The sequence below is a fragment of the Erpetoichthys calabaricus genome, chromosome 6 (genome assembly GCF_900747795.2).
Source record: "Erpetoichthys calabaricus chromosome 6, fErpCal1.3, whole genome shotgun sequence".
Classification (NCBI taxonomy): Eukaryota; Metazoa; Chordata; class Cladistia; order Polypteriformes; family Polypteridae; genus Erpetoichthys; species Erpetoichthys calabaricus.
The window spans coordinates 184,496,366-184,613,778 of NC_041399.2; the positions used below are offsets into that span (position 1 = coordinate 184,496,366).

Genomic DNA, 117,413 nt, shown 5'->3' on the forward strand with positions numbered 1-117,413 from the left:
CTTTCAGCACTGTCATACATTAATAACTGAGGTCAACTTTTAATGAAGTTTCTTTTAAAAGGGTAGAAATACATTAGATTCTAATCTTGCTTGACTTAACTTTTATGTCTATTTGAATTAAAAATGATTTGGAATTCAACACCTTGTCAAATCCACAGTAAATCAAACCAAACTCATTTCCAGTAATTAAAAATCTGACTAGTGCTCAATAAGTAGGATGTACACCTTTAAATTTCTAAATAAGGTGATTACAGAAGTCAAACTGTTTGATATACAGAGTAGTACTGCTGTTAGTGCTGTGATTTCACAGCCCCAGAAAAATCTATCTCAATTTCCAGGCTATTGGTGTTTTTATTTTTTAGATGCATGTAATGATTTCCGTTCTGTTATCTTTTTATGTTTGCCATACATGAAGTATAACACTGCCAATTGTTTATCCAGTAAAAAGTTTCAGATGACAGTATTAACAAATAAAAGACATACTGTATATGAAATGTCTCCTGAAATTTTCAACTGTTTCTGAACAAAGGAAGAAGTCAGGAAATCACCATTGAACAGACCATCAGTCTTCAGTCTCCAGCACTTATGTATACAATGTTTGTCAGATGAACACTGAAATTTTGCAGTGAAGCTCTGGGTTACTGTCAATGACACTGATCAAAGCACAGGGAGAGTCAGTTTATAAAGATTCTGTAGCAGGGTTGCAATGAGGCTGAGCGGAATTACACAGCATCAAGGCCTGAAACCATGCTTTTTATAATACATGTTAAGGAGTGACATCATCTGCCACTTAACATTACTGAAAATTAATTTTCTGGATTTGTTCCTTTTATTTGGAGAAAGTAATTCAAATAATAATTAGTGATTTTGCACTAGACTGGTGCCAATTAATATGACAGAAAATATAACTGATTGGGTCATGTATCCTATATGATATATAAAATTATATATATAATTCTTAAGACATATCTCAAGAAGGTACTGCATTACCAATAAAATTTGACAGCATTGTTTTTAAATTATTCATCATATTTACCCTGTTAGCCAAATGCTAGTAAGAAGGTCTTGATTTAATCTGTGTATTTTGCAACTTTCAGGAGGAAAGTATTGTTGATTTATGTTTTGAGGATCTGATCAAAGACTTTGCAATTAGAGTAAGAGAAAACTTTTCAAATATAAATAAAGTGGAAGTATACAAAAATAAACATTATTTTCCATCTTACTGTAAGTTTTGTTTCATTTCAAAAAATAAAATTTTATTTTATGGTTTATTGCTTATATTTTGAATTAGATATATATTGAAGAATCAAAATCTTTTAAGTGCTTTGGGCAATTAAAAGTTTTAATCCGGCCCTGTTTTATAGGGAATTGTGCAATATAAAATTTGGTATATCCACAACTTATTTACTATTTATAGTTAACTAGGGGGTTTGCCCCCTGCTCGCCAACCCCTCCGGCCTGCGCTAAGCGCCAGCCACTTCACGTCTCTGCCGCTGGCGTTGTGAAGAGGGGGGCTGAACGCACCCCAAGGAGATACGGTTGCTCCTCCGAAACCCCCTCTTAAACAGTGATACAATGGGAAACAAATAGCTTTTTTTTACCTCCTCTTTGCTTAATCAGCTGCCTGCTATCTGCTGCTGCCGTGCTGGGTGATCTGCATCTTGCGTGGCATTTCAAACATTTAAAACCCTGTACAACAGCTGTCCTACTCTTTGTTTTTTATTTCCGGCCCTGCACATGGTTAAATCTCTTGGCACAAAGTCTTGTCTCGCGGGCTGTGAGTTCTTGATATTTTTAGTTTATATCTTAAAAATGGAATAAGAATCTGAAAATCTAACACCATCACATTAAAGTTCAATAAAGAAAAGAATGATACCAAATATATATATGTAGGTTTTAAAATAAGCCCGATTTCAAGCATGACAAAAAATGTGATATAAAAACGTAACATTAAAATCATTGCACTTTTAGGGTTAGGATTTTATATATATAGAGTAGATTCCACATTCATAAATGTAAATGGTCAAAGAAGATGCCTAACCTTAAATCAATTTAAAATTGAATTTGCTTATTGTATTAATACAAGACAAAAAAAACTATACACTATTTTAAAGCATTGAATTTCAATTTACTTTAATTGCCTTATGTTGTGTAACATTTACAAAATACACACATATATATATATATATGTACAAATGTATGTTTAATATTTCATTTTAATTGTGCTTTTTCAGGCACTAACAATAAAGATTTACTATTTTAAAATGGTGTGTATGATTTTTTTAACTGCCCTGTTTCCCAGAATGGTTTACGAATAGGCGTATATTCACCAAAAACTAGGCCTTTTCTGGAAAAACTGGGTAAAAAAAATAAAAACAAAACAAAAACACTACAAAGTAAATCGCTTTGTAAGAATTATAAAATTATAGACATTTTAATAATTCTATGTTTTATTCTCCTGGGGAAGCTATACATCTCTAAGATAACACTAAATAAACAATTGTTAATTAAATAAAATCATAAATATTAATTATAAGCTTCGTTCCAACTAATATCTTCAAATTGAGAAAGGCAGAAGCTTTTGCTAAAGAGATTGTATTTTTCTGACAAAGATTCTTATGTTTACGGTTTATCTTTTATTATCCTACTTTCAAACATTAGATTTAATTCCACATTTTGCAATTTAATGAGACCAAGATCTAAAAATTTTGAATAGGTAAGTAAGTGACCGTTATTATGAAACAATTGCGTTAATAATAAACTTCCAGTTATCAGTATAAGAGTAGGCAGTGTTATTTGACCCCACACATCTTCTATGGAGGAGGTATGACGTCGAATTAAAGAAACGAGCTGGTTTGCAAGTCTACATCAGACTCTACCCAAACTGATGACCTATTGCTGTCTACGACCCCGTTATTTCATTCTGAGACACGGCGTTCGTTCCCAGATCCGGTATTTTTGCTCTTTGGTTGCTCGTTCTACTTCTCCCCAGCGAATCCAATTCCCGCTTTTCACCGGAAGTACCCGCCCTTCACCCGTTCGCGGAAGTGACGCACTGCTGTCAACATGCAAGATGGCTACTCATCACAGGCAGAATGCCGCGGGGCGGAGGAAAGTTCAGGTAAATTTTATAATTTTCTCCCATTTACTCAGTTTTCGGAAGGTATAATATGTGGCATTCATGCCACATGGACGTTGGAAATGCGTAGACGCGTGTCACTTTGTCTGGTAAAGGGTGGACACAAATGCATGAGTGTCTCTTCTGTTTGACTTGATAACCTGCAGAGGGGAGTCACCTTTGTTTAAGGCTAAGTTAGCAAACTTCAGATGCCGTTGCAGAGTAGGTTCTGAGGGAGCCGATTGATGGTGCAGGTCGGTGTGCCCGAGGAAGAACGGAGTACGAACGGTGACTTGGAGACGTGGCCACATCACCCGCACCTCGTCTCTTGTGGTTTGACAGAGTGATCTTAAGCCGGAGCGTGTAGAAAACCGAGAGGTCCGCGCGATTTCTTATTTTCATTCTTCCCTCGAGAAAAAAATGTGCACGAGTCTAAAGGCGAGATGGTCAGTGCGACAAGTAGCGTCGCGGAGATTAGAAAAGATTACAATGAAGCAGGTGGAGTGAAAACCGTTTTGAAATTGACGGCTAGTGTCATTTGGTTGACTGGTGTGGTGTTGATTTAGTGTTTCACTGTACATTTCATGATCTAGGGTTTATTTATTCATTTTATTATTGCATATTATCTTATCGGGGTCCTACTAGGGTAAAGCGTTTAACTTAGCGGTTAACTCTCATGGTCCAAAAATGTTTTGTTAAGTTGATTGGAGTCTGTAATATGTCAGGATATTGTGTGGCGGCATGCCTGAGTTTATATGATTGCCATATTCAATGCGCACATTAGAAATCAATTTCCTGTATCCCGCACCAGGCAGATGTACAAGCTCGATGGTTAGTCTTCACTTCATGCAGTGATTCAAAAGATAATTCACGGACAGCAAGTACATGACAGAGGAAAAAACATGATGAAGATAAGAAAAGTCAGAAAATAAACGCATGGCATAACATTAAGGTGCGTACGGGGACTAAGGGTACATATTAAATTTTGAGTTACTTCATCAAAGAATCAGTTATGACTTTTTAATTGAATATTTTTGTAGCAATAAGTCATTTAATAATAACAAAGATAATAAAATGTAATTGCATTCTGTAGTAGATTACATTACATATCTGCATTTTAACAATGCTTTACAATGTCATTTGGTTAGAAATGGAGCACAGATAGATTTATGGTGGCTCAGTATTTTTCACACATAGAAGATTCCAATTGAAATGAAAATGGCGTGCGTTGATGTGCTGTTAATAGTTGTGGAAGTTCTATCACCACTTATTATTTATTTAATAACCAAAGGGATCCAATGATGTGTGCTTACATTTATTGTGTAGTTACACCACACTGCTGACAAGAACATCACATGAAGGGATCATTTTCCTGCATGTGTATGAAACGTCCCAGCACTACACTCTATTTGGGAGAAAGTGGACAAACACTTCACCAAAGAATTAATTTACACAGGTTCCACATTTAGTATGGCAATAGGGATGTTCCTGTAGGAGCTCACTTCAGTAGCAGTGGACACTGTGAGAAGGACTTTAAAGTCATATTGCCTATGGGAAAACAAGACACAGCATGAGAGACAGGAATGGGAAGTTAAACTGATGCTAAAATGTATCATATTACAACTTGGTTTACTTAGAGATAAGAGATTTATGACCATCTCTCTGACTGAAAACTGATCAAAAACTTAAAAAGACTCTTCCGGACAGTTATTGTGTCAAATCTCCACTCCTGCTTAATGAATCTTAGGCTGGAGAGCCTAAATTGAAGATGACCCACTTAAAGGTTTTCCAATGCTGTCTCGCTCCTAGTATCTATATAATCACAGGGAATTCCAGATTCTGTATTACAGCCTGCCAGAAGAAGAGACCTTGTCTATCTTGAAAGCTTGCATATTGTAATCTGTTCAATTAGCCAATAAAAGGTGTCTTCTTGCTAGACTTCTCATTTAATCCATAATGGCTAACACAGTACTACAACCCTACTCTTACAAAAGGGATCCCAAAACGATAAAAACCACAATAACCACTCAAGAAGTATTTAGTTCAGTAAATAAAACCCCTTCTTTCTCACCTTAGTAATAAAACCACATTACTCAGTTACAGTTTTTCTCAGTCAGTTTGGAACATTTCTCCAGTAATCCTTAATATTCGCAAAACAGTAAATGCATTACTTGAAACAATTTGTACAAATTTCACCACATAATGGATTATCTGCAAAAGCTCGTACCATGCTCAAAATCCTTGGTTCATTTCTCAAAAGTAAATTTTTATGTCAATGACCATGTCAGTGCCATCAGAATGGCAAAACCGTGTGACATTGTTTACAAACAAGATAGTCAAAATGCTTAGCCATGTTGTCAATATAACAGTATTGTAAGTAGTATGTAAATATGTAACAGTATGTAAGTATTTTCTGATGTAAACTATGGCTAAGGTTTTGATGACAATGATTGAAAATGTACAAGGCTGCACTTTGATTGCAAGAGATAGGACAGTACTATTTGTACTGTAATTTGGTGACAGACCATGTCATTTTTAATACAGAAAAGAAAAATACAAAGACTGTTTTACAGCACTATATAGCACAAAGGAAAAAAATACAAAATTAGCAATGTAAACACTGGAAACACCCCTTAGGCAGAACTGTACATGCAGTGTTGTATTGAGAATTACAGTGCAGTCTTTCTACACTTCCTGATGTTCCTGTCTGTCGGACAACAGATTATCATCCACATCACAGTGGATATCTTCCTTTGCAATACAGTGAGGGAAGAAACTTTTGGACTGTCTAATCCAGCCTCTGCAGGCTTCAGATGTGATGTCCTAACATGCTGCATTCATGGCATCCTGCAGAGTCATCCAAGTATGTGACTGGTGATTGTAGTAGAACTCCTCAGTTGGGTTAAGGAATGGGGAATAAGGTAGGATTTTCATCAGCATCATGTAATGGGTTGCAAACCCATTGCCTGAATGGTGCTTGAGTGATGGAAACTCACATTATCCCAAATTTCCACATACTTTGGTAAATCATCTTGAATCAGACCCCTCTCATCATCAAGGATGAGATCCCTGTATAGGGTGTTTAAGAAGGTGAGAAGATGCTGTGTGTTGTATGGCCCTATAATGGGAATACAAGTTAGCACACCATACACTGAAATAGAAACACGCATAGTGATGTTCCCTCCCTGTCAGCTCTGTGGCTGATAACATTTCGACCATGCCTTCTACCTTTAGCCATGTTGAAACCAGCCTCATCCAAGTATATGAACTTGAAAGGTGGTTCATTTGAAGCCAGTTCGATTACACGATGTATCCCAGAAGAAAATAAAAAAGTTGCATGAATTACATGATTTTTCATTTTAGACAAGATGCACTTACATCAAATGTATACATATTTAATGTTTTTTTTTTTTTCCTACAGCCATAGCAAATGTGTACAGGTCACACTTACTGTACTGTATATCACTATACAATGTTGTACTGGGGCGGCATGGTGATGCAGTGGTAGCGCCACTGCTTTGCAGTAAGGAGACCCGGGTTTACTTCCCGGGTCCTCCCTGCATGGAGTTTGCATGTTCTCCCTGTGTCTGTGTGGGTTTCCTCTGGGTGCTCCGGTTTCCTCCCACAGTCCAAAGACATGCAGGTTAGGTGGATTGGTGATTCTAAATTGGCCCTAGTGTGTGCTTGGTGTGTGTGTGTGTTTCCTGTGGTGGGTTGGCGCCCTGCCCGGGATTGGTTCCTGCCTTGCACCCTGTGTTGGCTGGGATTGGCTCCAGCAGACCCCCGTGACCCTGTGTTTGGATTCAGCGGGTTGGAAGATGGATGGAATGATGGATGTTGTACTGTTTACTGTACAGTACAGTTACTGTATGCGCATAGAGGGTTTACCTGTATATATACTAGAACTGTAGCTCCTTCACTGTACCTTCACTGTATTACTGTAACTTTTTAAATATAACATAAGATAAGATAATAATATTATGTCTTGTGTAATTACAGGCAGGGGTGACGAAAAAGGTTTGGGGAATTTGTATCCTGTACACTTGAAAATATGTTTAAAAAAAAAAAAGGACATCTTTATAGACAAGTTCAAAACGGAACTGACATAGGCAAAAAAAGCCATAGCTATGATGTTTATTGGAAGTGTTTTTTTTTCAATTTTTTACTGCTTTCTCTGGAATGCTCGGTGGGATTCTTTTTTGTAGTAGTAGTAAAATTCAGTATCTATTCAATACCACAGCAAAAATAGAAATCACATTAAATGGATTTTTATTAATGGTACCTCCATTACTTAATTAAACACTATTGTTCCCTTTTCCATAGTAAAATATACAATATATAAATACTAATAATAACAGCAACTTCAAATTAGTGATATGTCCATGAAGTAGGTACCCAGCTAGCATTTAAGTAAACTAGTATTGACATTCATAATTATTAAAATACATTGCAAGGCTTCAATTTTAATGTGTGATTAACAGGGGGATTCTGCCAGTGTAAAAAATGGGAGAATATATAATCAAGAGGGAATTTCAGGCATAGGGTTTATAAGTGATGCTATCATCTTGGACTACCTGATTTGTTTTATGTGCACATTCCAAATTTATTCACAAAGTAACTGAGAAACACTGCTTAAAGTTAATACTAATAAAATTCAAGCATGATTATTGTCATACTGTTAAATTAGCGAATTCTAAGATAATTAAGGATATTTTAATTTAAATAAGCTCTTTAAAGTGGTTTTTGTAACCACTTACTTTTAAAATTGTTTTTGTCAGAAAATTCCTGTGTTATTTTTTTTGAACATTTGTCTTAAAGCAGGTACAAATCTGTTTCTGAACTAACTCCATAATTGGATAAAATTTCAATAACAAAAGCCTGTGTGTGTGTGTAGTTTTTTTTTTTATTGCTTTATTTACAGTGGTGTGAAAAACTATTTGCCCCCTTCTTGATTTCTTATTCTTTTGCATGTTTGTCACACAAAATGTTTCTGATCATCAAACACATTTAACCATTAGTCAAATAATACACAAGTAAACACAAAATGCAGTTTGTAAATGGTGGTTTTTATTATTTAGGGAGAAAAAAAAATCCAAACCTACATGGCCCTGTGTGAAAAAGTAATTGCCCCTTGAACCTAATAACTGGTTGGGCCACCCTTAGCAGCAATAACTGCAATCAAGCGTTTGCGATAACTTGCAATGAGTCTTTTACAGCGCTCTGGAGGAATTTTGGCCCACTCATCTTTGCAAAATTGTTGTAATTCAGCTTTATTTGAGGGTTTTCTAGCATGAACCGCCTTTTTAAGGTCATGCCATAGCATCTCAATTGGATTCAGGTCAGGACTTTGACTAGGCCACTCCAAAGTCTTCATTTTGTTTTTCTTCAGCCATTCAGAGGTGGATTTGCTGGTGTGTTTTGGGTCATTGTCCTGTTGCAGCACCCAAGATCGCTTCAGCTTGAGTTGACGAACAGATGGCCGGACATTCTCCTTCACGATTTTTTGGTAGACAGTAGAATTCATGGTTCCATCTATCATAGCAAGCCTTCCAGGTCCTGAAGCAGCAAAACAACCCCAGACCATCACACTACCACCACCATATTTTACTGTTGGTATGATGTTCTTTTTCTGAAATGCTGTGTTCCTTTTACGCCAGATGTAACGGGACATTTGCCTTCCAAAAAGTTCAACTTTTGACTCATCAGTCCACAAGGTATTTTCCCAAAAGTCTTGGCAATCATTGAGATGTTTCTTAGCAAAATTGAGACGAGCCCTAATGTTCTTTTTGCTTAACAGTGGTTTGCGTCTTGGAAATCTGCCATGCAGGCCGTTTTTGCCCAGTCTCTTTCTTATGGTGGAGTCGTGAACACTGACCTTAATTGAGGCAAGTGAGGCCTGCAGTTCTTTAGACGTTGTCCTGGGGTCTTTTGTGACCTCTCGGATGAGTTGTCTCTGCACTCTTGGGGTAATTTTGGTCGGCCGGCCACTCCTGGGAAGGTTCACAACTGTTCCATGTTTTTGCCATTTGTGGATAATGGCTCTCACTGTGGTTCGCTGGAGTCCCAAACCTTTACCAGACTGATAGATCTCAATTACTTCTGTTCTCATTTGTTCCTGAATTTCTTTGGATCTTGGCATGATGTCTAGCTTTTGAGGTGCTTTTGGTCTACTTCTCTGTGTCAGGCAGCTCCTATTTAAGTGATTTCTTGATTGAAACAGGTGTGGCAGTAATCAGGCCTGGGGGTGGCTACGGAAATTGAACTCAGGTGTGATACACCACAGTTAGGTTATTTTTTAACAAGGGGGCAATTACTATTTTACACAGGGCCATGTAGGTTTGGATTTTTTTTCTCCCTAAATAATAAAAACCATCATTTAAAAACTGCATTTTGTGTTTACTTGTGTTATATTTGACTAATGGTTAAATGTGTTTGATGATCAGAAACATTTTGTGTGACAAACATGCAAAAGAATAAGAAATCAGGAAGGGGGCAAATAGTTTTTCACACCACTGTATAATAATAAACATGATTCCCACAGTTGTGCACTGAAATTGTCCTGTCTTGAAACTAAGCATTTCTAGACTTGACCTCTGCTGTTTTAATTTCTGACGTGTTGATGCGTGCTGTATCATCGCCACTGTGAGTGATTTTCAATTGCAGTTTTTACTCCTGTATTATTGTGCCTTCTGGAGTAATTCCTCCACTTGCAGGCATGCATTGGTATGGCATTGACACTCAATGAGTACTACCAATTCTGTAAAAAAAAAGCTGGTACTATTAAGTTTTCGGGAACTTTGACATCAACTTTGGACCGAATTAGCGGTACTTATAACAACACTAGTAGTAGTATTAGCCGGGTACAGAATACAGAGAAAGTATTACTTGCATGTCCGACCAACATGCAATATGTTGCCACACACTGGCACCCTCATAAAAAAAGAGCACAGTTATGCACCAACTTATATCTCCATTTGGCTTTATGTTGTTCACAAATTGTGCAGGTTATTGCGAATGAGGCTCAGCGCGTCTGGTGTCGGTCACCGGTACACATGCATTAAATGCCAGTATACAGAGTAGCACAAACCAGTCTTTGCTTCTCAGTAGTCTCTGTAAGGTAGTGTTTCTCAGCCATTGGATTGCACTGCTGGTGGGTAGTGCGTTGTTGTTGTTGGTTTGAGTGTGGGTCCTAAAGCCAGTGTTTCTCAATCACTGAGTCACATCCTGGGTAGTCTTAAGTGTTTACCAGCGCTGTGCAGTTTGTTTCCCTGTTTCTAACTGAGTTTTACCAAAGGGGTGGTGCGCAGTTGCTAATAGTGGGTTGTTAATGAATTTCAAAAGGCGAAACTGGGGTGCAGGATCATAAAGATTGAGAAACACTGGTGTAAGGAAGGTGGTGTTGGCTGAATACATAAAAATCAGCCAAGTTGAGCAGTGCTGATCAAAACAAACCTTGAAGGGACCTTCAAGAGTCAGAAAATACAAGACCCTGTGAAATAATAGTAATAATAATAATAATTAATGATTTATTACTGTGGCCAGTTTTGACAATTTCTAGAACATTATTACCCTATTGTTTTCCTACGGCCTTTGGCTGTAAGTATGATTTGCCTCATCAAAGTTGGCCATAAATTGTGTATAGTATACTGTATATTGAAATGTGTACAGTAAACCCTCGCTACTTCGGGGTTCACTTTTCGCGGATTCACGACTTCGCGGGTTTTTAAATACAAGTGATTCCCCACCTATCGCGGAAGTTATGTTCCAGACCCATCAGCAACAGGAGAAAATCCGCGATATAGAAAGACCATATAAATAAACATTTTTATAGTTTAAGCCTTAAAATTCCCATCCCACATGCTTTAAACACATGTAAACTTATAAAACACACTTTGTTAACACATATGATATGTGGATGTCGGGCTAAGGATATGAGTAACATCTCACTATTATAAGACATTTTAACTTCACGCAAGACAAGACAGTGAGACAGGAAAATTGGTGATGTACAGGCTTTTAAATTATTGACACGCAGAGCGACAAGCAGCACAAAGTCCACTTCTCCTTAGCGTTCATTCAGCTCCCCACCCCCTTGACAATGCGAAGTGGCAGGAGTGTACTGCGCTTCCGGGGAGGGGGGGTTTGAGCGAAGGTGCGTTCAGCTCTCACACACCCACACACACACACACACACACACACACACACACACTCCTCGGGCAGAGCGACAAGCAGGCATTTTGGCAGAAGCAGCACAAAGTCCATTTCTGCTCAGCGTGAGTTCAGCTGCCCCCCTTCACAAAGCGAGTGCAGACACATTGACGTCTGATCGCTGCGTGCAGTGTGCAGTGTTGGTCTGAGGTGTTTAAGAATATAGAAAGTGTTTAAGAGCATAGGAAGTGTTTATAAGAGCGTGGGAAAGGTTAACAAGAGAGTGAGAAAGGTTTATAAGAGTGTGGGAAGGGTTTATAAAGCTTTAAAATATGTATAAATAATAAAATAAATATAGGTCGCTACTTCGCGGATTTTCACCTATCGCGGGGGGCTCTGGAACGTAACCCCCGCGATAGGTGAGGGATTACTGTAACTATATTTTATTTATTAGAAAACACAAACCAGCTTTCCTAATGTAGTATTTACAGTACTAATGAATTCTTACCAAATCCAAAAAAAGTTTTGAAATGTTGGATGTTAAAAACATTGTATCTGTTCCTCATTTTAAGTAAAATAAAGCATTTTTTTCCTACTGAGTTATGGGAAGTGTAATAGAATGCTTAAGATAAGACAATGAGCAATCAGTGTAGTGCCAAGATATCACTATAGAGTTTTCATGACTGAGTGTTGTGACTGGTGTTATTCAAAATCATGCTCTTAGAAGATTTGAAATAATTGTAAATCCATAACTGTCTGAGAAATAAGCAAAGATTTTTTTCCTCAATATTATTTGAGTGAAAGGAATTTCCAAAATATTGTGTCCTAAAATGGCAGGTGCTTTAATAATTTTGTTTACAATTAAAGTATGTATTGGTCCAAAGGTGATGCAAAAAAGACAATTTTTCCCTTGGGGATTAATACATTGTACCAAATACCAAAATAATCTTGATCAACAACAATGCCAGGGGTATACAATTTCAAACTAATTTACACCAAGTTTTGTACAAATTGATGAAGAGTGTATCTTGTCCCATCATCTTGAATAGTACTCTTCTTAAGATGATAAAGCTTTTATGTTGATCATAAATATATAGAATAGTTTTCACCATAGATCTAGATTGTGAGGAAAAGTTGACTTGGTGTTGTTTAATAAAATTTGTAGCTTGGCATATAGTAAAAGTAGTGTTGCTGAGTGTATGTAGCACCTTTCACAAAACACACTATTACAAGGCAAGCTAGAGAGTATTTCAAAGTAAAACAGTGCATGTTAAATTAGAATGAAACAGTCTTTGAATTGTCTACACAAGTAATCTGATATTACTGATGAGAGTAGATTATTGGTAGGAATTGATAATACAATAGATTCAGGTAGAACACAGCAAGTACACTACACTCGAGCAGAAGAAGACATCTAAAGAATAAAAATGGGTATCGTCAGGGCAGGTATTGCAAAGGTATGTAGGAAAAGAATAAGGGAAGAGCATTCCACAAAAAAAATAATGCAAAAGTTAATTGAACATTCACCAAGAGTTAATTGCTGCTCTGCTCTATAGAATATTGAGAAGGTCATCAAAAGCTCTTATATCTGGTAAGTTATTTTCTCATGGCAAGCAATTATATTGTGTAGGGATGTTCCGATCAATCGGCCGATTTTTGCACAAAAAAAAAAAGACTTGATCAGTGATCGGTAAAATTACAATCACAAAAACCGATATTTTCAGCCCCTGCTTTTCTAAGCTTTACAGCAATTTAGTTGTAATGCTCCGTTATTATAGTAGTTGAGCCAGTGCATGTCTTTTTTTTTTCTTTTCAGTAAACGTTTGCAGTGTTAACAAAGAGCAGTGAATGGAAGCCTATTTTATCAGTGAATGAGTGGAAGCTTGCTTTATCAGTACACAAGAGACAACTGGTATATTCGCCTTTACATTAAAGAAAATGGAGTAATGATCTGAAAAAAAAAATTATCTGAGAAGTTATCGTGTGTAACTTGACAAATTGCAAGAAAAGCTACTTTAAGGAATTCAGACCTTTATTTTGTCCTTTAAATTCATACAGACGCCTCCTGAGTTTGGACAGCTTGCTTGCTTAAAATGCAGCAGCTTACACTTTTAATTGGAAAAAGAAGACAAAGACGAATTTTAGATTGCTGCCTTGTAAACAACAGGCATTTTTTTTAAAGATTTGTACTGTGTTTATTAGTTAATGCTGTGTTGTGTCATACAGCATAAGGTTTGGTTAGAAACAAGTACTACATAATTAAAGTGGTAGTCCATATTTTATAATTATACTTCAACAATGTCTATTTGATACACTGAAGAAAAAAACACACCTGTATAAATATAGTAAATGTATATGTATATTTTTTGTTAGAATAATTCTAGGTGAAAGGTGAAAACTGTTTTTAATTAGGCCTTGTTTCACACAGGCACATTACAGAAAAAACTAAACTCTATGACAGCTTGTAATTATGAGAAGCATTTTATTTTCTTTTATGCCATATGTATTGTGGATAAATATTTTTGTACATATTAGTTTTTGTATGTATTTTAAGTAAATTTTATTTATTTTAGCATTTTATGGTCTCAGAACAATAAGCCTACAGAATTTCATTTTGTTAATAAAAAGTGAACAGTAAACACCTGCGGTCTATAGTTTAATTTTAAAAGACTTTAGTATGGGATATAAAGCTTCTATTTGTTCTGAATGCAGAAGATTAGTGTAAAAAGTTTTTTAAAGGGATAAAGAAAAAAAAATAGAATCAGCCAGTCAAGTAACATGAAATCGTTGATCAGTATTGGCCTTAAAAAACCTGATCAGAGTATCCCTAATAAGGTGTAATCTTGGATGTTGGAATGAACAGTTTTATCAGATGGCTTTTAAAGATAAATCAATATCAGTATATATTTGAGATCAAGATGCATTGCAGACTCCTAGTAAATTTTGGAATATGTAACCCAAAAAATTTGGAGTAATTTTTAGTTTTTTTGTAAATGCTGACTTCTCATTTTCACAGTACTGATGAGCATTCTTTTGTAACTGGTTAGTTGTACTGGTTATTTAATTAATTTTATTTATTGTATTTTGTTTTGCAAGCCTTCTTTTAATTGCACATATTGTACAATTGCACATGGGAAGCTCTCTGGACCCCCTGGAGGTAATAGCAAAGGACTGAATTATAATAGCACTATTGTGGACAGTGCTGTATGCTGAATTCTTTCAGCCAATAAATTACTCAGCAGAAATGTGTCAAGAAACACTACAGGAGCTCCAACAGCAATATGCTTGCATAATGCCTCACAGTTGACTGTGACAGCCAAGCCAGAAGTTTTTTTCTTTTTAATTTCTTACTTTTTTTTCATTCTTCTCTGTGCTCAGACATCTGTGAGTGTGTGTCTGTGTGTCTGTGTCTGTTTCTCTGTCTGTCTGTCACATATTGACCTCATTCTAACTATTGAACTTATACTACTAACTATACTACTACTACTACTTTATGTGGCACATTATATCTGAAGTAGCACTGTCAATGTTGTATACTTTGAGTAGTTATTGCTTGTGTGAAGTCTACTGTGTTGTTATGATAAGGATGCAACAGGGACTTTCACTCTGTTGAAGTGAGAATTGTTTCTGAGTCCAGTGATTTTAATTTTAGGTTTCCTATGTGATACGTGATGAAGTAGAGAAGTACAATCGCAATGGAGTGAACGCACTACAGCTTGACCCAGCCCTGAACCGACTTTTCACTGCTGGCAGGGACTCAATTATCAGAATATGGAGTGTAAACCAGCACAAAGTAAGAGACCGTTAAGATATACCTTTGCTTTTTTTTTTTTTTACTTTCAGGGAAAACTTGGGGATTGGTGGCAGGATTGGCAGTCCAGCCACCTTAAAAAAAAATAACTGTCACTGTTCCAGTGTGGTGCTGAGGTGTCACTCACTTGGGTCCCAATCCAGGTGGTTCATCGTGTGGTGGGTGCGGAAAATGCTCCCAAGCAACCCTTTCTGTGTAACAGTGATGTCATCTTTTATGTTCTTGCTATGGCTGCTTTCTTTTTCTTTCCTGACTGTATTAATTTTTTTGGGAAATGCACGTATAAACTGGAATGGCAGACTTGATTGAGGTCATTCTAGGGCTGGGTAATAGCACAAGACATGAATTTTTCTGTTTAAAACTTAGTGATATTTGTGTGTTGGGTTATTTTCAATAAAGAGTTTTAACAATTTTCAGTCTAGAAGGTTATGTAAGGCTGATCTTTTTTGTTTTATCCCAGTTCCCCTCCTATTGTGAATGTTTTATCCCTCTCATTTAAACCCAAAATTAGATTCATTCCCATTAGCAGCATCCAAGTTATGTGTTGTTGCAAAGTTTGTGCGTCTCTAAGTGGTAATCAAGTGCTGTATAAATTCAGTAAAAACCTTTTCAGAAACTGATATTATATGGTTGAATATCCTGCAAATAAAATCCTTGCTTCTTTTTTAATTCTTTAGTTTACTTGACACTTCTGTGTTTGTTATGAATGTCGCCTTAGTCTGTCCTTTTACAGTGATGCCTGATTTATGATTTATTGTATGTTTAAACAAAAACTTTTATAAAAATTAAACTTGAATCCTAAACCACTTGCTTTCATATATAACTCTAAAATTATTTCCCAGTAATTTCCTTAAAATTGTCCCACACTGAGCCTACAGCGTGCTTACCTTCCTTGCTTTCAGACGACCAAGACAAAATTCCATCTCGTGTCCATCTGTTCCTGTGCACTTTCTCTAGTGCCCACTTCAAGCTCTGTTTTCAGACTTAATCTATTAATATCGTTTTCAAAATAATAAATAGCTGAGTAGATAAAGGGCAACCAGACATTCTCTTTTTCCTGATGATTGAGACTTAAGTGTTTTATAAAATTTATAGAATCCCACAAATTATTTGGGGTTTTGTCTTGATTGTTACTTAGACTGTGTAAACATACATCAGACCTTCAGATTTTGTCTGTTCCAAGTTCAACATGTACATGTTTTGTAGTCAGTGTCACTTGCGTGCAGAATAGGGTTTGTCAGAAAAAAGCATTAAAGAACAAAATGTTCCCAAAAGTACACATTTGCAAACAAGTAAAATAATAATACCCATGTGTTTGACAGGATGTAAGTAGTATGTAAGCAGAATATAAGATCTGGAGAGCAGGCTGTACGACTTAAACCTCATGTATGATCTGAAGAGCACAAAACTGCTTTAACTGGGGAGAGATCATCAGACTACTTCCTGACACTGCATTTAAACAAGTGCAATTCACACACACACTTGCTAGATGTGAGCTGATCTCAACACAGCAGGCCATGTCACTAACCCTGAGCACACAAAGATAAGTTGGTACAGATACAAAGTAAAGGGGAAAAAACAACAACAAGTAACTGCTGTCGTGCACATGCCTTACAAGCTGTTATGCGTATGTACCAGTATGGCTGCCGTGATTTATTAGAGAAAACTGTTTAAAAAAAAAAAGAAAAACTACCTTTTCTTATTTTCTGATTGTATGTGATTTTTCAGTGTAGCCATATTAATTATAAGGTCAATGATAATTTATAATATTAGGACACTTTATATATAACTTGTGTTTCAAGACTTTTTTCAGATGTTCATCAATACTCTGACTGCCCTCTCAGCACCGCAGCAATAAAGTTGAGTCACTCACATCCATTCACTATTAAATTTTAGTCCTGCACCAGAAATAAAAATGAGTCGAGTCCTGCGGGAATGCAGACTTCTAGAATACAGAGCCAAAACAGTGTGTTGTAGACCTGAGAAAAGGGTCTTTCAAAAGTACTTGTTACTTCCAGTACAGAAAGTACTGAACTATTGGTATTGTGCTGTTTCAAAAATTGTTTTTTTCTGTATTTTTTCAGTACTGGTATAACATGTAACCCTATCCAGTACAGCGGCTGAACTATGATTTCTTTTACTTAATATTTTAAGAAACAATGTCTATTGAATACTGTGAAAAAGAACATTTCTCTGTATGTGAGAGAGGACTTTAGTAAAAGAGTTTTGCTCTGAATATACCCTAAGATAGGGCACAGAACAGGGACGTTTTAGAAAAAAACATTAATTCTAGAAAAAGATCCAATTTTAAATGGAAACCACAGGGAAAATTGGTATAATGTCACCAGTTGGTGAACCCTGCTCATGAGCTGTTTTTTTTATCAACTATAGCAAGATCCGTACATTGCATCCATGGAGCATCACACAGACTGGGTCAATGATATTGTACTATGCTGTAATGGAAAAACATGTAAGTATTAATGTTTAACATATATAATACTGCATTTAAAATTAAATAGTTTTTTGGATTAGTTTCGACTGATAATGGAGATACCAATATTGTAGCACATTATGTATCCATATACTTGGGTATGTTGTTGTTTTGAATACATTTAATGTTCTTTTCTAGGTGCTTGTATTTTTAGTTTTTTGAATTTTACTGGTTTGGTTTGCATTAGTATTTAATCTGTTGGTGTTGCTATATAGTATATAGTATAGTATATACCATTTGGGTTTTGTCTCTAACTGCATTTCTCCGGTGTGCCAAAGATCTAAGGGAAGTTTACTGTTAGTATTGTAATTTATGGGATGAGGGTAATGTCAGTGGTGCATTGCATTTTATGAACAGCAAACTAATCACAATCCCAGCAGACATTTCCAGTTTTGTCATCACAAACTGTCTTCAGCTGTGTCTTCATCACAGTCCTATCACTGCCAGTGTTTTTGTTTATTCCAGCATAACACATTTGCAAATGTTTAGTCCAGGTTGCAGCTCCAGTCAAATCTGTAAAATTGAGAAAATTATAATGTAGCTCATACTCTGGTACAGTATTAAATTTGTGTTATGTAGTTATTGATCTTGTTTTTCCTGACAAAAGAATGTCTGGTGTCTTGAAAAGTTAAGTAACTAAAATAATATTTTCTTTCTTTATTTTAGTAATTTCTGCTTCATCTGATACCACAGTTAAAGTGTGGAATGCACACAAGGGATTTTGTATGTCCACGTTGAGAACACATAAGGTACGTTTTGTATGTATGCTTTGAATGCTTCGGTTAGTGACCATTTAGATTGTGTAGAGTTCACTCTGTCTTTTTGCAATCGAAATTTGTGCAAAGCTTGATCATATGCCATATTGGCAGCTGCACAATGCTATTATCACTTGAACAACACTCAGAAGACATTCACAATGAAAAGAGATTTTGAAAAATGGTGTTTAAAGAACAAATGCCAACATCTGTTCTTACATTGTTTGCTCTGAAGCACAAGGCAAGGACATATCTTTCATGGTTTAAAATCAGAATGTTGAATTAGAATTCAGAATGTTGAATGTTTAAAATCAGCAAGTTGAATTAGCAAAAAGGTTTAGAGAGAGAAATTACGTTTAACATCTTTTTGAAATGATATATGCTGGTCCATCAGGTGTGAAAATCCATGTAAAGCAGAAAGACATAAGAAGGGTTTGTTTGTGTCCCAGCTGCTCTTCAAGGCAAGGAAGGAGTACAAGCAGAAAAAAAGGAGAGTGAAAACAAACATCAGGTTGCTTATTACAGTGAGCCTTGACTCTCTGTTAAAGAGATCCACTTTCCTGAACCAATGGTTTGAACTGAAAACTGACTTATGGTTGTGGCACTTCTTTTAAACCTGCAGTACAAAAAGCATTAGACTTTCATTCACGGCAGAAATCACGTTAGACTTATACAGGGGCATCCTGCTCCGCGTTAAGTGTGGAAATGGAAGGCATGGTAGAGGCTGTGCAGCACCTTTTTTCCCCCTGTGTCCTATGAAACAAAACTGTATAAGGCACCCGCAAGGTGCATGTGTTTGACACTACAGTAACTTAATAATGATGTGATAGTTGGAAGCTAAAGTTCATTTTTAAAAATGATTTTTACATAGTTATGGAAGTAAAATGATTACTTTTTACAGCTTAATACTTGTCACCTAATGAGTTATTTTCAAAAGCATACATTTAAAATACCCTTCTACCCTAAAAAATTATACTCAACTCTCAAAACTAATATCACAATATTCGTCATTAGCATATCTCTGCAGTTAAGCTTGGAAGCAAATTTTGTCCATGTATATATATATATCTGCTTTAATAAAACCCCTGTGTGCGTCCAGTGTCCGTGTGTGTGTGTCTTCTGGTGAAGTGCGCATGCGCGGGGCACGGTGCGATGCTTCAAAGGCCGCCTGATGCATCACACGAGAAAGAGAGGGTGGGACCTATAAAATATTGCGTGACCGATCCAATCGGATTTCGGTAAATGAGGTAAGACCTAAAACATAAGGCATATAAAATCCAATCGGGTACTGAGACGCTGAGACCAGCTTCCCCAAAGAGGTGGGATTAGTGTCCGCATGACATGTCACACAAGACAGAAACGGCCGGACCTATAAAATATCGCGTGGCCGATCCAATTGGATCTCGGCAAATGAGGTAAGACCTAAAACATAATGCACGAAAAATCCAATCGGGTACTGAGACGTGGAGACCAGCTTCCCCAAAGAGGTGGGATTAGTGTTTGTTGTTGTGCAAGTGTTCACTCTGAGGATGTCAGATTTGCGATTAAGAAGCGTGGCCTGGTAAAGTGTCAGTCATTGGAGGGGTGCACGATTATCAGCTGCACGCCACACATTACATCAGTTGCTGGGGAGACTCTGATGATTGCCCACTGTTGTGACAGAAAATTAAACGCATATTACGGACATCAAAGCCAGTATTACTGTCAGAGAAAATTACAGGCATTTTACGGAAATACAAACCAGTATTACTGTGAGAGAAAATTAAAGGCACACAATACAGTGACGCATATTACAGCCACATACAAGCCAGTATTACTGTAACAGAAAATATTACGGATGTACAAGCCTATATTACTGTGACTATCTATCTAACAACATGCCACCCAAAAACAAGGACACGTCAAGTAGGACAAAAGACACAGATAATCAAATCCTATATAAGCAACATCTCCTGGAAGAACGCTCACAGACACAGAATGAGGTCAAGGTCCCTTGCCATTTAATATACACTGTTCCTACTAATGTTTATGCACTACTGTTCTAGCGCCCGTTATTGTAATGGGCTTAATGTCTAGTGTATATATATATATATATATATATATATATATATATATTCACACATACACACACACATATACAGTGCATCCGGAAAGTATTCACAGCACTTTTTCCACATTTTGTTATGTTACAGACTTATTCCAAAATGAATTAAATTCATTTTTTTCCTCAGAATTCTACACACAACACCCCATAATGACAATGTGAAAAAAGTTTACTTGAGGTTTTTGCAAATTTATTACAAATAAAAAAACTGAGAAATCACATGTACATAAGTATTCACAGCCTTTGCTCAATACTTTGTCGATGCACCTTTGGAAGCAATTACAGCCTCAAGTCTTTTAAAATATGATGCCACAAGCTTGGCACACCTATCCTTGGCCAGTTTCGCCCATTCATCTTTGCAGCATCTCTCAAGCTCCATCAGGTTGGATGGGAAGTGTCGGTGCCCGGCCATTTTAAGATCTCTCCAGAGATGTTCAATCGGATTCAAGTCTGGGCTCTGGCTGGGCCACTCAAGGACATTCACAGAGTTGTCCTGAAGCCACTCTTTGATATCTTGGCTGTGTGCTTAGGGTCGTTGTCCTGCTGAAAGATGAACCGTCGCCCCAGTCTGAGGTCAAGAGCGCTCTGGAGGAGGTTTTCATCCAGGATGTCTCTGTACATTACTGCAGTCATATTTCCCTTTATCCTGACTAGTCTCCCAGTCCCTGCCGCTGAAAAACATCCCCACAGCATGATGCTGCCACCACCATGCTTCACTGTAGGGATGGTATTGGCCTGGTGATGAGCAGTGCCTGGTTTCCTCCAAATGTGACACCTGGCATTCACACCAAAGAGTTCAATCTTTGTCTCATCACACCAGAGAATTTTCTTTCTCATGGCCTGAAAGTCCTTCAGGTGCCTTTTGGCAAACTCCAGGCGGGCTGCCATGTGCCTTTTACTAAGGAGTGGCTTCCATCTGGCCACTCTACCATACAGGCCTGATTGGTGGATAGCTGCAGAGATGGTTGTCCTTCTGGAAGGTTTTCCTCTCTCCACAGAGGACCTCTGGAGCTCTGACAGAGTGACCATTGGGTTCTTGGTCACCTCCCTGACTAAGGCCCTTCTCCCCCGATCACTCAGTTTAGATGGCTGGCCAGCTCTAGGAAGATTCCTGGTGGTTTCGAACTTCTTCCACTTATGGATGATGGAGGCCACTGTGCTCATTGGGACCTTCAAAGCAGCAGAAATTTTTCTGTAACCTTCCCCAGATTTGTGCCTCGAGACAATCCTGTCTCGGAGGTCTACAGACAATTCCTTTGACTTCATGCTTGGTTTGTGCTCTGACATGAACTGTCAACTGTGGGACCTTATATAGACAGGTGTGTCCCTTTCCAAATCATGTCCAATCAACTGAATTTACCACAGGTGGACTCCAATTAAGCTGCAGAAACACCTCAAGGATGATCAGGGGAAACAGGATGCACCTGAGCTCAATTTTGAGCTTCATGGCAAAGGCTGTGAATACTTATGTACATGTGCTTTCTCAATTTGTTTATTTTTAATAAATTTGCAAAAATCTCAAGTAATCTTTTTTCACGTTGTCATTATGGGAGGTTGTGTGTAGAATTCTGAGGAAAAAAATGAAATTAATCCATTTTGGATTAAGGCTGTAACATAACAAAATGTGGAAAAAGTGATGCACTGTGAATACTTTCCGGATACACTGTATACAGGGTATATATACACTATTGTGGCATTGTGTATTTATTTCACTGAAGTATAAAAGCTTATTTTTTAATTTTATGAATAATCTATCTATCTATCTATCTATCTATCTATCTATCTATCTATCTATCTATCTATCTATCTATCTATCTATCTATCTATCTATCTATCTATCTATCTATCTATCTATCTATCTATCTATCTATCTATCTAAACATTCTATATAGAACTCGTTCAAAACAGCAAAAGCAATTGTTTCTGGTCTTTCAGTAATTTTTCTATTTGTAAAGTATCAAACTTTATATTAGATAGATCTTTATTGTCATTGTCAGTTTTACAAAGGAACAACGAAATTGAAGATATTGACATTACAAGGAATTTTATACTTAATACATGCAAATGTCATTACAAAGGTAATATGGTAATAAATGCGTAGAGAAGTATGGTAAAAGTTAATGTATCATTGAGTGCTATATTGACTTATAAAAATCTTATGTAAAATAATAATAGTATTTTTGTGAATTGAGTTTTGTGGTTATGATGTTTCTGCTTGTTTTCCTGCTATATAGGACTATGTGAAAGCCTTGGCCTATGCAAAAGACAAGGAACTGGTAGCATCAGCAGGGCTAGACAGGCAGATTTTTCTTTGGGATGTAAATACTCTTACTGCACTGACTGCCTCTAACAATACTGTCACTAGTAAGTATTGCATATGTAAAGTTTAAAATCATCTGATTTACATATGTTTGTCTCTAGGAGAACAAACTGTATATACACTGTGTCACGTTAGGCAGATGAGCTGTGTGATGAAATATATAGTAAAAGTAGATTTCGGTGTTTCTGTTTTTGGGTTTACTGATCATCTGATAGCAGTAGTCATCTTATACGTAAATAAAAGATAAAAATGAAAGATTCCTGCTGTGGTTATGTGTAACTCCATGTCGTACAAAAGTACCTACCTGGGTTGGAAGAGGGTCATCCAATGTAAGCCAATAGTCTTTTCTATGAAGAGTAACTTATCTAAGTTCTGTAGAAAGAAGCAATTGCAGAATTTTATTAATTTTTAGCATATTTTTGTTTTTAAATACACCATTTGCTGGCAGCATGTTTTTTTATATTTAAAATGTGTTATCAACATAGTGACTATTACTTTTCAAATGCATTGTCTCTTATTCATAAAGTGTACCAAATAAATACATTATTCCTGCATTGTATTTTTGGGAACACATGGAAGTCTTCTTAATCAATCGTCATGAGAATTTACATCCTTGCTTTAAATATGTAATAACATAGAAAACCTACTTGCATTTGTATAAAAAGAGTTGATCTCCTGGTCTGAGATGCTTAAGAGTGAAATGGAAAAATAATTGGCTTTTAGCTGATCTCTTTCTGATGTATTACGAAACTTAATATACTCTGAAATATATTTAATGTAATGAAATGAAACGTTTTTCTGTCAAAGTGGTATTTTTTTATTAAATTATTAAATAAATAATTTCTACACATCCATGTGATTATAAAAGTGTACACAGTACAACAAGCCTTAAAAACAGCATAATATGCTTGATAAGGTGTGCCTTTTTAAAGATAACAGCCAGCTGAACTTTCAATGAGAGGCAATGCATAAACTGAATCCCTTCGGTTATGAACTGAACCCTAAAAAGCAAGAAGCAGTCAGTCAGCATTTCACGAGTAAGAAGGAGATAAACTGTAAGTACTGAAAGAATCACAGAAAATACAAAGTTGTGAAAACATTGTAGAGGATCTGCTTCATGGGGAAGTAGAAAATTCTGTTCAGTTTGCTGTCATTATAAGTTTGTCAGTTAATGCTATTATGATTTAGAAAATTCTTTTTACTTTCTTATTTAACAGCTTCATCTTTGAGTGGAAACAAAGATTCTATCTACAGTCTTGCAATGAATCAGATGGGAACAGTAATCGTTTCTGGATCAACAGAAAAGGTTAGTTATTATAGTAGACCTATCTGCACAACTGACTTGTAATAGACAGCAGAATGTAATTCTTCAATATCAGGTGAGTTATAGACTTTGTACACATACCAGTACAATTTTGCACTAATATTAATTCACATAGTGTATTTCTCTTATTTTAGCCTTGCACAGGCAGGATCAACATAAGTTAAGCCTCATTTGTGATGTGAATATGTGTAGATCAGAGTGATTTGAGAACTCATTATTTATTTAAAAAAGAAAATTACTTTTGCCTGTAGCATTTTGCTGCAGTCTATAGCCTAACTGGTAAAAAATTTTTGTGTTGCCTGTATAAATCAAACACCTTTACTTGATTTATTAGGTGCTGAGGGTTTGGGATCCTCGGACCTGTGCAAAGTTGATGAAACTTAAAGGGCACACAGACAATGTGAAATCTTTATTGCTAAACAGGGATGGAACACAAGTAAGTTTGCCAATAAGGCTTCAGAGTTTTTTTTTTTTGTCTTTTGTCTGAATATTATAGTTTGTGTTTGTACAGGTAAGGTGAGCTGTTGCATGTGTGTTGAGTCTTGCATAGAATTGACTGTTTTAAAAATGTATCATTGCTTAATGCAGTAGTGATTAATTTTATTGAAATAATTGGTATTTAGAAGTCTTAACTGTCCTTTATGAAAAATACAGGGCCATCAATAGAGTTTCTTCACAGTGAGCTGGAAAGGAATGTTTTTTGTCTTTACTGTAGGTTATAGGTACAATTAACTATCTAAGGATTTTTTAAAGACAGTGCAGGTCTATGTATTTTCCTCTCATGTTAACAACAAATAGTTTCAAATGACTAAGCAGCTTGTAAAATGTCCATTTTAGGTTCACGTTTTAGTACCTCTCTTGATTTATTTTTGAAGCTCTGATTGCTGTTAGTAGTTTGGCTTGTTATAAATTCAGACATTCAAATTTCAGAATGAATTAGATAGTTATTTATGTTCATATCCTGCCATTAGAGAGAAAATTATGTTTTTACATTAACCCCGTCATTTTGAATGGTAACAAAATTTCAAGACCTGTACCTCATGGTTTTATATTGCGCTATCATGTATTATGATAATAAGTTGCTGAACTTTCTAGACTTCAAAAACATAACATAGCAGAAGCTTCTAAAGTCTGCATAATCCAGTTCAGGTTCACAGGAGACCTGACATTATCAAGACCGGTCCACACAAACATGAAACCTCACTCCTACAGGGCTAGTTTGAAATAGCTAGTTAATTCAGCCTGAACATCTTTAGGAGGAAAAATGCTGGCTTATTCACACAGACGTATGCAGAATGTGCAAAATCCATAAGAGACAGCCTCTAGGTGAAGGATCAAACACAGGATACTGAGACAGACACACAAGCCACTGCCACACAATGCTACCCACATTAAGAAATGATCAGATGTAAAATATTTTTGCTCTTGTGAGATCTTTATTGCCAGAGCATTTTTTTACGTTCTATTCCAGCAGTACATTTACTAATTTAATGTCTGACATCAGCATTAACTGCTGATTAACAGTTTGCAAGCATTTGCGTGCTATTTTTTTCTTAGAAAGCAAAATGTAAAAATTGTACATGGCAGCTGGAAAATTGAATATTGGTTTTGTTAAGCAGATTTATGGAAACATTGACTTTCTTCCTGTTAACCATGCTAGTCAACAATTACCTTTATGGTTTTGTAGTTTTAAAGCCATGTTTTTGAAAATCTTGTCTTATTTAATTGATAGCATATTAATGTTTGTTTCCTTTGTGAAGTGTCTGTCAGGCAGCTCTGATGGGACAATCAGACTGTGGTCTTTGGGCCAGCAGCGGTGCATTGCCACATACAGAGTTCATGATGAAGGAGTCTGGGCACTTCAGGTCAACGAGGCATTCACTCATGTTTACTCAGGAGGGCGGGACAGGAAGATTTATTGCACAGACCTGCGCAACCCAGATATCAGACTGCTCATTTGTGAAGAAAAAGCTCCAGTTTTAAAGGTTAAAATGTTATTCTTTTTTAGGCAATTTAGATTCTCTGTGCATTTTCTCATCTGACAGAGGGTCTGTTATCAGAATCAAATCTGTTTTGCCATTTTGTGCTCCTCCCCCTTGATTTTAGAATTTCAGTAAGCAGTGAGGCTCTCCATGTCCTACCATAGTGATCTTAACAAATTTGCTATTTCCGCACTGTTTGTTGTCCACTCATACTTGATACTGTTGATGCCTTTCCACTATCACTTGCAGGACATATGGTCAGGCTGAAGCAAGGTTTTTTATTAAATGTTGTAGCTTCATCAGCTCCTTTAGCCAAGTTAACTGCAGCTTATGGTGTAGTTAAAGGCACGACATACTGTATGGGATTGTAATGTATGTTCAGACAGTTCAGGTATTAATACGTCAAAGCAGTGTTGACAAAAATTAAAGATGCTGAATAAGAAACACAAAAGACTATTTAAGGAAACAAAATTAGTTGACATAAATCTTAAGCAGCAAAGTCAAATCTATATTTTAATTTTGTAGCTAGTAAAAACTTTTTAAAAAATGATGTTGGTCTGAAGGTGATTGTTTTCTGAGCAAGCTTTCATGATTAACATCATTTTTTTTTAATAAATTATGCAAATGCGGAAAAAGCACTCACCTAACTACATTTCGACTGTTACATCTTCAGCTGGAAATGACTGACAGTATGTACACTTTTAATCACTAACCCCACTCCAGTCTTTAAATTATGACTATGCACCTACTAGCAGCAGTGGGCACAAGGCAAGAAGGCAGCAAACTTGCATTTGATGTTTAATGCAGTATGTCAAAGTTGACTGCTATCTAGCAGTTAATGGTTAATGCATGATTTATATAAATTTTGTTTTATTTTTTCCCTAACAAAGAAATTTACTTTTTTCTTTCTTTCAGTTGATTGTATGTAATTAAAGAGCTAATGAACATAATATTTGAAACCAGAATCCCACTTTGAATTTTTCCACAAGTTGTTACTTTAACTACAGAGCTAATTAAAATATATAAATAATTGCTTATATATGTATATATTCAGTATATACATTGGATGAATGTACAAAACATCCAACAAAAAGAAATGACTCTTGGCATTTTGTTGCCAGCCCTCAGGCGAAATACTAACAAATGGATTCGGCTCACAGCTGCAGAAATAAGAATTGTTTTCAGTAACTCCACTCCCCGGGAATGCTGTGGTCATAAAAGATGTCTCCTTCTGGGTAGTTGGGTTTCTTATAGCAGAATACTCGGAATGGGCGCATCTAAATGCCCTCACTGGGTGGTTTCTTGGAGCTGCGGGGAGAAAAGAAGAGAATGTTAGTGACAGCACCCCCTCTTGCTCCTTGTCTGTATACATATATATATATATATATATATATATATATATATATATATATATATATATATATATATATATATTTTGTACGGCTGTATTCCATTAACATTAATAAAAAAAATTCATGGAATTGATGCCCTAAATATGTACACATTAACTTATCTTACAGAAGTTTAGTCTAATAATGTTTATTAAATGCAGTGTACCTAAAATACAGTTTTATTTGTGGACACTACTTTTTTTTAGATGGAACTGGACAGGTCTGCAGACCCATCACCAGCTATTTGGGTGTCTACCACAAAGTCTTCAGTAAATAAGTGGGTATGTTATTTTAAAGCTTGTTTGTAGTTACTTTTTTTGCAAGAAGAGATGACAAGCAGTGTTCCAGATGTTTTATTTTTCATACTTCCCATCCTTGTTTAATTTTTGGTATTAATTTTGGTTCAGTTTTTTCTAATGGCAGCAATTTGAAAGAGGTTGGAAATAGGTTTGCATCTTTCAAGACAGGCATTCAGTCTGATGTTATTTTTTACTGCGCCGTTAACAGCACTCAACATTATAAGGTGCCTCTACAAATTATAAACAATTACAGAAAAGTACAGAATTGAGACTAATGAATACCATTTTAAAATGACTGCAGTGTAAGTAAGAAATGAGAATGCAATACTGACAGGCATTAAGAGGATCTTACTTCTAACGCCTCCTACTTTAGTTGCTGCAAGTGAAACAGATTACTCTTTCTCACTTATAGGAGGTAAGCTATGTTTTTTAGTAAGAGAACCATGATCCTCAATTTTGAACAGCTGATTTTTCTTCTGCCCTGTTTCCACTCAACTCCAAAGTTCTCTTGTGTGTAATATGGTCAAATGAATGGATAAAATAAATTGTTTCTGGGTATGTGACATTTTTGGTGCCCTAGTCTGCCTGTTTTCACTGTGACACTTACCAGGACAACTAGTATAGATAAAGATATAAAGCATAACTAAGAACAGATTGAAAAACATTGCATTAAGAATAGATAACATTCTTCTATAGAAAAATCATTTTTAATTGAGTTGAGGAATCACTTAAAATGAAGAAGAGAACAATAAGGCAGTGCTTCAAAACAATTTAGTAGACTTTACAAATACTGTGTAACATTACTAATATTTGTTAACATTTGTTTGAGGTAAAGTCATGCCTTGCCTTTTTAGGTTTATCAAAGGTTTTTAAGAATTCCAGTGTATGTAGCTACTACAACAAAATTTTCTTCCACATATGTTCCACTAATACCAGGAACCAAGCTACATCTAGTTAATATTTTATTTTCATTACATTTTGTTTTGAAGGTTCTTGGAACCAACTATAAAATTTCTTTTTACTGTTGGCTCCTGCTTTATTATGTAGCCTGTACAGTAACATGGTCATGATAGCTGATGAATAAGACTAAAGAGGAAGAGCAAGCAATTACTAATTACTAAAATGATCCCAAATCATATATCAAAAAGTTTTTCAAAATAGGTGTATCATTCATTGTAAAACAGAACAAAAATAAAACTGGAATGTAAAAAAGCAGAAAAAGGGTAAGTTAGCAATTCAGTAATTTTCTTAATGTTTGCACTGCATTTTACATTTATTCACTTAGCAGACACTTTTATCCAAAGAGACTTACAAAGTAGGTCAACATAACCAAGTAAACAACAGTCTAGGGGATTGCTTGGGAAGCAACTGATGCAGGACAGGTTACAAAATTGATCATTACAAGTGAAGAGGTCTAAACCAAACAGAATTAATGAATGTTTCCTTAGTTACAAGGAACTATAAAATGTATTATTAGATAGACCGATATTCACGGAACAAGTGAGTCTTGAAATGCCTCTTAAACACACTGAATGAGTCAGCTGTTCAGGTAAAGGTAGGGAGCTCATTCCACAAGCTAGAAACTACATGTAAAAAGAGTGTGGATTGAGATTTGATGCCACGCAGAGGTGGCACCACCAGATGCTGTTCACTAGCAGACCTGAGTGGTTGTGAAGGAGTATAGGACCTCACAAGTGTTAGCATATGCATAGTTGCTAAACCGCAGACTACTCTGTAAATAGCATCAGGTATATGAACTTAAAATGTGCTGCTGCAGAGAACCAGTATAATGATCTGAAAAGAGGATTGACATGTGTTTGTACTGGCTGGTTGAACATGAGATGTGCTGCTATATTTTGAATCATCATCTGTGGTTTGGTAGCACATGCTGTAGTCCTGCTAGTAGAGAATTGCAGTAAGTGAGAAGATCAATGCCTGGGACCAGAAGATGTGCTGCATTCTCAGATACGGTCTGATCTTTCAGATGTTATACAGAATGAATCTGCAAGAATGAGAGAGAGTTGTAACATGGTCAGGGAAGGATAACTGATCATTGAGGACCACCCAGAGGTTGCATACTGACTTGGCAGGTTTTAGCAATAATGAGCTGAGCTGACAAGAGATGGGGTGTTGAATAGATGGACTGGCTGAGATATCTAAGGAGGTCCATCTTTACAAGGCTGAGGTGGAGCTTCTTCTTCTTCTGCTTCTTCTTCCACTATAAGATACTAGTGAGACAGAGATTGTATCTACCATATGTTCCTCTGGAGGGAATGACAGGTACACCTGGGTATCATCAGCATGGTACTGATATGAGAATCATGGTACTGGATGATAGAGCCTAGTGAGGTGATGTACTAAGGATTGAGGAGATGACCCTGTACTGATCCTTGCGGCATTCTCATGCTTGCTTGATGCACCCTTTAAATCTCTCCTCATCAGTGGACACAATAAGATATGCCCAAGAGGTGGGATTCAGACCATCTAAGAACAGTCCCAGTAATGATAAGTTCAGAGTGTGTGGAAATGAGAATATGATTGTTGGTTGTGTCAGAGGAGGAGGAGAGTTCTAGAAAGATGAGGACGGATGACATTTGTAGCTCTAGCCAGCCATAACATGTCAACAACAGTCAGTAGAGCTGTCTCGGTGGAATGGCCCCTTTTCACTGTGGAACCGTTTACTAAAAGCTATCACAAAATGTTTATTATAATTAATTTACAACTAATGCACCCTTTATAATTTTTGCCTTGTCTTTTTCTTTTTAAACTGTTTATGGAACATTCTGTGTTGTTTAGAGCCTCTATAAATAATGTGTAGTTGCCCATTTTAATACCTTCCTTCCTATTATTTCTTTGTGTGGTTTATCTTCAGTGTTTGAAAGGTCTCCACAATTTCAGAGCTTCTGGGGACTATGACAATGACTGTAGCACACCACTGACGCCGCTTTGCACACAGTCTGAACAAGTTATTAAAGGTAACACGTTAGGTTTTTATCCCTACATTTCTTTTAAAAGCTGTTAATATTTTCTGATGAATGTTTATCTATTCCTTTCTCTATTGTCATAAACAATAAAAAGAACATTAAAGTTTATCTTTAGTATTTGTGTTCTTTTTCTCTAATATAATATGTCGCTAATGCCCCCTTTTCCCTAGACTACTCCACTAAAAATAGAATAAAAATGATTAATTATATTTTCATTTCACGCTGTATTCATTCTACATAGCTAAAAGTCAAAAACACTTCTATTAAGTCAGTGAAATTTAGAAACCTACATCTCTCTGGAAGTAAAATTTAAGATAGTGGTATCTACGTGCCCATTTTAGGTGCATTCACATATACTATGGGTAGCATGAATTAAGATAGCCATGTCTGTCCCTCCATCTGAAACAACTCAGCCCTCCGTGGACAAATTTTGTTGAAATATTGTGTACTTGTTCTACAAGAAAATTTGTCAAGACTGTTCAATTTTCGTTGCGATATGTTGAACAGGTCACAGTGTACACAGTTCTAAAATTTCAAAATCTCCCATTGAAAAGCATTGGTGAATTTATGAATGTGTCTATTTTAAAATTAAGAAATATTCTGTGCGACTTCAACTACGAATTAGCTTACTGATTTAATATGACCTTGACAGTTGTGACATCAACTTGTATATTGTGTATATTTTCCTCTTTTTCATCTCCGATAGCTGATGCTGGCGGCAAGCAGATTCCCTATACAAGTAAAAGAAGCATCAGCAGACTGCGTGTGCGGGTAGGAATTTGATGTCACAAGCTGCTTCAGTGCGTGCGGGACTGAATTCTCCATCAGCAAGTCCAGCGAGTCAGCAGATTGAGTGCAAGCCTATGAGAATGAGTGCATCAGCACCTCAGTCCTCCCGATACTTTTAAGTCGTAACAGGTAGTTAAATGATCTTCCTAAACATAAAAGTATAAAATGCAAGCAAGGAGAATAAAAAGTTATCTAGCGGTGAATGATTTACCCTGTGATGGTTTGCGCTAGAGCAAATAAACATTTCTTCAGTATTATCTTAGACTAAGCCTGCTTCACAGGGCCATTTCCTGCACTGTGAGTATAGTTTACTTTGGTGGTAAGACATCAAGGTGACAGGGACAGTCCCAATTTTAGGCTATGTGTCCCAATAAATAACTGAAGAATATCAAAATGCTGTGGCTTTAACAGGCTGCCCGTCTAATAAAACTTTGAATCGCCAAAACAAATATCCCAACAATATATTTAGAGCAGCATTTATAAAGGTCCAAGGGGGAAGCCAATACCCCATCACTTCACCCTCTTTTCGATACTAAATTACATATAATAGTGTGATCAAAATTCTTGATGGTGAAAGGTTGATTAAGAACTTGTGTTAAATTTGATCATGACAAGGTCCAAGAACCAGACACAAGCAAAGTATTGCCATTTGTTTGTTCCCACATCAAACACGGTGTAGAATTATATGTGTCCATTTGTGTTTTTTTATCTTCCCTCCATGCCCTGATGTCTTACTGATGATGATGAGATAAAGTAGGAATTAAACAAGTGCCACATTTACCTGATATCCATAATACAGTAGACATTTGCTATAGTAAATGCTTGCCTTTAACTTCCGTTAGTTCCTAACATTTGTCATAACTGAATAGCTTTACAAGTCACATTTTATAAAAATTACAATGGTCAGACATGCTCAAGTAATGAAGGAATTAATTACAAAAATTTTCTTTTATGGTTATGTTCACTGGCAATTACAAATTGTGTGTGGGGTGTTTGTGTGAGAGGGAATGGTCCCTGTGACAAACTAGCCTGTCCACACCTATTTTGAGCCATTTGCCCAATTCTAGTGAGATAGTCTTTGCCCCCTGAAATGGATTGAGAAGTTTGAGAAAGTTCTAGAACCTACCTGTTGAACTCAGTGCATAAAGGCCTACAGTCCCTTCACAGTCCTCAAATATACCTGAATATTATTCCATGCATACATTTTTTAACTTGCCTTAATTGAATTAGGCATATAGTGAATGTACTTTTTAGTGTGAAAAATTCCAAAAGCCAAAAAAACTTTCCTTTTAGTTTGCACAAATAGGAGAACACCAATTGGTGTTCTCTGTTCTGATAAGCTTTTGCTGTCTGTGCACAGGTTTAGATAGTTACTAGGGGGTTTGCCCCCCTGCTCTCTTCGCTTGCCAACCCCCTGACCTGCGCTACACGCCAACCACTTCGCGTCTCTACTGCTCGGGTTGTGAAGAGGGGGGATGAACACACCCCAAGGAGATGTGGTCGCTCCTCCGAAACCCCCTCTTAAACGGTGATACAATGGGAAGCAAATAAAGATTTTTTTTTTTTTTTTTTACCTCCTCTTTGCTCATTCAGCTGCTGGTTTGATGCTGCTGCCGTGCTACGTGATTTGCATCTCGTGCTGTGCTTCGAACATTTAAAAGCCTATACAGCAACTGTCCTTCTGTCTTTTATTTCTGGCCCCCAGGTGTGGTTAAATCTCTTGGCACAAAGTCTCGTCTCACGGGACGTGACTTCTTCATATTTTTAGTTTATAATTTAAAAACAGAATAAGAATCTGAAAATCTAATAACATCACATTAAAGTTTGATAAATTCTGAAAAGAATGATACCAAACATATATATATAGGTTTTAAAATAAGCCTGATTTAAAGCGTGACAAAAAAGTGACATAAAAATGCCACATAAAATCGTTGCACTTTTAGGATTTTATATATAGAGAGTAGCTTAACATTGTTGCTGTTGTCTGAATTTTCTAATTATGTTTACATGGCTGGCAAACCAGACTATGGTATAATTAGTGTACCTGCTCACATATGTGTTTTAGAAGTGTGAACCCTAGGAAAACAAACTAGCTTTTCAGAGCAACTTTCTGACTTTGTGCCGAGGTCAAAAGCTGGCTTAAACTTATGTTCGAACACACTGTGTATTCAAAGATAACAATGTCCTTCTGTAAACATCTTTTTACTGTATTGTTTTTTTAAATTTATTCTTCTTCCTCTTCATCACTTCAAACTTCTGTGTAGGAGTTGATGTGTCCGATCAACACTCTCCATACAGCTCAGTCCTGCACTTTCCTCCCCAGTCAGGCCTTTTTTCCTTCAAATCTTCTTTTACTTTATCTATCCACTTCTTCTTCAGCCTTCCCTACGTTCTCTTACCCTTGTTTCCATTTTTAAATTTTTTCCCCACATATTCATCCTCTTTCCTCATCAGATGTCTATACAACTTCAACCTACTTTCCTGTACTTTTTAGGATATCCCTCCTACTTTTTTTGCACCTCCGATTGTCTCATTTCTAATTCTGTGCTTCTTTATTACTCCACATATCCAATTCAACATTCTTATTTTTGCCACATCCAACTTCTTCTCACACACTCCTTTTTACTGCCCAGGTCTCAACTCATTGCTGGTCTTACCACTGCCTTAAAAACCTTACTTTAAACAGAACTCCTCATTTCTTCATCCAATTGTTCCATCTCTGTGAGTTATCTCTTGTTTTTTTAATTTGAAAATAAAAAAAACAACATTTTCAGTACATGGAGTAATACACCATTATAATTATTTTGCATATAGCAATATCAAATATAATATACCGGATGATTTTATTTTCCTTGTTTCATAGTCAATTAGGAACAGTAGTAACTACTAGACTGTTTTGTGGTTTAAAATGAGATTCAGGAGTGCAGATAACAGATTTCAATTGAGCATTGTGATGCATTCACTTTCTTTTCTGTTCACTTTTTCTTAATCATGTTGTACGCTAGTGCAATACATTAACGTTTCACAGCCATACTATGCATTTCATCCCATTTTCTGTAATTGTTTGGTTGGTTGTATAGCAAATGTATATTTTTATGCATATTTGTAATTGTTTGTTTGATTGTATAGCAAATGTATATTTTTATGCATATGATCTATATTGGGTACTGTTTCATACTGTTTTATGTTCAGTCTGACATTTTTATTGTACCACCATATTTAAACCTTATCTTAGCCACATGGGATTGACATTGAAGTCCGAGATCTTGTAGATGATTTAAAATTTGCTTAAACTCTCTGTTATATTAAATGTTTTAAGTTTGGCCCTTTTTTGAATAACTGTGTTTAATCATTGTGATATTTATCTGAGTGAATCTGGTGTTGGACTGACATCCCATCAATGGCTGGTTAAGGCATTGTACCATTTGTTGCAGGCATAAATTATGACTTAAAAGAGATCTTGCACTAGGAAAATGAGTTCAGAAATTGGGGGTACTGCATTAGATTGAAAACTCTAATACTGTATATTAAAAGCTAAAAAAGTTTAGAAATCACAGCTACTTTGTGTTAGTCTTATACTTTATAAATAGCAATCTTGTTTAATGTGCTATACCTGAAGCAGTGTATTTCAGTATCACTTTATACACTGCCTGGCCAAAAAAAAAGTTGCCACCTGGATTTAACTAAGCAAATAGGTACGAGCCTCCTTTTGGATAATTACTGCATGGGCGATTATCTTTCAGCTGGCAACAAGTTATTTAACCCCAACTGGTACAATGAGTTGCTTCTCATTTCTTAAAAAACCATGTCGAAAGACACATCTCGTGGTCGTGGAAAAGATGTTAGTCTGTTTGAGAAGGGTCAAATCATTGGCATGCATCAAGCAGAGAAAACATCTAAGGAGATTGCAGAAACTACTAAAATTGGGTTAAGAACTGTCCAACGCATTATTAAAAACTGGAAGGATAGTGGGGACCCATCGTCTGTGAGGAAGAAATGTGGCCGGAAAAAAATCCTGAATGATCATGATCGGCGATCACTTAAACGTTTGGTGAAATCAAATCGAAGAAAAACAACAGTAGAACTCAGGTCTATGTTTAATAGTGAAAGTAAGAGCATTTCCACATGCACAATGCGAAGGGAACTGAAGAGATTGGGACTGAACAGCTGTGTTCCCTGATGGCACGGGCATATTCCAAGATGACAATGCCAGGATTCATCGGGCTCAAATTGTGAAAGAGTGGTTCAGGGAGCATGAGACATCATTTTCACACATGGATTGGCCACCACAGAGTCCAGACCTTAACCCCATTGAGAATGTTTGGGATGTGCTGGAGAAGGCTTTGCGCAGCAGTCAGACTCTACCATCATTGATGCAAGATCTTGGTGAAAAATTAATGCAACACTGGATGGAACTAAATGTTGTGACATTGCAGAAGCTTATCGAAACAATGCCACAGTGAATGCGTGCCGTAATCAAAGCTAAAGGCGGTCCAACGAAATATTAGAGTGTGTAACCTTTTTTTTTGGTGGCAACTTTTTTTTTTGGCCAGGCAGTGTATTTGCTTTCTTTCAACCACAAAATTCAATTAGGTGGTTGTGCACTTACGTCTGCATAAATGTAAATGCACACTGGCTGAAAATCAGACTGCATTTAATTGGTTAAATGTACTGGCTGTTTCAGAAGGTGTGTACATGGTCATAATCATGTGCATTAAAATACTGTATTTATCAAATAAAATGTAAGCATGTTGGTCAAAAATGAGCATAATCCTGCTTACATTTGTAGATGCATCTGACAAAGAAATAATCCCCATTGTTTTGCTTGATTAAATAGAATTAAATTACTCATGTCTTACCGTTTTGCTTTTCTAGGAGGGGCCAGCATAATTCAGTGCCACATTCTAAATGACAAGAGACACATACTTACCAAAGACACCAATAACAATGTGGCATATTGGGATGTTCTTAAAGTGAGTACTGCTGGGTTATTACGCCTGTTACAAAAACCTCTCTCAAAATAAAGTTCCCAAATGTATTATGTATTCTTTTTACAGGCCTGCAAGGTAGAAGATCTTGGGAAAGTAGAGTTTGATGAAGAAATTAAAAAAAGATTCAAAATGGTTTATGTGCCAAATTGGTTCTCAGTTGATCTGAAAACTGGGGTGAGTTAATATTTTTGATGAATTGGCAATAAATTATAGAATATTCAGATGGTTAAAATTTCAGCCTTTGCCTTTTAAAGCGAGGTGGTTATATTTTCCACATTCATTCATGGATGCTTCATTTTATAACTGCTTTTTCCTTATTGTTTTTGATTTTGTTCAAAAATCTGTAGTTTGTTTAACCATTCATTTTCTTGGTTTAGCCAATTTCGCTGATAAATCACCAAATACTTTTCTGATACTTTTTCAGTCTTTGTTATGAGTCTTTTTTTATAAATCCTTTCAGCAATTCCATCCATGTCAGGTTTTAGTTACACTTTGGCCTCACTTCCCTCTACTTCTGCATCAATCTTTAATCCCAACACTACGGCCTTAATCACTCAAACATAATGTTTCACCTTCATCAGCCATGATTCACTCCCATACACCCTACAGTTATTTTTATGGCATACTAACACTTTTGCCCTCAATATCAGAGAGATTATCTTTCAGAAAGTAGAATGGCAGCTATAGGACAACTTTATACACATTTGCCTTTGCTTCCACCACATAGTGTGCATCTTCAGCTGCATTCACAATGTCACATGATTTCCTTCCTTTGTCTGAAACAACTGACTAGTTTGTGGTTCACCTCTCACACACATTTGACAGAGAGTCACACTTGCAACCTCAAGCTTTTATTTAAAAAATAAATAAATTAAACATTCCTGGGCACCATTCATGCTTTTCCATTTATTATTCTCACCGTAGGTACTAACCATGCTAAAAATTTAACACTTGCAGCACTATCTTAGATGGTTTCTACAGATATCCACATGCACAAGTCAGCTTCTTTTCTTCCATGTTGATTTTCTGTAGTTGTCTCATGATAGATTATGTTCATTATTCCTTTCTGAGGCATGCAACCAAACTGCATGTCATTACATGCAAGTGACTTTGTTATTACTTTCTCTCACACTCTCAACTGCCTTCACTGCTTTCTCCAGTAGCTTGACCTTTTGACAAAAACCTCAGACAATTCATGAATACCTTCATCTACTTCCTAATTCTTCTTGTTTTATTTTTTGCAGTATTCTTTGTGATTTTTAACATATTCCTCTTCCCTTCCTTGTTTTCCAGCTCATTGGAATATGGTTGATTCTTTTTTAAACTACTTCTGTAGCATTTCCATGTAGCACACAATTTAAAAGTAGTTTATCTAGTAGAAGAGTAAACCAGAGAAGTTCAATGGGATTCTTCAAAGTAAGAACACAGTTTAGTTTGTTCTTTTAAGAAGTATAGTAGATGTAGTAATGGTAGGTGCTGCCGTGAGTGGCAGCCTTTCCAGCAGCTCCGTGTACAACTTTATATTTCTACCATTTTCTTACTACTTGGACATGGATTTTTACATGCCGAGACTCGTCTATTCAGGTAGTCAACTTCAAGTGCTGAAAACAAAGACCCGTGCCAGTGTGGTTCTCTATGTACCTGAAGAGGTAAGAAGGTGGTATCGTGGCAGCAGAGCCGACGCTAAGCTAAAGGTTAAACAGTTAGAGATAAATTGGTGATACAAGCCTTCGGTGCCTTTTGTGATCCTGGGAAATGTGAACTCACTACCAAATAAAATCGATGAACTGGCTGTGCTCGTTAAAAATGTCAGGACCTACAGAGAATGCAGTTTGTTGTGTTTTTGTGAAACGTGGCTAACGACTAGCATCCCAGATGCTAATGTGGAGCTACCCGGGTTTAGCACAGTTAGAGCGGACAGAGACGCAAATACCTGCAGGAAGCGGAAAGGAGGAGGACTCGCTCTCAATGTGAATACAAGGTGGTGCAACCCTGGACATGTAAACGTCAAAATCTCCACTTGCTGCAGGGACATCAAACTGTTGGCTGTAAGTCTGCGTCCCTATTACTTGCCCAGTGAGTTTAGACACGTCATTGTTGTTATTGTTTACATCACTCCTTGGGTGGATGTGGAGATAGCGGGTGATGTCATCCACGCCACTGTTGCTAAACTACAAACACAGCACCCCGAGGCGCTTGTGCTAATCACTGGAGATTACCATGTGACACTGGACAAAACATTACCTACCTTCTCCCAGTATGTGGATTGTAACACCTGGGAAAATAGGACTATTGACCTACTGTATGGAAATGTTAAAGACGCATACAGCACCACCCCGCTGCCTGCGCTTGGGAAAGCAGATCATAACCTTGGTTCTGCTTCAGCCTCACTACAAACCAAGAGTGAGGGAGCTACCTCCAACTACACGCTCATTCAGGAAGTGGTCGCCTGAGGCAGAGCAGGCTCTGAGAGACTGCTTTGAACTACGGACTGGGATATCCTGCAGGGATCATATAATGAGAACATTGAGGAGGTTGTTGACTGCACTACTGACTACATCACCTTCTGTATGGACATTGTAGTTCCAGTAAGAACAGTACGCTGCTATGCTAACAACAAGCCATTAGTTACAAGTGACATCAAGGGCCTTTTGAAACAGAAGAAAAGGGCTTTTAAAGGCGGTGATCAGCATGAGCTCAAGCGCATGCAGAAGGAACTCCGAGTCCAGCTCAGGGAGGCGAAGGAGCAGTACAGGAAGAAGCTGGAGCAGAAGTTGCAGAATAACAGCATGAAGGAAGTGTGGGATGAGATGAAGATCATCACTGGCTGCAGCTCGAAGCGGGGTGCCACCATCGAGAGAGAAGTGGAGAGAGCAAACCAGATGAACAACTTCTTTAACAGGTTTGACCACCCTAACCCACACTCACCTCGGAGTACTGCACCCTCTACCCATCCTTCTACTGATACCAGCATAGGAGAGAGCTTCCCCCCACCCACAATTACAGCAGCCCAAGTAAGCAGAGAGCTGAGGAGACTTTGTGCCAGCAAAGCAGTGGGTCCAGATGGAGTATCACCATGACTGCTGAAGGCCTGTGCGCTGGAGCTGGGGAGTCCTCTACAGTGCATCTTCAACCTGAGCCTGGAACAGGGAAGAGTCCCGAGGCTTTGGAAAACATGTTACATCACCCCAGTCCCAAAGGTATCACGTCCTAGTGAGCTGAATGACTTCTGGCCTGTTGCCCTGACATCACTTGTGATGAAGACCATGGAGCGGCTGCTGCTTCACCACCTGAGGCCACAGGTCCTCCACGCCCTCGACCCTATGCAGTTCGCATGCCAGGAGAAGGTGGGAGTGGAGGATGCCATCATCTACATGCTACACTGATCCCTCTCCAATTTGGACAGAGGCTGTGGTGCTGTAAGAATTATGTTTCTGGACTTCTCCAGCGCCTTCAGCACCATCCAGCCTCTGCTCCTTAGGGGCAAGCTGACAGAGATGGGAGTAGATTCATACCTGGTGGCATGGGTCATGGACTATCTTACAGACAGACCTCAGTATGTGCGTCTCGGGAACTGCAGGTCTGACATTGTGGTCAGCAGCACAGGAGCGCCGCAGGGGACTGTACTTTCTCCGGTCCTGTTCAGCCTATATACATCGGACTTCCAATGCAACTCGGGAGTCTTGCCATGTGCAAAAGTTCGCTGACAACAGTGTTATCGTGGGCTGCATCAGGAGTGGGCAGGAGGAGGAGTATAGGAACCTAATCAAGGACTTTGTTAAATGGTGCAATTCAAACCACCTACACCTGAACACCAGCAAAACCAAGGAGCTGATGGTGGATTTTATGGGGTCCCAGGCCCCTCCCGGACCCTTTGAATATCAGAGGTGACTATGTGCAGAGGGTGCAGACCTATAGATACCTGGGAGTGCAGCTGGATGATAAACTGGACTGGACTGCCAATACTGATGCTTTGTGCAAGAGAGGACAGACCTGACTATACTTCCTTAGAAGGCTGGCGTCCGTCAACATTTGCAATAAGGTGCTGCAGATGTTCTATCAGACGGTTGTGGCGAGCGCCCTCTTCTATGCGGTGGTGTGCTGGGGAGGCAGCATAAAGAAGAGGGATACCTCACGCCTGGACAAACTGGTGAGGAAGGCAGGCACTATTGTAGGCATGGAGCTGGACAGTTTGACATCTATGGCAGAGCGACGGGCACTGAGCAGGCTCCTGTCAATCATGGAGAATCCACTGCATAGTATCATCTCAAGACAGAGGAGCAGCTTCAGCGACAGACTGCTGTCACTGTCCTTCTCCACTGACAGACTGAAGAGATCATTCCTCCCCCACACTATGCGACTCTTCAATACACCCTTAAACGTTAGCACTACAAGATTATTCTCTATTACTAGGGGGCTTTGCCCCCTGCTCGCTTCGCTCGCCAACCCCTGTGTTTGGTTAATTGGATATACAATTTTACATTTTTTTTTTGGAATTGTTTCAATTTCATTATTTTCACTTTTACTTTAAAGCTTCATTAAAAACAATATATTTTGGAGACACATTGTGACAACGCAACGTATAACTGCCCGTGAATGAATATTGTTTCTGTTTCTGTAATAAATAATCCGTGTTTTTCTGTTTGTCCCTGTGATTTATTGATTGTCATAGCAAAAGCTATTCTCACGGTAAACTGTAAACATTTTACTACTAATGGCATATCACGATCTCCTTTGGTGTGTAATAATGTTCGCGGAATATATATATCACCTTTCTTTTTGCCTGTTAAAATTTGCATCGCTTCTCCGAGATCATCAATATACACCCGACCGAATTGTGTACTCTTTGAAATTTAACTTGTTGTTCCTTTAACTGTTGTGGGACCACAGATTCTCATAGCATATGGTCCATTATTGTGTAAATCCACGTTTTGTCCATTGAATGATGCGAATGCGAAAAGGCTTTGTTGTCTACTCTTTTTTTCAGACCTCAATTTGTCCTGGTATTTTTTCAATTACACCTGGTTCTGATGATTAATCACCTTTTGTTTGTGGTAATGCAATCGTTTCTATCTTTTCTTTGATACTGTAGTGACTGACATGATAAAGTGTCACAAAAGTTTTACTTGAACAATCGCTGACTTCCTAACCCCAAACACAACTTTCTAGCACCCTCTCCAACGCCCCCCACACCGCATCAAATCAATACCCCGCTATCAGTCCTCCGTGCTGTACTCTGCCTTCCCTCAATCGGACCTAACAGTCACTTAAAACCAAAAAGCCCTCAACCTGGCTGGGACGCTACAATACTTTTGAATTTCACTGCTTTCATATTCTATACCTTTCTCTGTATGTGTATCGCGCCATCGTTTGTTTGAGCTTTTCAAATTCCACTACTTTCATAATCTCTTATCTGCCTTTTTTTCTCTCCAATGCCTTTGGGTCTCTATTCTCCATATTGTCCTTATACGCTTTATATGCGCTGAGAGCACATGATTTGTGTGTACTATGTGCTTTTACACGATTGATTATTTTTCGATGGGTGTGCTCTTATATATTCCGTACTATCTTTGTGGACCTTTACGGACCCCGTAGTGTGTTACGTTTGACTCTGGGGTGCAGTGCAGAAGCCTCTTTTCTGTGTGGCTATGTCGTTAGCTATGGGCGCGTTGTTTATCCAGGTGGGCTCGTGTTTGTATATCCGTCAGTCGAGCTCGTTCGTTTTGAACCCGTGCCTGCTTTGCTTCCGCAATTTTCAGACGCGCGTTGTAGGTGCCTGCGTTCATTGATTTTATCCAGGTGGGCTCGTGTGTGTATCGTTGAGCTGTATTGTGTTTGAATTTGGTGTAAAGCGTTCAGCGGTTTGTACAATCCCAAGCAGCACATTATTCCTAACTTCACTCCACAGTAGTGTCACTCACAATATGGCGGTGACGCCTGCTGCTATTTCCGTTAGTTGAGCTGTACGCGCCTGTGCAGTACGTCTCATGGTCCCATCGCCGTGTACCTGCGTCCATGCCATCCGGTTTACCATTCTCAGTTAGTAATATGGATACCTGCCGTGCACTCTCTCCACCTTGCTTTTTTTTTTTTTTTGTTTACTTTCACTGCGGTTTTATTGCTCTTTAATTAATATTGTTTTTATCAGTATGCTGCTGCTGGAGTATGTGAATTTCTCCTTGGGGATTAATAAAGTGTGTGTGTGTGTCTGTGTGTCTGTCTGTCTGTCTGTCTGTCTATCTATGCTAAGCATGAGTGTTATCAGTCATGGCACTGGCTGTGGTAGTGCAATGATGTGTTTAGGCAGTGTGTTTTGCGCTTGGACACTCATTGACTTGGCATGACAGCGGTTTTTATTTTTTCTTGTCATTCATGTACAGCTATAACAATTTTGTGTCTTCTCAGTTATCAGTCACAACAGTGGCAGATGAAGTCAGAGTTGTGAACAAAGTCAGTCCCTGTGCTGTAGCACTGTTGATACTATTCACCAGACCCCATGAGGAATACCATCCATCCATTTTCCAACCCGCTGAATCCAAACACAGGGTCACAGGGGTCTGCTGGAGCCAATCCCAGCCAACACAGGGCGCAAGGCAGGGAACCAATCCCGGGCAGGGTGCCAACCCACCGCAGGACACACACACACACCCACACACCAAGCACACACTAGGGACAATTTAGAATCGCCAGTCGACCTAACCTGCATGTCTTTGGACTGTGGGAGGAAACCGGAGCGCCCGGAGGAAACCCACGCAGACACGGGGAGAACATGCAAACTCCACGCAGGGAGGACCCAGGAAGCGAACCCAGGTCTCCTAACTGCGAGGCAGCAGCGCTACCACTGCGCCACCGTGCCGCCCCTATGAGGAATACCTCCCTTAATTTATTTTCTGTTTCAAATTTCCTACAATGTATTAAATACAAATACTTTTTATATGATGGCTACTGAAGCACAGATGTGATTGCTATTTCAGGAAGTGTGCAACATATGCAGGAAATCAAACAAAACCCATGTTCATTTTACTAAATGAAGAAATAAATGCACATTATGCCTAACAATATGATTGTGCAATAAAGAAGTGGATGATTAAGTACATTTTAGAAATCATTCTTTTTTTGTTTTCTCCCAACCTCCTCCAGTTTTATCCCCTTATATGGTAAAGCATATCTTTGTTTTTAAATGCCTTAAAGTGTAAATGATCACATTTAGAATAGAACATGTATGACTTTGGCATCAGCTGAGAATAATATGAGTACATGCTTACTTTTAGAATATCAATCAATCGAACGTTGCAATCAAGTTCATTGGGCCACATGTTCAGGGCATGCAACAAATTAACATAATTTTGGACCAAAATCTTTAAATGCCTATCAGACAGCCTTGGTGTCACAATCCCTCCTAATCCACTAACAGCTGTGTTTGGTGGGTTCCCAGATGGGCTTAAAGTGAAGAAGGACAAACAAACTGTAATCGCCTTTACTGCACTATTAGCTTGTAGACTTACCTTACTGAACTGGAAGAATCCTAACTCACCTCTTTTAAGTCAGTGGGTAACTTATGTTATGTGTTATCTGAAATTGGAAAAAATCACATTCTCACTTATAGGATCTGTACAAATCTTTTTCAAAACCTGGCAGCATCTAATCAATAACATTTTAGAATACTGTAAGCATTTAAATTGAGGAAGTGGATTCTCTCCCCTCTTTTTTATTCTATTTATTTTTATTCATATATTAATTTAGTTATTTACTTATTTTTACTAGCTTAAAGTTTTACTCTGCTGGCCTAGCTCTCTTTCTCATGGGTGGGGATTGATGTGTTTCGGACGTAGTTTTGTTAAACTTGACTTGCTTGTATGGAATGTTATTTGATTTTAATAAAATAAATAAAATGTTTAAAAAGTATAGAATATCAATCAATATATGAAAAGTTAGATGATAGTTCAACTACATTATTGCAATTTCTGTCAAAGCAAGGGAAATTTGGTTTCTGTAGTTGGAATGAACATACTGGGTTTGAATTAAACAAAATTAAAAAATAATAATCAATGATGCCCTTGCAACATCATTAACTGCCACGATCCCCATTTGGGGATCATGTACTTTAAACCGGGACGAAATCTTTCTCCAAACCAGCCAAGAGTCATGTTCCTGTTGATATCAGAACCTCTGGAACTGGTCACTACATTGAACGCACAGAAATGGGCAAACAAAGGAAGTGTGCAGTGTGTAAGACTAACGCAAGAAAACAGTGCTGTAAATGTAATGTTGGACTACATGTTGAGTGTTTTCCAGTATGGCACCAAAACTAGGTAGTATGTGTCATGATCCCCATTTGGGGATGGCCAAAATTTTGAAATGTTGGAAAAAGTACAAATGTTGAGATTCAAAATATATGTTTTCCTTATTAAGCAGATGTTAATCTATAACAAAAAAGTGAAAATATTCGGGGAAAAAAATTTGGCAGTTAATGGTTAAACAAAAAAAAAAAAAAAATAGGTTGATCAAGAAAAAATAATACCAGCTTCACAAAAATTGTACTAGGAATGATGTGATGCATTTTTCTGAGCTACAATTTATATTGTGCATTTCTCAGTACTTTCATCGGTACTAAACAATTCTTTACAGTCTGATTCAGGTACATGGTCTAACTTTTTAATAAAACACAACATTAAATGAAACAGTGTAGTATTTATTTTCTTATACATTTTATTAGTGCTGTCAGGTTGCATGCAGTATTTTAAAACTAATGAAAATGGCAATAATAAAGTGAATTCCATTATTGTCTCTTTCATCTTTTTTGTACATACACAACAAAGTGTTACTAATTTTAAAAATGAGTTGCTTTTACAGTCTGATGCATATATTTTTTAACATGTTGTTTTTATTATATACAATTTTTTAAATTTCAGTACAATTTTTTACTCCTTATCACCAACCCTAGATCAGTGCTGGCAATGTTTCCAGCAAGTGGAGATTTTAAATATATAACTTGTGTTGTACTTGTTATTCTAGATGCTGACAATCACCCTGGATGAAAGTGACTGTTTTGCTGCCTGGGTTTCTGCAAAGGATGCTGGATTTACCAGTCCAGATGGATCAGATCCAAAATGTAAGACTTGCTGTGTCAAGTATAGATTTGTAAATTAGGCACTTTGGAAGAACAGTGGCATTCAGCCTAATGAAAGTACGATAGTCATTTCCACTAACAAAGTAAATGTGCTTCTTGTCTTTTCTTTAAAGTTTCTCTTTCTTAGAGGCTGCCCTAAATACTGATTAGGGTTTAGGACTCAAACTGAAGAATGTATGTTTTGTTTTTTTTTTGTTTTTTTACTTATGATTTTGTAGAATATGCCTGTGCTTGAAAGCATTATTACAGTGGAATAATGAAACAACAATTGTTGTTATTTCAATGCTTGGAAATCCTTAATAACAGGTTGTGATTTAGCAGGACCCCAGGCTGATTTGCCTGCTGTTCTCTACATCCTTCTGTAAAAGATGTTGTAACATCCCTAGTATCTATCCTGACATTCAGTCTAGCAAATTGATTTACACAAAAAATAAATACTCTATAAATAGCTTTAAAAGGACCTACTGATGGAGATATAGATCAAGAAGATTCAGCTATAGAAGATAAATACATGATCGGACAAGTTGTGATCAGAAAGTTTGACATCTGAATGTTTGCATTTAAAATGCATTATTGTAGCAAGGAGACAGGAGAATGTTCATTGAATCTGTATCAACTAACGGGGAATTGTGAGCCAATATGAGCCAAATTATTTTTTTATTTTGTTATATGTTTTACTGTGTGAGTTTTGGTTTAGGTCACACATTGTGACAACTTTTTCCCTCTTTTTGGCTTTTATGTAATCTATTAATTCTTCCAAATCAACTTTAAATTCCATGCAAATACCTCTTTTTATAAACACTAATAACAGAACAAGTAGAGGATGAATGTTAGCTCAGGACCTGCTTTTGGAGTCTGTCTTGTTGAGGCTTTTTTGAGACCTGAACCTCTGCTGCTGAGCAAGGATCAGCTTTAATGATTTATTTATTTTTTCTTCAGTTTAGGCCAGGAATGGGCTGCATCGGCCCTGGAGCGCTGCAGTGCCTGCAGGTTTTTGTTTCAAGCCAGTTTCTCAATGAGAACTCAATTATTGCTGATGAAGCATTTATTGCTCAAGTGATATTTTGGTGCTTCATTTTAGTGGTCTCTCTTGTTAAGGTTCCCCACAGGATTTTACATTTATCCAATAAGTTATAATAATAGCATTGTAAATTTGGTTTTACATCCACAGCTTTCAGACTTGGAAGTAAACTGTGCAACCCAATCAAAATCCACTCGGACAAGGAAAGACATGCAGCTTCTGTCACAGACATACACACACACACAACACACACTATGACCAGGCCATGATTTGAAATCAGTACTCGATCAGTAAGGCATCAGTACTAACCATTGTGCCATTCTGTCTTCTTTAAGAAAACAGATAATAATTTAACTTTATGTTTTTGTATTCTGCATTCTGAACATGCATCAAATCAAATGTGTTATTGTGTGCTGCAAAAGTAGTGTTTTAAAAAGATCAAGTTGAAAAGAACAAGTTACTAAACACAAAATGATAAGCTAAGTGTAGTATCCAGTCTCCGTGTTAGCTAATGTCTTGGGTTTTCTGCAGTTTTCTTGCATAAACGAGCAAGAATTAAAATGAGTACAGTCGTGCGCTGACTTATTGCTCCAGTTGGGACTGGCCATTTGTCCACTATCAGTCAGAATTTGTACAGGTCATTGTAGTTTAAGCAGGTGACTGGTACACAATGTTTAACTGCCGGTACAGAGTGGCACAACCTGATATTTCACGGACCCGGCATGTGGCCTCTGGAAGGCAGTATTTCTCAATAATTTGGATTGTGTTACTGGTGGGATGCGAGTTACCCTCATTGGTTTCTGAGTGTGTCGCGGTGAATCGCCATAAGTGATCAGCAGGGCTGTTTGATATGTTTTGTCATTTCACAGTGAGCTCATTTTACCAAGGTAGACTGCTGATTGCACTCATTTTACCAAGGGTGCGATTTGCAGTTGCAGCTAGTCAGGCATCAGTGAGTTTAAAAAGGCAAAACTGGGGTGAGGCACCATAAAGGTTGAGAAACACTGGTATAAGGAAGGTGGTGCGGGCCACATACATAAGAAATCACTGTTCGAAAGAAACCTTAAAGAGTCCCTCCAAGAGAAAACAGCCTGTGAAATAATAATAATAACGAAAGATTAATTACTACGGCTGGTTCTGGCAATCTCTAGAACATTTTTACCCGACTGTTTTGAACTAACTGCCTCAGCTTGGTTGAGAATTGCTGCTTGACTGTACTCAGGAAGTACAAAATGTGGCTGTAGATCATTTGGTCATACAGAAAACCCAAACTACCCAGCCCTTCTTTGGTATTAGTCAAAAATCTTATTGTGTAAAATGCAGTGTTTTTTTTAATTGTTGTTTTTAGCATAGTAGCCTATTGTAGAAGCACGCAATACAATGTCAATTATGCCTTCTCTGACACCATTTAATAGATCAGTGATTTCTCAAAAACAATAAGTTTTATATAAACAATAGGTTTGTAGATAAACATAATTTTTTCCTTTTTGTTTTTCCTTTCTTAGTGAACCTTGGAGGTCTCCTACTTCAGGCTTTGTTAGAATACTGGCCTCGAACGCACATCAACCCAATGGATGAAGAAGAGAATGAAATTAATCATGGTATGTGAGGGATGGAGCCATATGTTTTGTAACCTATATGCATGATTTACACTGCCGGTCAGAAGTTTTAGAACACCTCAGCTTTTTCAATTTTTATGGAAATGCATGCAGTTTATTGTCATAATAGTTCATGAAATCAAGGCATAGAACAAATAAACAATGGCAAGTAAAAAAAAATAAGTCAAGGAATTAAGTGTACAAAATTTTCTTCAAATTTTTGATTCATCAAAGTAGCCACCTTTTGCTGATATAACAGTCAAACTGTAGTAACCTTTTTGATTTAAGAATGCCAGTCACTCTGTGTGCGTCACCAATTCTGCCCCCAGCAAAAGAACCCCAGACCATCACAGTTCCTCCTCCATGTTTGACAGCTGGTGTTGCTTACTGATAAACCATCCTTTCACCAACTCGACAGCATACAAACACCCTGCATGATGAACCGATGATTTCAAATTTTGATGCATCAGTTCATAAGACTTTCTTCCAGTCTACAGTAATCCACAGCCGGTATTTCAAGGCCCTATTTTTGTCCTTTAATGCATGTCTTTCTTTCTGCCACTCGCTCTATCAAATCTGCAGCACAAAGTCTCCTCTTCACAGTAGAAACACAGACTTGCTTTTTTCGATCTGCACTGTTAAGCTGTGCTTGAAGCTGTTGTGCTGTGAGGCGCCTGTGATCACGCAGGTCTTCTGATTGGGTTTGCCAGATTTCTTCCTTCCAGTTGCCTTTGGATTGTGTAGGATACCACACTTACCGACACTTGGATTTTTTTTATTTTTGCAGTTTTTCTAAATGAAGGGTCTGTACTTCTAAGGGTAAAAATGCTCTGTCTCATTTAATTTGTTAGTTGCCATTTTCTTGCCACTATCACTGGAATTTACATCTTTCTTGGGTGTAAGAGGTTGTAGTAGCACAGTCTGTTCCATTTAAAACAGACAGAAGGTTTTTAAATAATCAACAGACGTTGGGACACATGCAGATTGTTTGCTTCAACTTAAAAGGCTTCATTTACTTAGGTTGTGACCTGTTATTTTCTTACCTGAAGAAGGTCCATTTGTAATATTCTGATATTTCTGTTTTTTAGCTTTTGCTAACCTAAACTTTAAATTTAAACATCTGGTAGTTCATTGCTTTTCACCGTTTTAGGTCATATATTGCATTTCAACTGATTAAATTTGAAGAAAAATCTAGGTGTTCTAAAACCTTTGAGTGGTAGTATAAATGTGAAAATAATGACAGGTGGTGATAGCAGATTCTCTCTTTGTGAATGTTACAGTAAATGGTGAACAAGAAAACAGAGTTCAGAAGGGAAATGGGTACTTTCAGGTGCCACCTCACACTCCTGTCATATTTGGTGAAGCAGGAGGAAGGACTCTCTTTAGGTATGTATGAATAGGAACTCAGAAAAATGCCCTTAATTGTGGCCATTACTGTGTTTATAAGTTACTTCACATGAGCAGCATCAGTGAAGTGGCTCTCATAACAGATAAAGTAGTTTGTTACTGCCCAATGTTGAACTGTCAGTCTTAGCAATACTGTACTATTAGCTAATTTGCTCTTGTTTTACAGTTTAATTCAGTAGCATTAATTAATCTTTGCAACATAGTTTGACCCTAAAAATACATCCCCCTATATTTGAAGCACAATGGAGTACGATATAAATGGGTGGCATAGTGTTTAGACTACACATTAATAGAAGAGATGAAACTGGACATAAGATGGTTTGGAGTGTTTAACGTACAAGAGCTAAAATCAGAAAGAAATTCAGTTAAATTAAAAAGAGGTATAATTTAAAGGCAGTGTATAGTCATCAAACCTTGTATAGTATGAAAATGATTTAACAACTATTTATCTACCCACTCAAAATGTAATAATGTGGGGGAAGTGGGAAGAATAATGAGTATATACACCTTATAGGGAAAAGGCACTTGACTGAATCTTCTGATTTATATGCTTCTCAATACATTGTGATGTTGCAATATTTTGAATCAGCATTTTTTAGAATTCTTTTTTTAATTGAATCTTGTGTATGTTTGTTTTTCCTTTACTTTTTATTAGATTATTGTGTCGAGATTCAGGGGGAGAGACAGAGTCTATGCTTCTCAATGAGACTGTTCCACAATGGGTAATTGACATCACTGTGGATGTAAGTTTAATAAATGATCTTGGCGTAACTAACAAAATTAGCACCAGTATTCATTGGAATGATTCATATCTCATGAAATTACATTTTTCTGTTTTATGAGCCATTTACTATATGGGTATGCCTTAAATTAAATAGACAAGTAGCAGTAAACAGTATACCGATTTAAAAGAATTTGTGAAAGCAAAGAGCATAACTTTTTGAATTATGTTTTAGATGGGGGAAGGACAGAGGATGTTCTTTGCAGTTAAGATAAAGTAAAATGTAGTTGGTGCAGTTTGCTTAATAAATGTGTCAACAATTTCATATCTGACATGAATGCCGATTGATAGATTTGAGTATCATGTTAGTTGTAAGACACAGCTCTCCTGAATTGTAGTAGGTTGGTATGAGAGTATTATGTTATTTGTGAGAATGACTTAGCTGTTGGCTTACAAACAATTAAGTTATACAAAGTTAGGCAGCAGGATCAGTTACCAGAAATGTTTAGACCTGCCAACTTATGGAGATGAATGGCTGACAGGTCTGGGCAGCTGTATTGTGAGGAGAAGGGAGGACCTCAGTAGATTGTAAAGGACATGCACTTACATTAGTATGCAAAGAAAAGTGAACCATTCAACTGTGGGGTCTTATTTAGTAAATGAGATGTTGAGAAAGTTTCAGAGAAAAACCCAGAATATACATGACCTTTGTGAAAAGCCAATGCAGGTGAACATGCTGGATTGCAAATCAGGAGAAAGCATCTTAGGTTTTACTGTGGGAGGCAGTAAGTAAAGTAGTGAGTGGCGTGGTCTATGTATGTATGGATGTTGGCGTTGATGTCATTTTATGAAGTATAAACCGTGATCATGTAGTGGACTTCTAAGACCGTTCCTTCCTGCAGTGCTAATATAAGTCAAAGCAGTGGGATTGAATGCTTGTGAAATCAACCACTTCTGTCCTTTCTTTAGTTTGACTGATAGATTTTTTTTTTCATATTTGTATTGCCGACTTTTGTGTGGTAAGTGGTAAAAAAAAAGTCAAATTTAAATGCACTAAATGTGAAACAAATTTAAAAAAATACTTTTTCTTCCCATAATCTTTCTTCTACAGTGGTGCCTTGTACTTTGAACTTAATTCATTTCAACTGTGAATTGTTGGGAATCCAAATCCGTTTACCCCATTAGAAATAATGAAAAGTGAATTAATCCGTTCCCAGACCCTAAACAATACCCATTTCGATAAACGTATACAGCTTCTTCTTCTTGTTTCGGCTGCTCCCGTTAGGGGTCGCGACAGCGGATCACCTTCTTCCATATCTTTCTGTCCTCTGCATCTTGCTCTGTTAACACCCATCACCTGCATGTCCTCTCTCACCATATCCATAAACCTTTGCTTAGGCCTTCCTCTTTTTCTCTTGCCTGACAGCTCTATTCTTAGCATCCTTCTCCCAATATACCCAGCATCTCTCCTCTGCACATGTCCAAACCAATGCAATCTCGCCTCTCTGACTTTGTCTCTCAACCGTCCAACTTAAGCTGACCCTCTAGTGTACTCATTTCTAATCCTATCCATTCTCGTCACACCCAAAGCAAATCTTAGCATCTTTAACTCTGTTACCTCCAGCTCTGTCTCCTGCTTTCTGGTCAGTGCCACCGTCTCCAGCCCATATAACATAGCTGGTCTCACTACCGTCCTGTAGACCTTCCCTTTCACTCTTGCTGATACCCGTCTGTCACAAATCACTCCTGACACTCTTCTCTGCCCATTCCACCCTGCCTGCACTCTTTTTTTCACCTCTCTTCCACAATCCCCATTACTCTGTACTGTTAATCCCAAGTATTTAAACTCATCCACCTTCGCCAACTCTACTCCCTGCATCCTCACCATTCCACTGACCTCCCTCTCATTTACACACATGTACAGTGATCCCTCGCTATATCGCGCTTCGCCTTTCGCGGCTTCACTCCATCGCGGATTTTATATGTAAGCATATTTAAATATATATCGCGGATTTTTCGCTGCTTCGCGGGTTTCTGCGGACAATAGGTCTTTTAATTTCTGGCACATGCTTCCTCAGTTGGTTTGCCCAGTTGATTTCATTGGCAGATGGCTGAGAAGCTATCCAGCTTACTTTCTCTCTTCCTCTCTCTCTCTCTCTCTCTTGCGCTGACGTAGGGGGGTGTGAGCAGGGGGGCTGTGTGCAGCTGCTTCCTGAAGGACAGGCTGCACGGAGCTTCGCATACTTAAAAGCTCAAAGGGCACGTATTGATTTTCTGTGGCTCTCTCTCTCTCTCTTCCTGCTCCTGACAGAGGGGGTGTGAGCTGCCGCCTTCAACAGCTTTGTACCGGCGGTGCTTCGCATACTTAAAAGCAAACAGCACTATTGATTTTTTTTTTGACTGCTTGCTTTGCACTCCTTTGAAAAGGAAGATATGTTTGCATTCTTTTAATTGTGAGACAGAACTGTCATCTCTGTCTTGTCAAGGAGCACAGTTTAAACTTTTGAAAAAGAGACAAATGTTTGTTTGCAGTGTTTGAATAACGTTCCTGTCTCTCTACAACCTCCTGTGTTTCTGCGCAAATCTGTGACCCAAGCATGACAATATAAAAATAACCATATAAACATATGGTTTCTACTTCGCGGATTTTCCTATTTCGCGGGTGGCTCTGGAACGCAACCCCCGCGATGGAGGAGGGATTACTGTATTCTGTCTTGTTCCTACTGACCTTCATTCCTCTCCTTTCTAGAGCATATCTCCACCTCTCCAGGGTCTCCTCAACCTGCTCCCTACTATTGCTACAGATCACAATGATATCAGCAAACATCATAGTCCACGGGGACTCCTGTCTAATCTCGTCTGTCAACCTGTCCATCACCATTGCAAATAAGAAAGGGCTCAGAGCCGATCCCTGATGTAATCCCACCTCCAACTTGAATGCATCCGTCACTCCTACCGCAGACCTCACCACTGTCACACTTCCCTCGTACATACAGTGGTGTGAAAAACTATTTGCCCCCTTCCTGATTTCTTATTCTTTTGCATGTTTGTCACACAAAATGTTTCTGATCATCAAACACATCTAACCATTAGTCAAATATAACACAAGTAAACACAAAATGCAGTTTGTAAATGGTGGTTTTTATTATTTAGGGAGAAAAAAAAATCCAAACCTACATGGCCCTGTGTGAAAAAGTAATTGCCCCCTGAACCTAATAACTGGTTGGGCCACCCTTAGCAGCAATAACTGCAATCAAGCGTTGCAATGAGTCTTTTACAGCGCTCTGGAGGAATTTTGGCCCACTCATCTTTGCAAAATTGTTGTAATTCAGCTTTATTTGAGGGTTTTCTAGCATGAACCGCCTTTTTAAGGTCATGCCATAGCATCTCAATTGGATTCAGGTCAGGACTTTGACTAGGCCACTCCAAAGTCTTCATTTTGTTTTTCTTCAGCCATTCAGAGGTGGATTTGCTGGTGTGTTTTGGGTCATTGTCCTGTTGCAGCACCCAAGATCGCTTCAGCTTGAGTTGACGAACAGATGGCCGGACATTCTCCTTCACGATTTTTTGGTAGACAGTAGAATTCATGGTTCCATCTATCACAGCAAGCCTTCCAGGTCCTGAAGCAGCAAAACAACCCCAGACCATCACACTACCACCACCATATTTTACTGTTGGTATGATGTTCTTTTTCTGAAATGCTGTGTTCCTTTTACGCCAGATGTAACGGGACATTTGCCTTCCAAAAAGTTCAACTTTTGTCTCATCAGTCCACAAGGTATTTTCCCAAAAGTCTTGGCAATCATTGAGATGTTTCTTAGCAAAATTGAGACGAGCCCTAATGTTCTTTTTGCTTAACAGTGGTTTGCGTCTTGGACATCTGCCATGCAGGCCATTTTTGCCCAGTCTCTTTCTTATGGTGGAGTCGTGAACACTGACCTTAATTGAGGCAAGTGAGGCCTGCAGTTCTTTAGACGTTGTCCTGGGGTCTTTTGTGACCTCTCGGATAAGTTGTCTCTGCGCTCTTGGGGTAATTTTGGTCGGCCGGCCACTCCTGGGAAGGTTCACCACTGTTCCATGTTTTTGCCATTTGTGGATAATGGCTCTCACTGTGGTTCGCTGGAGTCCCAAAGCTTTAGAAATGGCTTTATAACCTTTACCAGACTGATAGATCTCAATTACTTCTGTTCTCATTTGTTCCTGAATTTCTTTGGATCTTGGCATGATGTCTAGCTTTTGAGGTGCTTTTGGTCTACTTCTCTGTGTCAGGCAGCTCCTATTTAAGTGATTTCTTGATTGAAACAGGTGTGGCAGTAATCAGGCCTGGGGGTGGCTACGGAAATTGAACTCAGGTGTGATACACCACAGTTAGGTTATTTTTTAACAAGGGGGCAATTACTTTTTTACACAGGGCCATGTAGGTTTGGATTTTTTTTCTCCCTAAATAATAAAAACCATCATTTAAAAACTGCATTTTGTGTTTACTTGTGTTATATTTGACTAATGGTTAAATGTGTTTGATGATCAGAAACATTTTGTGTGACAAACATGCAAAAGAATAAGAAATCAGGAAGGGGGCAAATAGTTTTTCACACCACTGTATACTGTACAGCTCTTACGTACTTCTCTGCCACTCCCGACTTCCTCATACAATACCACAGCTCCTCTCGAGGCACCCTGTCATATGCTTTCTCCAGGTCCACAAAGATGCAATGCAACTCCTCCTGGCCTTCTCTAAACTTCTTCATCAACATCCTCAGAGCAAACATTGCATCTGTGGTGCTCTTTCTTGGCATGAAACCATACTGCTGCTCACTAATCATCACCTCACTTTTAAACCTAGACTACTCTTTTCCATAACTTCATGCTGTGGCTCATCAATTTTATTCCCCTGTAGTTACTGCAGTCCTGCACATCCCCCTTATTCTTAAATATCGGCACCAGTACACTTCTTCTCCACTCCTCAGGCATCCTCTCACTTTCCAAGATTCCATTAAACAATCTGGTTAAAAACTCCACTGCCATCTCTCCTAAACACCTCCATGCTTCCATAGGTGTGTCATCTGGACCAACGGGCTTTCCATTTTTCATCCTGTTCATAGCTGTCCTTACTTCCTCCTTGCTAATCCATTGCACTTCCTGATTCGCTATCTTCACATCATCCAACCTCTTCTCTCTCTCGTTCTCTTCATTCATCAGCCTCTCAAATTACTCTTTCCATCTGCTCAACACACTCTCCTCGCTTGTGAGTACGTTTCTATCTTAATCCTTCATCACCCTAACCTGCTGCACATCTTTCCCAGCTCGGTCCCTGTGTCTAGCCAATCGGTACAGGTCTTTTTCTCCCTCCTTAGTGTCCAACCTCTCATACAACTCATCATATGCCTTTTCTTTAGCCTTCGCCACCTCTCTCTTCACCTTGCGCCTTATCTCCTTGTACTCTTGTTTACTTTCTGCATCTCTCTGATTATCCCATTTCTTCTTTGCCATCCTCTTCCTCTGTATACTCTCCTGGTATTTCCTCATTCTACCACCAGGTTTCCTTTTCCTCCTTCCTCTGTCCAGATGTCAGGCCAAGCACCCTTCTTGCTGTCACCCTTACTACATCTGCTGTAGTTTCCCAGCTGTCTGGTAACTCTTCACTGCCACCCAGTGCCTGTCTCACCTCCTCCCTAAACTCAACCTTGCAGTCTTCCTTTTTCAACTTCCACCATTTGATCCTTGGCTCTGCCCTCACTCTCTTCCTCTCCTTGATCTCCAACATCATCCTACAGACCACCATCCTATGCTGCTTAACTACACTTTCCCCTGCCACCACTTTGCAGTCTTCAATCTCCTTCAGATCCACTCTTCTGCATAGGATGTAATCTACCTGTGTGCATCTTCCTCCACTCTTGTACGTAACCCTGTGTTCCTCCCTCTTCTTAAAATACATATTCACCACAGCCATGTCCATCCTTTCGTCAAAATCCACTATCCTCTGACTTTCTTCATTCCTCTCCTTGACACTATACCTACCCATCACCTCCTCGTCTCCACTGTTCCCTTCACCAACATGCCCATTGAAATCTGCTCCAATCACCACTTTCTGTCCCTTGGGTACACTGTTCATCACTTCATCCAACTCACTCCAAAAATCTTCTTTCTCATCCATTGCACACCCAACTTGTGGTGCATATGCACTAACAACATTCATCATCACACCTCCAATTTCCAGCTTCATAATCATTACTCTGCCTGAGACTTGTTTTACCTCCAAAACACTCTTGACATGCTGTTCCTTCAAAATAACTCCTACCCCATTTCTTCTCCCATCCACACCATGAAAGAACAATTTGAATCTACCTCTGATTCACCTGGCCTTACTCCCCTTCCATTTAGTCTCTTGCATGCACAATATATCAACCTTCCTTCTCTCCATCATATCTGCTAACTCTCTCCCCTTACCAGTCATACTGCCAACATTCAAAGTTCCTACCCTCAGTTCCACTCTCTTTACTATCCTCCTCTCCTCCTGCCTCCGGACACGTCTCCCCCCTCTTCTTCTCCTTCTTCTTCTTCGGCCAACAGTAACCCAATTTCCGCCAGCACCCTGTTAGCTAACAGTACTGGTGGCGGTCGTTGTTAACCCAGGGCTCGACCAATCCGGTATGGAAATTTGTATTGTTGTTCGCATATTGATTTGGCAAAATTTTATACCGGATACCCTTCTTGACGTATCTCTCCCCATTTATCCGGGCTTGGGACTGGCACGAAGAAACACACTGGTTTGTGCATCCCCTGTTGTTGGGTTGATAAACTTATACAGCAAATACATATAATTTAAGGTAAAAATAAATCAATTAAATTCCCACAATAATAAATTAAAACATTAAAACTAATAAGTAAGATATGTAAATACTGTCTAATAAAATGAAAATTGCATATACCGTACATTCATGCTTTGTGGTAAGTTCCTTTTTCACATCAATCATCGATACTACAACCTTCCTATTAGGCTTTGTTGCTTTTACACTGTTCTTGTATTCTATGGTTAATAGATAGGGTTTATATATATATATATATATATATATATATATATATATATATATATATATATATATATATATATATAAAAAACCCTAACTAAACACACCAAAAATAAAGTGAAAAAAGCACTGAAAACACACAAGCGTAATGCAAAAGATGCTTTCACAGCGAGAGTGAGAGATGATTTGGCTGCACAACAAATGACATTTACACTCACTGCGTAAACGCCACCTGTTTCTGCATTTTTTTCACTGTGTTTGCAGTTCTAACAAAGTAGCACCGTTCTAACTCTAGATCAAATTTCTTTCAGATTTAGTGTTCGAAGTTAGAATCGTTTGATGTACGAGGCATTTGCAAAAGTAGTCAGCCAGCTTGAAAGTCATCACGTCTTGCTTGGGCACTAAATTTTGATGGGTAACCTTCTTTACACAGTGACTGGGTTTTGTGAAGCACCTTCTGCTTCAAATAAAATACTTACTGGAGGAATTTGGGTATGTAGATAACCTTTGAAATCGAGAGAATGGCGATGATTGAATACTTCGGTAAGGTACAGTACATATTGGAGTTTTTTAAAGCTTTAAGTTTATAAACAGAAATGCTTTTTGTTTTCTTTCAGAAAAATATGCCTAAATTCAACAAAATTCCTTTCTACCTCCAACCTCATTCGTCTTCGGGAGCAAAAACACTAAAGAAGTAAGTTCAAGATATCTGTTTAAATGCTTGAGCCTCTATATATAAATGTTTTACTATGATTGTAATTTGGCTAACACCTTTCAGGGTGACATAACCTAAAATATGAATGCAGAAAATAATGTCCCATGTAAGTTGATACTGTTTTATTTTCTGCCTTTTTCCATTGTTTTCACTACTGGACAGATTAGTGTTACAATGTGCAGATTAGGGAATCCATTCCCAGATGAGTTTATCCATTCCTGGGAATTCGGGAATCCCGGGCTCCCGGGGATGACACAGTGCATGGGCATCTCACATGTGAACGGTTTTAGAACGAGCGACACTTATTTTTAATAAAACCACTGCAATATGTTGACACCTGCAAGCAGTTCATGCTGTCATATAAGTACATGTATCTAGTTAGTTGCGTTAATAAGAGCTTAGAAAGCACAACGTGTCGAGCGTGCGGTGGTCCAGGTGAGAGCGCACCTTCGTGCAGAGTACATCAGCCACTGAGAAAGCACACTCTGCCTCCACTGATGTAGGCGGCACAGTCATCAGATACTGATACACTTGTTCTAAACAACGCCCATGCTTGCCGTTGCTCTGAAACACCGCCGTTTCAGCTTTTACTGATGCATCCACTTTCTTGTCATCATTCTATGATGGCAAGTTTCTTAGCACGGATAATGCGGATGCAACAGACTGACGCATTGCAGTTTCAAGTTGCTGTTCAAAGCTGTCAACAGCACAGACGTCAATGAACTCTGCCCCATCCCGGCATTCGTGCGCTGCAGAGTGCAGACACCTCCCAGTCAACTGTGTTCAGTCAGCCGGGAGACTGACTGCTGCTGGTCTGTTGTTGACTGAATTAATCTGCAACACACTACACTGTGGGCCAAAAAACCGTGCCATTTAATTATTTTCAACTATAACTCTGTTATTTCTTGATTGATTTTTACACTTTTACACGCTATATATGCGAGCTTGGCCATTCCCGTTTTCCCGGGAATTCCAGCAGTTTCATTCCCGGGAATGAAAAATGTCTGGGATTCCCTAGTGCAGATAGTATGTGATTTAGAAATGGTGGACTAAGCTCTAAGCTGTCGAGTCTTTTTTTTTTTATAAAGTATAAATCTGTTTTAAAATTCATCCACCCTTGGTATGCAAAAGTGCAATTACAGTGTTCCTAGCAGACTGTAATATAATGGAGTTAGTGAAGAACTATGTCAGCATGCATCTACAAAGGGAGAAGGTAAAAGGTGATGACCACTCTGAAAAGAAAGAAGGCAAGAGGGTTTATTTTAACAAGAGTAATGTACCACATCTGCCCAATATTAATAAAAAAAATCAAGACTGGATCTCTGCGCAGTGAACTTTCTTTATCTAACACTAGCTGATTACCCAGTGGCTTCACTCACTGAGTGTAAGGGAAAAAAGTAAAATGTAGTATTTATAAAATAAGTTTGTTAATTACCAATGTTATTTTTGAACAAATAAAGAGAATTTCACAATAACATAGAAATTATATAAATATTAATTTTTAAGTAGTAAAACATTTTGATAAAAGAATTTGAAGAAGATATAAAAAGCGTATAAATTATTAAACAGTCAAACATTAACATTTAAGAAGTAAAGATACATTGAGTGCTACTGCAGTGGTTTCGAGCAAACTACCTGCTTGACAACCTTGCACTATGTGCCTGTGATTTAAGAGAAAAATTATTCTGAGAAATGTGGACGCTGCCTTTCCGTGTTTAACGGGCAGACAGTCCAAACAATTCCCAAGTCTAATACTTAACATGAAGAGGTCGGTACATCTTTTTAGATGTAAACCCTCCATCTTATTAAAAGAATTCATCACAAAAGCAACCTTGAATGTTGCGGGGATTTTAGTGACCTGAATTCATCTTAAGGGACAGTAAGTAGCCGTGCACCGCAATTTATCAAGAGAGTCCTGCTTCGATAGCGGCGCTTACACTTATTCGCAAAGATTTCCACTGTCCCAGGAGCCGACGGGGCACTTGAAGTGTGACAAACACTGCGAGAAGAGAGGACGCTGCCCGAAACTGGGAAGCTGCTGACCAGGAGGAAAAGCCCAACATTCCACGCCTCCCAGCGTCCACTTTGTTCTTACGACCCCTCGCCGCTGAAGGCGGTCTCGTCTTCACATTGTTTACAGCTCGGCGCAGTTGAAAAGTACAAAGACGCAAAGCTGTTTTGTTCTACTTCTAGTATCAAGTACTGCAAATTAAAAAAAAGTTACAATGTGGCAGTTTTCTCTGTGAGAACGCGCCTGGCGGCGGACGGCTCAGCGCTGCAGTCCAGAGAGGAGGGCTGGGAGAGGGCGATGTGGGGCACACTTGTATGGGATAGATCGGCGTGTTTGTGTTTACCACTTTTATGTAATTTCCATATTGCGTGGTCATACGACATTTCCGTTTCAAATGCGAAAGAAATTTTATATATATAGATTGCCATGCCCAGCATACGACTCATTGGTGGTAAAGCACTAGAACTATCTGATTCATTGCAGATTGTCTGTCTGTCTATATTGCCAAAAGTATTGGGAGACGCCTGCCTTTACACACACATGAACTTTATTGACATCCCGTTCTTAATACACAGGCTTTAATATGGAGTTGACCCACCTTTTGCAGCTCTAACAGCTTCATCTCTTCTGGGAAGGCTTTCCACAAGGTTTCAGAGTGTGTTTATGGGAATTTTTGACCATTCTTCCAGGAGAACATTTGTTAGGTCAGGCACTGATGTTAGACAAGAAGGTCTGGCTCACGGTGTTCGTTCTATTGGGTTGAGGTTAGGGATCTGTGCTGGCCAGTCAAGTTCTTCCACACCAAACTCGCTCATCCATTTCTTTATAGACCTTGCTTTGTGCACTAGTGTGCAGTCTATCCCCAAACTGTTTCCACTAAGAAATTGTCCAAAATGGCTTTTTATGCTGAAGTAATAAGAGTTCCTTTCACTGGAACTAAGGGGCCAAGCCCAATCCCTGAAAAACAACCCCACACCAAAAACCCACCAAACTTTACACTTGGCACAATGCAGTCAGGCAAGTACCGTTCTCCTGGCAACTGCCAAACCCAGACTCGTCCATCGGATTGCCAGACTGAGAAGCGTGACTCGTCACTCCAGAGGACACGTTTCCACTGCTCTAGAGTCCAGTGGCAGTGTACTTTACACCACTGCATCCGACACTTTGCATTGCACTTGGTATTGTAAGGCTTGGATACAGCTGCTCAGCCATAGACGCCCATTCCATGAAGTTCTCTACACACTGTTCTTCAGCTAATCTGGAGGCCACACAAAGTTTGGAGGTCTGTAGCTATTGACTCTGCAGAAAGTTGATGACTTCTGCATACTGTGCTCCTCAGCATGGGCTGTCCCCGCTCTGTGATTTTAAGTGGCCTACCACTTCATGGCTGAGTTGCTGTTGTTCCCATTTGTTGTAATACCACTAACAGTTGACCGTGGAATATTTAGTAGTGAGGAAATTTCACGAATGGAATTGCACAGGTGGCATCGTATCATGGTACCACGCTTGAATTCACTGAGCTCTTCAGTGCGACCTATTCTTTCACAGATGTTTGTAGAAGCCATCTGCATGCCAAGGTGCTTGAGTTTATACACCTGTGGGCATGGAAGTGATTGGAACCCCTGCAGGCAATGATTTGGAATGGTGTCTCAGTACGTTTGGCAATATCTATCTGTCTGTCTGTCTGTGTGTTGGAAAACGTCACAAGGATTCATTATATTGAACAGATTAAGTTCAAGTTGTGATTTCAAACATAGAGGACCGTAACTTAGTGACTCTGCTATAGTGGAGCAGTCCTTCTCAAGCTTAAAGAGACCCTGGTGCCCCAGATGATGTATCTTGTGTTGTTTTTTATCTTGCGTGTGTTGCACCTTACAGGGACCGACTCTCCGCCAGTGACATGCTCCAGGTGAGGAAGGTGATGGAGCACGTTTATGAGAAGATCATAAACTTGGACAATGAGTCACAGACAACAAGTTCCTCCAACAATGAGAAACCTGGAGAACAGGAGAAGGAGGAGGACATTGCAGTTTTGGCCGAGGAAAAAATTGAGCTGTTGTGCCAGGACCAGGTGCGTACTCCCTTTTATTCAATTCTCTGCTCACAGAGGTGTTAAAGTCCCATTGCAGTGCTGACTGACAGAGTTGCGTGAATGCAATCGTCTTTTTCTTTTAGGTACTGGATCCAAATATGGACCTGCGAACTGTAAAGCATTTCATCTGGAAGAGTGGTGGCGACTTGACACTTCATTATAGACAAAAGTCAACGTGAATAGCTTCAAGACGCTCTGACCCCATGAGACATTCATCAGTCACCCCCAGCCTGTACGTTTCCAGACGTAGACGCCCCATTAAACCCCGATTAAATGTGCCCTTCCGCGAATGGCTCTGGCCCTGTCCAGATGAGATCCTCTGTGTGGTTCCATTCCCACCATCCAGCAGAATTTGAGCCCACCAGTGGGCTGAATCAGAATGCAAAAGGAAAAAACAAAATTAAGGGAGGGCGTAAGATGTAACTGGGGCACAGACCGTGGGGAGTTCAGGTTTTGTGCTGTGTTACGCAGATGGATTTTCAAATATCTATATGAAGTTATGGACCGCCTATTTTTTGCTTTTTATTTTTATTTACAATGTGTTTGATTTTTTTTTTCTTTTTGTATGTTTCTTTTCTCCCCCCACCTTTTTTTTTTTTTTTTTTTAGGCATGTGTGTTTTGTGAGTCCCCATGCCGGATGTTTTGTACTCATCAGTGCTCACTTTGTGATGTGATCGTAAATTGCACGCAACTCTCTTTTTCAGTACATTCCAGACACGAGGCGTTTGCTTCCAGTGATGTGTGGCAACAGCAGAGACCAAGAGGTAAACATTAGAAGTCCCACTTGTAGAAGCGCATTGTTTTCATTTTTGATTCCACTTTATCATTCTTTAAGCCATTATGATTTGTTGTCTTTCAATTCTTTATTTTCTGTGACATGTATGTGGCTTCAATTCTGACAGGACGGGCGTAAGCAGATTAATTGAAGTTCTTATTTTTTTTTCTGTTATGACAATTTTAGATTCAGTTATAAGTATTGCACATTTTCCATTTTGAGGCCATAGTAATTTTTGTTGTGTATTTTTATGCTCTTTTGTAAATTGCCAGAACTTCAGAGGCCACAGGTTAAGGAAGCGATCTTCCGTTTTCATTTTAGCTTTTTATTTTGTAGCATTTCTGGATTGTGTTTTTTCACATTTTCCATTCAAACCAAACGGTACTGTATGCCCGTTCTAAACACATGAGGTTCTTTATAGAAGAGGTGCTCCCTTATGTTTTGTACATTTCTGTTACTATGACCTCAGGATGCTGCCTTCACCTACCGTGACTCGTTCCCACTGCTCAGACCTTACCTTCAACACAACATGGGTTTGGCAGGCATCCTAAGAATGACTTGCAGGAGACCACCCTCCTCGCTTTTTTTGTTCTCAAGCAGTGCAACTTTATTGTGCTTGGCAAATAAAACAAAAATCAAAAGACAATGGAAATTTGACTGCACAGTAATGTAGTCAGTGGAAAAGCTCTGGCGTATTTTTCACAGTGGAGGACAAAATGAAACTGCTATGACATTAATCTGAAATGAGACAAATCTCTTTAGTTAGTTGTACAAGCTGTATATGAGATCCAGGGGGAACATGTAAAGCTGCCATATCCAAAATTCCTGTACTATTTAAGTTCCCCTTATTGACTGTAACTATATCTGTAGTATATTTTGGTTTACTATATACTAAATAAATTGAACAATAAACATGACGTGTGCCATTATTGTCGTTCCTGGTTTACTGCAGTTGACACTGAGTTCGCACAGTAAGAGTTTTCAGGCCGTGGTTTACATGTTAACAGAGTCTGTGGGCACCCCTCCAAGTGACCGCGTTCAGGGGTTTCATTCTTAACAGGTTTGTAAACTCCAGCACACTGCCATGCAGTCTCCATTGACTGGGTCATGCTGAAGAGCTTGGAGACTGCCTCCATAAACATGGCACTGTCATAGGATAGTGAAATTTTTGCTCTGCTAGATCTGCCCTGGACACCTGCAAGTGCTGTTATTGTCAAGTGGAAGCAGCGAGGAGCAACAACAGCTCAGCCACACAAACTCACAGGGTGGCACATAGCGGTGACAAAGCGCACAGCACTCACAGTAGAGTTCCAAACTGGCCCTGAAGCAACATCTGCACAAGAACTCTGTGTCAGAAGCTTCATGAAATTGTTATCCATGTCCGAGCAGCTGCTCACGAGTCGAAGATCACCATGCACAATGCCAAGCAATGACTGGAGTGGGTAAAGCACATGGCCATTGGAGTCTGGAGCAGTGGGTACGTGTTCTCTGGAGTGAAGAATCGCGCTTCACTGTCTGGCAGTCTGATGGATGAATCTGCATTTGACGAGTGCCAGGAGAATGTGACCATCCAGACTGCAGAGTGCCAACTGTAAAGTTTGGTGGTAGAGGAATGTTGGCCTGGCGGTGTTTTACAGGGTCTGGGCTGGGCCCCTTCGTTCCAATCAAAGGTCCTGTTAATGCTACAGCATACAAACACATTTCAGGCCACTTTGTGCTTCCACCTTTGTGGCCAGTGTTTGGGGAAGGCCATTTTACATTCCAGTATGACTGAGCCCCTGTGCACAAAGCCATGTCCATTAAGACATGGTGAAACCAAGAGCTGTGACCCACAAATACTGAACACTTTGGGGGTAAACTGGAATGCTGATGTCTCAGCCAGGTCTTCTCATCCAACATCAGTACCTGACCTCACAAATGACACACTCCAAATTGTGGAACGACGAGAGGAGACTGAACTAGCCACACACTCCATATTGATGCCCATGGTTTTGAAATGAGATGTCCACGTACAGTAATTGAGGCACTGTTGGTCAGTACCTGATTCACAGCTGAATTACTAAATGTTGCATCCATAGAGGTCATAAAATATTTCCTCCAGATTAATTATTTAAATGTATCTTTTTAACGACAAATTCTGTAAAAATGAGTTGAAGTATTTATTAGGAAACGACAACGGAGTGAAAACTTTAAAGCACAGACGGTCAGTCAGGTGTTACAAACCTAACCGAGGGATTCTCTGATAAAGCAGATTTGAACAGCATGTTGTTAGAGCTCATTCCATGAGTCCAGAGGAATGAATTGGTCAAAGTAGCGGCACTGGTAGCCATCACTGCTGGTGTGTGATGTTAGGGTCCTAGGGACCCTTCCTACTCTTTATTCTGTAAACAGAATGTCTGCTGTCCCGCTCTCTGCTTACACTGCCGGGGCTGCACTTCAGCACTTGCCCGTTTACATCTCTAATCGCAGACAGGGGGACAGTAGCAGTACAGGCAGGAGAAAAAGGATACACTTGTATTCATGTATAATAGGTAATGTTTGAAATCTTCAAATATTATAACCAGAGCTGTAAACAAGAAGCAAAGAGTACGTGGCTTTTCAGACTGTACAACCTGATGGTGCTAGAGGTGTAGTTTCAGGCAGCACATAAACTTCTTGTCAACATGCAATTTTCTTCTTAGCTAGCTCATCATTTGCATAGGGACAGACAGATGAACACATAGAAAGACTTGGTCATCTCCTCCTTGGATGGGAAAGTGGCACAGAAAGGTAGACATAGAGACCAAACCTATGCCAGTCCTTTGGTTTCCTGTCACACGTCATGAACCAATGGGGCGTCGCTTATTCAGCTGCCAGTCCTATCCAGCCACAGCTCAGTTCCGCTGTGACCAATAGGATAAGCTGACCCCCGGCTTCATGGCAGTTCTTGTTTCAGCACAAGCCCATTCATTTCCATCCAGATTGCCCTTTTAGCTCAGGCTAGCCGTTTAAGGTTTTCCTTATTCCATCTTTGGGGGGGCTCACAGAAAGTCTTGTGCAGAGATACAGCAAAGCACCCTTGTAAAACCGTTTACACGTAGGTCGATGAATGCCCCCAACCCCCCCTACCACAGACACCATTTCCCAGAGCAGCACTTAGCAAAACGTTCTCAGAGGTAGAATTCCTAAAATTTGTGAGTTCACAATGACTTGGTTGATGAAAGCCGTTTCTTTGTTTAAGTCGCTAATTCTTAAATGACAATTTACAAAGAAGTAGCAAAGTAATAAATGTTAATCTACATTAAAACTGTAATGTGCCCAGAAGAGCTCAATGAATGTGGAAAAAGATTAGCGATAGTCAGTCATGGTGGTCAGCCAAATGACATACAAGACAAACACTTGGCAAACATCTGAGCACTATCAACGGCCATTAGTAGAAAGTAGCAGGAATAACAATAGCAGTGGTGACAATAGTAGTATACTACGCGTTAAAGTAATGCGACTTCGGGGCTGATTTAAAAGTGACAGGCCGGTCATTCCAGAGTTGGTATCTGAAGGCTCTGCCTCCTGTGGAATTCCTTCCTATACTCTACCAGCTGTGCGCAACCTGCGGCCGTGGGCAAGGACTTTGGCGGCCGTGGACGTGTATATTAAAGTGTACGTAATGGCGGCCGTGCAGGTGTAGGGTCTCTGGACTCCAGCGAGTAAGGGGTCTCAACGCCGCGGAATCTTTGTCGGCCGGGTCGGTATGGTGACGCCGAAAGCCGATTTGGACTCTGGGGTCTCTAGACTCCTGCAAGTGTAGAATCTCAAACACCGCAGAACCTTCCTTAGCCGGGTCGGTATGTTGATCAAAATGTTGCCCTTTATATATTCATCGTGGAAATCAGCAGTAGAATACCCACAACGACGAGAACTGGTCAGGAACATTCTCGTTCTTTTCGGAAGCACTTATTTGTGCGAAGCAGCGTTTTCCAGAATGAAATATCTGAAAAACAAGTACCGAACCCGATTGGTAGACAGCATTCTAGAGTCTGGAATACGGCTAATGGTCTCCAGCGAGTCCCCTGACTTTGCAAGTCTGTCTGCAAACATGCAAGAGCAAGGAAGCCATTAATGGCGATGTTTTCCAAACTTCCTGAAACAATTGCTGTAAAGGTTTTTTGTCCTATATGACGTTTCGTAGACATTTTTTTACATATGTAGACCAGTAAATTGAATATTGTCAGATATATCATACTCTGTTTTAATGTGTAATCTGTAAATTTTTACATAAATCATAAAACATTATTAAGTTTACTTGGACTTACTGGCGGCCGTTATTAAAGTAAAAAGTCTGTAGTGCGGCCGTCAATAGCGGAAAGGTTGCGCATGCCTGCTCTACACTGTGGAACAAAAGCAGCAGCATTAAGAGATAACTTGTTACAACACTTACAGTAAATGAGCCGGTCTTAGTATATGGAGAGGACGTCATATTAGATAGATAGATAGATAGATAGATAGATAGATAGATAGATAGATAGATAGATACTTTATTAATCCCAATGGGAAATTCACATTCTTCAGCAGCAGCATACTGATACAATAAATAATATTAAAACAATACTGAGGACTTGCCGTGACATAAATCCATACATGTATTCAAAATGTCAAAGAAGTGTGACATGTTGCAGCATACAACACTTAACTATCAGGATGAGTATTCTATTAAGGCGTCGTCGTCTGAAAAGCTTGAAGTTCTATCTGCCGATCACATTTCCACAAGGACACGAGTGAGCCGATTCCCAGGAAGTGCTGCGGTGGGATTTCCCTTTTAAAGGTTATTTAAAACCCTAATTGTTTTCATGTCAAAATCCCTGCCTGAAAATGTACTCGGCTGGCGAAGTGGAGGATGTTGATGCGAGGCACATTTAATCGGTAAGCAAACACGAAACGAAGATTAAAATAATCCGTCTAGATGTGGAGATATATTTAAGAGGCCTGAAGTTCTGCACTAAAAATTTCAGAAATGTCAAACTTTAAAGCTAACAAGAAAAATAAAGTGTGTTACAACCAGGAGCTTGACGTAGTTGAAGAGAATCCCTTCAAGACGAAGCAGTTTGCTGTGCAGTTCCACTAAGTGCGCTCCTTTGGCAGCCGTGCAGTACGTGAGCAGCTTGTGCTGTCAAATTTCAAGTGCAGTTGTCACTTTGCCTTTTTTTCCAGCACCTCTCAACAATAAACATTGATGCTGAAAGCTGTGTTCACTTTTTTTAAAATACTTTATTTTACATGAACTTTTTTTGCTAGTTCCTTTTAAACTCATTTTTAAAAATATATTTTAAATAAGACCCTTGCAGCGCTCTCGTGCTGTGTTTACCAGGACGTGCTCTTGCTTTAACTCTCACGAGTTGGCGCCTCGCTTCATTAGATGAATTAGCCTTAATACTCGGCCGAGACCTACATGGCAGGTGCTGTGTATCAGGGATCTCCATCTTCTGGCATCCTGGTTTATTGCCTTTCTTCTTTAGGCATCACCATTTCCCAAAATAGGAATATTAATCAGTCCACCACCTAGAAAACAAAGAATAAACTGGGGGTGAGAATTAGTAATTTCTCAGTACAATACTAAAGCCCATGTCACAATAGACGAGTTTTCCAGTGATTTTCAGTCAGAACTTTCATTTACATAATCAGCCAGTCGGCGGTGCACTCCCATGAAGCCCATCAGACTGAGGCCAACTAGTCTGTGACTGCCTGCGATAAAACCAATCAGGTGAAGTTAAACAGGTTTGATTTTTGTCTTGGGTCATACGGGCAGGCTGTGTCTGCAGAAGAGCTGGCAACCAATGAATGCTCATCCAGAAGTAGAATGCATAGAATGTAGCAATGAGGCATAAGGAACATGCGTGTTTTGATCCTCACAAACAGAATAGAGGCTCGTCTTTTGACAGATAGATAGATAGATAGATAGATAGATAGATAGATAGATAGATACTTTATTAATCCCAATGGGAAATTCACATTTTCCAGCAGCAGCATACTGATACAATAAATAATATTAAATTAAAGAATGATAATAATGCAGGTGAAAAACAGACGATAACTATGTATAATGTTAAATGTTAACGTTTACCCCCCCGGGTGGAATTGAAGAGTCACATAGTTTGGGGGAGGAACGATCTCCTCAATCTGTCAGTGGAGCAGGACAGTGACAGTAGTCTGTCGCTGAAGCTGCTCTTCTGTCTGGAGATGATACTATTTAGTGGATGCAGTGGATTCTCCATAATTGATAGGAGCCTGCTGAGCGCCCTTCTCTCTGCCACAGATGTTAAACTGTCCAGCTCCATGCCAACAATAGAGCTTGCCTTCCTCACCAGTTTGTCCAGACGTGAGGCGTCTTTCCTCTTAATGCTGCCTCCCCAGCACACCACCGCGTAGAAGAGGGCGCTCACCACAACTGTCTGATAGAACATCTGCAGCATCTTATTGCAGATGTTGAAGGACGCCAGCCTTCTAAGGTAGTATAACCGGCTCTGTCCTTTCTTGTACAGAGCATCAGTATTGGCAGTCCAGTCTAATTTATCATCCAGCTGCACTCCCAGATATTTATAGGTCTGCACCATCTGCACACAGTCACCTTTGATGATCTGGGTCTATGAGGGGTCTAGGCCTCCTAAAATCCACCACCAGCTCTTTGGTTTTGCTGGTGTTCAGGTGTAGGTGGTTTGAGTCGCACCATTTAACAAAGTCATTGATTAGGTCCCTATACTCCTCCTCCAGCCCATTCCTGATGCAGCCCACGATAGCAGTGTCATCAGCGAACTTTTGCACACGGCAGGACTCCGAGTTGTATTGGAAGTCCGATGTATATAGGCTGAACAGGACCGGAGAAAGTACAGTCCCCTGCGGCGCTCCTGTGTTGCTGACCACAATGTCAGACGTACAGTTCCCAAGACGCACATACTGAGGTCTGTCTTTAAGATAGTCCACGATCCATGCCACCAGGTATGAATCTAATCCCATCTCTGTCAGCTTGTCCCTAAGGAGCAGAGTTGTGTTGAAGGCGCTAGAGAAGTCTAGAAACATAATTCTTACAGCACCACTGCCTCTGTCCAAGTGAGAGAGGGATCGGTGTAGCATATAGATGATGGCATCCTCTGCTCCCACCTTCTCCTGATATGCAAACTGCAGAGGGTCAAGGGCGTGTTGAACCTGTGGCCTAAGGTGGTGAAGCAGCAGCCTCTCCATGGTCTTCATCAAATGTGATGTCAGAGCAACAGGCCGAAAGTCATTCAGCTCACTAGGACGTGATACCTTTGGGACTGGGGTGATGCAAGATTTTTGATACAAGTCTTTCTGGTGTGTTGTGTTTTACATATTAAAGAAAAAAGGGCCCGGCTGAGTCTGAGGCTCAGCTTTCTGCAGATGTTAGCCCTTTACACAATGTCAGCTTCATCAGGCAGCTCGGGGGCTTTGGACCTCACAACAGAGGCTGATATCTATTAATATATATTAAGTTGGAAGGTTGGGAGACAAAGTCAGAGAGGCGAGATTGCTTTGGTTTGGACATGTGCAGAGGAGAGAGGCTGGGTATATTGGGAGAAGGATGTTAACTTTTTAGGGGCTGAATATTTTTTGCAGGCAACTCACTTTTCTGAAGAGCACACAAAGCAAAGGTTTCATATGTTGCTGTGGCTGCTGTCGGCGCCTGTTCGGGGTCTCTGGTGGCTGTGTAGGGGTGCCGCTCGATGGCCGGCAGGAATGCGTGGCTGCCTGACTGTCTTCATATGGCAGTGTGACACAGTCTGGTTTGTACTTCCTGTCATCGTAAGTGGCAGTCCTCCCAGGCAAACGTTGCCGTAGGCGCATCAGCTACACAAGTGTGTGTTCAGCACTGCAATCAGCTGGGGGCCGACCGACCGATCAGCTGAAGCCGGTTCCTCACTTTCGTCTTCAGTCTGACAAGTCAGAGTCCAAGTCGGCAATAATACGCAAAACGTCGTGCACTGAATATTTTGCTTTGTACTTTTGCTTTGATGCCATTTTAGAGGTTGTTTGCTCTTCGCTACTCATGCATGCACAGATAATCGAGGTCAAATCAACAAAGTTGACTTTCCTTCTAGCAAAGAGAGCCAAACTAAAACAATGCAGCATGTTTTATGGCTGATTACCGTCCTCTACTCCTGAATTTCGACAAAAGTCGACATCCGCCCTGAAAGAGTTAAGGATAGAGCTGCCAGGGAAGAGGAAAAGAGGAAGGCCTAAGAGAAGGTTTATGGATGTGGTGAGAGAGGACATGCAGGTCAGGTGATGGGTGTAACAGAACAAGATGCAGAGGACAGAAAGATATGAAAGAAGATGATCCGCTGTGGCAACCCCTAATGGGAGCAGCCGAAAGAAGAAGGATATATATTAAGTATAGTGACAAAATGGAAAAAGCAATTAAAAAAAAAGTGCAGAGATTGCTGCTGAACTCACTGCAGCCATTAACTGTTCACACTGCGCCAGTACAGCATTTGCTCCGTCAGGCAGCATGCTATTGGCTGTCAGAAAAAGGGGGAAGCACACCTGTGCTGGAAAGTTGTAACCCAGTCGGTAAAGCAGACAAGCCCAGTAAATTTCAGTCATGTAATCTGACATGGTGAAGCCAACAAGAACAGCAACTGCTGTTAGCAAGTCTCAAATAAGTCACGACAAAAAGTCACATAAGGTGACATCGGCTTAAGCAAGACAGAAATGAAATGCATGCCGGCATTCAAGAAGAATCCATCTCATAGCTCAAACAAACCATACTTTAAAACAAAAAGGTAAAAAGATTTACCAACAAAAATGCTCCTAACCAGGATACATTTAACTTAAAGAAATGAGCTTAATTACTAGAGGCCTTCAAATGTCGCTCGCTCTTTGACAGTAACAGCACTGAATAAAGCAAGTTTTTGTAGCTATCACCCAATCAGGGTGCAGCATTTGTGTATAATTTTCATCTGTTTAAAACACATTCAAGCTTTGGAATGTAAAGAATAAACTGATAAACAGAAAAGGACTTACATTGCTATTTTTTAGCGAGTACTTCCTTTTTCTCTAGAGTAAAGCCTGGTCTTTGTGAAATCTGGAGGACAATTTGGCGCACACACGGACGAGTGGTTGTTGCTTTTCCAAACCCTTTGAGAAGAAGCAGGAAGCTTCTCTTCATGGCACCTGTTAAATTTCCTTGGCAGTCGTTTGCTTTGCTCAGCAGCTCCACTTCCCTTCTTCTTAATCACCACGCTGTAGTTTGAGCCCCCCACACTGCCTGTGCGGTCCTGCGTTGAAAGAATGCAGGGACTCGGTGATGCTCTTTGTTGTACATGCTGTGGCTTGGTGAATGGGGCTGGCTGCCTAGGCTTTTAAACATAATGGAGAAAATGATTGTGTTAACTGCGATGAACTGGAAGAATCAGAATTTAAAACACCCCACACCATTCTAGATGCATAAATTATAGAAAAAAAAGGACCAAGTCTTTGCTTGTGTTTGGAGAAGACATAGTTGGAGTTTTCCTATCCAACTCTTGCTGTCTTGAGGTTAGCAGCCACACAGACACTGTGCAGCTACTGGCTGTCTCTTCTTGTTATGCCTGCAGATTCTCTAGAAAGCCTAAAACATTTTCTCTTTTATGGGTTCATCCATTTTAATTAGGTGTTGATAACTGTTATGTTTGAGCCAGGGCTCCCTGGATTTCAAAGTCCTCTTTATATTTCTTGTGTTTATGCTAATATTTTAGTTTCTATGTGTCTATGCATCTTTTATTATATCCCCCAAGATGCCGGACCACCTGCCATCACCATTAAGGGAATGCCCTCACAGCCTTCCCACACACCCTTGTGGTTTATTGAATGTGCTCAGGGTGCAGGTGAGCTCTAGTGTCTTATTGCTTTGCTTATGATTTATTGTTCTGGATTTTGTCCTTTCACTCTTTTTTACTACTATTTTTGGATTTTTGTACATTGTTTGTTAAAGGACTGCCTAATTTAGGCAACTACTTCTTTGCCTTTTGTGCCCATTAGAGCCTCCTTTATTTAACAGAGCTTTTTGAAACTGTTTTTCTTTATAAAGGTTCTACATTTGCCCTTTTCTTCACTAGCTGGGGTTTAATGGTTTTCCCCCTCTAGTAGGTAGTCAGAGGTATTTTTGGAGCTCTGTTTGCTAAGGTTCTCTCTCCAAGTTCATGACAGATGCACCTTTGTCTTTAAAGAAGTCTACACAGCGGTAGCAACACTGTCATGTAGTAGTGAGCATTACCGGAGATTGGGTTTTAATCTTCAAGCTGTACTATATCAATAAGTTATCCAATAAGCTGCTGGAGGGGGTCTACAATGTGGTTGTGATTCTGATATTGTTGACTGACAGTTTTGTTTTTAATACTGGTGTTTGTTTCATAATATGAATCTACAGTTACATGAGCTCTTGCTTTTAGTGTGTGAATTTAATATGGGTAGCAACTCTACTTATGGCCAGTAGGGGGTGCTATTAAACTAACATGGAGCTCTACAAAGCTGTTCTCATTTAATTAGCTGGTCTTTTGTTATTCTTCAGTCAAACAAACACAACACTGTGAGTTTTGCATTTACAAGACATTTAGAAATATTTGTATTTTTCCATAGTTTAAAATGCTTAAGTCTGTTTTGTTGTTTTATTAATTTGCATTTTTCTGTGTAGCTTTCCCCCTTAATTGTATGCTAATGATGACAAATAACATCGAGCAGAGCAGACCCCAGGGCAAACAACACTGAACGGTGAAAGGCAGAAACTACTAAAGTGCTCATTAGTGAATAATGGGCTAAATAACAGAATATCTGGAAAAACAGAAGGCTAATCATAATTAGAATAAAAACTCTTGAAAACTAACTTAAAAACACTAAATTACCCCCATATAATAAGCATAAAGGCTTGGCACATTCCATTAAAAATGACCTAAGTTAGTTTTATAATATCTACATTGACCCCCAAGATACAGAAGCTGGGAAAAAGCAGCTTGCTTATTTAGGTGTTGGAACAAAATCCTGCAGCCACGTGGGGTCCTCAGGATTGAGTTTATGAACCACTACCTTAAACTAATAGTTCAGGGCTGCTGGGGACCCCTGTTAAAATGTTAAGAACCCTCCAAGCTGCTAGAGGGCAGTATTGAGCCCCGTCATAGTATATGGCTGGGCACCACCAGGACAGCCCATTTGGAACTCACCATAGTTTATCTATGGTAGCCCTAACCTGGAAGGCACAATCTGGGGCCACTGGGGAGGAACTTCTTACCAAAAGCCCCATGGCCTTAATATATTACCTGGAAGACCCAAACATAGTAGGCAGGACTTGCCTGAAAGCAGTAATGGGAAGACGATTAAAAGCCCTTTCCAGTCAACAGAACAGGGAGGTTGGAGTTGAGAGGTGCTTGTCAACATGGGCTCCATTGGTGGACCAGAAAGTAGAGAAAAGTGTGGAGCCTTGTGTGTACACTACAGTGAGTAAGTAGACGTGGCACCTCAATGGGGTAGCCAGCACTACATAGGATGGCACAGAAGGTGTAGACTTGGTTCTTTTCACCTTATTGTAGATATTTAATTTTGACTTGTTAAAATTGCATCTCAGGGATTTCAAATTGTGTTTTAATTATCTAAAAGTACATTTAAAATATCTGACATTTTGTCTAATCAATGCAATTCCATACAATATACATTATTCCCTTTCCAGCTCACCTCTTTTATTAAATTAAATGAAGTTCTGTATTTTAACACATTCTTGTTCACCAGACAGTGGAGTTGTGTTGCATGTTGGTTGGAAGAAAATTTCACTTTTCTCTGTACGCATGACAATACTGCCACCATTATTGCTAATACTACTACTTCTGCTACTTCTATTCTATATTTCACTAATTCATCTCTCGTTCATCTCATTGTTCCTGCACTAATCAGCAACACTAGGCTGAGTTACACTTGACCTGGGCCAGCAAACTGATAAAGTGGCTCTGCAATTATTCTACATTGACTGAAATGAATTTGACCTCATTAAGAATCAAAAATATATTACCTGGTATCAAGCAATGTGAAAGATGTTTTAAAATTACATACATAACAGCAGTTATTACTCTTAATTTGTCCTCTGAAAATGATGTTAATGAAATACTTGGACCTTCTTACCGTTGAATTAATGACATAAAACACCTCATGAAGACCAACAAACAGGCCACAGTTTTCATAGCATTTGAAGTACCTCTTTCCATTAAGTGTTCCGTCGTGTTTGCCACCTGTAAACATAATTATTTTAACCATTAAAAAGTTATAAAGAAAACAGTCAATGAAATTCATTTTTATATATTTTTCTATGTTTTTATACATTTGAGTACTGATATACACTGTATGTTATAGAACAGAAGATTTCTACTGCCTTGCCTAAATATGGAAAACTTGATCATGTGATAAGTTGTTTATCTGAGGTTACTTTTTTACAGTGTAGCTGTCATTTCTTAGCGGTGTTTCTATACTTATATCAACCACAACACTAAAGCCACCTGCCTAATATTGTGTAGGTCTCCCTCGTGCTGCCAAAACACCTGTGACCTGCTGAGGCATGGACTCTACAAGAGCTCTGATGGCCGTTAGCCGTTAGCAGCAGATCCTTTAAGTCCTGTAAGTGTTGCGGTGGGAACTCCGTGAACGGGACTTGTTTTTCCAGCACATCCTACAAATGCTTGATCAGACTGACATCTGGGGAATTTGGAGACCAAGTCAGCACCTTACACTCTTTGTCATGTTCCTCAAACCGTTACTGATTAATTTGTGAAATGTGGCAGGGCTCATTATCCTGCTGAAAGAGGCCACTGACATAAGGGAATATGTTTACATTAAATGGTGTATGTGGTTTGGAAAAATCTTTAGGTAGATGCTACATGTCAAAGTAACATCCACGTGAATGCCAGGACCCAAGGATTCCCAGCAGAGCATTGCCAAGCCTGGGTAAACTCAGAAAATTGCCATTAAACCAGTAATGAGGACTATGACAGGCCCAAATCCAAATGTAAGCTTATATTGTTTGTAATACTAGGGAAACCCCTTTGAAAGATTCTTTCTCCTTTGTACTGCACATAACAGTATGTTTAACAGGAGGAATATATTAACCAAATTAGGCCAATGCTGCAGTAATTTTCTCTTGCAGTATTCAAAGAAGAACATGGTTTTTAAATGAATTTTTTAGGGCTGCTTGTAATAATATTGATCGTCACTGTTCGTCCTTTGTAATAATACCTTCAATATCTACTGTATTGTGGTAGGTGGTAGAAGATACCACTGAAAACTCAAAGTACTATCAGATGATTTAGAAAATAACTATGGACCTTACCTAGTAGAAAAGCTGAAAATCTATACTTCTAATGCTGACAAGTGGAATAATATACAGTAAATACAAATAAAATAATAAAGACAAGCAGGTTTGTCTTTTCTCCAGGCAGGATTCAGTAAGCTGCAAAAATTATTAGAAGTGGATAATGGGCTGAGATGTGAATGTAATGCATGACCAGTAGGGTGCAGTGCAGCCTCCCCAATCTCAGACACCAGCACACAGACAGAGTCCCGGGTTCAAATAAGTGATTTATTTATCGGCTAATTCCTTCACAATGGGGTACAATAAGCACAACACTTCTTCTCTGTGTTCCTTCCTTTACTCCACACCTCCAGGTAAGATTTGTCTTCCAACTCCCAAGAGGAGGCTGGACGGCTTTCTTTTATGTCAGAACCGGGTATATTTCTAAAACCAGGGCATACTTTGACGGAAGCACTTCTGAGTCAGAAAGGAAGCCTTTTAAAACAAGGAGTCCCTCTTCCTGCAGCGCCCCCAAGCGGCACCCAAGGACCCCAACAGGAGTACAACTCCCATATATACCTGTGGGCATCCCTACTGGGTCCACACCAGTGGAGCATTGCCATCTATTAGACTGTGGAAGGAACTGCCCTGAATGCACCAACTTCCCCACATTATTCATTCCTTTGCTTCAGTCACATTGCGGCCAGATTATGCCTCCTTCCATGCTGTCCTTCCGTTACAGTATCCTAGCCGGGAACTATTCCAGCACAGCACTCGCAACTGTTACTTCAGCCTGCCTAGAGTGATCTTCCTAAATACTAAGACAACACTGAAGCCAGAAAAACAGGACGAAAGGTAATAAAAGAGACCTCTGGTTAAACTCAGAGTGAGCTGGGAGTAGCTGACTATCAGATTGAAGAAGTAGAATATCCATGAGATATCTCATTTTGTATTCCTATTTGTAGTATTCCTAGTTGTGTACATTTCACAGGATTAGTCTTTGCACAGGTGTATGACAATTACCTCAGTGCAATAAAAAAATAAGGCCAGCTTAATCAACCACTGGTGTTGCTTTAACAATTTAGGACTTTACACTGAAGAAAAACACAGGTAAAAAACTTACTTACTTGGTTCATCTAGCTCCAGGCCCAAATATACAGCATTAGGAACTGCTGAATTATCCAAATGGCCAATATAAACAACTGTTCCAGATTTATTTCCATTTACAATGACGTAATCATTCAGTTTGACTTGTAATTTCTGGCTAAGAAAGAAAGGTAGCTTAATAAGGAATGAGTTAAAATGTGTCTCAGCTGACTTATGTCAGTCTTTTATAAATACACTCGATCTTAAATCCCTGAACATCTAGATGTGCACATCTGAATCTCTGCACATCAATCTAGTAGTTTCAACAGTCTCCTTCTTTAAAAGGAGCCATTAGTTTATAGACTAATGCAGTGGTCAAAGCAGATAAGGACAGCAACCAAAAGGGCAAATCAAGTGTCCAGATCTTTAGCTGACCAAGATTTATTATGCATACTGCAGCAATAAAAGTAAACATATGACTGACTTTTTAGAAACTGGGGTTTCTGCTGTACATGTGTGCTTAACAAATTTAATGTAACAGTAAACTAGCTATACAAATTGTCGCTGGCTGTTTTTCTGATCAACCTGGGTACAAGTTAAGCAGCTATTTTTCCCCTTTTTCCTTTGTTCTTGCGCATATTGAATGACAAATTACTGAATGTAGTACTCTGGGTGAATTGTGTGCATTTTGTTTAAGCAAATCAGGTCTCCAGAAAGGGATTTCAAGAACATCTTCCATACTGTAGGCCCTCAAGATACACTTTAGTGACTGCAGTTTTTAAAATATATTTCATTTATCTTTTCTGCTACTGCCCAAAGCAATACTTAAAAAAAGAAAAACTAACGATTTGCATCATTTCATTATTCCTAAATAAATAAACTGGCTAAATCAATAATATCAATTGTTATATGTCATTTTAAATGACAGATGGTATAAAGAATAATGACATTGAAGTGTATTAACTCAATATTTTTGTACATAAGAATGTAAGAAATGATCTCAAAGCACAGATGAGTCTTTTGCTAATAGTAACTGATACAATATACAAAAAAGACAGATAACAGAAATGCAAAAAGTCAAAATTTTAATTCTGCTATACAGAGTATGGATTTCTAATTTTGAAATTAACTAAAACCTTTGAGAGAATAAGGTCAATAGTTTCTTAATAAGTAAAAATTCCAAAGGATATAAAAGAAAAAAAAAAACATTACATAATTTAAAAGTATCTGAAAAGTCTAGGCGAAAGCAAATTGTACAGTTGCAAGAAAAAGTATGTGAACCTTTTGGATAAACCTGATTTTCTGCATGAATTGGTCATAAAATGTGATCTGATCTCCATTTAAGTCACAAGTAAAGATACACACAATATGCTCACGCCAATAATACACATACAACTTTAATCTGTAATGTCTTTATTGAACAAACCCATCAAACATCACGTGTGTGCAGTAGAAAAGGCAGGTGAACCCTTGACTTTAATAACTGGTCAATCCTCCCTTGGCAGCAATGACCTCTAACAAGCTCTTCTGGTAGCGGCAGATAAAAACCTACTAAATGTTCAAAAGGATTTTGGATCATTCTTTGTAACAGGACTGCTCCAGCTGAACTATATTCTTCAGGTGTGAACGGCTGTCATAAAGGCATTCCACATCCTCTCTGTTGGGTTAAGGTCTAGGTTCTAACTAGGCCTCTCCAAAAAGAGTATTTTCTTTTTTATGAAATCGTTCTGTGGTAGATTCATTTTGATTTTAGGGCCATTGTCCTGCTGTGCTGCATCAGCCAATTTCTACTGAGCTTCAGCTGGCAGCCAGCCATCCTGGCGTTAGCTTGTAGGATACCTGGGTAAACTTAGGAATTTTTTACCCCTTGGTGAAGGAAAGCTGTTCAGGCCTTGTTTCAGCAAATAACCCCCAAATAATGATGTTCTCTCCACTGCACTGCACTGCTGGGAAGATGTTTTCATGTTGGTATGTACCATCCTTTTTACAATATACTGTATGCACTGCTGCATATTCTTCCTGAACAGTTCAAACTTCCCTTCAATACTTCATAAAATATTTTCCCAAATAGCTTCCCCTTGGTGTTTTTCTATGGTCACTAAGTGTGTTCAATGTCTTGTGTATAGCAGACTATGAACAGAGAAGTTAATGTGTTCCATAGATTCCTTCAAGCTTTTAGCTGTTCCTCCTGTGTTCTTTTTGACCTCATCAAGGGATCTTTTCTAGTAGCCACAGTACTAAATCGTCTTCTTTTATACAGTTTGTCTAAGTGTGGACTGATGACTACCTTAACTCTTACTTTGTAACTCTTTCCAGCTTTATGCAAATGAACAATTTTTAATTGTAGATCGCTCTTTTATGAGGCATGCTTCACAACAGTGGCTGCTTCTTGTGAACAGCATAAATCAAAATGTTTGAGTCTTTTTTTATAGGTTATTAAAAGTATTTTTAAACTACACTTCCAACCTTGTTTCGAGGACTGGACTCCAGGTTTGCTAACTATTGACTCCAGTTAGCTTTTATTGGAGTCATTAGCCTAGACGTTCCCATACTTATCCAGTCCTCACCTGTGAATGTTTGAATGATGTAGTCAATATGCACAAGAACAATATAATAATGTGTGCATTATTAGTTAAATCAGCTTGTGTTTGTTCATTACTGTAACTTAAATGAGGATCAGACCAAATTTTAAATACACTGAGCAAACTGTCCTCAAATTTGATATTACTAAGATAGCTATTCAGTCTAAGATTAAAATTAAGTACATTATTAATTAAAGTGTATTTAGAAGAGTACTAAATGAGTGTAATTTTAGGACCACTAAAAGAAATTACATTATTTCAGAGCTCTTGGATAAGTGGCAATGTTTTATCACAAAAAATTGTTTGCATGCTCTTATACAGTAAGACATTGGCTTAGGAAGTAAAACATGTAGACTTGTGTCAAAGAACAATCATGCCTACAAGATACTGAGAAGTTTTTATTATTCATTATAAATCCAAATTCTCGTTTTTATTTTTCTTCTGTTTTTGCTTTGCCATGTTTAGCAACTGTGCCAAAAAGATAAAAGTTAATACAACGTGTTACTAATATTCTACATTACAGAATACACAATTGAACATAAAGTATATTAATGGTAGAAACTGACAGTGTGAAATATCAAAACATTTAATGTAGGTAAAATAATAGCTTTTAAAGCTGAAAAAAGTACAGTAAGCATGCTCACCTTTGATAATTATCTAGAGTTTTTAATTCTTCATGGTTGTTTCTGCTGTTGTCCTGGCTGCCAAAGAAAGAGGTGCAGCTTGAACAAAGGCAACCAATCATTGGAAAAGGAAACAAAAAGGAGACCAGACTGGATTCAGCTGGCATATCACTGCTGGGGCAAAGCAGAAGATAAAGACTGAAGACTTAATAACAGCATTTTTTTACTCACTGGTTACTACAGTACATCAGCTCTTCTGAAAAAGTGGATAAGTTATCTGAGTTAGAGAAGCTTTACTTATGGTACCGTATTTAGTCTTACAAATTAAATTGAAGAACATAGAGTTTCTGTTTTTTAAATTTTCATCTAAAAGGTCATAATTATTACATAATGACTATTGAAAGAGTACTATCTAAAACAAAAAAAGATCCTGAAAACTTTAAACCTGAGAGATAATGTACAATTGCATGATGAATGCAATGTATGTGATGCTGTTTCAGGGGTTTCCAAAAACTCCTCTTATTCTCACATTTTATGAATGTGCCTATAGTCCTTCTTTGTTAACCCCACCACTGACGTTGCCTAGCAAAGACAACACAAGTGCATTGAAAAACAATGGATTGACACTACATGATGTCAGTTTTGGTCTTACAGTGGGATGAAATAAAGTTATGAAAAGTAATATGAAGCAAACATGACATTGCATCAATTAAGACAAAATGCATAAATAAGCACAAAATCTAGACATCTGTTTCTGCAAGATGAATGTTAAAGAAACGTTAAACACATGCCACAAAAGAAATGCATATTTTTATCAAAAGAGAGCTTACTGGATATAATAACATCAATGTAACAAATAATGTAACATAAAAATGGGTTATGCCTGCTCTAACAGCAATATTTGTGCAGCACTGCACTCACAGCTATTACAGTGCAGCATAACTGAGGTGAATGTTGGATGCCACCTGACAGTTTATTAAGACAGCTAAAGCTCATTTTCCATATGCCTATATTGTGCTTCAAACATACTGCAGTTTTGCTGGTGTGTCAATGTGTACTGTTTTTCAAACGCCATTTGTTGGTAAGTTACAGGTTTCAGCTTATTTGTAGAAAAGGAGATGACCACAAACTTATCACCAGCAGTTAACCATGAGCAAACTCGCTGTTTCTTTCCTTCTGACACACTGCCATATTGGCCCACATGAAGGCATAATGGATACGCCTAGGCCACTTTGCACCAATATCTATAAAAAAGTCCTTAGGCATTGCAAGTCAACTGCACATTCAATGCACTGAACCTTTATGGCAGGTGTAACTAGGCTCCAAGAGGCTTGAAGTAACAACTGGCATCAACTACTAGTACAACCCACATGATTTAACTTAAATAATGTGCAAGTGCTGGATTCATAAGGTGGTGATTGGAGACAAAGACACAAACACAGGATTCAATGGATATCTTTATGAGTAGGTTTTCTTTATTGCAGCTACATTATCTCTCCCCAAGCATATCAACACCCAATTGCTGTCCTTCCTTTTCTCTCGTCTTCATAACCAAACAGTACAGAAAACATCTCCTTCAAAATAAAGCTAGCTTCAGCCTCTGAACATAGATTCTTCAAATATTTAAAGAACATAAAAATATAATTATTCATTCTGCAAATGCATTAATGCATTTCACCATGAAAATTATATCATCCAGTCAAGTATAAATCTTAGTATTTACATATTTTTTATTCTCAAAAAATTTTAATGATGTGAATTTAATGTACACTATCTGACAAACACTGTATGTTGTTACAGAATATGGGAAACACTCATAAATTAATGATCTATCTTAAAAGTAAAATTTACAATGTTCTCAAAAATGCTTTTGGGAAACAAAGCATAACAGGTTTCTCTTGTCACCCATGCAGCCTTCACAATTCAAATAATTTACAATGCTTGGACCCCTCAGGCATTAGGAGAGAAAAAGATTTTCTGAGAAAAGTAAGTTCCCCCTTTCAGTAAGTCCCTTCATTTCAAGCAGAGTCATCAATTTCCTTATGACGTTATCAACCAGAACAGGAAAATACACACCAACATGAATATAGTATCTATTCAATCTAATGCAGAAGATAGCTATGTTGAATGTAATTTACTAGATTTCATAGTGAATATCATTGTGTTTGGTTCTAATACCATGGCTGGTTGTTGTCTGTGTAAATTTGGTGAAGCCTTCATGCTTGTCTGGGTGAGTATACCTCCATGTACTCTAGTGTTATACATACAGTATGTCCCTAAAGGTGTGTAGATTAAACTAAATGGCTCCTTTGGACTTGCTACACAATGAGCAAGTGCAGGTGTGTGTGTGGTAGTATTGCAATGCAAATGCACCAATAACAAGGGCTGTTCTTTTTCTTATACCTAGAGCTATGGAGATGGCCAATGGCCACCCTTAACCCTGAACTGGATTAAGCAGATTACAGAATGCATGCATGCATGTATCAACTCACATGTGATGATCTGCATGAAGCTGTCAAATTATATGCCAAATTTCATTGAATATGCATGTCTAGCAGCTTGCAATATCATATTTTTAGTTAACCATGGAAAAGTAAGCCAAAATAAACATGCAAAATGATAAGCACTTCTTTTGTGACTTTATCTGACTTAAAAGAGATCTAAAAATACAAGGATGCTGTGATGGTATTGTTTATTTTCATGTTGGTGTGTGAATCTAACTATAAATTACATACATTAATGTTCACAGAAATTCTCTCTTGTCAGGATTTGATCACCATAGAAGGAAAAAGAATTATGGTTTTGAGGCAATACATTCTTTTTACAGTGTAAGTATAAGAGTATAAGTCCATTTTGCAGCTTTCAAAGGAGACTGGGTTTAGACAGTTTGGAGTCTTTCCAAAATTTGTCATAGAGACTTAATCCAGTCTAAATATGCCAGGTAGCTCATTTTAAACATTCTTTATTTTCATTGTGTATATAAAAAAACTTCATGAATCCAGCATCTTGGATTTCATGTCCAGTCACATGTCTGCATGGGTCTTCGTCAGGTTATGAAGGTTGTCTTTCCATGTCCTACAGATACATTTATACAGTAAGGCTGATTGGTGACTATAAATTGTCCCCATTGTGTTTAAGCGTGGGAGTGCATGTGAATGCCCTTTGATGGACCTGTACATGGTTCTGCAAGGAATTGATATTGAGAATATTTGTATTAATGTAAAATTCTTTGGCTTTTGTGCAGTTGTTGTTAAATAATATTGTGCAAGGAGTTTTGAATCTTCCAGTTATTAACTGTTGAAATCCTTTTGCCTCTATAAATGAAAATGGGTGCTTTTACAGAAAAAAAACATAGTATACAGTGCAGGTTGTTAATTCAATTAATATCACTTAATTAAATAGTGTACTTCCCATTTTACATCTCAGAGAGCTGTCCACCTGCATACATTTTTAAATATTGTAAAATACAATATAACACTCAAACAACATGCAATAATCACCACAGTGTATGTCTTTAGACCATTTTGATTGCTAATGAAATATGTCTTGTCAAGTACACCTTATGTCTGCTGCAAAATAATAAGGCTTAACTGCTTACCTTATACCCTTAAATATCTCTTCATTGTGAGACACATGATGACAGAATTTGAATTTATCCATTTGTAAGTTGTCTGTCTGGTTTCTGTTCTGACCTGACCTGCTACTGCAGTTCTGAACTGGCCAAATTCCTGCTGTCTCTCGGTACTGCTTACACGTTGTTCGTAGCTTATAATTATTTAATCCAGCTTCATAGGGTGCCAGTCTTGACTTGTACTGAGAAGGTCCTGACTCGTATGTTGGAGATCTTTGCTTGCAATGAGGAAAACATGACTCACTGTATTGCCTGTATCGCTGTTTGGACAGAGATGATCCTAAGTCAAGTAATGAAGATCTTTGTCTACAATGAAAATACTGAAGTGAATCACAGCAAGGAGACACCAAATCATCTTGTGAATTATTTTTTTCAAAATGAAGGTACCCTGAGTTATGCACTGGAGATCTTGGTTCATAATGTGTAGAACCTGAGTCATGTTCTGGATCTGGTGATCTTGATTCACAGCATGGAGATCTAGACTCACATTGTGGAGAATGTGACTTGCAATGAGGAGATGCTGGATTATGCTGCGGGGAACCAGGATTGCAGTGTATAGATCTTGGTTCACAGCTGTGCAATGTTGTGTTTCCATGACTGCCCTGATGCAAAGCCTCATGTACTTGGTGCCGGCACTGATCCTAAAATGAAAAAAAAAACATATTTTAAACAAATACAGCTGTGGAATTGCAAAACAATATTTTGCTTTATTGTTGAAAATCTGGTTTAACACAAATGATATTATGGTACAAAAAAGAATGATTGTTAATGTAGTTTTATAATGTATACATTTTATATTACACTGAGCTACAAGTGTTAATTTTACTTGTGCAGACTGGATTATGTAAATTTATTGCACTTCAAGAAATAAGTATTTCTTAATTGGAGTAATTGCTAATGTCATTAGAGTAAAATTTATCCCCAGGTTGCTGGTAAAACTAATTATAGGCAGCTCTGTACAGTGTATTTGATTGTCAAAGGTTAACTCTTTACATTTTAAGTTGGACAAATGTGTATTTTACCTGCAAAAAAAAAAAAGTGTTAGCAGTTAGAGAAGGCAAAGGGTATCTGTGCTGTATAAAAGCAGCCATGGGCTAATATGAAGGTATTACCTCTGTCTGCCAGAGACGGGATCTTAGAAAATCAATCTGCTGCCATGCTTTACTCAGATCTTCTGTCAGTCGTGAGTTCAGCAGCAAGGCTACAAGTGACACATCAGTAATATCTTAGAATACGGAAGAAGAACAGCAGAAGCTAAAAAACAAGCTATTTCTAAATACTGATTTTTCACAAATTTAATTAAAAGTTTCTTGAAGGTATATTAAAGACACATTTTGCATTACTTTTTTCTATATTGGCCAAACTGGAGAAAGCCCAAACCAAAGAATTACAGTATATTCAATACAAAAGCTGGCAATAACAAGTTTTAATGGCTGCACTGTATTTTTGGTTGTGATTTAAAGATTGACTGGGTTCCCATTTTAGGATTGTTAATGTCACACACTTTGAGTGATTCTGCATTACAGATGAATAGCTAATAAAACCTGATGTATGGAAGGATTACTGAATATAATAATCTTACAGCTTACTGTCAAAACATTTAAAGCTTCTGTGTTCCTCTGATTTTATATCTTACATAATTCATTATTGCTTAAAGAAAGATATTCTTACTTTCCATTAATTGCTGTTCACACTTCTTTGAAACTGGCAGACTGGGGCAGCTGACTTGAACTTCCCTGGACACCATGACCTTAGATGATATACCTTGTTGCTCCTCCGAGTGTGATGACATGTTAAGGTTGGATTCAGGTGGCACTTCTGACTCACAGTTTCCCGGAAGCACTTGTGCTTCTGTTATCGACGGCAAAGGAGGTTTGCTAGGTTCTGAGTGACAGATGGCTTGCACAATCTGTACAGGTGGGCATAAAATTTAAGTGTGATTTCAAAACAGCTGCTCTTCTATGAAACTTTCAGCACTGTTTATACAGCAAATGCTTAAAAATTAAAAGAAGCCAGATATATTTTAACTGGTATTTAACAAAAGAGTTGTATCACGTGTAATATGTACAGTAGTATTATAACTTATAAGCTGGATGTTTGTTACCCTGGAAAACCCAGAAAGAAATACTGAGTCTAGAAAAAAAATTCTCTGTATATCTTCCAAGCCATATTATATACACTCTAAAAACTACAGTTAAGAGACATGTATGTATTTATACATATGCATGCATTGATATTATATGACAACTACAGAAAAACAGTCTCATTCACATTTGCTTTACCTTCTAACAGAATAGTAATATAATCAGAAAGGTTTGTAACTCATTTATCTTGGTCACTGTAACAGGCATGTTTTATACTTTAAGGCACCACATAGAAGTACATTTTTATTTTACTAACTTAATTGGAACATGTTTAATTATGTAAAATAATACATTTTAATCAAATATTTTATTACAATCAAAATGAATTTTTTTTTATTACATATTTATTTTTTCTAAATCACATGTGCTTTTGAGTAAAATGTAAACTTACAACATTTGATGTCAATTGAATTAATAACCAGATAAAAAAAAGTATGTACTATATTATATGGAAAAGACACAAAAGTTAACATTCTGCTCTAAGACATGGAAAAATGTGCTGTATCCAGGGTTGTGCTATTGATCCAAAGACTCCATAAACACTGGGCTTTACAATATGAGCTTACTGTATCTGTGCCTTGTAAGTCTTTCATTATGGTATATGAGTAAAGATGATGACAAAGAAACACAGGGAGAAAAGTAATTTATAATAGTAGAACTTCATAATGGAAGAAAAAAGTATATATTACATAAAATGTCAGTGGATACTAGTTCATATTTTACATCTGTTGTCAGCTGCCTGTGAGCAAGTGCAAAAATTTTGACATTCATTCAGGAAGGAAGAAACGTGTATTTAAAAAAGTGAATAAATGACAATGGCAGAAGTAATGAAAAATGGCTTTACTTAAAACCTTTATAGAACAATGGTATTTATTTTCTGGCTTTATTCCATCAATATTGATCTAAGCTTTTTTGCATACTGAGTATAGTTTGTACTATAGATACTGTATGTAGAGTTTAGGACTGCTTAATATTCTGGTCACTTTTGGCCTTGTTTTACAAGTTATTCTTTCTCTCCATACTGTGCCACTTAATTTAATGTACTGTATAGACTTTTTTATCCTATCTGTCAATATTTCATATCTTTGAAAAAATCTCTTTCTGCTCCTCTCATAAACTCTAGTTATATCTGGCAATAGGTTCCTGTTTTACATTTCAACATGTTTCATGTTTAATTTTACCTTGCTTTTACAATATTCAAAGTTAACTTCATTACCTATAGAAGGCTACAATAAGAAGGTGCATTCATCTCAGCTTTAGAAATTCCTCAACACTCTCCAGATCTATAATGAATGGTAGTGACTATATTACTTTGCATATACTCACTCTTCTGATTTACTACTATATATATATATATATATATAAACTAAATATATATATATATATATATATATTTATAATATATATACAGTGGTGTGAAAAACTATTTGCCCCCTTCCTGATTTCTTATTCTTTTGCATGTTTGTCACACAAAATGTTTCTGATCATCAAACACATTTAACCATTAGTCAAATATAACACAAGTAAACACAAAATGCAGTTTGTAAATGGTGTTTTTTATTATTTAGGGAGAAAAAAAAATTCAAACCTACATGGCCCTGTGTGAAAAAGTAATTGCCCTCTGAACCTAATAACTGGTTGGGCCACCCTTAGCAGCAATAACTGCAATCAAGCGTTTGCGATAACTTGCAATGAGTCTTTTACAGCGCTCTGGAGGAATTTTGGCCCACTCATCTTTGCAAAATTGTTGTAATTCAGCTTTATTTGAGGGTTTTCTAGCATGAACCGCCTTTTTAAGGTCATGCCATAGCATCTCAATTGGATTCAGGTCAGGACTTTGACTAGGCCACTCCAAAGTCTTCATTTTGTTTTTCTTCAGCCATTCAGAGGTGGATTTGCTGGTGTGTTTTGGGTCATTGTCCTGTTGCAGCACCCAAGATCGCTTCAGCTTGAGTTGACGAACAGATGGCCGGACATTCTCCTTCAGGATTTTTTGGTAGACAGTAGAATTCATGGTTCCATCTATCACAGCAAGCCTTCCAGGTCCTGAAGCAGCAAAACAACCCCAGACCATCACACTACCACCACCATATTTTACTGTTGGTATGATGTTCTTTTTCTGAAATGCTGTGTTCCTTTTACGCCAGATGTAACGGGACATTTGCCTTCCAAAAAGTTCAACTTTTGACTCATCAGTCCACAAGGTATTTTCCCAAAAGTCTTGGCAATCATTGAGATGTTTCTTAGCAAAATTGAGACGAGCCCTAATGTTCTTTTTGCTTAACAGTGGTTTGCGTCTTGGAAATCTGCCATGCAGGCCGTTTTTGCCCAGTCTCTTTCTTATGGTGGAGTCGTGAACACTGACCTTAATTGAGGCAAGTGAGGCCTGCAGTTCTTTAGACGTTGTCCTGGGGTCTTTTGTGACCTCTCGGATGAGTCGTCTCTGCGCTCTTGGGGTAATTTTGGTCGGCCGGCCACTCCTGGGAAGGTTCACCACTGTTCCATGTTTTTGCCATTTGTGGATAATGGCTCTCACTGTGGTTCGCTGGAGTCCCAAAGCTTTAGAAATAGCTTTATAACCTTTACCAGACTGATAGATCTCAATTACTTCTGTTCTCATTTGTTCCTGAATTTCTTTGGATCTTGGCATGATGTCTAGCTTTTGAGGTGCTTTTGGTCTACTTCTCTGTGTCAGGCAGCTCCTATTTAAGTGATTTCTTGATTGAAACAGGTGTGGCAGTAATCAGGCCTGGGGGTGGCTACGGAAATTGAACTCAGGTGTGATACACCACAGTTAGGTTATTTTTTATCAAGGGGGCAATTACTTTTTCACACAGGGCCATGTAGGTTTGGATTTTTTTTCTCCCTGAATAATAAACACCATCATTTAAAAACTGCATTTTGTGTTTACTTGTGTTATATTTGACTAATGGTTAAATGTGTTTGATGATCAGAAACATTTTGTGTGACAAACATGCAAAAGAATAAGAAATCAGGAAGGGGGCAAATAGTTTTTCACACCACTGTATATATATATATATGTGTGTGTGATCTCTAGGCAAACACATCTGATGATTGAGCTGTGGCTCCTTGAAATCCACATGAAGTAAAAAATGAGAAATACCAGAAATAAGTGAATTACAAGAAAGATATAGTGTGACAACAGAAAAAGTACCATATTCATTCTGAGTTTGGCTAGCTATGGAGACTTGCTTAAGTGAGACCTCAGAAATATTTTAAAGAGTAAATTCTCCAAAACAAGGACACAAAAACACATGAAAGAGCAAAGCTGAAACTCCAGCAAGAAGAGGTTACTAACGATTTTCCATGATTTTTATAACAATATGAACTCTTATTAAGGGACACTTAATTTGGGGATGCACAAAAGCCTCTTTTGATATAAGTACGTAAGTTTCCAATGCCTCTTAGAATCTACTATACAATAAAAGAAATTTGAGGAAATTACATAATTAATAGAATTTTACTTTATACAAAATCACCTTTTAGAAAGTACTTCAACTGAATCGTGTAAGTTTATATGAATTACTCTGATCACAGTTTTGAAATCTTGCAATACACAATTATTTTGAAAAAAGTTATGTGATTATTAATTACTTATAATACAAAACAATAAAGATAAAACGCATTTCAGCAAAACTATTTTTCTCTATACTTTGGGAAATGGTTGTTACCAGAAATATACTTATTTAGTGGAAGTATTAGGCAAGAATACTGAAGATTAATGAACTAAAAAAGTAGACTGTAAAGACTGACATTTTTGCTGATCTAAATGACTGCACCTTTAAAGACAATGCTGGTAAATAGCCTGAGACATAAAATATTTTTTACATAGAAGTGGTGTTTTTTTCACCTTATAGAGTTTCATATTGTGGTGCTGTTGTCATGTTACAGTAACTGTTGCTTGGTCTCTTGGGTGTAGTCAGTTGCTTTCTAGGAAATAATTATTTTCTTCATTCAGGCCAAATGTCTCTTGTTTCTAAAACTGAGGCACAGCTATTTTTTATGAATAGTCACCCACTGAGGCACAGGCATTCAAATCAGGTTCTCTTGGACTAAGGTGGCCTTGTTCTGGCCATTGGTTGCTCAGGATTGGTGGATTTGTATACAGTTTTCGTGCCATCCATTTCATTCTCTCTCACACATCTTTTTATTTTACTTGCTCTTAACTTACATATTCTTCTATGGTCATTACAGATTCACCTAACTTTTCGGAATTTTAATTCCTGAAAAAAAAAAAAAAAACTGGCCAAGAAATCCCTTCAATCCTTATTTTTAGTCCATGATATCACATTTATACAGACTGAATGATGAAATAGATTTTCTCAATAATTTCTCATTTTCCAATAATCTAATAAATATACTATTATTACATTCACACAGATAATATATGATAATCCATTGAAGTATTGTTTATTTTCAAAATATAGGGTAAAAAAGAAAATTTGATTTGTGGTTATGATGTGTAAACCACATACTGTACAATATGTCGTGTCTTTTAATTTTGTTGTTATAAATCATTCCTTACCATACTTGTATGTAAATATATTGTTCAGTTATATAATCATGTTTATGATTATGATAGTGAAGTCAGTGAATGGCTATTTTTTTTTACTTTTTCCTCTCATTTGCCAACATATTTCACAAGATCACGGCCATGTTGTTCGATATGTACCTCCCATTGTTACCATGTGATTGTAGTGTTGCAATGCATAACATCATTACGCGTCAGGTATTTAAGATGGCAGCAAAGTACATTCAGTGTTCTCATCTTTGCAAATTAAAAAACAACTTTGTGTGCTTTGAGGTTATTTTTTTGATTAGGGACCTCTCCAACCCTAACCCTACCCCTAACCCTCTCTCTGTTCTGTGTTTTTGAGCTAAGAATTCTGATCAACAATTGAATTTAGTGGTTAGATGGTGCCCTTTTGTGAATTATCCTTTGTCTGTAATTTTGACAATGAGTTTGTACGCTCCTTATTTATCTTCACCACTGTTTTTTCGATTATCTATTAGAGTATTCCCTTTTTACAACACAGTGAACACTACAACAGAAAATAAAACACTATGTTATAAAATACATTTACTGTTATATTTTTTCCACTTAGTTATTTAGTGTTTCCATTTGGTGACTTAGTAAATGTACCCAGTGTGAGCCAGTGTTTGTATATAATCGAACATGAGAGTGATTTGTGTTTGACTGGCCTCCTATCAAGGATTGGGTGCAGCTGCTGCTGGGAACCCAGAATCCTGGTTTGAAATAAAGTAAGTATGCCCGGAAAACAAATAATTTCTTAATAAAGTGCACAAAAAGGAAAAATCATATTTCTAAGAAAATCACATTTTCATCAAATATAACAATGAAATCCATACCATTAAACTGAATCAAGGTTTAATCAGCAAATGACTGAAACAATCCAAAATGAGCAGCACATTGTATATAAGGGAAGATTATATCATGAGGAGGCCTGAAATATACTCCCGCTCCCTTCTTTTACATGCAACCTACACTGAGCTGTCCATTTCATCATTTGACTATTCCGCAAAACTTATAGTGTAGGTGCTTTTTGCGTCTAGTGTTTTATATCTCTGACCCACTGCTTGCCTTTTTAGATTCTGCTTTAGTTTATTGTTTTGGATACTTTTCCTTTTTTCATCATTTCTTGTCTGCATTTTGACATTATTTGTGCTCTTTCTTGATCATGGTATTATTAATAAACAGGCAAAAAATGTGTTTTACCCATTTGTCATTGTTCACCTCTTGTTTCCTGCTTAGGTAGGTCTGCACCCACAGACTGGTGTGCTCTGTCAGACAAAAATGATGAGACACAGCTCTCCCTCCATGTCAGGAAAGCTGCAGTCGAAAGGTGATACCGAGCAAGCTACCTATCTTTTAGGTCAGGTGGCATATTGCTGACAGCATGCATTGCTTCATTAAATTTACATGTATTTTATTCTACAATATGTTTACATAATGAAAAATAAACAATAAATGAAAAATCATTCTGAACTCTATCATCAGCTTTAAGTGCATAGTGCAAAGATTAAAGCATTTAAGTGCAAAGAAAAGATAAGCACTGTGTTTACATTAAATTTCTAAAAATACAATATGCAGAGAGAAGGGAGCAAAGATGTATGTGGACTTGCAACAGTTTCATTTGAAAATAGCAGCATCACATCAAAAAATCACTCTTGGATCTTAATCATCCACTTAACTACTAGAATTCACCTCGAGCTTTGTTTACAGCCTGGCAGTTGTGCTTCCTTTCAGAAAAATATATAATTGTCCATGGGTTCAAAGAATATAAATGGTTGAATTGGGAAATGTTGGAATTTTAGATAAGGAAACTAAATAGTAGTTGTTTGCTAGGCAGGGGTCTGTTGTGTTTGACTGGAGCAGTCATCAAAGCCGAAAAGGAACAAGTACTCAACATCAAAAAGAAACCAAAAATCTTCAATTGTGTATTTTATCTTTTCCCTATTTAAACAAGCTTTCAAATGATTTTAAATTCTTCATTCCAAAGATTAGACAAACGTCTGAGTGTTCCTCTATCATTTATAAAGGAAGTGTGGTGACATTATAGTTCGTACACCATATGACAATCAATGGGGTCTGTTGCCACAAACAATATGTCAACACCCCTAAAAACAGTAACAAAATGATTTCTCAAGCAGGACACAAAAGCAGCAACAATAAAAGTAAATAATATTTAAAAAACAATACCAGTACTTCCAAAAATAGTGCAAAACTGCACATGTTCACAACAATAGTGTCTTATGCGTTTACAGCCCTGTGATTGTGTGGAGTGTAATAAAATTCGTATGAACAACCTGGTTTTAGTTATTTTAAGGACAAAGTAGTGATTATTTCGTCAGCAGAGGTGATGTTACTTAAATGGTTGTCACTGAACCATAATAGCAACCGTATATAAGTAGGGCCCCATAATAGTTTTCTTCCAGGACTTTGTCCCCTTTTTGAAAAGACCATGTCAAGTGTAAACTGTTTGATTTTTACCCAGTGTTCCCTTTCTAATGGGGACCAAGTTTACAGCTGACAGAGGGAGAGTAGGGGGTACAACATGCAACTCCAGATGCCTCAAAAGCATGATCAACATTCTTTTTCAGGAGAAAACTGGAAGCATCTGCAGTCACACACCATAACATAGTCTGAAGCTTATAGGGAACAAACAAAATAACTTTATTTTCTGTTCACATCGCCCTAAATCCATTAAAAATAACTTAGTATATTTTTAGAGCTTTTCAAGGCACGCTAGTTTTCAGAGACAAAAAGAACCCTGCTCTGCAAACTAGGACCCAGGCTGACTGGAGATCTGTAGAACCTGTTTTGAACTGGGCAGTTTTGCTAAACCTTCAGACACCAAATCTGATAATGTCAATAACTCCAAGTAAAGACTGTTCCTGTTGTCATTAATATTTATTTGATAGCAACATTTTAATAGTCTTTATAATGTCTGTAGTGGAATTTGCGGTAAAACATTTTGAGATTCACTTCAAAAAAATAATAGTGTTTTGCCACATGCACAATTTGCATGATTAGCACATATATTTTCATCTCACCTGCAACCTTTTTATCCATGTGTAAAAGCATTCTGCAATTTATTCTGGTTTAGATCATGTAAAATGGGGCTTACATCTAAATATTTCAGAGGCGCTTCACTGTTGAAAAAATTCATTAGCCTGAATATGTGGCTGCCAGTGAGCCTCTGGAAGGATCCTGGATTCGATTATTTTACGGAGTTCAGGAAAGTACACGGAAATTGTGTTCCCTCTGACTCCAAATTAACGGTGCAAGATGGAGCCAGTGGTGTTAATGTGCAGGCAGGCAGTGCACAAGGGAATGAGAGAGTCGGCAGCCACACTGAAGGTTCCTTGGAAGCACGAGCAGCATTGGAGGGCAGCCAAGGAAGGAGATAGTGGTTTCGGCTGTAGAATAACCATTATGGAGAAATATTCCTCACTTTCCATAATAAAAAAGGTTTAAAAAAACCCCAAAAAACTAAGTTTAGAGAGTTTCATGATTCACAAATCCAAAATCTCACAAGAAACAAATTCAGAGGTCATTTTGTTTCACTCTATGTGAAACAAAACTCTACTGTTTTGCTCAACACTTCTTAAGTATCAAAAGTTAAGGCTCTGAGCTAAAATATATTTATCAGGATGACCATAAAAGCCTCTCACCATTAAACACTAACTAAAATAAGTGTATCATTCTTACTTTTAGAGCTTCTATTGCATTACAGTGTGTATGAAAAGAATGTAAATGGAGTAATATTTTCCATTCCTGCTTCTGAACTTAATCTAAATTGATGGATTGTTTTAGTTTCATTTATTTCACTTGTTTCGGTATTGGTAACAAAATTCTTTTAGATTCTTTTGTTTGTTTAATTGTGTCCTCTCTGTTTTTTGTAATTATTTAAAGTGACTAATTATGTTTGATGGAAGTGGGGAGAGACCCCTAATTAGATTACTGGCTCCAGCTGCATTAATTAGCAACGCTTTAGCATCTAGGACTATTTAAAATTCTTACACCAACTGCCTTAGTGCATTGGCAATAACCTAGTGTTATGGTTTCTGCCATTTTTGTTTTGAAGATTTTATTTTACTCTGGCTTTTTAAATGTTGGATTTGGACTTTATTTGTTTGATTAATATTAGCAGTGTTTTATTTTTCTTTTTGTGCTTTGGAGTTTATTTCTTTTGTTGCTTTTGACTTTTTGTATATTTTTTAACTTCCACCCCTTTTGTCATTTTAAGCTTTTAATTCTTTTTGTGTTTTTCTTCATTTCCTATTTATCTTTTATTTCTTATTTATCTTTTAAATCTTTCACATTTTTGGAATTTTGGATTGTTGTTGCATTTTAAAACATTGTATTTTTCTTGGTTTGTATTTCATCACTGTCAAACTCTCTATTTAATTTAATTAATAAACGTAATTTTTTTTTATAATAAAAATTCTGAAGGGGCCACATGGACCTGAAAGAGAAACATGCAGCCAAAAGTGGCAAAGCCATCATACAAAGCCAAGCAGAGGGTGTTAGTGTATCCATGTAAAAGAGAGAGAAAAAGAGAAGCAAATCCAGCATTTAGAAAGCTCTCTGCTTAAATCCATTGGTCTGGGTACATGACTGCTATCAAGTCCTAGGAAGGACCTTGGCCTGGATCTGTTCGTGAAAATGGGGAAACTGAGTGTGGATGGTGAAGTGGAGCAAGTGTCATGAATGTACAGGCAGTGGATGTGGAAAAAAAGAAGATCTTTGGAGATGTGTGAAGTTTTAGCGTTGTCACATTGGTGACCCGTGTCATTCCGAATTGACTTTAAAATTCTACTACTACTGGCTTACAAAGCCTTAAATAATTTTGCTCAGTCCTATATTTTTGAATGCCTATCCCCCTAAAGTTCTAGTCATAGCCTTAGCTCTTCAAATGGAAGTCATCTTAGTGGTAAATTTATAAGAAGTGGTGAGGTGGCCTTTTGCTGTTATGTGCCCAATATCTGGAATACTTAACCAATGGAAATTCACCAGGCTAGCACTGTGGAACATTTTTAAAACATGTTAAAAAGTTATTATTTTAATATGGCTTTTGGTAGCTACATGTTAGTTGTATTCCTGATAGACTATATGGGCATAAAATTATCATATTCTTCAGGGATCCGCAATCTATAATAATCTCTACTATTCTCTGCTGTCTTTCCTGGTTCTCCTCTGGTGGCAATCTGTGCCACTACCACCTGATCAAGGCACCATGTAGCCCCTTGCAATGATGGATTGAAGGCGAGTGTCCCAGCTGTCCCCAAGACCAGCATCATTAAATACTATCATGAGAAGCCTGAAAACCATGATTTAAGAGCACTTATATTAGGTAGAATGCCCAGTGGGGTCTGGGCAGTCTTTTCGGTCTTGGAAACACTGCAGATTCTGTTGGGTTTTTTTTCCTCCAGCCTAACTGTAGTTTTTCTTTTGTTTTTCCAGTTCTACTAGCCATCTGATTTTACCTTATTTCATTGTTACTTATTCATTAATATTATTGCCTTATCTTTGAGCTACATTGTTTGTATGAAAATAAATATTGTTGCTGTTGTGTGAAAAGAGTTGTGGCAGATTAGATTGGCAGTGGCAGCACCGGAGGGTAGTCGAGAGTGGAGATGGCCTCTGGTAAATCTCATCTTAAGGAGTGAGAGAGACAGACAGCTTTTGATAATATATTAGGTTACCAATACCAGTGAGGATAAAATGTCAAAAGAATCACACAAAATGAGGAACTATCAACATATTGTTTTGTCATACAGTACCACTATCAAATAGCAAAATTAAATGATATCCCCACAGCAAAATTAAATATTCAATACTGAAAGCAGAAACATAAATATTTATAAAGTTACAATTTTGGTTCAATGGAGAAAGCATTTAATAATATTGCATATGTGTAGTCAAATACCCAAACAAATGTATTATCAAGGTTAAAAATGCTTTCCTTAATAAATTCAACAAATTTTAAATTGTACCTACCTGCACATTTGCTTGCAGGCCTGCTGCTGCTTCCAATTGAGAGTTATCCAGTGACTTTGTCTCCGTGCCAGGTGATGCTTGTCTGCTATAGTTCTCACAAAGTCTTTTTAACCGTTTAATTTCTTGCTGCTGTGACTGAACAGTTTGTTCCAGCCTTGTAAGTGAACAGCAAAAGAAAAACAAATAAGCTTCAATAAATGGTCTATACATTTATCATTAAATAAAAGTAAGCTTATTTGTGATTACGGTAATTAAAATTGTGTAATGGATACCCTCATATGTTTTAAAAGAAAACAGAGTTGACAAAACAGCACATGCAAAATGCTGTATTGAAATGGAGCTCATTTGTAAATAATATTTTCCTTGACCTAAAAGTAATGTAGTTCTATATCAAATCAATGTAAATTATGAGACCACTTTTATTAAAGAAAAAAAACATTCTCACACTTTCAGAAATGCTAACTATATTAACTTTATACAACAAGATATCTGGAGTACAGTTGGGCATGCCATTTGAATCTTACTAATGTTCCAAAAGACACCCCTTTGCCTTCTGATATTTTTATTAGAATTTAATTCTTAGGCACGAACTATTAACCGAGTTGAAAAAGGTACTGGACTTCTCATTTTTTATCTGCCTGACAGCCAAGATCAAAGCAGCTTGAAAGAAGTAAAGATATTCCACTCTGCCCAACACTTAACATGTTCAGTTCAAACATCTTCTCACTGGTGAGGTGAATTGTTCATAGACCTGTTTGAAACATGCAAAAGTATCTTCTGTATACAAGTCTCTAGGGGTGATTTTTTTAACAAAATGAATAATACACTGGTAAACAATGTTAAGTGCTACTGTTCATAGGAATTAAAGTGGGGGAGTTTGGACATGGATCAGATTGCATGATTTGTTTTTCTTTGCATTTTCTTCCAGTAATAGACAAAAGAACTAGCGTTAGCTAGTATCGGTGAGGTCAGCAGTAATCCGCTTGGCTTTATGTGTGTCCTATAGTTCACATTTTGTTTTCCAAAAAGGGACAAAATGAATAAAATAATTTTAAGTATTATATTACAAAGTGAAATAGTGAGTGTCAACAGTATTATAAGTATACTATATCAATAGCATTATAAGCATAATACTTTTCACTCACAGGTCTCAATAACTAACTAAGCCTTGGGCTCTTAAACTGTATTAAAAGCAAAAAGTCACCTTTGTCTGTTTATGGGTTGATGTTCTGATAATGACAGTTTTGTGTGTTTATAGTCACTTAAACTTCATCACACATGTGTAATGGATTCTTGAATGAATTGGAACAAGAACAAACAGGATATGAGTTTTTCTACATACAGTTTAAAATACAGTATATAAAGTGACTTTGGTATTTTTATTAAATAGTATACTGCTTCATCAATTGATCATGTTGAGCAGTATTACCAATAAATCATTACTTTATATATCATTTTTTCATAGAGTACACCATCACAAAATGCTTTAGAAGAGTCATAATTCATTACATTAAACTTTCTTTGTCCAACACATATTTAAACAATACTTTAGAACTTGATTGTTTTGTACATACAGGAATTTAAGCAAAACAATTTGAATTATATACTTATGTAAAAAGTTACAGAGATTTGTTGTATGTGTGAGAAAGTCAAGCACTGACTATAGTAAAGCATATCAAGAGAAGCTGTAGCTGAAATGTCTAAGCTGACAAAGTGTGCCAAAAATCACCCGCTTTCCATAAAACAGAAACTCTACAAATATTATTGTATTTTACAGGTGTTTATATTAGCTATAAGATGTATAAAGTGGATAGAGAACCACAGATTAGGACCACCATGTTTCTGGATCTGATTTGATCTTGTAGTTAGGATGGCCCCTGTGTTCCTTTGTTTAGTGGTGTACTAAGAATGACCAAGTGTAAAAAGTCTCAGGACACACTAGAGGAATTACATCTCAGATGGCATGAAGGCATCAGGGAACTCCGCAGAAGGATATCCTTCAAAAAGCTGCCGATGATAGGGTGACCTGATGTATTCAGTTTAACATTTATCAACAAAAGCCATCCCACAATGAATGTGATAATGGATGTGATGTGATAATGATTGTTTTACTGACACAATGCTTTGTTTTAAGATGAAATCTGCAACACTAGATTAAAGATTACTTAATCAACTTTTAAATCATTTCCAAGTTTCTATACATTCCACTTCCTTATTTTTTGGAATTTTGCAATGCTCCTATTACCTTTTTTTCTGGATAACTATTTAATATTCAAAGGTATGCTTGCAGAGTTTATTAAGAAACTAAATCTTTGATAGAAGGATACTGACAGAATGCAGACACAAATCTAATAGCATAAAGAAAAATATTCCATTGTGTTGGATTCTTATCAGTTTTGGAACCAGGTCTTTCGCATAGTTCAAAAATAATTATTTTTTTATACCAGTCATCTCATACACTGCAATGCTATGCACTATTTGTTTTATAAATCACATATTCACACCTGTACTAGTTTTAAAAATACATCATTGTTCCTTCTATTGCTGAAAAACATTTGATGATTTTGATTTTCTTTGAGTTCATCAAAAGGTCATTCATGTCATATGAAACAAAGGCCATAATAAAAATTTGATTTGATGCTGAAATTACACATTGGTGTTGAAATTGTTAATTATGGATCTGACTAGGGTGACTTCTGTGTCTGTTTTTAAAAAAAAAAAAAACGTACTAAGATAAGTTTATTAATTGGAACTATCACTGACTGTGTTAAGCGTGTCATCGACCTTGTCAGTAGTTCACTGGGACTTCCATAAGATGAGATGTTAGAATGACAATGGCTATTTAACAATATCAGAATTCAAAAGGCTCATCCTTCTCCTACTTCATTTTACATTTTTAGTTAAATGCAGCTATTAGTTAGATATTCTCTGATCTCACATGAACACTTGTAAAAAAGGGGGTAATTCAAAGAATATGGATGGGTGGATAAAATAACTACTGAGGTGAATATTTAAGTACATTCAGCCAATTCAGAAAACTGACTCACCTTCTGTTTGTCTTCAAAAGCTGAGCAATACTGGAACAAAGTGGGACAATTCCCTTCCTTGTGTTTCTAATCACATAGGCTACAGCTTTACATGCCATTTCTTTGTCTTCATCAATGCTATCAATCTCAGAACCGCTGCCTATAACAACACAGGACATTGAACAGTGGTTTGCTTCATTGCTCTTCAGTTACCAAATTTCTAAATACATCAAACTCCAAAAGTGAAGACTCATATTACTGGTTGATATTCCACTCTAATCTTATAGTACTTGGAGGACTGGGAGAGATAGCACAATTAAGGACAATTTCATTTTAGGAAAATTAAAAAGTCGTACCAATGCATCCAAATTTACATTTAAAAAAATATGTGATGTAATTTTCATTTACATAATCACATTTTTTCCTCATACTTTATCTAATACAGCTATCAAAAATCAAAAGAATGAACACATGGGGGAAAAGGACAGTGCAACATACCTAGGATCTGACAGCTTCAGGTCAGACTTAGGATACAGTAACATATATTGAGTTTTTACAGAAAATGCACAAACTTTTCTTTAATTAAAATTTAATCATTTAAGGAAGTGTATTCAAGATGAAAACTATCTTCACAAAAATAGTTATGGGGATGTGGAACAAACTAATGAGTCATGTCATTGAATCTAACCGATTGTACAAGGTTGCAAGAGGAGCTATTCTTACCATCATCTAGCTATAAGCTAACCGTAACCAAACAAGCACAATAGACTAAAAGGTTTGTAAACTGAAAAACTTCTTACATTATGTTCTTATGCCTATTTAATTACATATATATCATCGAAAAATGTGCCATCTAGGCCAACGTCTTCACCACTAGACTGTACCACTCACCTTGAAAACAACTAGATAAGCACTTTAGAAAAAAGAGAGTGATTAAAAAATATGATCACATGCACCTGGAATAGAATGGATCAGCAATAAAGACTTTAGATGCTAGTCAACAACACCACCAAACTAACTGCTTCAAAGCAAAATAATTGGGGGGTGGTATAGAACAAAGTATCTCCCCAGAGAAGAAGATCAGCTGTGTGCAAAACATAGCTTTACTATTTCCTTTGTGCATCCTGCAAAACTGAAAAATGGGGAAAATAAACATTGACAAATCACCACTTAAAAACATCATTTTAGCAATTTTAATTACAAATCAAAAATCACAATTCAGCTTTCCAAGTAGGAGTATAACAATTATTCAGTAGATGTCTTCTGCAAAACTGCTTAAAAAAAAAAACTCAGCATATTCTGTTTGTTCTATTTATTACTTGGAACTGACGCTGACCGTTTTAGAGTGGTCGTTCTTAGACCCATATATCATACAATATTTTACAACCAGTTCCATTGCAAACAATCACATACTAACCCTACATTTCGATCTTAAATTCTTAAAAAATGTTACTTAGTAAAGGCTTTAGCTGAAGTTGTTAATGAAGTATTATGGTATGTTATACATAATTTTTTTTTGATCATGATCATGCCGCTTTATTTAGGAGACTATAATTATATTGAATTGTCTGACAGTGTACTACGGGGACTGATATCATTCTCATCAAATTGCCAGTGACATATCAAACTCTTGAATGATGGTGATCTTTGATTTGTGTATTGAGCTAATATGTGCTTTTAAAGAATTAATTTCTAAGAATGATATTTATGTTGCAAATATTCTTGCAAATCTCTGACTTCTTGTACAAGGCTATTTACTGTGCTGTACATAATACTGGGCTTGGCTTCTGCTCCTTCTAATTCTGTACAGGTACACAAAATGGACATACTGTATAGGTATAATAATATACAAAAAAACTAAATTTTGATTCAGGATTAATAAAAAAAATGAAAATGTATTAAGAGCAAATATGGACATCACAACAGAGCAGAACATCAAAAAAGCAAGAAGTAAAAACAGAAAATTAAGTTTCAGAGATTACACATGGAAATTTCACTATCAATATAAATACAACTCCCACATGGGTGTCAAGGTGGCATTCTGAACTTTTCATACTGTATACTGTGACCACCAGGGGGCACTGCAGCACCCGAAACATCCAACACAACATCACAGACACAAGTTCCAGTGAGAACTAAGGGTTTTACTGTGTGAAACTGTTACACACACACACATTTCCCAGACTCACAAACTATAAATTCAACCATGCAGCAATTCTTCTGTCTCAACTCCACTCCTCCAGACAAGCTTTGTCTTCCTCCTCCCAACTCTGGCTCCCCATACAGAAGCAGGCTGCTCCTTATACAAAACCCAAGAGTACTTGTGGTGTCCCAAGACTGTGGCTTGGGAGTACTTCTGGGTACGTATGAAGCTCCACAAAGTAGGGCTCTCTAGTCCCTTCAGTGCCCCTAGGCAGCACCCAAAGGGACAAACAGGGCTGACCCAAAGAACTACAGTTCCCATGATACCCTGTGAGTATCCATGGCAATAGCGTAACACAGTGGGGCTGCCATCTAGTTTGTGGGCAGAAACAATGACCCAAATACATTGTCCTCCCCTGTCTTCCCATGATACTGGAGTCCCAGCCAGGTAAGGATCCCAATTCAGTTCCGGCTGGGATGCCAGTGCCAGCATGACATCTCTCACAATAATCTATCTATCTATCTATCTATCTATCTATCTATCTATCTATCTGTCTGTCTATCTATCTATCTATCTATCTATCTATCTATCTATCTATCTATCTATCTATCGCAAAATATCTAAAGTTTTAGAACATCTCAGTTTTTCCAGTTTTACTTCAAATTTAATCAGCTGAAATGCAATGAATGGCCTAAAATGGTCAATAGGTAAGCAATAAATTGCCAGAGGTTGAAATTTATAGGTTAGCAAAAACTAAAAAAAGGAAACTTCAGAATATTAATAATGGGCCTTCTTCAGAAAACAACTAGTAGGTTGCATCCTACAGATGTTCTGCAGCAATTAAAGTAAATTAAGTCTTGCAAATTGAAGCAAACAATTTGCACAATGTCCCAGCTTCTGTTGATTATTTAAAAACCCTCTGTCTGTCTTAAAGCAGAGTTGGAACAGACTGTGTTACTACACCCTCTGAAGTACTACTTAGATAATATTACACTGTAGAAAACATGTAAATGCCATTGATAATAGCAAGAAAACGGCAATTAACAAACGAAATGAGACAGAGCATTATTACTCTTAGAAGTGTAGACCTTTCATTTAGAGAAATTGCAAAAAAAATCAAAGTGTCAGTGAGTATGGTGTCTTACACAATCCAAAGGCAACTGGAAACTGGAAGAAACTCTGACAAGAAGAGATCTAGCAGAGCGAAAGTCACAACCCAATTAGAAGACAAGTTTCTGTGGGTCACCAGCTTGTGTGATAGGCACCTCACAGCACAACAGCTTCAAGCAGAGCTTAACAACGGTTAAAAAAAGCAAGTTTCAGATTCTACTGTGAAGAGGAGACTTTGTGGTGCTAGTTGGACAGGGTGTGGCAGTAAGAAGCCATTTATTAAAGGACAAAATAGGGCTTGGATATAATGCTGGCTGTGGATTTTGTAGTTTGGAAGAAAGTCAAAATTTGAAATCTTTTGTTCATCATGCAGGGTGTCTGTGCACTGTCGAGTTGGTGAAAGGATTGTTCCTCAGTGTGTGACAAAACTGTCAACCATGGAGGAGGAGGTGTAAAGGTCTATGGTTCTTTGGCTGGAGTCAGAGTTGGTGACTTGCATAGAGTGCCTGGCATTCTGAATCAAAAGGGTTATTTTAGTTTGGCTGTTATATTAGCAAAAGGTGGGTACTTTGAATCAAAATTTTAAATAAAAGTTTGTACAATTAATGACTCCTTGACTTATTTTCAGCTCATTCAAGAATTACATTACACTTAATTGGTATCTTAAGAGCAGATGTCCACTGTATCACCAATTGATGCACCAGTGTTGGAATCCTTGATCTTCATCAACTGCGCTAATGACCACATCATGGATTTCTGCTGTATTTTAAATTCTACTATTACTAAAAAGTCTGGAAAATGCAAAGTTAATATGTGAGCACTTTTCAATAATGGTACTATTCTAATTGGTATTTTGTCAATGCTTTACTAAAATAGCAGATGGCTTTTGCAGTGGCACGGTGGCACAGTGACTAGTGCTGCTGCCTCATAGCTCCAATGTCCAGGGTCTGAATTCCAGGCCTGGTCACTGCCTTTGAAGGTTGCATGTTCTTCCTGTGTCTGTAAGGTTTTCTTTCACATTCTGCAGTATTCCTACAACATCTGAATACACAGGAAAAAGGTTATTTAGTGACTCTGAATTTGTTCTGTATAAGTACTTGTGGGAGTCAATGAGTGTGTCCAACAATAGTCTGGCATCCCATTTAAGGTTGATTCTCACCATGCACACAGTGTTCTACTGGCTCATTCTAACCCTGGGCTGGATAAGTAGTTTAGAAGATAGGTGGGTGGATGGATGGAGAGATAACTTTTTCAAACTTCTTCACACTATAAAGATAAGTGTAGGAAATGGCCTCTAAAATTTCTTTTCATGAAGATGTGTATTCTTAATCAGCACTGAGGTTTATCACATCCAAGCGATGTGTGAACTTTAACAAATGTTGAATAGCAAACATCTGGTGTAAACCAAATGGTTACAGTAAGTTCACAAGTAAAGCAACTTCATTGAGGTCATTACTCTGGATCCATAGCTTCTGATGTTATTAACGTAATCACAGCAAATACTCAATCTAATCTTCACAGAAAAAACTTAATTTAATCCCCAATTACTGTAATAATTCCAATGTTTTTAACTTCATACAGTATTCACAATGAAATTATGTCAAAGCAAAATTTACAAAATAAGTTATTTTGTGCACGGTTAAGGTATCTACCCATCTTGTACTAGGTTTTTAATCAGATCAAAAACCAAACCTTTACAAAAACAAATCTGCAATAATCTCATCACGTTTTGGACCTAAACCCTTCAGTTTCTACCACTGCCTTCAATAAAGTTTAAACAAGTACAAATTAACCTTTAATTCTTCTAACCTATAAAACTACAACTATTTTGATTACTTGAATTAAACATAACATTCTTAATCCTGTCAATCGAAATTAAGGTTTAAGGGGGCCAGAGCTTGTCCTAGCAGCAGGCACAAGGCAAAATGCTGCCCTGGAAAAACAAGACCCATTCATGAATATATCCACGCAGGCCAATTTACCATTGCCAATTAACCTAATCTGTTTGTTCTTGGAGGAAACACCATAATAACACAGATAGAATGCTCAAACAGCACTCAGACAACAACTGGGAATGGGACTCAAATCCTGGATTCGGGTACAGGGAAGCAGTAGTGCTACCATACAGGGTTAAACATAAAAATGAAAAAATAAATGATGTAAATGAAAAAAATTAATTTGCTTAAGTGGCCAATGTGTTAAAATCCCAATGTTGGTTCACTAGATAGATAGATAGATAGATAGATAGATAGATAGATAGATAGATAGATAGATAGATAGATAGATAGATAGATAGATAATCCTGAAGAAAATAGCAACATTACAGTGGCAGACAAAAAAGACACAAATATGCGTATAACAAGAATTATAATAGTCTTAAGTATGCTAACAGGGTACAAAAATGCAACAAGAATTGTCTATAAGTAAATTACAAACTGTAGGTATTTATTATGTATAAAGTGATTAGAGTTGCACAGACTTGTAAGTTACAATTTCATAGTACAGGATGTCAGTCATTGGCACAGTATGTTGGCACAGTATACTGTATATAGCACAGCTGTTTGTTAGACCAACTCAGTAACATTCAGCACAAAGGGAATAAGACTGCCTCAGCTGGGGAGCAACTCATTATAGAGGTTGATGGCTGAAGGTAGAAACATCCTCACATAGCGATCCTTGCAGCAATGCAGTTGTCTCAGTCTGTTACAAGATGTGCCTCTCTGCTAAGACAAAACCTCATAAAGGGGGTAAGAGTCTTGCCCAAGTTAGTAAAGCAGCTTTCTGAGTGACCATCTGTTCTACCACTTCTTCCAGTGAGTCCAGCTTGACACTTTTTAATAAGTCTGTTGGCATCACCTGTACTAATGCTACTTCCCCAGCACAATATTGCACAAAAAAAATTACTAGCCACTACAGACTAGTAGAAAACCTGTAAGAGTAGCCAGCATACACCAAACCTAGCTCAGCCTCTTCAGGAAATAGAGGCGGCTCTGACCTTTCTTGTATGCAGCTTCTCTGTTTGTGCTCCACTCATGGCTGTTCATCAGATACAACCCGAGGTACCTGTATGTCCTCATAACCTCCACCTCTTAACCATCAATGAGAACCAGGGGGCAGATAGGGCTTGACTCACGTGAAATCTATGATAATCTCCTGTCTTACTGATGGTGGTGCTGCAGATGGTTCATTCTCCTGCCCACCTCTGATGCACCCAGCTATGGCTGTCTCATTGGAATCCAGATGACATGTTTCACTATTGTATCTAATGTTTGAGGTGTACAAGATGCACACAATACAATTTATTTCTGTATAGCCCAAAATCACACAGGAAGTGCCGCAGGCATTTATGTTTTGACAGCCCTCTAGCCTTGACTCTCTAAGTAAACAAGGAAAAACTCCAGTACACACTGGTACTCCAAACCAGTACATTTCCCCGTGGAAACAACATGTAACTCATGGCTATGTCCAATACACAGTTCTTAAGACATACAAATTATCCTGGATACTCTGGGAATATTCTCCCCCAGTAGTCTGGATTGTATGGTGTTGAATGGATTAGAGAAGTCAAATGTGATATGCTTATTGAGCATGCAGATATAGCCTGCTGCAAAGCAAATAATAACCTTTTCAAATTGTTTTGTCTAATCAAGTGTTGTGCATACGGACGCGGTGCCTGTCCGTCACTTAGACCAGGGGTGGGCAAAGTCAGTCCTGGAGGGCTACAGTGGCTTCAGAGTTTTGATCCAACCCAGTTGCTTAATTAGAAAACAATCCTTGCCAATAATTTAATTTCATGGCTTGCTAAGTGCTTTAACTCTGCCATGTCAGGTCATTCTCATCTCCTAGATTTTTTTTTTTCCTTTCTAAGGATATCATCCAAATGATTTGAAGTCTAAAATGGATGAGTAATTCTCAGTCCTTCACTTTTTCCCCTTCACCTTCCTTCCAAGTATTTAATTAAACCAAATAGTGCACACAGGTGTCAATGGAAACACACTAAATGGAGAAATGCTGTTTTCTTTTGTCATTTGCATCTTTCTTACTGCTAATAAGGAGGAATTAAAAACCGAGAATACAGCTGTTTAAGACTAAAATATTGATAAGGGTTCAAAATCCAAATGAGACAACTAAAATGAAGCTGAAGTGTTTCTTGAGCAATAAGTGTTCCTTATTAGGCCACTGGGTTGGCACAAAAACCTGCAGCCACTGCAGCCCTCCAGAAACGACTTTGCCCAACCCTGACTTAGACCAACCACCACTTTACCTAACATAGATGATTTTGGGGGTTGTATCTAGAGGAAAACCAACCTAAACACAAACAGAATGTGCAAACTACACGCAGAATAAAGCAGAGCTACCCACTGCGCCACATTGTAGTAAACCTTGCTTCAGAAAATAAAGTCTAACCGATCAGAACTCCATCTGTGTGTGTGTTGCTCCATAGGCGTGCTAAACTGAACTCCACTCCTTCATCTGTGCTCTCTAGTGCGGGCAGTCCATCACTAAAGCTGCCAGTATGGTAGACGAACTGCGTGTCGCTCGTGCGTGAAGTTGTCTCCGACTGAGTCACGAGAGCCGCTCTTACCCGCGTGCTGCCCCGAGAAGCCGCTCCGCTCGTCCCAAGAGCGTCGCCAGCTGCCGCAGCCCGTGTTGCTGGATCCCGCGCTGCCTTCGCTTAAATGGGGGCTCGCGTTGCTCTCCATCACCTTTGAACTTCGGGCAGCTCCTTGAGAAGGGTCTAGCACTCTGTTGAGCTCCTTTCAGCCTTGGCATTTACAGAACGGCGGTGCTCAGCAGTGACTGCGCAAGTAAGCCATTGTACTGACTGTAAGGTATGTGCGAACGGGGCACGGGGTGGCAGCTGGAAGGAACCTGAGAGCTCGTCGGAGGAGGAGGAGGAGGAAGAGACAAAGACATCGTTGACGACACGCCCAAACACCCGCAATGACAGCCTGGCTGCCAGCCCGCCCGTAGGTGAGCGCGCACACGAACTGCGCTTGCGCGCTCAGAACATGCACTCATTTTGAGAACTCCAACATTTGGGTTGGCGTTCAAGGTGTTATACTTCTCAACTCTGCTCTGCTCTCTTGGTTAAACTTTTTAAGAATGATGCTAAAACAGAATACAGATAAATGACAAAAAAAAAAATGAAACACTTAAATAAATCCATCCATTTCCTGACCTACTTGTCCACTTCAGGGTTGCCGGGAGCCTTGTGAATGAGGGGAGAACCAGCCCTGGACAGGATGCCAATTCACTAGAGAGCCCAACTCTGAACCCACCAAAAGTCATTCATACTGCTCCATTTTACAGTCTCTAGTTAACTTCCCCAGCAAACAATCTGACATTTGGCCAGCGCAAACAAACAAATTGGCATGGGCGTCATTATTGGGTTATTGGGGGGTGGGGGGGGGGAGGGGGCAGGGGGGTTGATTATCTAGGGTTCATTTAGGCCTCGAAGTCTAGAATGAAAAGTTTAGGCCCACAGAGACTGTTCATATTTAGTGCCTAGAGTTCTGTGTTACTTCTGCATATTGGTCCTATTGGGATTTGTACAATAGGGCAACACTGGCCCCATCTGGGCAGACAGACTGGGAGCCCTAATTCAATCATGAACCTAAAAAAAGTCCACACTTTACTAGTCTATCCATCCATTTTATATATCCATGTATCCAGGATTACGTTGCGGGGCACCTGGAGCCTATCCTAGCAAGCAGTGGGCAGAGGCAGAAACAGACCCTGGACAAGGCGCCACCCCATCAGAGGGTGAACACTCACACAGAGCATAGGGCCAATTGTGGCATCACCAGTCCACCTAATCTGCATGTTTTTGGACTGCGGGAGGAAAAAAACATGGACATAGGGATAACATCCTTACTGTGAGGCAGCAGCTCTACCACTGCTCCACCACCTACTGGGGCTTACCTTGAAACTTTCTGTAGTGTTCATTTGTTTTTTTATCAATTAAATTATGTGCAATTTTTACAATTTACAATTTATTAATTAATAAGAAAAGAAATTAAAAATACAACACTAATGTTGCTTTAAACTATTTATTCTTACAAAAATTCAAAATACTTTTGCATTTATTAGTACTAGTCCAGATTTTCTTTTTTTTTATTATTATTTTTTTCAGGGTTACAACCCTGAGCACAGAAAAATTACCAATTATATATTAAAATTTGTGCTATTTTATCCACTTTTTGAAATTGTTCAAATTGTTATTTATTCCCCTACAATCAAAATCTAAAACCCACTGAAAATATAAATTTACTGCGTTACTCACACTGAGACAAGATTCAATAGTGCGAAGCTTTGGCGTAGTGACTAATTGCGGAATACCAACTCATTGAATTAGGCCAGGAGTCCATCTACCAAACCAAAGCAAACCTTCACTGAGCCAATGAGGGATTCACTGAGTTTGCACAGCCAGCAATTAACCCATTTTGGGCTACCTAGGGGAACTTTGCTAAGAAGTCCCTTGTAATAGCCCCCACATGGGCCTAGTGCAGTATTTAATAGGGCTTTCTTAAGCCTACACTGCCCATTGTCTGCGCACAATGTACCACTGTGTGCAAGCTTGTTGGGTAACATGCACATCTTTAAAGTAAGGGTGAAAAACTGGAGTACATGGAGAAAAGACCTATGCAGACAAGGAGAAAACATGCAAAGTGAGTGCTAGCAGTGTCCAGTCCGAGATCCATATGTAGAATCCCCGTGAAGCAGAACAGCTAACTACGGTGCCATAATGCCACTACATCTGAGTAGGTGAAGGATATGGATTCTTTTAAAAGAATTTGTTACTACTCAGCTAAGCCATTAACTTGCAATTATGCGTAGCAGAATACTTCACCCTATATATATATATATATATATATATATATATACACAGCATATGCGGCACGGTGGCGCAGTGGTAGCGCTGCTGCCTCGCAGTTAGGAGACCCGGGTTCGCTTCCCGGGTCCTCCCTGCGTGGAGTTTGCATGTTCTCCCTGTGTCTGTGTGGGTTTCCTCCAAGTACTCCGGTTTCCTCCCACAGTCCAAAGACATGCAGGTTAGGTGCATTGGCAGTTCTAAATTGTCCCTAGTGTGTGCTTGGTGTGTGGGTGTGCGCTGGCGCCCTGCCCAGGGTTTGTTTCCTGCCTTGCGCCCTGTGTTGGCTGGGATTGGCTCCAGCAGACCCCCGTGACCCTGTAGTTAGGATATAGTGTGATGGATAGATGGATGGATATACTGTATATATCCATGTATATTGTCACACACGTGCGCATGGGAGGCAGCTAAAGGGCTTGAATGAGTGCAATTCCGAATCAGACCAGGATGTGGCAGAGTGCACTGATTCTTTTTCTTGCTTTCCTGCAGACCATTCACAGGAAATTCCACCTGGCCCTGTTGACATCACTTCCGGGTCCCAACCTATAGATGAAGACCTTTCCGATCTTGGGAACACGGTGGTGCAGTGATTGTTCATGTCTCACACAAGATGCTTGCTGTGCCATGCGCGACCTTCGATGAATAATACTTTATTGTAGCAGTACTGTCTCTTTCAAACATACTAACCCCGAATTCCTGTCCTTACTTTTCTTTCTCCAAATACCCAATCGTCACACAATCAGCTCTGTAATAGACATTAAGCCATCTGTAAGCTTAGAACGCTGATTCTTCAAAACTTTTTAGGAACACTGAAATATCTTTGTAGTACATGTTTAATTATTCTATCCATCTATCCTTCCAGTGTCGCGCCAGCACCAGCAAGAATACAACGCGAGGCAGGAACAATCCCTGAACGGAGTGCCAGCTCCTTGCTAGCGCTGCAGCACCGTGTCCTCACTTGTTTAATTATTAACAATATAGATTATTTAAATGAAGTTAAAGTTTTATCTGTATAATATAATAAACTTATTTTGCTGCACTTCATCTTAAAAATGATATCGTCATCATATGTAAATACTCGCTTTATAAAGTGGCTCAGGTTATGCAATATTATAACTGTAGTGCAAGTTTACAGTGAGGTAATTGTACTTATAAGTACAAAGCATTCTACAAGGAGCACTTGATGGACTGATTGAGTGTGTTTATAGTTCTTGGGATGAAACTGTTTCTGAACCGTGAGGTCCGTACAGGAAAGGCTTTGAAGCATTTGCTGTGTGAGAGCAGTTCAACAGACAGCATGGCTGTGGCAGCATGTGCTTGTTGCTGCATACCAATAATTCTCTTTCTGATCAGCTGCTGTAGATCTGTGATTCCCCACTCAGATATAGTGATATAAGTACTCCGAGTGGTGCAGTGAAAGTAATATGGAAAAAGATGATCCGCTGTGGCAACTCCTATTGGGAGCAGCTGAAAGAAGAAAAAGAAGGTGCAGTGAGAGTAACAACGCTAAAGCAGCTATGGTATTTGGAATACTTTGGCTATTCCTTGGACCATTATATTGTTACAGGTTAATTACAATCAGATGCCTTAAACTAATAAACAATATGCAGTTAGTTTCAGTGTATATGATAAAGCCGCGTCAGGGATGTGGATCTAAAAAAGAAAGGGTAACCACACAGGAACAGTAGCACTGCTTTGATGTCACTTCCTATCCTGACCTTTAAAAGCCTCCACCTTTTCCTTATTCCCTCAGTTTTGTTTTGGACTCCTATATGTGTACATCAGTGCTATCATATATTTGCAATTTGCAGCCATAAACATAATATACGGGTGGCTGCAACAAACCTTGCTATGGCTCTTTGTGGAGTTTGTGACAATATATATATATACATTTAAATACATATATATATATACATTTTTTAATATGTTACTTATGTACAGTATTTTGTAATATTGGCTGATAAAAGATTTTATCTCATGTTTTCATGTAGAATGTGGAGAAAAAAAGTTTGTGACATATTAGAAACCAATAGTGACCAATTCTTTACATCAGAAAATGATGTGGAAAACTTCCATGGGAAAAAGAAACAAAAAAATCTCATGTTACCTGTGTTGCGTAATCCACCTGGCAGTTATTTGGTCTTATGCCCAAAATGTGCAAAATACATGCTTTTTTGCTAAAATATTGTAAATAATTACTTCCGGAATAATCTGTGCACATTATAAACAAGAAACGAAAGCCTCATGGGAGTCACTTTTTGAACTGAAGACCCGTCTCTTCTCTTCATTCCTTGGTCAGGAGTCTAAGAGTAAAAAGAAAAAAAAGTGCATTATCCCCATATAACTGCCTAGTACATTTTAATAAAATTTGCCAGCCTTAGTTTTGTAACTTCTAAATTGACCCTAAAATATGGAAATTGGGGAATGCCAACTCATTTACTTCGGCTAGGGGTCCAATTAAAAAACAGAAGGTGGTTGGAACAAGAACCTGCAGCCACAGGGGGTCATCAGCATCAAGTTTAAGAACCAACCATTGCTCTAAATAATTTGGCAAAAAATGCCAATCCAAGGTAAGGGCGAAAAATTGCCTCAAGAAAAGTACATCCACAGGTTCAAATGGAGGCATATTTTGTTTGGTTTGTTTTGTAAATGAAGGTGTCTGGTGGCTCTTTTGTGGTTTGGGGTGCATTTTCCTGGCATATTTTATACCCACTAACACCTCAAGAGAGTAAGGTAAATGTAAATAAATGCAAAACACTTGTGTATAACATGTACATTTCGGTGATGTGGGAAGAAGAACCACACAGACATGGAAAATGTGCAAATGTAACAGACAACAGGGTTGAAACCCAGGATGCTGCATGACTAACATAGCATGTTGCCCCCTTCACATGCTGTACTGTATTTTCTGAATGGCAGGGTCTTGCAGTTGTTAGTGTTACTTTTTTATAGATCCAGTGTACTGGATTTGAATTCCCTGCCCAGATGTTATGTTTGTGAAGCTTTTGTGTCTGCATAGAACTTACTTTCCCACATCATCTACGAGGTGCAAATTAGAATAACTGAAAATTCCAAATCAGCCTGTGTGTGAGTGAGTTGGTCCTGCAAAAAAAAAAAAATTGGCACCCTTTCCAGAACAATTTCCTTGCTTGCACCCAATGCTGCCAAGACAGGCTGTAGCTTCACAGCCTTAAATGCTGTATATAGGCTTGACAATGGTAATGGTATTTATTTACATTTGGAGTTCAGAGAGTTTCGATGGCATTCACACGGTCTCACTGGGAGTATTGCACCGCACCAGAAGCCTTGTGGTTTAAAATGCAGTGCAACACTGCCTTCCAACACTCTTAAAAATAAAACAAAAAATGGACAAACATACAAGTAGTAATAATGAATTGTAATAAAACTATAATAAAGGTGTGGCAAGAGCACAGCTCATTGCTTCTTATGTATGTAGTGAGTCCAAAATAAAACTGGGTCACGTTTTAACAGTATGGCTGCATCATGCCATTCAGTATTTTCGATCACATGTTGTGAACATAATTTGTAAAGATGTGACTCCAAAAACTGCATAGTAATGGTAAAGTTCAGTGATAATGACGTATGCATTCTTCTCAAACAAATGACCAGAGCGTGGAACTCTGGAACCTCCTGATTAATTTGGGATAGCTGATATCTTACAATCTTTGAGCGCTAAGGTCTGTCAGCTTCTGTCCCAGGACTAACAACAATGCAGCATGCCTGCAGGTTACTAGGTCTGTGAGACTCTTGCGTTGATGTGAACTTTTAAGGTAACACTATATTGTTAACAAGCAACACTATAGAGATTCTTCTTTTCACCTGTAGCTGCCAAACACGTTTCCCACACGTGACATGCTGCGTGAGAGCAGTTTGCCGTACTTAGAGTCCTTGACTGGCTGCATTGTGTTAATCCTTGTCAGGTAACAAAGAGGAAATAAAGAAACTGCTGAAAACTTTCAAAAAGCAGCAGTAACTTGAATATCTGGATAGGGCAAGGCCTGCGTGAAAGTGGGGGTGTGTTGTGCATTGAGAATTTTGTATTTGCACCCCCCCCCCCCAACCCCATCCATTTTCTAACTCCACCCACTGCAATTTTAAGAAGCCAAAACCTCCTGTGGCAGGATCAGGTACAAGGCATGGACCTGGGCTTATATAGTTAATTAATGAAACAAAAATTGAACTTACAATCAAAGACTTTATATAAAATGAAGTTTAACAAACTACACCATAACCATATTAAGTACAGCATAATCAGCAGCTAATCTGAATGATTAAGTGCCATGAGGCTGACAAAAGGCAGATTCTTAGCACAGGAAAACTGATTACCTTTTAAGAGCAACAGAAGGATAATAAACTAGAAGAGACCATTTGGCCTGCCATTTTCAACAACATGGCTAGTAGGCCATTTCATGTTTACATGCCCCTGTGTATAAAGAAGAATTTTTTTTTCAATCTCTCTATTATATAAAAAAATCTCGGGTTGAGACCTGATTTTCTCGGAGACACTTTAATGTACTGCGAGACAAGGAGGACAGCTGCTGTACAGGCTTTTAAATGTTCAAAGCGCAGCACGACATGCAGATCACTCAGCACGGCACGGCAGCAGCAGCAGCAAGCCAGCTGATCGAGCATAGAGGAGGTAGGTAAAAAAAAATGTATTTGTTTCCCATTGTATCCCCGTTTTAGAGAGGGTTTCAGAGGAGCGTACGCATCTCCTTAGCGTGTGTTCAGAACCCCTCTTCACATCGCAAGATGCATAACGTGCCCAGAGGTTGGGGGGAAAGGCGGTGCATGAGCGAAGCAAGCAGAATTTTTCCTAAGTATCTAAATATTTTAATTGTAGGCCTCACTGCCATTAAAGATTTTAAACAGTTAACCTTTTTGGTAAAAATTTGAATAATACCCCAAAAAAGTAACAGAGAGTTGATTATCTTCTCAAAGTCTAGAGTAGAATTAGATATTTCACTTAGGCATGAAATGTCTAGGGTGGCGCAGTGGTAGCACTGCTGACTCGCAGTTAGGAGACCTGGGTACGCTTCCCGGGTCCTCCATGCGTGGAGTCTGCATGTTCTCCCCGTGTCTGCATGGGTTTCCTCCCACAGTCCAACGACATGCAGGTTAGGTGCATTGCCGATCCTAAATTGTCCCTGGTGTGTGTGTGTACACGCCCTGCGGTGGGCTGGCACCCTGCCCGGGGTTTGTTTCCTGCCTTGCGCCCTGTGTTGGCTGGGATTGGCTCCAGCAACCCATGTGACCCTGTAGTTAGGATATAGCCACCCATTTCATGGATGGATGAAATGTCTATGTTGCTGATTGATAAACTTCATTTAAAGCTGTGTTTATCAAGTGAGGCAACTAGAATATTTTAAATAAGGTCTCACCACTGCATTACAACAACAACTTATTTTTGTATAGTCCAAAATCACACAAGGAATGCCTCAATGGGTTTTAACAAACACTGGTTTTTAACAGCACTCCAGCCTTGACTTCCTAAGAAAACAAACAAAAAAAAAACTCCCAAAAAAACTCTTGTAGGGAGAAAAAATGTAAGAAATCTTGGGAAAGACAATTCAGAGAGAGACCCCCTTCCAGGGAGGTTGGGCATGTAATGGGTGTAAAAAAAATGGGGTAAATATAAGACACAAAATAGAACTCAAGTAATCCTCTTCACAGAGCCACCTCAGAAATACAATACAAATAGTACAAACTACAAGGCAAAATGCAAGAATAGATTACACCACTCACTCAATACAGAATTATTACATACCAGTAACAGCGCACTGCATGATAACGTGCAGTGAATACACTTGACTCGAGCATTCATAGTTTTCATCCTCTTTCTCTGTACGTTTACCATTCGTTTGCTCAGAGGTTGATGCACTTGCTGCTTCATGAGCAGCTGTTCTTTCCTCCACCCTAGCGGCCCACTTCTTCTCTTCTTTCGTTGACATTTTATCGTGCTAAAACTGATTAAGTCAGTGTTTGTGTTGCAATTACTTAGTACATTTTCTTTAATTTTTCAGTTAAGCTGGCACTTAAGTCTTCAATCTGCTTCAAGAATGATTTAAGATATGAAGAGGTAGGGGAAGTGACGGCGAAGGTGGTAGTGATGAGAACAACTGATGAGAGTTGATGCTACAATAAAATAAAATAAAAATAAAAAGAGGAATACTCTTGGAGGTCAATCATTACCCCGAAAGCGGATAATAGACGTCATGTAGTATATGTGTACCAAATTTCAGGTCAATAGTTCAAACGGTTTGCGACCTACAGGTGATTTCAAATCCTGGACAGACAAACAGACAGCCATGGTGGCGTATTATATAAGAAGATAAGGATACAGAATTGCTCAAATACATTAAAAAAAAGTAGAATCTAATTAACATCAGTGGAAAACACCAATATCTGTTCATTGGCTAATTGTAGAACCACAGCTGGATTGTAGAAAAGGAGTCAGTGAGAAGCCAGACACAGTCAAGAGTCCTGGAGACCTCGGCCAACAAGCCCTCCTATTGCTGAGTCAATGCTGGGGTGGCGAGTCTGATGAACGGACCCTTCTACCCAATTATTCCAGTTCTTTATCTGATAAGACTTTTCCATGGCAGACAAACAGCTTGGCAGTAGGGCAGTGGTACCAAGAGCATAAAATACAATACCTGATCGACAAACAAGGGGTAAAAAATAACATGCAAATCTACACGCACAAGCCGTATGTGAAAGGGTCCTTGAAACTCAGACACATTTGAATTACAAAAAAAACAATCTGGATAGGCCAAAGAGCCTGATTTTATGCCAAGGGGAATCTTCTGGCTTTGTAGGGCTTACTTAACTGGATAGTATGTTTTAAAGTAGCTATTTCTCTTTCATTTTTGTTTTGTTTATTGCTATTGAATTCCCAGCTTAGTTTTAGTTTTAAAATGTGTTTCATATGTGATGTTTGTTTAGCTACTGGAATTGAATCATTTTTGCCATTTGATGTGTGATCACATTCATGCTATGATGAAGAACATCTGTTCTTATCGTAACTGAATGTTGTAGAACAGGGGTGTCCAACTCCGGTCCTGGTGGGCCACAGTGGCTGCAGGTTTTCATTCTAACCATCTTCTTAATTAGTGAGCCATTTTTGCTGCTGATTAACTTGTACTGCCTTAGTTTTAATTGATGTGACTCAGACCCCTTTGTTGTTTCTGTTTCCTTAAAGAGCAGCCAAACAATAATGAGACACAAAACAAGCCGCCACATGACCAGCTAATCGGAAAATAAAGAAAGCTGAATTTCTCTGTCATGTTGGTCTGCTCAGGTCATCAAAACACTTTGACGGTGGTCTTAGAAA

At 38.3% G+C, this 117,413-nt stretch overlaps 2 protein-coding genes across 3 annotated transcripts; one reads left to right on the plus strand and one right to left on the minus strand.

Annotated features, from left to right (window-relative positions):
- Positions 1-3,024: 3,024 nt before the first annotated feature.
- Positions 3,025-63,923, plus strand: wdr48a (WD repeat domain 48a). Its single transcript, XM_028804166.2, has 19 exons — positions 3,025-3,121; positions 14,919-15,059; positions 17,469-17,547; positions 18,235-18,317; positions 22,662-22,791; positions 23,965-24,053; positions 24,406-24,507; positions 25,832-26,056; positions 27,651-27,725; positions 30,616-30,718; positions 36,392-36,489; positions 36,574-36,681; positions 45,523-45,619; positions 48,164-48,259; positions 49,537-49,642; positions 50,319-50,406; positions 58,030-58,106; positions 62,017-62,209; positions 62,314-63,923. The coding sequence occupies exons 1-19, from the start codon at positions 3,074-3,076 to the stop codon at positions 62,407-62,409; spliced, it is 2,034 nt and encodes a 677-aa protein (XP_028659999.1). The 5' UTR covers positions 3,025-3,073; the 3' UTR covers positions 62,410-63,923.
- A 4,398-nt stretch (positions 63,924-68,321) lies between these two features.
- On the minus strand, positions 68,322-108,391 carry LOC114653978 (uncharacterized). Of its 2 annotated transcripts, XM_028804488.2 has the most exons (11): positions 107,771-108,391; positions 99,954-100,092; positions 96,907-97,060; positions 85,888-86,125; positions 85,329-85,417; positions 84,184-84,857; positions 80,607-80,663; positions 77,422-77,558; positions 75,136-75,242; positions 72,016-72,350; positions 68,322-68,538 (listed from the first exon to the last, which is right to left on the minus strand). In XM_028804488.2, the coding sequence occupies exons 1-10, from the start codon at positions 107,886-107,888 to the stop codon at positions 72,027-72,029; spliced, it is 2,037 nt and encodes a 678-aa protein (XP_028660321.1). In that variant the 5' UTR covers positions 107,889-108,391; the 3' UTR covers positions 68,322-68,538; positions 72,016-72,026. The 2 variants fall into 2 exon arrangements, 1 of the variants encoding a protein (XP_028660321.1); XR_007935307.1 differs by lacking the exon at positions 68,322-68,538 and having other exon boundaries at positions 72,286-72,350; positions 77,418-77,558.
- Positions 108,392-117,413: the final 9,022 nt, after the last annotated feature.

Excerpts from the sequence above, each read along its gene's own strand:
- wdr48a (XM_028804166.2), top strand. The coding sequence starts at position 3,074 with ATGGCTACTCATCACAGGCAGAATGCCGCGGGGCGGAGGAAAGTTCAG. Across the intron at positions 45,620-48,163 it reads AGATGGATCAGATCCAAAAT|TGAACCTTGGAGGTCTCCTA; the intron begins GTAAGACTTGCT and ends TTCCTTTCTTAG. Across the intron at positions 50,407-58,029 it reads TAATTGACATCACTGTGGAT|AAAAATATGCCTAAATTCAA; the intron begins GTAAGTTTAATA and ends GTTTTCTTTCAG.
- LOC114653978 (XM_028804488.2), bottom strand. The coding sequence starts at position 107,888 with ATGGAGAGCAACGCGAGCCCCCATTTAAGCGAAGGCAGCGCGGGATCC. Across the intron at positions 97,061-99,953 it reads CTTTTGAAGACAAACAGAAG|GCTGGAACAAACTGTTCAGT; the intron begins GTGAGTCAGTTT and ends TTCACTTACAAG. Across the intron at positions 77,559-80,606 it reads ACTCTAGATAATTATCAAAG|CCAGAAATTACAAGTCAAAC; the intron begins GTGAGCATGCTT and ends TTTCTTTCTTAG.